This window comes from Temnothorax longispinosus, chromosome 10 (assembly GCF_030848805.1).
Source record: "Temnothorax longispinosus isolate EJ_2023e chromosome 10, Tlon_JGU_v1, whole genome shotgun sequence".
Classification (NCBI taxonomy): domain Eukaryota; kingdom Metazoa; phylum Arthropoda; class Insecta; order Hymenoptera; family Formicidae; genus Temnothorax; species Temnothorax longispinosus.
In genome coordinates this window covers 1,845,623-1,989,801 of record NC_092367.1, presented here as the reverse complement: position 1 = coordinate 1,989,801, position 144,179 = coordinate 1,845,623, and the positions used below count along the sequence as shown (strand labels likewise).

The following is a 144,179-nucleotide window of genomic DNA, read 5'->3' as shown; positions in this document are numbered from 1 at the left end:
CAAATATTGATATTTATTTGATTGTTGTTTGTAATGACGAAGTATTTGGGAGATTATTATAATACAGGATTATAATTTCACCTTCGTTTATTGCTCTCGCGTGCTTTATTTCCTATCGGTACAAGGAAAAATGCTCATATCTTCAGTCGGACATAATTTGACCTTACCGGATAAATATATTCTAGTTTTGTTCTTATGCCTAATAAAGAATAAGGTATGCCACTGAATATAAGTTCTCGTGTCCTAATGTAATTTCCCGTTCCCTCTAAATAAGAGCCCGTGCCATTACGCTTCTGGATTATTCCATGTACATATACGTTTGAGTGGCAATAAAACTGAAATTTATCGATTATTCAGTCGGACCGAAGTGTGCGTGCGAGGAATATCGTGGATAGGTATACTTAACTACGTTTTTTCGGATATTTTCGAATAAATTATATTAGTAAAAGGTAACTTTATTTTCGCTTAATATATATTATTTTGCAACTGATACTTTATAATTAAAGGAAGATGTTAAAAATGAACAATTTTTCACCCACGCGAGTAATCGATTTTATTATACTATCTTTAAAAGATAGTGTGTAATGAACAAGATAAAATATAAATTACTGTAAAGTATATGATGACAATAAAATGGTACGATAAAAAAGACTATAACTTTAAGAAGTTGTCATATTTCTGATATAAATGCAGAATACAGCAGAATATCGTTACGTAATTTACGATAAAGGCTACACTTTACAAAGATATTTTTAATATTTGACACAGCATGATACCGGACTTATCTGAAATGTTCGCAACAAAATTCGGAAAGTCTATAAGACATTGACGAAGAAATCATACAAAACCGATTAGGTGAAAGGAAAATTGTTTGGAGAAGTGTCATTATTTTAGCATATATTCATCTTACTGACATTTACGAGCTATACACGCTTTGCGTTCAGGGTAAGTATCGTTCGGTTATATGAAGTATGTGTCATATTTAATTGTTTCTTTCCGCAATGCTATAAGATCACTCTCCACTGAATCAAACCGTAATTTATAATTTATTAGTTACTGCTGTTGGCTTTGCCGCGGGTCTAAGCATCACTGCTGGCGATCATAGATTATGGGCCCATCAATGGTATATGGATGTAAAATGTTATTTTTATAAAATATTAATGAACTGTTTATGTAAAATATGTATATTTGATAAGTCAGGAACAATATAAGTACGTACTTATCGTTGCATACCTCAGATGTAAATCACAGAATTCACCGACCAAGTAATGTTCATGCAATATCTGTGAGATACACAGTAATTACCAGACACCCTGTATACGATGTACATATTACTTTATATAGTAATGTGAATTTACAAATTAGTGTGGAGAATTCGAGAGATATCAATAGAAGGAAATTTCTATGCAAAACAAATAACCATGCAAATGTTTGATGTGCATGCGTAAAATGTGTGTAAATAAAGGTCAAATTTAATTTAAAATATAAATAAATACATGTGCGAAGTAGAATTAAGATTTGCATATACCCTATAAATACTTATTTAGCAACGCCAAGTTTTTTTGGACAAAATGTTCTGTTATTTTAATAGGCATAATAATAAAAGAATTAAATATCATATATGGTAAACGCGAACACTTGGCGCCCGATTGCGCGAAACAATGTTGTTTTAATATATTTTCGTCATATAAAAGTAGTGATATCAAACATCGTGCCAAGTGAGCATGAATTTTATACATATTATAAAATTTAATCCTTTTTCACATAAATAATTTAATTCTTCTATCGTACTTAACAGAATAATAAAATATTTAATGTAAAAAAACTTATTAATGAGCATAACAAATTGTGTTTTTACCATGATATATATTTAATCCTTTTATTATTATGCCTATTAAAATAACAGAATATTTCGTCCAAAAAAACTTGGCGTTGCTAAATAAATATCTATATATATGCAAATCTTAATTCTACTTCGCACAAGTGTCTATTTACATTTTAAATCAAACTCGACCGTAATTTACGCAAACTTTACGTATGCACATGAAACATTTGCATGGTTATTTGTTTCGTAACGTCAAGCTTTTTCATGGTAAACACAGTTTTTCATGCTCATTAATAAATTCCTTTACATTAAATATTTTATTATTCTGTTAAGGTATTCCTTTCATGACACCAAAGTCTTAAGAATTAACTGATTTTTTGGTACGAGAAAGTTAAAATGCATATCTTTACGCCAGAAAAAAATTAAACCACATTACCGAACATATAAAGAAGAATTATGACTTTGAAAATTCGATATTTTATATGTGACGTTATCGAAAAAGTCTATTTTCTACATTTCAATGTAATAATTTGTTTATCAAATATCTTAAGATATTAAATATTAACTGCGCTACATATTTGCTAAACTCTATACTTTCGATAGTGCCGATAAAAATACAGAGTCACCGAATATTTAAACAAAATATTTATGTTAAAAGTTGATTTGAAATGTGGTTTATAGATGAATATTTTTAATGGCGACTTTCAAGGAATTATTTGACAACGCTGCAAGCTGTGCGCTCATGTCACACTTCAGTTCATCACGTACGGTTTATTATCAACTTTTATTTTTACAAATTGTCCCTTATTTTTGCCCACATTACTCCTCACTTTATGTTTCTTATCACTCATTATTATTATAAAATCTCATTTTGATAAAAAGAAAATGTTACTATATTCTTTGATTAATGAAACTGACACTTACATTGACACTTTTGTTATCAACTTCACATTTTATAATCGGCGCCCTGAAAAGCGCAGCGTTGCCATATTGTTCTGACAGTAAAATTTATCAAAAAATAAAAAATTTCTAAATACACATAATATTTTCACTTTTTTCTTATAATTAAACATAATAATCAATTATAACTTAATTTTATATAAGTTTAATGCAATATACAAGAGTTTGCTGAGGCCCTGTTTAAGCGCCTACAAAATACGCTCCTTCGTGAAAAGAATAGGTACCTTAAGTACGATAGAAGAATTAAATTATTTATGTGAGAAAGGATTAAATTTTATAATATGTATAAATTCATGCTCACACTTGGCACGATGTCTGATATCACCACTTTTATGACAAAAATATATTAAAACAATACTGTTTCGCGCAATATATAGTTACATACAATAAAGCGCGAACACTTGGCGCTCTTTAAAAAAAAAAAAAATGTTTTTATGGTATTACAATTGCATCACGATATCTATTATTAATTCTAAATATAACCTTTTTCGTGCAAATAATTTATACGTTAATTTAGTGACTTAAATATATATTATTAAACCTAAAGAAAGTGTGCAATCGATTTTGTTTACCTTCACTCCATTACACAGCACTCACGAATAAGAAACCTTTTCAGTGCAGGGGCATGGCCTGTTTTTCTTTTTTTATGTCTGTACTGTATTTTTTAATGTTTGTCTTAGCGTGAAATATGTTTGCCAAAATATATGTTTGCGTCGATTCAATTTATTATGAGAAATTACAGATGTCTTATCAGCATTTGTTTGTAATTGTATTTCTGTATGCCATATGCACAATGAATATGTTAATATTAAACTGTTCCTTATTCTCTGTTCTCTGTTCCTTATTCCTATCATTGTGCGCAGCCCCTTATGCTTTTTGTAACATAAACTGTTAATGCTTTCGTTATGTACGGCACAACACCGAAAAACTCTCACGATGCCCGTGACGTAATTAACCGCGAAAAAGAAATTATTACAAAAAAAAAAAGACTAATATCTTATGATTTTCGGTCTCCTACTTATTGTTAGCGACGATGCATGTCGTCGTACTTTATAGTTTAGTCACCTTCGTCTACTTTCAAAACCTGAAGACGACCTTATAATGTGAATTTACATTTTTTTTGTAAAAAAAATCTAGAAATATTTTCCCATATTCTCAACTCTTTTTTATCGATAAAAGCGCGCGCATTTATCGATAAAAATGCTTTCAGAAGACGAGCCATTGTGTATGAGACTTATAGAATTTTAACGACAGTTATTCGTCCGCAAGTTAAAACTTCCTAGTTGTTATCTATGGTCTAGTTGTTATCTATAACCGACATAATGATTATATTATACTGTTAAATAAGGATCAATATTCTTTTTATTTTCAGTACTTATCATGTACGAACTGGGGTGCATCGGTGTGACTGCCAGCGCTCATAGATTTTGATCTCATCGATCGTACAGAATCTACTATTATACATAATCTACTATACATATAGCTGTTTAGGGTTCATCCTTTTCATCTATTACTTTTTAACCGCAGGGATAATAATCAAAACAAGCTTGTTTATTATACAAATTGAAATGCAGTTTATTATAAGAGTCTATTATAATTTGACAATAATATTGTTCTTATCTTGCATCAACTTTCAAATCAAAGTCAATTTAACTTTACACGTCCAAACTACAGTTTTATATTTGAATATTAAATCGAAGAAGCTATATTTAATAACCGGAAGATTTCGTGTAGTAAATTCTTTCAAGTCATTTCCTTCAAAAAACCCACAGTCATGATGCACAAACGATGTGTCTAGCTATTTTACTTGATTCGGACCCAACTATTTTCATATGGAAAAGCATTAAGCGGGGAGCACAGACTTTTGCATAACGCAATAATGCGTAGCATAAGAAAATTGATTGGTTCCTATTTTCTTATGTACATGTATATGGACCAATCAATTTTCTTATATGTTTACGCATTATGCGTTATTATGCAAAAGTCTGTGCTCCCCGCTTTAATGTCGCCGTGTTGTTGACAATATTACGGACAATAGAACATCTATCTAATAAACATCTACCTAGAAGGGAAAAAGTTTAATTTCAGCAACTTCTCTGGGACACTCTGTACTTTTCTCATTCGTTCAATGTATTGCAATCTTATTTGTAGAAAACAAAAGCAGGCATTGATTAAATAATAAATAAAACTGAGAGATCTTATTTGATTTTTGAAAAAACAGGAGAAATGAATTAAATTCGAGCAAGGCAGGCATTGACAAACTAAAATTCTATTAAAATTAGAAAAAAAATGTGTTTTTCCTATGGACTAAGGTAGAGATCGGTAAGGTTAGTATAAATTTGCGCTTCCTTTATTCAAAGGAAGCAAATGCTAAATTTTTTGCTGATTCTAGTATTATCGTTGCGTAGCTTTTTTACCATATATAATATCTGCGCAACGCAAATATAACGTCAATGAAACTGTCGTTAAGTGTTACAGAATAGGCCCACTATAGAGGGACAAATGTCCTCTCTTGTCCCGGGCCCTTCTGTGGACGCCTATGATTCATATATTCATATAATAAAGCTGAAAAATTACGATGTTAATATATGAAAATTATGAGAACAAATGCCGACTATACATACATAAATGCATATACATGAAATGATATCAGCATTTTTGTAATGACGTAAAGTCTAGATGATATATATTAATGTAAAATAAAATGCATTGTGGCAGAAGCACTCACTGTAAGTGTCACAATCGTTCTAGGCAAGTTAGTGATTTCGAAAAATCTTTTTCACAAAAGACTATAGCATATAAATCTTGTGCAATAAAGAATCTTCAGTAACCAGTCAGTGCACATATAACGCCTCACTCCAATCTTGTTTCTCCGCCAAGGTATATTTATCTATTATCTTACTTGTTTTTTTCAATAAGTAATTGAGAGATCTTAGTTCTCGCGATCCAAGATTACTATTAATTTCATCTTAATTATTTTACAATTAGAAAATATATTTCTTTGTTTTAATAAACGCGTAGGAAAATTGTTAAATAATATCCTTTGCACATACACTAACTGATTTTTAATTTTTGATATGAGTCGAATCTGTTTCAATTTGTCAACATAATTTCTCTGTTGTTTGAGTTTTCGCAAATTTTTATTAGAATTATAATATTATCATACATTTAAGTGTCAAAGTTTTATATTCCATATTTTTAAAAACACTTAATCTATTGCAACAAGAAGAAAAACAAAGCTTATGTCAATTGGCTGCTTATAGCGACTAGCAGCAAAACACGCAGAAAAAATAGCACTTGTTCTATCACGTAAAACTGTCAGCGCTACTCGCAGCAAGCAACTTTTCTCGCTGCGTAGTTTGCACGGTGGCAGAGCTCCTTGCAGGTAAACTCGCACGAAAAATTGCATCGTGGGAAACAGGCTTTTATTATAACGTAGATTTTAGAGTTATCTAGATGTTCGATAAAATTAATAAGATATCGAGAAATATTATTCTCAACGCACAGATTTTATTATTAGATTGTCAAGAATTCGATATACTTCTTTATTTTAAATTTTGTTCAATTTGTTGTAGAAGATTTAAATATTACATTCTTTGATTAAAAATAAGAAGAAAAGAATATAAGGCATTAGTTTACTTGTAATATTTTCTTTATAGTTTATCAAAAGATCGCATTGTTGCATTGATATATTATATATCGTATTAACATATTAAATTAATTACAACATTCTAAATGTTGTAATTAATTTAATAAAATAGTAAAAAATTATTGCAGATGTAATACACATTTATACGGAAATGCAAATATGTTCTCTCTAAATCTGAATCAGTAAATCATTAAAGTGGCATTTAGACTGATATCAGTGAATAGTCACTGACGCGTTCAGTGATTTTTCACTGATTCAGATTTAAAGAGTTGTTTCGAAAATATACGCGCGGATGATCCTTCCAGTTTTTTATATAAACCAAAATTTATTTGTTTGACACTTTAACATAATATAGTTACAATTTGGTGACCAGTATGAGTCTGAGGTACGATTATACGTGCAAAAATAAAATTTTATAATACAAATAACTATATTGTGAAATGCGATTTCCAAAATCGGTTTCGATCTCTACCTGAGATCTTCGATTGGCGATCTTTGATGAACTACACCAGTGCTCGGAATCAAATGTCCTTTTCGCTCTTTCAGAAATCGATTTGAAAAGGGCATAAATCCGTACTGAACTACACTATTCTAATTATTTGTATTATAAAATTTGATTTGTCGTATAACTGTGTTCCAGACTTCACTGGCCATCAAATTATAATTTTTACTTTTACTTTTGTTTTCAAAATATTCTTAGAGATACGAACTTACTAAATGTTAATAATCTCGTAGAAGCAATGTTATAAATAACTTATTACTTAAAGCTGTGTATCGAATTATGTTCGGGATATGCGAGAAACACGTAAGAAACTACGCAGAAATAACTAGTTGAATTGACTTCAATTCGGCGTCTATAAATAGTCAATGTCGAATAGTTGATGGTTGATATCCTTTGTCTGTCATCTTCGGTTTTCTTTCATCACAATTATTTTTACAAAATATATATAATTAATCGAATTAATTGAGCAATTACGAATATTTCTGGAAGATTTTTATTGTCAATCAGCTAACACTACATCGAATCAATGCGAAGTCGGAAAGCACAATGTATGTACATATAGAGGGGTAAAAACCACAGTGGTGTAAGTCAAAATTTTTAAAAATTTTTCTCGTGTGCACAGATGCAATTTATATATTATACAGATTGTATCTGTGCACACGAGACAATATTTTAAAAATTTTGACTTACACCACTGTTGTTTTTCCCCCTCCATATTTGCCTCGTCATATTCTAGTTGTGTTTATATATTACGTTTGCTTTGTCGTACTTCCTAGTCATGTGATTGGGCCTTGTAATATTTGGCAACAGTTCGGGGGACAGTTCGGTTCTCAAAGGCGCGCACCGATAACGGTTTCAGTCAGAGTGTCGAGAACAGCGAAAGGAACAGATCAACTGCGTTAAGCTTCCGAAAACATTGTCTTCTCTCGCAGAGGCAGAGGTATTTCGCTTGTATTCTCTAATATATATTAAAGTTAAAGATACAAAGAAAAGTAACGTTTCTTGAAAATCCAATCTGTTTTCCTACAGTGTTTATTACGTATACGAAATAGAATTAGCCGAAAGACATAGAAGTTTCATACAAATATTTGTAATTACGCAGTTAACATACAAACGATTCTAATTATGTCAAAGATGACGTAAAAGGAACAGCCAATATCCGATTATTCATTTACGCACTGAGTATATGCTAATTTGACTAGTCATTTTTTTTACTCGGAATGTTAAATGAAATTAAAAATGCTAAGTAATCATTGTCTTAACTGTAATGGCGTCGTTTATTTATAAATTATATTATGTCTCGATATATTCCACCACGATTTCAGTGCTCATTCTCGCATTCTCTGAGCTGAAGGGTAAGTGACTTCATACCTCTTTTTGCTCAAGTTCTGAATATTTTGATTTCGATCACATAATAAACTATGATCATTAGTAAAGTTGTACTTGGATTTTCTCGCGAAAAATTACGTTATTTTTAAACCATCAAATTTTGAAGTTACTCACTTACTTCTCGGTGAATGTGAGATGTGCTTCTTGTTTAACTATCCAAGAAACACAAACTGTATGTTCCATATTTGATGTACAGTATAAGTTGCATTAATTCGATGGGTTACAGTAGCCTGACTTATTAGCGTAAAAAATGCAAGATAAAATAGAAGAGAGAACTAGTTGCTTTTTATTTTTCTCGTTATACATTTTAGTATTTCGATGAACCACGTACGTGTTGATTATTAGAGATCCAGCGGCTGCTAACTTAAGCTATGACCCAGTGAATTAATGTACCTTACGTTCTACATCAAATATTTACATGTACAGCTCTAAGTTAGAGATAATATTGTGGGGTAAGGAATTTACAGAGGTAATTCCTCGACTCGGAATGCCAGAATATAAAGCACAGTTCCTTTAAGTGTATACACTACCGCTCCAAAATATTTGTCACCTTATAGAAATGTGATTAGAATTGAGTTCATTAATAAATAAAATTTTAATGAAAAGGCCAATAATATGCTACATGTCTTTATTGCATAGAACAGGTGATTACATATTATTTAAATCATTAAACAGTGATTTGACAAGAAAATAACTTTCTAAATTTTTGCTTCATCGATGTGGCTGTCAATTTTTTGTATCACAGCTTTATATAATTTTGACATCTGTTGATTAATTTTGTAATTAATTTTTGGCTCCTAAATACACCAACGTGATGATCTCGGAAAATGTATTTATTATTTGAGATTTTCCGTAAGCAAAATAATTACATGAAATTAGGAAGTAAGGGATACCAACATAACAACAGCTTTGTTTAAGGTAACAATGAGTATATGACATGCAATGATCTCTACTTTAAATTAAGTTTACTGCAAAAAACTAGAATTTTTTCTATTTTTTCCGAGGTGACAAATACTTTTGAGCGGTAGTGTATATGTGTATTTAACAAAAGTAAAAATTAGAATATATAATCACAAAAGCGAAATGTTCAGATCGAATTCTTCTTGACTAGTCTTCGACTAGTAAAACGACTGTATATTTTCGGGTCCGCATTTGTCGCGCTACACCTGTCTTGGGGAGAGCTATAATCCTCATTATATTCGGCTAGATCGAGTCTAGCTCATCAAAACATATGTTCGTTCGTTATTGTCTTCCTCAAATCTTCCTTTCTCTTCTCGTTATTTCCACTACAATATTTTATAATTTAACATAAAATATGAAATAACCAACAATTTATAATGCATATATTTATTAATATAAATTAATAAAATTACAAATTAAGAAATATATTCCAGAAACTTATTCCACGTTAGAATACGCAATTAATTTATGCAGAATTATAAATTGTACTTAAAATTAAAAAAATCAAATATTGTGTAACAATAATAATAAATTTTATCACTTGCACGTTGCCTAAAAGTTCAAAAGACAATCGCACTGGCTCTTGAATAGAACACTAATTAATTAACTTTGTTTTGTGAAACAGCGATTTTGATTGTATTATTTCTAACAGTACGATAGAAATTGCTTTGTTTCTGTGGCTATTACAATATCACTTGCTTTCAGAAAAATTTATTTATAATCATCAACATTCAACATAATGGAATGTAATACAATTACTTCCATTATCAAAGAAAATAAGAAGGAAGCTCTCGACGATATGAACTTGGCGGGAGTGAACAAGAATGATGACAGCTATAAAAAATCCGAAATAAAAAGATCAGGTGTTTTCAATTTTGAAACTGATGTAATATGGCCTATAGCTCTGCTATTCTTTTTATACCACATTATTGGCATTTATGGTTTATTGACTTTCAACTACACGGAAAATTGGAAGACTACATTATGGAGTAAATATCCTCGTTCAAAGTATTTTACGCTTTTTTACAGAGACGAATCTAACAAAGAAATTTCCAAAGTATCTGAAATTTTTCTCGAGCAGCTATGAATATATAGAAGTTCTTTTAAAATAAAATCGTTGATTCTTAAATTAGTCAAATAAAAAATAGTTAACGTTAATACTTTCTTAACCTATTGTATTCTTTCGTATTGCGAAAGGTATTAATAAAGTCATTAAGTTTAAATTACTAAAGATAATTAATTTGACACTGAATAATTTTATTTCTAATGCAATTATTTTTTACATCTGTTAAGTGAGTTTAAACATAATTAAACGCTATTAATATTGTTGAATTTTTTGGAACATAAAAATGTAGTTGTGTAAGATTGTTCAATATAGTACACCATATAGATACATAATTTAAACGAAATATCCGAATAAATATTAATAATTATTATTGCAATATAGACAAAAAATTTATATTTATGACCAAATGATAGGTAATATTAGAAATTATCTCTAATTATTCTTTTGATGGTGTTACTCGATTATCATGAAAACTTTCATCTGTGGTCTAAATAAGTGCAAATAAATATATAAATAAATGCATTTAACAATAACGGAATCATTAAATAATATTAATTGTCTGTGATTAATTTACATATTTAGATTCTTATTCAAATTAGATCAGCGTTTTCCAATTAAAATCATTCACTGAGCGTAATTAACGTTATGAAAAATAGAAGTCTTAAAAATCTTCTTAAAAATTTTTGCGTATATTATAATTATATTTTTAGAAATATATATTTGTGAAGCATTTTAGAAATATAACATAACTTGCATGAATTCTTGTTTATATATAATACACACATATATATGTATATATATATTTTTTTCTCTTATATTTTTAAGTACCTGGGATGTACCTCATATCTAATATCGGAGTATCTGGTGGCGCTCATCGACTTTGGAGTCACAAGTGCTACAAAGCAAAATTACCATTAAGAATCCTATTTCTGATATGCTTTAATGCAGTTGGACAGGTAACTTTAATATAAATTTTATTAGCTACTATAACAAATTTTTATGTATATTATATATAATGTAGGAGAGACCAGAGCAAACTCGACACGATTTTTTCAAAGACAATTTTCAACAATCAATTAAAATTTTCAAGCAAATTTAATGGTACACATTTAAAGAGTGTTTCTTTAGGTACAAAATTGCTTAATAAAGTTTTCACGGAAAAAACGGCTGAAGTTCAGACAACTGAAATTAAATTGTTGAATTGTCGGGGGATCTAGATTGTATCTCAACTACGGCAGTACGGCAGCATAACCACAATGTGGGTGTAACAATCACAGATTTGGCTGTCCAAAATATTACTATTTATTGTGGTTGTGGCAACTACAATTCTGCATTTGATAACTATATCGATTTTTCCGTGTTCCTGTACGTCGCTTAGTTTCGCCCCCAAGAAAGGAAAAGTGACGCGAAGACAAATTTTCAAATTGAAAAATGCCGGGGACAATTTGCCGGGAACAATTTCAAAAAAATTAATATTTTTGTTTCAGATATACATTTATCGAATATTATAGCATTCATTATTTAAAAAACTAATATATAAGAATACAAAAATTGTACGTCAGTATTCGTGTAAGTAAAATAGTCCGTTAAGCTAATATGTTTTTCCTAAAGTAGCATTTCCAATGATGAGGGAGAAGATGCTACCTCTGACTCTTCCCAGATTTTGCGCATCTTATACGATAAAATTGAAGAAATTTGCACGTGTCACACATGTTATATAAACAATCCCCACATTAACAACTAGAAAACATTACAACCTATCAGATAATGAACGAAATATTAACAAAGTGGCATCTTCGACGGATTGGCATCTTTCTCAGAGTTACCCCTTTTTAGCACATACATCTAGTTTTATTCGCGAGCCCTTTCTCCTTCTTTCGTTTTTAAATACAAACCTTGCAATTATTTATGTGTTGTTTTATCTGTATTTTTTAACACAGTTGTATATGTAAATAAAATTTTCATTGTTTGCTTTTAGAATTCGGTATACAATTGGGTAAAAAATCATCGTATGCATCACAAGTATTGTGACACTAATGGCGATCCTCACAATACCCAGCGCGGCTTCTTTTATACGCATATGGGATGGGTAATGATGAAAGAGCATCCGGAATTTATTAGAAAAAGCAAGCAGCTCGATTTATCAGATGTTTTATCAGATCCTGTCGTGGCTTTTGGAGAAAGGTAAATTTAATCAGTTATAGACCATGTACATTTCTTATATAGTTTACATTTCTATTATTTTTGAATAAAAACTTTGAATAAAGCACATAGATATAGATATATGATAACATCTCTAGTGTGCACATGTTTTTGAGCATTTATGAGACGCAAATGAAGTTTAAAGAGTTCATAAAAAAAAACCTTCATGGAGAATTGCTGTATAAGACAGTGAAAACCGCATTCAAATGCGTCCAGTAGTTTCAGTAAAGAAAATCATGGACATATCTGCATACATACCCACATACACTCGCCGAATTGAGAATCTTCTCTTTGAAGTCGGTTAAAAATTAAAAAATTGCCTTAATTAAAGAAATTATAAATATATATTTATATAGAAAACCACATAAAATTATAACAAAAAACTATAATTTAGAAGTGATAAACAAATAACAAATGATAAAAAAGAGAGCAGAATAAAATCTTCATAAAAACGCTGTGATTTGTGGTAAAATATATAAGTATAAAAGCAATCTCTAAGATTCTTGACTATAAGAATAAAATAGTTTGTTAATAGTCAAGACCCAAAAGTGCTCGGTTAAGCTCCAAAGTATCCATGCGTATATGTAATGACGACTTGTATATGTAAATGAAAAATTACTAACGGAAAATTACTAACTTTGTGTCAAAATGCTCAAAGTGCGTGGACATTCCCCAAGATTTAGTACGTGAATTACGTCAAAAAAAACAAATTTTTAACAGTCGAGGCCCGAAAGTGCTTTGTTTAATCCGAAGTATTCGCGTGTACTTGTACATGTAAAATAAAAAATTTTTAACGACTGTTTTTCCGCTTTGTGCCAAAATGTACAAATGCGCAGACATTCTCCAAGAAGAAACAAAAATCCTTAACAGTCGAAATCCGAAGTGCTCCGTTTAACTCGATGTATCCGCACGTTTTTTGTTATATTTATTGTGTCTATATCTACATATGTTTCTTTGTATAATTAGACATCGTAGACGCTCCAAACTTCAACTATAACATTTATGAGAGCATAACATGTTTGAGCATTTGTTATATTTTTTATCATATATTTTCTTCTTTATTTATTCCTTTGAATTTATTCCTTTGTACAGTACAGTATTTTAATTTTTTTTTACACAAAACGTAAATTCTTGAAGATATTCTCTCTCTTTTTCTATTAAGTAATCTTTAGATTCAATTTTCAGATTTATAAAATAAATATGTAACGCGCTAAAATAAATTCCGAATAATCAGAGTTGCATTTTACAGGTACTTCTTGCCTCTTCAACTTTTTTTCTGCGTTATCCTACCTACGGCGATACCTGTATATTTTTGGAACGAGACTTGGGGTAGGGCCATCATGTCGCAAGTATTCATACGATACATGATTACATCGCACTCCGTGTGGACTATCAATAGCATTGCTCATGCATGGGGCACTAAACCATACAACAAGTACGTAATTTAAATATATACCTAATCGCGATACAATTTACAATTTGCATTTTTATAGAGTTACATCCACGCGTGGCAAAAGTAAATCATAAATATTTATGATTTTAACGTATTTATTTATTAGCAGATAATTTTCTTGTAACAAAATATTGAAATATAATTAACATCTTCGTGAGGATATGTGAATGCATACTTAGTGATCTCAATTCCAGGCAGCACGTATGTCTAAATGATATCGTAAAGATGTTTTTTCGACGTCTTTTAGACATACGCACAGTCTGAGATTTTTTATATAATTATAAGCAGTATTTATGTTTACTTTTATTATGAGAGATATTCATTTAATGACACAGTTTCTGCTTTTAGGAATATAAGACCGTCAGACAACAATTTTGTTAACTTCGTAACAGTAGGAGAAGGCTATCACAATTTCCATCACGTGTTCCCGTGGGATTACAGGTCGTCGGAGAAGGGAAATAACGCATTCAATTACACCACCTTCTTCATTGATACTTGCGCGAAATTAGGACTAGCTTATGATCTTAAGTACCCGTCCGCGGATCTCATAAAAAATGTCATACTGAAGACAGGTGACGGGACCCATCCCATAATGTCTGAAATACCGAGGCCGGAATCGGATTAAACAACGGATATATGTTAAAGACGCATAAACTATAATGAATTACAACTACCTATGTATGTACAATGTAAACTACATTGTTTGATATATTTATGTAAAACATGAGTAATCTATGGAGAGGATCATCGAAAATTTATATTTTGTCAGCAACATCGGTTTTTATAATCTTGTACTTTGTCGCAATTTTATTTTCATGACGCTATTATTTAGCTTGGATTGATAATTTTTAAGACGTCAGAGAAATAAACTTTATGCATATTGTGCGTTGCTACAGTGAGCTTAAATAATGCCTACTGCTTTTTATCGTTTAAAACCTCATAGAGAGATCAACGTAAATAATAATATTTATATATATTAATATTATGCGTCTGTTATATTTGTACAGTTAATAAATAAATTAACGTTGGATTGCATCTAATTTAATTTAGTTTAAAATTACCCTTTATTTCTGTAGAATTGTTTGGCAAAATACAGTTTAAAATAATCAATCAATCAATCATACAATTTATAATAATTTATAACAATTTACATTGGTTTTATTGCTTACATGAAAAAGATTCGTGTAAACATGACGTAAACAATACCTAAATAGTATCTATTTAGATACAATCTTAAAGTTTACGGCACAATCCTAAACGTTTCATCTTACTAAATCAGTATTTTATTACCAACAGTAAAAAATTTATATATTTACATTAAAAGCTATAAAAACTGGAAAATTAATAATAATGTATTATAAATAAAAAATTTAGATTTAGTTGAGAAAATAATTTATTAATTATATATTATGATAAGACGTTAGAAGACTGCCAATTTTGATGAAATTTTACAGGTATGTAATATTATATACTTACTAAATGTGATCGAAACCACTAGTACGAAGTTACGGAAATGTCTAGTTTCTGAGAAATTAAAATTGTAATTATTTAAACTAAATTAACGTTTTTCAAGCTTTCGATATAAAAAAATTATTAGAATTTAAAAATATTTTGCTGATATTTATTTTATTTTATTAATATATTAAAAAACTGTACGTACAGTGTTGTTAAAATACCGTATCGTAATAGGTAGCAAGAAATGGTAGATACTTATTAATTTTACGGGCCAGTTATATGGTTTAATTTTTTTCCTACTTGAAAGTACAAGGCAATATTAATATTAAGGGCTAAAAATTTAACAGATATCTTATTTTACCTTCCTGGAAGTATATATGCTATTCGTGAAATGAAAAAAAAGTTACCCCAAAATGACACTCTAATATATATGTATATATATATATATATATATATATATATATATATATATATATATATATATATGTATGTATGTATGTAATTAATTGTAAATTCGATATCACTTATTATTATTAGACCGTTCGTGTAGGTTTACCGGTTTTACCATCCATCGTTGGACGACTAAATGGATAGCCCTATCTGTTTTGTGCCACGTCATTTTTCTACGATTGGTTTGAAGATGTAGTACTAAAAAGAATTATAAAAGAAAGAAAAAGGGAATTTTCAACGGCGATGCAGATCATAAAAATTGTTTGGTGCCCAACTTATTTAGAGTATAACTCTGGTTGGCAAAATGTTGACTTTAAGAATCACATTGAATCCCATGCAACAAATTTTTCGACTCGTGGCCTTAAATCATATTTAGAATATAAAATGCTAACACGTTTTTTAAGTACACAACAATAAATTTAAATAAATTTCAGTTTAAATAAATATGTTTGCGAGATTATCTCTCAAAACATATTGTGCGTTGCGAACAGTATCGATACTCAAACTAGTAAAGATACATGCCTGGAAAATAGAAAGCTTCTTCAATCTATATACCTGAGATACTCTTTTTCGCGATATTAATTTCTCACTTATAAATGCTAGAATTGCGCAATTATTCTATGCGTTAATAAGCACATTTCGCTGTCTATTGGACCATCAATCCATTATTTCTTTTATGAATTTTGTTCAACAAATTAAGCAATCTCTTTTTTCGTCTTAATATAATGTTTTATATAATGGTAAACAGTAATTATAATCATATTTCGTTCATAATAAATCAGTCACGATAACGCACTTCGGACCTGCACGTAAACTTTTATAAGAATATCATGTGCTGCTCGTCGGTCTTGTTGATTTGCCATGCAAGCAGTGTGACGGTGTCATCAACATCGCTGGCAATCTCTTTCTCTTCAAGCATTGTCAATAATATTTAACTCCCACGCATGATGCGTCTCTCAGTTCTTTTGTCGACGTCGATCGTTGTCCACTTACCGACGGTAAAGCCTGCCAACGACGAAGTCTCTACTGAAAAGACTAACACTTGCAACGAGAGATTCGCGTCTTCTATTTTCTACATTTGTCATCTCGGCGAGAGAAATAATCCACCGCCGGTCTCCACAACGAAATCAGTCGCAAGAGCTTACGAAGAGGTAAATCGATCTAATTCTTTATTCACGATTAGCGTCTCAACCCTATAGCTGCCAGTTTTCGTCTTTCTCCCCATTGTGACAGCAATTGCGTCTTTGTTTTTGACAAATTACTAAAGCACAGACAGATTTAATTGACTATTTAATTAAAGAGTTTCATTGCTCTGAGTTATTCGAGATATTGAAAAATATTCACGATATTAATTCATTATTCATTGAAATCGGAATAAATACCTTTTAATATTTGTCCTCCGCAATAGAACAAGTATGAATAAAAATTATTCATGCTCCATGCTTGTTTTGTATTTCTATAAATTTTGTTTTTATGTTACTTACAAATATTTATTATCCTAACAAAAAGTATTTACAAAATAAAAAAAATACCCCAAGTACATAACAAATCAGAGTATATATATTTTGGAAAAGTAGATGTTATAAAAATTAACTTTGTTTAAAAACAGATATGAGATCGATGCAATTAACCAAACACAACCAAGCTGATAGCATTCTAAACATTTATAGTGAGGGTCAAGGGCCCATGTTCTCAACTCTCTTTTATTGATAAAAGATAAAAGAAAGTGTTGAGAATATGAGCCAATGTATTATTTATTACTTAGAACGCAGCTCTAGCGTAAGACTGCGTAAATCACTGTATTTTCATTGCGCGTAGAGTATTATAATACTCATTAAAGATACTTATATTCGCGTAGGTATATACATATATACTCTATCGTAGGGGGAATACGCGGCTCGCGACGTCCAAGTTTGACTCGCAGAACAAATGAAAAATAAACTAAATTATAAAGCGCTGAATTGTTTTTTACCTTTATCAGTAATGCGATATTGCAATCGGGGTCCCGAGGTCTCGACCACGTCCACAATTGCTCGTCAACTGCTCTTGTTGCGAAGTTAACAGAGGCTGCATTTCGGTATTTACTGCAGTTAGCAACTGTCAGTACTGAATGTCTATAGTAAGTATACGTGACGTAAAATATAGAAAAATATAGATTTTCAGTACTGATAGTGAATATCAAAATGCAGCCAGAATCTCGATCTCATTGATTTATTAATAAAAAACATATTAAAAAAACAAGAAAGTAAAAAAAGCAAAAAATAAAAGGATTTGTCTTGCTTCACCTCTACGTGGTGATCCCTAGGTAACGCTATATAAGAAGGCAAAAATATAAATATATTTAATATAAAATATAAAAAATATAATATATTCTAAATTTTTAGCTGCTGCGGTCCGCGGTATAACTTCAAATTTCACATTTATTCTGTCAAAAAATTTAGTTGCGTTTCTCTGCTCTATCGCCTTACTACATTCCTACAGTAAGAGAAGAAAAATGTATACGCGAGATGTAACACAGCAAACATTGAAAAAAGTAGGAAACGCAGCGTGAGCTTTGCAAAGCATAAAACTAAATAAAAATGCAAAATTTCGAAAATGAACGGTTGCAGACCCTTCTCTCTCTCTCTCTCTCTCTCTCTCAGTCAAAAATATCAATAAAAAAGACTTCTTTCGTTCACAATTGCCATTTGTTCATTAAAAATTATTCGTTGCAAAACGAGCTTTCCCTAAACATAAAATTGCATTTTCACAAATTTCCCTGCAGTTTGGACAATTTTAAGTTTTACGTATTTAGCAGGCCTAAAAATATAAAGCTTGATCAATTTCATACGTTTTCTTTACAGGCAAATTTTGGCCCTATTTCAGCATCGTTCTTTAATCTTCAGTCGTCTGATTTAAAGAGAGAAGATGATAACCTGCTGTTTGTTGGTAGCGTAAAACCGATTTTTTGGATTCGGTCCAGCAATCCGCAAAGATGGCACCAAATATTTCAAGCACGATATCAAAAAAATTCGAGAAAGATTTCCAGAAAAAGGAATCTTCAGCTACTATGACGATAAATACAGACAATGAAAATGGCACATGGAATGGAACTAAAATTTATACAAAGACGAAAGGCTGGTTCAAAACGGATCTGAAGTGGTTTAATATCATATCTATTAGTCTTTTTCATTTATACTTCGTCTATGCCTGTTTTACATTTCAATTTCTCGAAAATCTGAAGACAACCGCTTGGAGTGAGTATCAGTAAAAAAATTTGTTTGTTAATTTGATTCTTTTTAATACTCTGATGAAAAAACTTATAACAAAATATAACATAAAAGTAAATTATAATTATATTTTCGAAAGACTCTAGTTTTACAGTCAACAAAATCCATGGCATTGACAACAAAATATTATGAATAATGATTAATTGTACCATCGATAATAATCGGTGCTGCTTGTACAATCGCGAAATATACGTTAATTATTCTTATGCGTTTTCCTGAGCATGACAAATGTTATTAAAGTGTGCTAATTTTTCTTTATTTTAAGTATATATTATGAATATAATGGGAGGATTAGGCGTCACCGCTGGTGCTCATCGATTATGGACCCACCGATCTTACAAGGCAAAGTGGCCGCTTAAAATTATACTTGTCATTTGCTACACTTCAGCCGGCATGGTAATCGAACGTTTATAATTACCATTTCGTGTTTTGTAAGATGGAAGAATTTTTCTTTACAATTATCTTTTTTTTCTCAGAACAACCTTTATGAGTGGGTGCGAGATCATCGGGTGCATCACAAATATACGGATACGGACGCAGATCCGCACAATAGTAAACGAGGATTCTTTTTCTCTCACGTAGGCTGGTTGATGATAAAGAAACATCCGGAGGTGATCCAAAGGGGTCTTGAGATGGATATGAACGATATATTGGCCGATCCTATCGCCGCATTTGGTTACAAGTATAAATCTGCGCAGAGAATGAATAATTATTTACGCAAGATGCTTTCATATTAAAAAAAGAACCAAAGAAAACAAGAGGAAATTTATTCGCACTTATTTGATTTATCTTGAAAACGTGTATTTATTATTCCAATATCTTTCTGCTGCACTATTTTAGAAAACCTTTTTTTTTTATACATACCTAGACAACACAATGTCAGAAATCGGGACACATGACGTCATATCATACGATGTCATTAGGACGTCATGATGACGTATTCCGATTTCTTGACATTGTGTTATTTGTAGATTTTCTCGCAAGATATACGATATAATGTGTAGTTATGTAATATAAAAAAAACTGCATATCGTAATTAATTTATGATATTTCGCAGATATCACTCGATACTCAAATTTATCTTCGCCTTCCTGCTTCCGGCGATGGTGCCTGTGTATGGATGGAATGAGACTTGGTATAGAGCCTTTGTGTCGCAGATTATTCTTCGTTATATATTTTTTTTAAATTGTGCGTGGACTGTTAACAGTGCGGCTCATATCTGGGGCTCAAAGCCATACGATGCGTAAGCAGATTAGTCATTATAAAATACAAATTATGCACAGTTATTCGTATATAACAATATGATCGGAAGAAATCTCCGAGCTTTCGTTATTCTGTGTCACCTCAAATAACTTTATTTGTTTTAACGGCAGACACATGAATCCAACACAGAACCGATGGGTCAACATTATGACGGGCGGCGAAGGATGGCACAATTATCATCATGTCTTCCCGTGGGATTACAAGGCTTCCGAGTTTGGCAGCTATTTCAAATATAATATTACCACATTATTCATCGATTTATACGCGATGATCGGATGGGCGTACGATCTCAAACAACCATCGCAGGAGCTCGTGAAGACTATCGCAATGAAAAAGGGTGACGGGAGCTATCCCTTATGGAGTGCCGTGCCATATCCAGCCAGTAAAATTGAATGACAAAAATGATTTACAATTAGAGTTGTCTTAGCCTCACGATAGAGAATTCCTCAAACTTAATGACAAATGCGAACAATTATGATTCAGATAATTTATATGCGTTTATTAATATAACGTAAACTTATTATATGTTTTTATTTTTTTTAAGAATGCAATATTTTTTTATTAACTATTTGATAATTGATAATTAAATAATAATAAAATATTGCCTTTTTCATCATTCCCTTGATTTCAGGTGGTTTTGAAGAGAATTAATATGAATACATCATGTTACAATAGTATATTGCAACAGCATGTTTCGCCTATATCGTAATTATTAACTTATTTTTAATTAATTGAAATTAATATTAAAACTATCGGAGATTAATCTATATTTATTTCTACTGAATTCTTCTCAATTCTGAGAATTAAAAGAAAATTTGGCTATACATATATATTGGCGTTACAGCTGTTACTTCAGGAGAGTCAAAACTCTATCTCCTTCCCCCCAGCAAAGTAAAATAGTATATCACCAAGGGGAGAAAGCTGCGTTTATCAGACGGGCTCGGGCCGATGAAGACTCGGGCGGCAATCACACAAGTCTGAAAAAGCGTTCGACCCGTGGTGCATACGATATTTTTCACAACACCTTTACGAAAATGTTCAACTTTCCGTGGAGGTGTTGTGAAAAAAACCACTATTTACCTGAATACCAACTGATGAAAATATTTGTTCGGGTCTTTCAGATTCAAGGGTATAGTAACCTAGGGTTCAGACTTTACCAAAAGACGTCTTAAAAACGTCTTCAAGACTTTCTGAATAGACGTCTAAAAGTTGTTTTTTTTTTTTGGTAAGATTTTTTGAAACATGCAGATATTTACATTATCGACTGTGACATTATCAATTGAAATCAAGCTCAGACAGCACGTATGTCTATCTTATGTCCAAAATCGGGACAGTCTTAGGCCTTAAGGGGATCCTGCAGCCGTATGATTTACCGACATTATCGTTTTTCGATGGATCTTTTAATTGGCTTTACAGAATTGCAAGTTTTTGGTCTAGAATTAAAGTACGCACAAAAATCTAGGGTAGAAAACGCGATTTTATATCAAAAACACCAAAAAATTAAAAATATTACTTATTTGGGCACATACGCAGCTGTTACCTGACGACAATATTTGCTTAAAACAAAAATTCTGCAGTTTATACATACATAATTTTTATCATCTGCCCTTGGGAAAACATGTAGGAATAATATCGTGCAAGTAGAAGTAATGATTCAATGCGTACAAAAAAAGATCCATCGAAAAATTATTTTAGTAATGCAAATACGGATGCAAATGACAAGAAGAGTAGCAACAGTAGTTGCCGGATCTTGCGAGAGATGGCAAGCAATCGAAAAAAAGGACAGATGTCATTTCGTAAGACAAAGACAGATATAGGGAAAACAAAATTAGAAAGGTTGACAGTATTGTGCGTTACATAAGACAAAGACTTAAGGCATAAAACACTGCCAAGACAGCCATTCTGCTTAAGCCCTTCAAAACATCTTTAAGACGTCTTATGATATGCTGTTTAAAATATGTCTTAATGTCTTTAAGACATTTTATGTCCTGATTTTGGACATAGTACTATCCGGAAGAGATATGGTAGTGTATTTTGCAAGTGTAGGCGCAGCGAGCAGACATAGACTGTGTATCTATACGCGAGCTGACGAGCTCAGAAATCTTTAGATTATTGGATTTCAATAACGGCTAAACTATGATCAAGTTCTGAGTAAGCTCAATCGATAGTTTATTGGGTTCAAATTATATAATAAAAGTGTTTTTATTTTTCATCAATTATACGTGTCCTACGAGCGGAGATATTGCGATGCAAAGTCCGAAATGTAAATATTTTACACATTAAGATACGTTATCATTATCGCTCTCTCATAAAACGTTATTTACAATTTTTCGACACTATGCTAGCAAACAAGGTTTCTCGCTGGTGCTGCATCGAAAGAAATTGGGAATATTTTTAGCGTCTTTACCATATCTATAATATAATATGTGTGAAGCAATATTTCTGATAAACCATGCGCGCGTTATTATCGACCCAGCAAGTAAATCAGGCCGATAAGTCAGGCCAAAAAGAAAATTATTTTATATTTCTTTCTATCACTGTGCTCTTTGCTTCCTGGTTTTTGCTCTTAACCTGTTTGCGACTATCCCGTATTTCGCAATTGCGTCGCGTAACGCGATGTTTTTTGTTCTCTGTCGCCCAAGATAAAAATTGACGAACTTCAGAAGAGACAAGAAACATCACGTTACGCGACGGAATTGCGAAATACGAGATAGTCGCAAAAAGGAGCAAAAAACAGAAAACAAAGAGCACATTGTAGATCAGCCTTTAGATAACTCACTATAGCTGCGTTCGGCGGAAAAAGAAAAGATATTCGAGAAAATAGAGGATAAAAGAAGAAATATGATAAATGTTTTTTAAAAAATTATACATTTTTAAACCTACCAAAATAATAGAAAATATTTAAATGTATGTAATTTTTAATTGAAATAAAAAATATTTAACGCAAAAAACTTGGCGCTAGATTTTGGAACATAGCAAGACAATCAAGATAATGAAAACACATAATGTTTTTAATTTAGACCTAAACATAAAACACATCACACACACACACACGTAAGTATCGTACATGCTTATCATATTTATTCGTTAATTTCGGCCGTATTTGGTCTACCAATGCCAAGTTTTTTATTAATATTTTTTTATTTTAATTAAATATTAAATATATTTAAATATCTTCTATTATATTGGTGGGTTTAAAAATGTATAATTTTTTAAGATATTTATAATATTTTCTCTTTTTATTTAGCTTTTCATTTAGTTGTTTACAATTTTCCGATTTCAACATTTTTTTTGAAAAATATTTTTAAAATTATGAAATCTTAATTAACACTTAATTATTCACCTAAACATTCTTCTTACGGAAATCAATACATTCATGTTGCACAATTATTTTATATTATTAAAACAATTTTATACAACAGTTTTTCAATAAAGTATTACAGAGTAATAATCCAAAATATATTTAGAAGAACCTTTAATTAATGAGTCGTCATTCTTAACCTTTGTTGTGCACACCTCTTCGAAATTACGTATTATGCACAGGGGGTATTTCATACCCCAATCACTTAAAACGTTTATTACAGACGTACAATTCGTTATTTTGACTCAAACACAATTGCTGGCTATTGTTCAAAGCTTCCAAAATACGGTCTAATAGGTTTCATTAATATTTTGCAACATAAAATAACTATAAATGATGTTAACTAAAAAAACCGAAAAATGGACTTTTTCACTAAAAAATGCATAAAAAATTTAATTTTTAATATTTTTTAATAATTTTTGCGGGATTACTTTCTTGAAATACTACACTTTCAAGGAAAAATATTAATTTATAGCGGAGTTGAAAAAAGTATATTTACTATTTACTTTTGTTTTACTTCTCACCACTGCCAAGAGCAGACTAAAGCCGGGCGGGCAAAACTATGTATAGGATCTTGAAGTGTTATTCCTAGACTACAGGTAAATGGCAGCACAGGTCCCGATTCGCATTGTATACGTATTAGAAAAACGCGTTTGAAAATACGCTGGGGTATTTTCTACCCCCAGTGCACAACAAAGGTTAAAAATGAATTTAAAAGAGAAAACAGATTCTATTAAAATTGTAAATATATATATATATATATATATATATATATATATATATATATACACTGCTAAAAAAATTAAGGGATCACTTTTTGTCAGTAAATTTTTACCGATTTTTAAACTGTAATTACTCAGCGAATAATTAACGTAAAAAGAAGTTCAAAAAAAGGTTTTACAGGGCAAACTCTCTACTATAAAATGCTTTTGTTCAATTTTTACTTAGGTTAATACTCAAAGTCGTGGTCAGCTTTGAATAAGGACGTATTTGTGATATCCAAAATCTTGAAATATGCCGTCTTCCACCGCCTAACAAAAAAAATTGACGATCATTGATATATACCATCTCAAAGTACGGACTTTGCTCTTTCAAATAAAAAAAAACTTTGTTCTACACCGATTATTTAGCGAGATATCGCAATTTAAAGTAACTCCTGTTTTTTTACGATTTTAGCACGATACTGCCGGCATTTGCGTAACCTGATGTGCACCACGGAAAGGTTGCTCGGTCGGATTTTGCACATCATCGGATGTATGTGTATATGGAGTGTACATGTATATGTGTGTATATGTAACGTTTCTTTTTTTAGTAAGAAGTGTTGGCATTTTTTCGCCATATCATGCGTATCGCGCAATCTTAATCTCATATTGATGCATTTTTTTTTACATCAGATTGAAGAGGCGTTAAATTTGGAATGAAATTTCTCAATCTGATGTAAAAAAATGCATCAATATGACATAAACATTGCGCGAGATAATACGGTGAAGAGATGACAGCACTTCTTACTAAAAAAAAAAAGAACCTCTACATATACTCACATACATAGAGAGTTTGCCCTGTGAAACCTTTTTTTAAACTTTTTTTTACGTTAATTATTTGCTGAGTAATTACAGTTTAAAAATAAGCAAAAATTTACTGACAAAGTAATCCCCTAATTTTTATTAGCAGTGTATGTTTTACGTACCTAGAATACATAATTTTTAATAACATTTATGCATTTTAATATTTTCATTTTTATACTTTGATTAATTTTCACTTAATAAATAACATTTATACATTTTTTCAAATTTTTACACATTTTATATCATTACATAATATGTTTAATATGACAAGAATTTAGATTAGCAATTGGTGACTCATTATTCAATTAAAATGAAGACACTTTAACTTAGAATCAGGAAATTGACAAAGAATGAGTCAATTGACTTAAAATTTTAGGCCTAAGATCAACCGGAAAAAATACGTCATAATGTCATTCGTGGGAATCAAATAAGTACTATCCGATGATATTAATATGCCGGTATTAACTCATTTTTCCTGAACGGCATCGGAAATCTTTATTAATGTCGCAATAATATCAAATAGACTCTGACGGAAGAAATCACATACCAAATTCACTTGACAAGTGAGTTGAATGTTGATAGCATTACTCACAATGTTTGTGATATAAAAATACTAAGCAACATAAACAATCTTATCGCACATGCAGGATTGGATCTTAATTAATCCTTTAATTCTCACACTTCTTATGATCGAATACAATCTTGCAAATTCTTTCAATAAGAAAATTTAAAAATAATATTGACATTTAGAAACTTAATAATTCGACATTTTTACTACAGAAAATTCGGTAAATCGGACAAGCTGACGCTTTCACTGTTTAAACCTTTTCTTTTAGCTTTTCTTTTGTATAATAAAAAATACATCAAATGCTACTAATCGTCGATATATTTCTTTTCTTTATTTATTACTTAACATTGCAAGAATATTCAAAGTGACTCGTAATATTTATTATTATTATGTTAAAAAGTAAGATATGTGTATTTCGTGATTATAGATAAATGAAAATTATTTAATGTGGAAATTAATTACAGCCGTAAAAAAATAATTGCATTATATGCGTAAATTGCGTGTGTTTATATGTTTAAGCGTGTCAATGAATACGGCGTATTCGCATCAGGATATAACTGTCAGTATTTGCCATTCCAATCACGGACTTCGAACACGTCTGAACTTTAGCCGAATAATCTATTACACAGTCTGATTACTGTAGCCAATGACACACGATCGATTTTGCGTGTCGCGCGATTGCAGGCTGCGCTCACGTGAGACAAGTTCAAAAGTCACATAAATTTTCAAACATTATGACGTATCAATTAAAAAAGTGCTATTCATCCTTCTACGATATTAATATTCGAGATTCGAGATTCGAGATAAAAAAAATAAACAAAAAACATTGGAAAGTGCCGAAATGGAAATTGCACTTGAAACATCGTCGTATGCAGAAATAGAACTGGAAAGAATCATGTATTTATTTCAATACCTTTTCAAATTTTATAAGTTCTCGTATGTGTGTGTGTGTTTGACATTGCTAATTTTAAAATATAAAAAATTTTAAATTTAAAAACTTTTATAAAATAATTTAGTAGTAGACAGATAGGTTACGGGCGTGACAAATTAAAAAAATGTATATATATGTACATACACATTTATTTATTTAATTTTATTTTTTTGCAACAATGATTAAATATAAAACTGACACTGTAATTTTTAAAACTTATTAATTTCATTAAAACACTTATTAAATGCATTAAAACTATTTTTATTGTTTTATGTTTATATGATTTTCCAAATTATTTCTTCCTAATGTTGTTTATTCATATTTAAAAAAAAATTGTGTGTCATCAATGTGTCGTATTACTGAATATTTTATTTGAGAGAAACTGTACATATAGATAAGATAATTTTAATTTTTCTATTTAAAAACTATGATCTGATATAAATAATATAAGAATTATGCAATATCATCGTGCGAGCAAGTTTATGCGATAAAAAGTCCAGTGTCAAGATGCGAAGTCCTATTACAATTTTTTTTTATTAGACGCACTTTCCGCGAAACGGTACTTTAATCTTATCTGCGAAAATCACGCCACCATTAATCATGTTAAATTATTATTATTCGCATTTTATGCTAATACATTATTAAATTATCTAGAAAGTCTGCTTTCATGTACTTGCTTCCATATACTTGCTTCTATTTAAACATATGTTCTCCTATTATTAAACATTCTTTAGCAATAGCCACTTGACGTATTATAAATTTCATATTTTATTATGTATATAATAGTATTTAAGAAACGTGCAATTTTTTAAAGGTGTTTTTTAAGGCTTGTATTTATATAAAGCGAAATCATCCCAGGTAGCAGAGTGATGTCAAATGATATATTAATTCCGTCTTAACGACGTTTATAAATGTCATTAAGACGTCTTTAGATGTCATATTGTTACCTGGGATATTTATTTTTCTTTTATGATTATTGATGTATATTATGCTCCAGTAATAAATAATTTTTGTTGTTAGAAGTTAACATTATCAGAAAAAATAAAAACTTTATTAAATATTAATCCCTTATTAATCCCTTAAATAAGAAATTTGTAAACAACATCCTTTAGTCTTAGCAAATGTTTCTTTGACCCTTGTGTTAGAAAAAATTAATTAATTAATTAATTAATTAATTTAATTAATTTACTTATCGCCTTGTTATTATAAGCTAATAAATGATCAATTAATAAATAATTAATCTTAATAGTAAATCTATTAATATAATTAATATACATATAAGAAAGAATAATATACATATACATAAGGCTAAATTGAAGTCTAAACCAGTTATTAACACATTGTAATACATTATGAACTAGTCGTTGTAACGCTAGTTGAAGAATAAACGTTACAATATAACAAAAATTTATTTATGTGTATAAATGCACAAGAATGAGAATAATAATTTTTTATAACTTTTTGAACGCTGAATACAATCCCGTTTACCCAATTGCTCTATCACGTCACTCTATCATTTTGAGAAATTTGCAGTTAAAGTTACAAAAAGACCTATTTCAATGTATTTTGGGTTATTATAATTATGATATGTGACGTGTTGGACAAGTTTTATTGTGATCAAGATTAAGTATATTATTAGAACCTTATTTTGCCCTTAAAAAGGATTGTATAGATTATGGTTAAAAAGACATTGATGATTAATGTAGAGCGTGAAAGTTGCGATTATTAAGGATCTATTCTTTAATTATGTTCTTCAAACTTAAGAGTTTTTTGGATTGCTGAATACTAATCAGAGGGTCGATTACATATCTTGAAACAAGGTGAAAATTGAAACAAAAGTGAACAGATTTACTAGATTTCAAATTTAATGAAATCGTAGATACTCTAATTCATTAAATTTCGTTACTTTTGTAATTTTCAGCTCGTTTCAAAGTACATAATCGACCCCCAGTTATTAGTATTCAGCAATCTAAAAAACTCTTAAGTTTGAAGAACATAATTAAAGAATAGATCCTTAATAATCGCAACATTCACGCTCTACATTAATCATCAATATCATTTTAACCATAATTGACACAGTAAATTCCTTTTAAAGGCTGAAAGTCTTAATACTTAATTTTAATTGCAATAAAACTTCTTTAATAAGTTATATATCGTAGTTGTAATATATCAAAATACACTAAAATTTCCCTCTTTAGCAAATTTAACTACAACTTTCTTAAAACTGTGACGTAATAGAACAATTTGACAAACGGGATCATATTCAGCGCCCAAAAACTATAAGAAATAATTATTCTCATTCCTGTACTCGAAAAAAAAATAATTTTTTATTGCAATGTAATCAATTGTAAATGCAGTATCATTAACATTTTACTGACCTTCCGGGTAAATTTACTTATTTCATGATCCATCGTTGAATAACTAATTAAATAGTCCTGTTTGTTTTACGCTATGTCATTCTTCTACGATTTCTTTTAAGAGGCAGTACTAAAAAAAAATTGTAAGAGGAAGAAAAAAGGAAATTTTCAACGGCGATGCAGGGCGTACAAATTGTGCGGTGTCCAACGTCCAACTTACAGAGTAGTTCACAAAATATTAACCTTAAGAACTACAATAAATCTCAGAAAATTTGTCGACTTATGGTCCTAAATCATATTTAAAATAAAATGCTAACAAGTTATTTAAATACTCAACATTAAATTTAAATAAATTTCAGTTTAAATAAATATGATTACAAAATTATCTCTCAAAATATATGTTGTATGTTGCGAACAGAATCGATACTCTCAGACACAGTAAATATATGCCTGTCTGGAAAAATAGAAAGCTTTTTCAATCTTTATCTGAGATGTTCTTTTTCGCGATATTAATTTCTCACTTTTCTCAATAGTATAGAGAATTGCGAAATTATTCTACACGCGTTAACAAGCGCATTTAGTCTATTATCTCCATCAAAATCTATTACCTCTCTTATAAATTTTGATTCACAAATTAATCCCTTTTTTTGTCTTAATATAATAATAATAAACATTAATTGATCGTATATTTCATTCATAATAAATAAATCGTGATTCACCGGATTCACGCATAACGCACCTTCGGACCTGCGCACGCGGACCTGCATGACAATATCACGTGCTGCACGTTGGTCTCCGTGATTTGCCATGCGAGCACGTGATGGTGCCACCAACATCGCCGGCAGTCTCTGTCTCTCTTCAAGCATCGCGAATAATATTTAACTCTCACGCATGGTGCCGGTCTCTCAGTTCTTTTGCCGACGCCGATCGTTGCTCATCTGCCGACGGTACGGTAAAGCCTGTCAACGACAAAGTCCCTGATTGAGAACACAACAGAGTCGCACGAGAAGCTCACGTCTTTCTGTCTTCCACATTTGTCAGCCCAGCCAGAGAAATAATCCACCGCTGGTCTCCAGGACGCAACCGGTCGTAAAAGCTTACGAAGGTAGGTCGATGTGATTCCTTTATTTTATTCACGATGAACCCTTCGACTACCCTATAACGGCAATCGCTGCCGGTTTTCGTCCCTCTCCTCCAATGTGACAGAAATCGCGCCTTCGTTTTTGACAACATCAAGAGACACTCCAAGTACACGCGAAGCGTGACCGCACCGTGACTTTTACGCGTTTAATAAAATACAGATTTAATGGATTATTGACTATCAAAATTTAATTGAAGAATTTTATTATTCTGGGAGATATTGAAGAATATTCACAAAATTATAACGCTACTTATATTGAAATCGGAACAAATTCTCCTCTTTCAGTTTAATATTTGCACGCTGATAGGACAAGTACAGATAAAAAACATTCATGCTCTGTGTTTGTTTCGTATTTGTATTTTCATGAATTTTGTTTTTATGTCATTGAGATATTACTTATATAAGGTCAATCTACTTTTATTTAATTATGATTCGGATACTATGCGTTATAACTAAGAAATATATCTTCAAGAAAAAGAAAGTTTTCAACAAGACTATTTCAAAACAAAATGTATATTTTTCTTCAAAAAAATGCGGTTTCTTCGAAAGTTAGAATACAGGGAATATAATTACCGTGACTATACATCTTTTATTATAAAGGATATAGTCCTTTATATTTCAATAAGTAGCTGTCCTTTAGATTTATTATTATTTAGATATACAGAAAATATGGTCACTGTAGGAATAATACAAACTGTAATACACACTCATTATTCCCACATGATAGAAAAAAAGAAGTCAAATATAGCATTGCGTACAGGGTTAAAAGATACATCGATACAGCAACGTGACGCACTTACCAAGGGAATCTCGTAGTTTTTAATGCAAAAGGTTGCTCTTTTCCTGCCCACGCGTTATCAGCCCTGATTGTGGTTGAATAATCCCTTTGTTATTAAGGATATTTCTCTCTCGAGAGAGAGAGAGAGAGAAAAAAAGAGTATGAGTAGGTGGTTTTCCACATAGGCATAATTCCATGTATACATATGTCTTCGGCTTACGGAACAAAGTATCTACAATGTCTCGTTTAATTAGAAGCGAAATTCTAGAAGCCAGATGATCGTGAGAGGAGCGACGATTCACGCGCGTAAAAAAATTGTGTATTCATCACTCGGAGAATATTATCCAATGACTCGAGATATTTCGTTACATTTCCGAACCGTCTCTCTTCAGCGTCAGTATCGATTTTTTAAGTAATGATGATTACAACTATTTGTCAGTAGTTTTTAGTGTTTTTGCACGAGGAAGGTATTACTTTATGCAACTGGTATTACTCAATTTTTGCCTTAAAACACATTACTCTTTACAACGATCCCAATAATATATTGATCGCTAAGATATCCGTGATGTCGGCATTACCGCGAGCAACCATCAACGGCGGTATGTACGCAAAGCGCGTACAACGGACGTGACAAAAAATTTGAACGAGCTCTGCTTTTAATTACATATATCAAGATAGAGGGAAATATTTATGCGTAACTTGAACAGTTATACGTATTCGAGGAATTGATCTGAGCTTCCTGGTCAATATACACCGTTATTGTTCCCGATATATGAACACCATTAGTTGAACCGCCGCGTGTTTACATTTTCGTATATGAATCCAGAACGCCTTAAATTGAAACGTATAAGTCGCGAATATTATTAACATTGGCACATTCAAACAGTCCTCGAGCCTGTTAATGCATTAATATATATATATATATATATATATATATATATATATATATGTATATATAATATATATATATATCTTAATTATTTTTATTGAGTTATTAATTTACTTATTTATCAATTAAATTAAATTATTATAATATTACAAGTATTATATTAAATTAGGAAAGTTATTTTATCATTCCACTATTGCTGAAAGATATTGCCTATTTAATTGCTTACATGAATTATTTTGCTAAATGTTTCTTAGCTACGAGGTGGTAGTCCGATCTTTGCGTGCGTTCGATAACAGGTAAAGTTTTATTACGAAATGCTCCGTCGCGATGCGAGGAATAGCGTAGCTCTATATTTGCGAAATAATCCTATTGCGTTCTCTTCGATGCATATAAGTGTTTCCTGTTGCACGCTCCGTGGAGAATGATCGGGTTGGGGAGCTAATTGTCTGGATAATCGCTGGACACGATCGTTCCGTATCACCGACATTATATCAATATTATTAATTATACATAAAGGATAAAAGAAATTGAAACCAATGTAGGCTGCATTTTTTAGTCGGTACATAACAAAATTCGGTAACATAGTTTCGTAATAATTTGTACGCAATATATTTGTAATTTCTATCATTTACACTATTTAAAACATTAGTCATTTACTTAATTTTCCTCTTTTATCAACTTCTCTGATTTTATGCGGAATTTTTTTTTTATTCTTATTCTTTTTATTGCGCAGAATAATTTTTTACGACGCATAAGATGCATAAGATAAATAACTAGTAGTTACACTAAATGTAAGAGATAATTAAATTTTATGAAAAGAGTATAATTAAGTAATATTGACAATTATAAAATTGCTTGAATGCAATCAAATTAGCATCATTATTCCTCCTTTCAATCTATGTAATTCCTTTTGCAATCTAAAACATTTTTTTAAAGCTCTAAATTTTCAGTTATAAATTACTCATACAAATGATAAAAAATAGCAATTAAGTTTTTGAACTGATTTGTCAGAATTGCAAAAATTCTCATTCCGTTTTCAAGTATTTTAAATTTTTTCACAAAATGTAGTATCTCAATGAAAACAATATTCGATAAGAGCTACTGTTGTTTTATTAGCATAAATTTAATTATGCATAATGATCGTTCTATATTAGTCGCATCAATCGTAAGAGTCGTAAGAAACCACCAACCATAATCTGTTATTCTGCTTGCGATCGAAAAATAATAGACTGTGGTTGGTCAATTTCTTACGACTCTTACGATTACGACTAATGTAGAACGACCATAATATTCAAATGCAAATTATCAGTCCGTTTTATTTGTTAATAAGCATTTGGAGCTTCGTGTTTAAAAATAAAATGTTATGTAAAGATGATCTTGTACAAAAGTATACATTAAACGAGCAATGTATTTCGCAATGCCTTCTGCGAAAGCGTACATTCGCGTTTCCGGGGTGACTTGATGTGGCGTGACACCGTTTGAAAAATACAAGGAGCTCAGATTCACACACAGGAGATAGTGGGTGCTTCCGAAGAGGCGCTCGGGGTTAGGTTTTGGTATAGTGCACGTAACATATGCTATACCAAAATCTAACCCCGAGCGCTTCTTCGGAAGCACCCAGTGTGTCATAATGATTATTCTTCTTTCTCGTATGCAGACGAAGATTGACATTTAATCTAGACAAGAGACCTTGACTTTTAAATGATTAACGAATGTTTTCTCTTTAAATTTATATTTAACTAAATCCGCGATTACGCAAAAATCGGCAAATTGGTAAAACAGAAAAAGAATATTGCCTAATAGATATAGATGACAAATTATTGTATTTTTTATCAAAATAATATTTTTATTTTCTGTTTTTTTGGTAGGTATGTTAAGATACTTTATATTTCTGTTACTGATTCATCTTATTCGGAACCAGTTTAGCGTTGTCAGACAACTACAAAATTCTATAAATATCTACATTCCATAAATATTGTATATGTGAGTTGTAGACTAAAAAATAACATTTTGCAAATCGGATTAAAAAATCGTGTTTAGCTTACCCCTAGTTATACTTGGCTTCAATGATAAAATTAGCGGTTCTAATTTAGCAAAATATTCCATGATGAGAAAATGCATTTTTGCGGCAGTGAGCAAAGTCCAGAATGACGAAACTTCTTGTCATTGGCAGTCAAGGGTTAATCAGCTCAAACATATATACAATTAATATAAATTTGTTAATATATGCAATACGGATAATCTTAAATAATGTAAAATAATTTTATTACACAGTTTACAATTTTATTACAGATTTATGTTGTAAAATAATTTTTATTTCTCTTAAATAACACGATTTAAAAAGAACTTAAATTTAGATTATTTTTTATAATAGATTTATACAAAAAACTTATTTGTAAAAATTTGTTTATCTTTCAGAATTAGGATTCACGCGATTTAAAAGTTACCAGTATTGCGTACGATTATACTTGCCTATTATCATATTAATTAAGGAATAAGAAATCAATTTTGTTAAAATTTTTCCATTTTATATTCAAAGTTTATAATAGGAGAAACCAGGATAAAATATTTTAAGAAGTTAAAGTATTATCAGAGTTAAAATATGAAAAAAAGTATATACATAATATAAACGTATATAAACGAATGTGTGTTTAATATGTCAATAATTTGGTCTTCTACTTCAATACCATTTTTTTTTCGCGTGTCACAATGTAAGTGCGTGATCGGCTGGTGCGACCAGATCGAGCGCTTTACGTGATATAATACGCACGTACGAGGAAGTGGCAAAACAAGATGAGCAGCCGTTACTCGCGTGATCCGTTCATGCATGCGATCCGTGTATGTACTCACACATACGGATGCCAGTCTACCGGTCGACCGGCGCGGCGTGCATATCGAATGTTATTAGATATTACAAAAAAACCCTTTCCATTATTAATATAAGCTCCTCGATAGAATATTTTAGATATTTATGAAGCTAAAAGTTTACATCTAAAAATTTAATCCAGATTTAGAAACCAGATTTAATGCGGAGATTTAGAGATACGCGTATAAGTATGTGTGTCTTGGCGACGTACACCGGAATAACTGAGCGCGCGGTCGTACGAGCGGCGATCAACCAATGCGATCGCATCGCCGGCACGACGTGTACGCAACTCGTATCCACGTGGTCGCGTGAGATGCGTGCACGGATAAAGCTTGTTATGATACGCGATGATTCCTTCCAGCGTTCACATTGCAAAACTCGGTAGGTCTAGAAAAGGATCAACGAGAAGATATTTTCGAGTAATTGTCATAAATAAAAATAGGAACTTGCATATTTTGCTTCCTCATCATTTTTTTCGCTTACGTATAAAGCTTTTTTTATGAGGAATTAGCAAAATTGTTAGCATATAATAGATTGGCTTCCTCATAGAGGAAGCTTTATAAGCAAAAAAAATGATAAGGAAGCATTGTGCAAGTTTCTAATTTGCACACATTTTTATATAACCTTAATTACCATAAAGAATTTCAATCACTTGAGACACTTCAAAAATTGATGTTTTTAAATATTTAAGTATTTAAAATGGAAATGACATTTTGCATTTTTCATTTTAAATGCGTTTTTGGAAAATCATTTCCATTTTACATTTGAAATGGAAATATCTATACATTTGATTATTTGTAAAATGGGTAAATGGTTTTTTTTAAGCATATATAGCTCTATATCTAAGCTCATAAATTTTCCTAGCGTTATTGATTTCCATTTTAAATACTTAAATATTTAAAATGGAACCATTTCAAATGTTACTCAGCCGTGACACACACACACACACACACACACACACACACACACAAGCGCGCGCGTCCGCGGACATAAAAAAATTCGATTTTCCGACGTTTTATAACATTCTAAACATATTAGCATTAAAAATTAAAAACAAAATTACGAAAACAAAGCTTTCTCTATAAGAAAGCAAAAATAATGAAAAAGGGAGAAACAAAGAAATAAGAACGACTGATTTAATAAAGTAAAGTAATGATGTGATGTGCCTTAAGGTGCATAATATCATTTTTCTCACTTCAAGCAGTTCCATCAGCACTCTTTTTTTATTATTAGTCAATAATAAAAAGGCATCATATAAAGTGCAAGCGCCACGTATATATGTACGTGGCGCAGTATGTGTGAATCACGCGAGATAATGATCGTACGATATGCGTGCCTGATGCAAGGGTCAGCGAGCATTACCCGAGTATTACTCACGTGAACTATTACACTTGGGTTCATGTTATGAAGCAGATGGGGCAGAAACTCGACGCATCTAAAAAACAGCTGACGGAGATTACGGTTACGAGTCACATCTTATCAAGCTCCCGGCTAATTAACCCATGAAATCACGCGATTTGTCGGATGATTTATTTACGCGCGTTAATAGAGAATTAGCAATTAATTATCTATTAATTGGATAGTTTGTTCAATTATTCATTACTTTGAATGAAAGAATAATAACCAACAAATTTGTTTAAATTATTAAATGATCGGAAGAGGTTCGCCTTGAAGAAACGCGAAGCTGCAAGTGGTCAGTAGTTCAGTACTGCTAAAACGTGCGGTCGATATTTGTCGGAAGAGTAGAACGCGCGCGGTGTGTCTGGTCTGTTTCTCTCCGTTCACCATTCGCCGGTCTCAGGTGGCGAGAGTTGTACGACGCGATTCCATTGGTTCAGACGGTCTCAGCTGAGGTCTGGTACGAGCCGACGGTCGACTCATATACCCGTATCAGACGCAACGATTATTATTCTCCCCAATCCCTTCTATAACAGCCGGTATAACGTGATCTTCAACGAACTATATATGTCTGAGAGAGACTGAGAGAGAAAAGAAAGAAGAGACATAATGATTCGGAAGATGTTGAGGTGAACGGAAGATTTTTCAAGCTGGACCCTGAAGCTTAAAGCTACAAATTATTCGACTCGCGAGTCTTTTTTGGTAACAACTATTGCAAAATAACCGTTATTAAGTCGGAAGTGTTTTATTTTGAAAAGCAGGACTTAAAAAAAATTGTGTCGTAATTTAGATTATTATACATCATCGAGAGTGTGTTATTTAACACTACACGGAGATTAATCTATATTTATTTCTACCGAGAAATCTTAGAAAAGAAAAGAGAAAACAAATTAATAAAATTAATTATCTATGTAATTTCAATAAAAATCAGGAAAAATTTCAGAAATTAAGATGTTTCAAAAATGAGCAATAAATTATTTAAAAATGTCAAACGAGTCATTTTGATCCCCTTGGTATAGTTCTAGTGTTAAGAAATGACTTCAGAAAAAATTGGTTCTAAATTATCGCGGAATTTACGGTCGAGAAATGATCCAATCGTATGTATATGTATGTATCATATAAATGTATGATCAGTACGTATATGATACATACATGTATCATATACATGTAGCGATAATGAATGCACACGCATATGTATACCAGATCGTTTAAACGGTGATAAAGATAAAATGCGAAATCAGCACATGGTCAAGATCTACTAGAATTAGCTGTTTCGCAAAAATAGACTGTCTAACAATGCGATATATATTTTTGTCATGCACGGGAGACAACAAATCACGTGACTGCCGATACAATCGACGATAAGAACTGATAAGTGTCAATGTAAATGAATTTTTCGCCGTGCGTGATGTATAAATATGTAGATGCAATAACTACTTGACAGCATTAACATGAAACATTATGTGGCGAATATCGCATAGAAGCCAGTTAATTGTATTCATAGTACTTGTTTTCTTATAGTACTTTTGACTTTTTTCCTGTCGAACGTCACAGTGAGGACAAGTAAGAACGCGATACGGGAATAACACGTTATATATACCTAACGTCTCAATGCATATTAAAGATTACGCTCATTATGCATGTCGTTCTATAGTTTCGTATTTGGTTTTTTATATTTCAACTTTTTCGTTTTTCTCTAGTGTATTTTTCTTAAATTATATTTTCCTTCTTGTGTCAATTATTATGCATATAATAACATGCATCGAATTTGATAGTATTAATGTGCAAGATTTTAACAAGATATTAATAAGAACCCGCACGTCATTTTCAACACATTTTATCGGAATTGCTTTTGCAATTTAAATTAGACAATATCAGCTATTATTAGCTAAATCGCAATTTTTTCTGTTAATAGTAACGCATTATGCTAAGTCGAGTAATTTATTATGCATATATTATTTAGCAAGACGGGCGGATTATTCTCATTAAATTTCGCAAACGCATGAATAAAGTTCAACATTTAATAAACCGCAACAAATCACATTTATATTGTACATGGTATATCGTATGCACGTTTAATATTGAAAAATAATTCTAAAACTAATTCTAATTTTATAGGTCGCGTTTAACACAAAATTGGAAAAATTATACGCAGTTATATGATTAAATTATTTCATAAATTCTTTTATAATCAAAGTTTACTAATAAGACAAATAAGTTAAATATAAATTATACTAAACGGAATTCATTGTGTGCTAAACTTTCATTTATCTAATAATTCCAAGAATAACATCATTAACAATTTCTGAAAATAATTCAAATAAACGATATATTGTTTTTCTTTGTTGTTGACTGACATCACATTCGATCGATAAAAATGCATGTGTAGAAATCATATAATGATAGCGCGCGCGCGCGCGCGATCAATTCTTTTTTTATTGCCGTGATATAATATCACATTGTGTGTTAGATGGATGTGCTACGTGAGAAACGCGGCTGACCTCGAAAGCCTTTGTGCAGCCTTGGCAATGATCGTGCTCGCTCGAACGAACTGAGCTCTGGAGGCCGCGTCCTCAACCTTGTTTATAATCTAAAATATCGTAATACTGCGATCGCTATATAATCATGAGGGTTATTTTCGATCAATGGATTATAAATGTGCAATGCAATAAATGAGTTATATCATTCTTCACGTACACTTTGAGACACGACGTAACTCATTTATCGCATTCCCATTCATTTTCATTGTAATGAATAAAAAGTAAACCATTCAGTTGTAAGCTATTAGCGTGTTTTCCACGAGAATATATTGTATATAAACGTGATTTCTAAAATCAATAAATAAGTGAAAGAGCATGGAGCCGCAACAAGATGTTAGTGTCGTAATATTTAATTAAGTTAAATTGACAACTTTCGGGCTGACATTAGGTTATCCTCAGTGCAATAAATTAAACAAATTACATTAATAAATAATGTGATTCATATTTATTATTTGTACATTCAATAAAAATATTAAAAGAATTATTCCGATAACGCGATAATACTTCTAATACTTTTAGCTTATAAATTACGTAACTGCTTCAATAATGTAGCCGATCTCATACATCTAATAAATTAACATCTCATCGAGTGTAACAAATACGTTTGTTAACAATAATATACATTAGCGTAATTGGCATAATTAGCATTATATCTGAAAATTTATGCAAAGTATAGGTTTTTATTTTTCTCACGTCTTTCTCATTTCTTTTTTTTCAAAATTAATTGAAGACGTGCATACGCAATCGCATTCAAATTTATACGAATTGTTATGTTGCTTGTACATTGTTTTCGTCTCGTGCAAAATCGTTATTTCGATTCGGGTTTTCGATAGCAATTCTACTCCAATGACCGGACTATTCGGAGGATCAGCTGATCGTTCACCCGGCGTCCCCGCGCAGGCGACTGTCGACGAAAATACCGTCTGGTCGGCGTCCCGGCGCCGCGCAAGCCTGCGCCTGGAGGACGTCGGTCGAGGATCCAGCTGGCACTCTGGCCAGTCGATAGACGGTCCTCGGCCGGGCACCGCCGGCACCATCGCGATCTTGCTCCACTCTGATATTCGCGATCGCGGGATATAAGCGGTTCGTCGGGTTCGGGCGCGTACATTCTCGCGCGTTTGACGGAATTCAGGGCGATCTGCAGGATTACGACGACGAGCGTATACGAACTCCGTACGTATGCACAATTTTGACTTTCGACAAGCCAGCCGATGTGACTCGGAAGCTGCTATAGTGTCTTAATTTAAATCGAGTCCAAAGTGGTTAATATAATCAAAAGGTTTAAAATGAAGAAAAGATGTTAAATCTATATGTGCGAGACGATTCGAGTCTATTTATAAATATAAATATAAAATATAAAAATGTAAAGATAAAAGTCTATTTTCCATACAGAGAAGTCGTACTCCGTTATCATGTTAGAAATAGCGAATGGAATATTTGCTCTTCGCAGTTTCACTAGCTCGTCGATAAATCGAGCCTAAACAGGTATACCACGGCGGGGTCTCGCGACGTGAGTTTCTAACTGGGATAAACCGGGATGACAGCTGGTAGCTTCGTCGCGACGACGCGGCGAAAGTCTTACAGGTGTCATTTCTCCAGAGAATCACTCTCTTTCCGGGCACCGGTTACCAATTAGTCGGACGAGCCGGCGCGCTCGTGCGTGTACAAACGACGTAATCGCGACGTTGCTTTACGTTTCCAGGTCATGCACTACCTGGAAAGTGTCTCCGCTGATATAACCGTCGTTCGTCGGTCTTCGGCGCGTGTAATCGCGTGTCGCGATAATTGTAAATAAACTCAAGTAGGTAGGAGAGAGAGAGAGAGAGAGAGAGAGAGAGAGGGACACACTTTGTATTTGACCTAATATAAATTCGTGTTTGCTGCTACACTTTTTGTCTTTTATCGATCGCTGTTGCGTCACACGTCATTGCCATTCGTTCTAAATGCTTTCGTAACTTTTGACTCTACGGGAGCATCGATAATTACGGCGCTATTGCACGAGCCATGTTAGCTTCATCAAATAAGCCGTGCGTGCAAATATAATTATCGTCGCGGCGGCCTCGTCAAAGGAGTTCTATTCTCGCGACATCGGCGCTTTCATTTGGGAATAATTTAGATTTGACTTCATCAAAGTTTAGCTAATTTTAATTCTGCAAATATAATATATGTATACCGTATTTATTAGTGTCTTGTTTTTATAATCTTTTAAGACTTTGAATTTGAAATTATTTGTATATTAATCGCGTAGGTGTTTTTATTTGTTCTTTTTATTTTAATGTAGCAATATATCTAAATAATTAAACACCCAAAATAGCGATATTAATAATTCAATAATTTAAATAAGATTATAAATCTAGATGGTTAATGAATAACGCTAATGAGATAAAAAATATGTACGACATAATTATTCGTCGTAATTGCGATGACAGTAATGAAGATTTATTGCTTACTACAATTTTTTATAAAACATATAATTAATGGAAATTTTTTTACTTGGCTGTAAACAGGCTTTACGCAAGGATGGCGCCGAATATAACGAGCACACCGACGGGGGTGCTTTTCGAGGGTGAGACTCTTCCCGAACCGCAGCTGATCGAGGAGTCGAAGGAGAAACCGAAATATGTTAGGAGCATCGTTTGGAGGAACGTGGTGATTTTCTCGTTCCTACATCTCGGCGCTCTTTACGGAGCTTATCTCACCTTCACGTCCGCCAAATGGGCAACCGTCTTTTTCGGTAAGTGTTTCGATTTTATTGCGCGGTGTAATGTACCTCTTACTTCCTCATAAAATAAAATTATACGATGAAATAATATTTTTGTTTAATAGAGAAATTATATCTACACCTTAGAGGTAAAGAATCGTATCTCCAGCTTTTGTCAAAATGGAGTTGATACATTTTTCAATACAAGAGCTTTAATAACAGGAGATTAAATTGTATAATGGTATAAAAGCATCTCTTATGTCTATTATTACTATAGTTCCTTAAGATATAATGTTCGTAAATTCAGAAAAAGTCGTATTGAACATTTTTATAGTGCCTAATTTTTAAACCAGGTACAGCGTGTTATTGGCTATTTAATATTTAATTGTACTATTAGACATGTCAGTTAAATGATTTTATTAAAAATTTAATAAATCAAGTTACTACTTTATTTTAAATTAAACGAAGTATAGGCTCTCTAGACAAAATCAAAGGAAATAAATGAGGCAATCGGAGCCAAGCGCGGTGATCAATGCGCAGACAAATTATAATAATAAATAAATATTCGACACTCTTTTAGTGTCATCTTCAGCGTGAATGAGGTTACATAAAATTCATAACGATATAAAAAGATTTACATGAATATACGAGACGAAGTAGTGTATAAAAAGGCGCTGTCACAAAAAAAGTGTCGAAACGTTTGTTTTTAATATATTTATTTATTATTATAATTTGTCTGCGCATTGATTACCGCGCTTGGCTCCGATTGCCTCATTTATTTCCTTTACTTTATTTTATATTTAAAAAAGAAATATATTGTTTCTCTATTTAAAATTCTTATTTTCTCTGAATTCATAATAATAATTAATGGAGATACGATTCTTTACCTCTATAGGATACAGATATATAAAAGTATTAGTTGATCGATCGCACATTATCCCTTACGACACGATTGAGTTCAGCTGATACATTCGCGTTGACGTACCCGCCGTGGTAGATTTTGTTTAATTTTGCACTTACGCGAAACTCTTTAGCGTGAACAATTAGCGGGATGTTAATTAGATGAGCTAAAATACTCGATATATTTGCGACTTTTTCAAACGAGATTATAACACACCTGTTGATAGTCTTTTTATTTTATTTAGACTAATTGGTTTACGTTATTATAAGAATTACTACGTTACAATGTGATTTCTGCCCAGTGCTCTGAATGTCAACGTGAAGAAATTCAAGCAAGCGCGGGTAAACGGCGGGAGTAACTATGACTCTCTTAAGGTAGCCAAATGCCTCGTCATCTAATTAGTGACGCGCATGAATGGATTAACGAGATTCCCACTGTCCCTATCTACTATCTAGCGAAACCACTTGTTATCATAATAGATTTTTCAACGCGATTGTTACTATATAAGCGTGTTACGAGGCATTTGTGTTACGAGTAAATTTTCCGTTCCGTGACAGATATCAGTCATATCTCTCGTAATTTTTTACAAGATAGTTATTCCATGAGAATTGATGATCATCGGAGCAAACGGCAAGACCTTTGCGTGTAACATTATCATTTTCTTGATTACAGCAATTTTATTGTATCAACTCACCGGCTTTGGAATCACAGCCGGGGCTCACCGACTCTGGGCACACCGATCCTACAAAGCCAAGTGGCCTCTCCAGGTGCTACTTGTGATTTTGAACACTATAGCATTCCAGGTATGTAGATTTTTTAGAGGAAGGCTTAACGAATAAAAATATTCGCCAAAAATAAAATGTCAATTCGTAATCAATTTTTTTTGCTATTGTGACATCGAAGATTTATTAGACGTATTATATTAACGATGTAGCAATCGGTTAAACAAGATACAATAGAATCGATTTTTTTTTCCTACAGCCAGTGAGACATAAAGAATTCATGTCGTTACGGTGATACCGAGCACAAAACACGCGTCGCGTGTAAGAAATGAAAAAAATAACATGTCCATACAATGTCGTTAGATGTTGGCTAAACAAGTGATCTGGTTGTTAGAAAAAAAAAGACATCCTTCTCCATAAGCTCGAGAACGTAGGTGGCGTACGTATTGTTCGTGACGGAAATATAGACACATGAGTATGCACATTCCCGGCACATTTTTATTTATCGCGATATAAATATTCAGAGAAATACGCAATAAAAGAGGAAACAATACGAAATGCGATTACACGTGACGAAGATATAGCAAAATCATTTTACGCGAACGCAGCAAATTAAGGCGTTCTACAGCATCGATTAAAGAATAATTTTGTCGGATCTAGGATGCCGCGATCGATTGGGCCAGAGACCACAGGGTTCATCACAAATACAGCGAGACCGACGCCGATCCGCACAACGCTACGAGAGGTTTCTTCTTTTCCCACGTGGGCTGGCTGCTCTGCAGGAAACACCCAGAAGTTAAGGAAAAGGGCAAGGGTATCGACTTAAGTGATCTTGAGAGCGATCCTATATTGGCATTCCAAAAGAAGTACGTGTGTCGATATTGATCGAAGTGATGCTTCATTGACGAACAAGTGTCTACAATAAATTATTGCTCGTTTCAGATATTATTTCATACTGATGCCATTCCTGTGCTTCGTTTTGCCAACCGTTATTCCGGTCCTGTGTTGGAACGAAACATGGACGAACGCTTACTTCATTCCCACTGTTTTCCGTTATATCTTTACATTGAATATGACGTGGCTGGTAAATTCCGCGGCTCATCTCTTCGGCAATAAACCCTATGACAGGTAAGCATCAATCGGGTTAAGCCAGTCTTGTAAATGTACTTTTTAAATTTTATACTTTAAAAATTTTTTTTCCAGAGAAGAAAATTATCAAATTTTTCAGTCTTTACTTTTCAAATCTTTACTAGACTTTTTTGAAAGATTTATTTTCAGAGCGGCGTAATCAACATTCAATTACAATTGCTTTCTTGTAGGTTTATCAATCCATCGGAGAACAAAGGCGTTGCCATGTTCGCCCTCGGCGAAGGCTGGCACAATTATCACCACGTCTTTCCCTGGGATTACAAAACGGCCGAGCTCGGCAATTATAAACTCAACTTCACGACGGCCTTCATCGACTTCTTCGCGAAGATCGGCTGGGCCTACGATTTAAAGAGCGTATCCGAGGACATGGTAAGGAAACGAGTGGAGAGAACGGGTGACGGCAGCCACGAGTTGTGGGGTTGGGGCGATAAGGACCAAACGCAGGAGGAAAGAGACGAAGCGATAGTGACGCATCATCACACGAAAGATCAGTAGGACACTGCGTGTACCTACGTGCGAGACTCTCGATTAAGTAAGGCTTTATTCCACATTCGTCCACAAATCGGTCAACAAATCGATTTGTTTAGACATTTTATGAAAGATACTATTTAACTCGACCTTCCAGGACAGTCTCGACCGTCGCGTATCTCGGTTCCGACATGTCGTTGCACGATTATTTGGCGGGTTCCATGTAATACAGTCTTGGAAGGTCCAGCACCGAGCAGGATTTTTGTAATGTCGATGGTGTTCTGGATTGCGAGCGCTGTACTCGCCCGATAAGCTTTTTTACCGCCTTTACAGAGATATACAGAGTTAGCTTTCGAATTATACTGTGTAATTATTGGGCAGATTGTTGTACCATTTGTACAATTTTTTAACGCGCAATCGTAACGAGAACATATACGTATTTGTATAATTGGACCATTGATCAAATATAATAATTTTGTACTTTTGCCTTTTAAAGTATCTACAGTGGGTAATCTACTGCGGTAAAAAAAAATAGTAGAATGATAAATATGGTACAAAAATTACGAATCTGATTTAACATAAATACAAATCGTTTTTAAGAATTTATAAACGTTGCTAAATCGTTGCTCAAGTTTAAATAACATCTACTATGTGATCAAATTTTGTATGTTGCACTTTTTTGAGCAAAATAAACAATTCGGTTCTCAAACCTGATAATAATCTTAAGACAATACCGTCTTGTTGTTAAATCAAAATTGACTTTAAAAAGTACTGTATCGTCCAGAACATCAGCGAAATATTATTCTTTAACAAATCTAAAAGTTAAATTTTCTCTCTTTCTTTGAAGTAAATTTTAACATTATAAACGCATAAAAATTCTTTAAGTTTTTATTTACGTTACGATGAAAAGTTATTTGAAAAATACATCACATTTTTGTAATTTTTCTCTTAGTTCCTATTAATATGTTTCATGCTTATCATATTATATAAATTAGTTTGTAAAAATGGATTTGGTATAATTTATTTTTTTAATTATACGTATAAAAAATTATTTCTAATAGGGTAAAAGAAACATGTAAATAAAACAAGTTTGTGTTAATAGGGAGTTTTTGCAATACCGTCTTTCAGACACGGTAACCGTTATCTGAATTGTTCAGATACAGAGTGAATGTATCTGAACAATTCAGATAACGTTTACTGTATCTGAAAGACGATATTGCAAAAATTTTCCTCATATAATAATAAAGATTAATAAAGATGCGTAAACCAAAGTAAGAGAATGTAATTATCCAATGTGATGCAGTTGTGCGAGATACGATGTATGTGTATATTAATTTATCATTGTGTTTGCATCGATTAATATAATATAAGATTCGAGAATAACTGTTATAACAGTTTGTGATGTAAAATTGTAAAGCGATGAAAGACGGGAGGGAAGTCATGATTTCTGACGGAACTCGTTGCTCCTCGCTCTAGTTAAGTAAGCGATTATACTTTTTTATGATATAAATAAACATAAAGCACTTCTACTTACGTTTTGTTACGCATCTACCTTCCGAAGACATCGAAAATATCTGAGATCGTACATATGAAAACGCAACGCGATTTTGTAAGTGTGTCAAATTAATCGAACGTTACATTAATTATAATTTATATCCTTACAGAATTTAAATTGATACTTTAACACGTAACAATCGCGCGTATTTGTTTTCAAGTCAACATTATTGGAAATTTCTACATCCGGTCTTTTGATTACAATTTGTATTTTATATCATATTCTTAAATAAGATTATAATTGTTCGTCCAGTATGGCAAGAAAAATGCACGAAAAATGATATGTTTATTGAGGACACAAAAAATAAAATTATTGTATTTTTACTATTAAATATAAGAAATCACATGACTGTATCGTATTGTATTATACAGTAATAAGCTGTCGCATTAATAACTAAAATAAAGTGTTTAAGAAAATATATATTTTTATGTAAAGACATTACGTACCTTGCGTCTCTTTATTCAGCGTCTACACCTTTAATTCAAACGTAAAATTGTCTCAAACATCATTTTAATCAGTAATATCACAAACCAGTACCTACATAATGTAGTGATAAATGAGTGTTCCAGTTTAGCGAGTATCGTTCTTTATTAGACAATAAATTTTATCAGGCGTCATATACTTAATTTATAAAAGAAATAATATGTTATATACAGGAAATTTCATGATTAATATAAATTGAGATTTAAATTGTCCTACAATTACCCAGTAAACAAAATGTTAGCAGCATGCGCACAAATTTGCAACAAATTTGATTAGATTTTACACCAAAACCATCTGTGTTCGCAATGAGTTCGTGTTCTGTCGAACACGAAGCCTGCCGACAGGCAATGTGAACAGATTGGCAATAGAAACCACGCAAGACAAAGCCACGTTAGGAGGTTTTATCGCATTTCTGGCAACAGTTTGACAACATCGTCTGATACAGCAGCTGCTGTGTGAAATTTGTTGCCTTTCTGACATGAAAAATTTACTGCAAAATCTGCTCAGAATCTATCTGTGCAGGTTTGGCTATCTGGGTAAATAACTTTAATTAGATGTTTATTTTGCATATATTATTACACAAAATTTCAAACAATTTACTTTTTCAACTGAAATTTACAAAATATCAGTTACATATAGTAATTTCATTAAATTAATTTACTCTCTATGCGAATTCGCTTTCCTAATGGCGATATATCAGCTTCTCCTTGTAAGCGGCTTCTTCCGCATTCTCTTTTATCTCCGCCAGAGCTTCATTCAACGTCATCTTCGATGTTGCGATCTTGTAGAGAGCTTCTCGCACATCGTCGCTAGTGGCGGTCTTTAGCTGGTTAATAAGTCCGAGTTCGCGCCACATCTTGACGACGAACGTGATGAATCCCGTTTCATAAGTGCCGAATTCATCATTTTTCCAGTCCCACGGTATCACGTAATGATAATTCAGCCAGTAACTCTTCGACAAGAAAAAGACGGAATTGTCATCGACCGGGAACCTGAAACATCAATGTTAGATTAGAAACAAACTCAACAGACATAATGACAAAGATTACGCTATTATAATTATAAAAAATACAGGGACACGAATGTTATTAGGAAGGAAGGAAGGAAGGAAGAAAGGTAATTATTAAAGTCTCACTAATACGAGAATTTTTAGATAATATAAAATTCTAAGCTTGTGTTAATAACAATATAATTTTATTAATATCTTAAACTAATTGTCAGAATAATTGTATAATTGATATAAAAAACTAAATCTTTTATGAAAGAGAAAGAATGTAGTTTTATTTTTACTCGTGATGCTTTTGGAATTTACGACAAAATATTCTTAAAATCCTCAGATTCCTCAGTCAAGTGCTACTTGCAATGTATACCATCCTTGTCAATACGAACGGTACCGTGACTTTTCGGCATCTCGAAGAATAGCTTGTATAAAAGCGAGAGAGTATTAAAAACAGATATTAACTTGTCTCCTTTCTTCAGGCCCCAAACCAATAAAGCGCTGTTTACTAGCCAAGAAATATTGGTGGTTATCAATAATCGCGCTGCGCCAATGATTAAAAACGAGTTTATATATGATTCATCCAAGTATTCTATAGTCACGTAGACAGGTACCAGAAGTCCGAGCAAGAAGAATATCCAGTAGAACCTGCGCAATATACTTGTTTTAATAAATTATTTTTCTATATCGCAATTAGATAGATAAGTTATAGATTAGAATTAGGTAATATAACGCTTTGGAATAGAATCCCCTCAGATACAAAAAAAATTAAATAAAAAAAATATGATAAGTAAAGATATAGCTAATAAAGAAAAATGTGTAAAACTAGAAAACTAAATAAATAAAGAGATAGGAAAGTAAATATTCCCTGAAAAGAAAGGATAATAACGAAGCACAGAACTATAGATAATAATAAAAAATTATAAATAATCCCGTTTTTATATATAATCTTTACATATGAAGAAAGCAGTGCATAAAAAATAAGCTGTTTTATAATACATTTGAACTATATAATTGAAGAGTCATACTTTCGTTGCGTCCAAACATATCCATCCATATCCACATCGCGCATATCAATGTCTTTCGCATATGTCTCCAAGTCAGAGGGTGCTGATAAGAGATTACTAATCACGTGGGAATAAAAAAATCCTTTCTTATGATTGTACGGGTCCCTTTCGGTGCCGTAATATCTATGATGCATTCTGTGCCAAAATACCCAGTCATATATTGAACCCTGATAAAAATATAAATATGGTTATTTTTGTAATTTACATTTTTTTTATATATATGCAACATTAAAAATTTATTAATAATGCTAGATAAGTTTTTTGTTCATTGTACAGCCTTCGTTCTTTATTGTAAAATGCATGTCTCTAGAGTTGCATTGACTTTGCGATTACACTGTTCGACAAAAAATTACTTTTTTTTCTAGTACAAAAAGAGAATATTTGTTTTCCGTAGTTTTTTAAACGCCAAATATGAACTCTTACTAAATTGCTCTATCACGTGAATACTAATCATTGAATACTAATCTAATGTCATTGAATACTAATCTGATGTTTTGATAAATTCAAAACGGAGCTGAATTCTAATCTAATGTAAAAATTCGACTATTTATAATTTTTATATCCGCTATATTGCAAAAAAAGGGTTATTTTAGTGGATTTTGGCATATTCTAACTGCACTATGTGACGTATTGGAGAAGTTTTCAACGACCTGAAAAAATCTGGAGTTTTAGTAACATAATTTAAAAAAATATTTCTTTAACCCTCCGTCACCTCCCTGGGTTTTTTTGGGCACAAGTAAAATTTTGAGCTCATCATATATGTCCGAAATAAAGAGAGGGCGAGGTCTGGCTCCCCTCTCGAAAAAAAGTTGTTAGTAGTGAGAACTCACTCGCCAAGGGACGCCAGGATCCGGCAGGCTGGACAAAATGAACCCAGGGGGACAACGAAAGTAGTAAAAATAACGGTGACGGAGGGTTAATGATCTATGTTTTATGTAAGTTACAATTTTGATGCAATAGACTCTATGTTAATCATTAATATCTTTTAACTATAATCAACACAACAAATTCCTTTTAAGGGCTGAAAGCCCTAACAACATACTTAATTTTGATTGCAATAAAACTTCTCCAAAGCATATCACATAGCCTAGTTATAATATGCCAAAATACACAAAAATAACCTTTTTTTCAGCTACAAATTTCTCAAAATTGTGACGTAATAATAAACGGGATAGTATTCAACGTTCAAAAACCTACGGAAAATGATTACTCTCATTCGTGTGCATCTTTTTTTGTTGGAAAGTGTTATTAGTTAGTTAACATAATTGCTATTATGTATTGCATATGCATATTCTGAATAGGATGACTTCGAGCTTTATGATATAGAATGTATCAGAATGTATAAGTAATGACGATAATTGCGCAATACAGTTTTATTAAAAATATATCGAATAAAACCACTGAAAGAGTGAAATAGCGAAAATGTTAAGGGTGCAATTGAACAACCTTTAAGGGGTGTGACAAGCAAAAAATTTATCTTCTTTTATCAAACTAAATATTTAAGAAATAAAAAACTTTGAGTATTTAAAACTTTGGCACATGATTCTATATTCTTTTATACTTAAATAACCATACTTTATATGGTAATTTTAAAAAAAGAATTATTAAAAAATATTAATAACGGGAGTTATTGGTAATGAAAAAAAGCAGTTCAGTAGCTGGTGATGGACATGAAATCTCGAAAACGGCTCCAACGATTTCTTTCAAAAAATTTTTATAAGTTGTTGAAAACAGTAACTATATAAAATGTATTGGAAACAAAATTAAAAAAAAAAATATTTTAGTTGTAAAAAAAGTATAAAATTGCATTTTTTAAATAAAATAAAAAAAATGTTTTTTTTTTTTAATTTTGCTTTCAACACATTTTAGAGGCACTTTTCTAGATTATGAATCCGTTTTTTAATTTTGTTTTAGACTTCTTGTTACTCTGGAATCATGTCCACAATCATTTTAAATGACCATAAAAGAGTATAGAATTATGTGCAAAAGTTTCAGATATTCAGCGTATTTTATTTCTTAAATATTTAACTTAAAAAAAAAGATCTATCTTTTTCGCCTGTCAAGGTTGTCTACCTCGTTAATAGTCATGTAAAAATGCATGTAAGAGATAAATATTAAAAATGTAAGTAAAAAATAAATATTAAAAATAACATTGCCATATACAAAAATTTTTTGTACTCTAAAATTGATTTTACTATATTTTTAATTAATTGGCACAATATTAAGACATTTGAATATTTAAACAGTATTTAATATTTAATCGGTGCGGTTAAATCTTTTATTTACCACGCCTGCCTTAGTTTGTGCTAGCATTATGAAGAGTCGGAGTTGCCATGTAGCGACAAAAGTGTTGTGTGCATATAATCGGTGAGCACCCGCTGTCAGTCCTATGGCACTGATTGTGACGAGGAATAGAACTGAAATTAGCACAATATTAGATTAATATTAAATATTACCATAACATGTGCGCGTGTTAAATGACCATCAACAAGAAAATAATAGACATATTACAAAAATTAATCCATTGGCAAAAAGCTTTATTCATGAATACATATTTAAAGCTTGTATTTTACAGGATACTTAAAGGTACTAGCAGTTTGATGTTAACATTATTTTGGAATAGTGGCAGAAATAAGCTGATCTCATAGAGAGTTAATTGATTTTATTTTTATACCATTTTTCGTTTATAGTTTTATGTAATGATTTGTGATACTTACAGTAGAATACTGTCAGCCATTTCGCTTTAACGAACAGAAAGTATAATCCGGCCAAACCAAAGGCGTGAAGATAGATATAAAACAGGACGGCCGTCCACTTTATAGATCGTTTCTCCATTTCGTTGCTGCTTTTGTTGGTGCTGTTGCAGTTATTCTCTTCCTTGGTTTCCGTCATGTCGATATTACAACTATCGAAAAAAAATTTAAAGTTAATATGAACATAAGAGAAATAGGATCGTAACGATATACAATCAATTAGAATCAAAAGCCATGCGATCCAAGCTTAGGTCTTTGACAGCCTTATATTAGTTACTGTATACATATATGTCTATATATATGCATATAATTTTTCCAACAAACTGCGCGCCGATTATTTGTCGGACTTGAAACACAGATTTAATTCCGGGGAGGGAAGGGTTTTTAATTCTATAACAATTACTGTGTTTCAAGTCCGACAAATAATCGGCGCGCAGTTTGTTGGAAAAATTATATGTATATATATAGACATATATGTATACAGTAACTAATATAAGGCTGTCAAAGACCTAAGCTTGGATCGCATGGCTTTTGATTCTAATTGATTTAATATGAACACTTTGCAAATATTTTTCAAATCTATTAATTGCTATTTAATAGCACAACAAATATAATTAAAAATTATAATGTTTTGCTGAAAGATGTTACAGTAGCAAAAAATAGAATAGATTAATTAATTATGAAATTATGACTTCATAAAGATGTAAAATATCTTAAATAATTTTATTCCTAATGTATCGGTAAATTATAATATAGATATATAATTATAGATGTAAAATAAAAATTGATACAATAACGATTTAGAAACTATCTAAAGAACGAAGTTAAACTCGGACGAATAGAATTATTGAATGTTTTATTAGGTAAAAGTGAGAAGAGACTAAAAGATAAATACAATTGGAATAAAAAATACAAGAAGCGTCGACCCACATTCCTTTTTCTGAAAGATAAATGTATTTATTTTACTTACTTCTCGAAACAGAGCCGCACTGAAACGCGCTTCTAGAAGAACGGTAGAGAACTACATGGCGAAGGTAATGTTGAGGATATTCTGATTGGCCTTACGACCCATTCAGAATTTCATTATCAACAGAAATAAGTTACTTTTTCCTCGTCATTTCCTGCCTGTTAGAATTCGATGCATTTGTCAATTGCGCACATGCGTGACACATGACGAATTGCTTAAATAAATGTTATTGTTATTAAATTGTAATTTTTAATTTTTATGGCATCACAAAATCTTTTATTTTCTTTTATTTTCTTTTATTATCTTCATGTTGCATTCAACAATTGTATCCGTAAAATATAGATTATATGCGTATTTAAAGGATTACTGAGTGAAGCGGTTTATTTCAAAGACACATTTATATGAAGCAAATGATAATTAAAAGCTGCGTATATTACATGTTAAAAGAATTTTTTTTTTAAATCTTTTTTTATTTCAGTATTGTATTTGGAACTACAACAAGCTTAAGATCTTCAGGTGAAAGTTACTTGTTACAGAGACAAAAAATACACCTATCATTTGCATGAATATTTTAACATTAACAAACATTGAGCAACCTATACGAAGAGCCTACTGACTGAGCCTACATGCAAAGCAAATAATTAAGTATGCCGCGAATGTACTTTACACTTTGTCCGCGATTAATGGAGTAAAACAGGTTCACATCAACAGTTAAATGATGACGATGCTTTTCATATTTGCGTCTTTTTGCGAGATTAATTCATGCATGTGTTTACAGACACCAATATAATTATACATAGATTATCGTAGCTACGCAATGATAATAAATAATATAATGAAATTGTAATTCAAATTTTTGTTTTGTTATCAAAAATCGTACATCTTATATAAATATTATATTTTGTGGAAATATAGGAAGTTGTGCAATAAAGAAATATATTGAGACATTTACTTGCGAGTATAATAAATTTAATTATACATTTTGTATTTGACTGGTTAAGCGGCTGTATTTAAATAAGTTACCTTAATAGTTAAATGTATCGAAAAATATAAGTTTAGCTGTTGCTCGCAACGATACACAAATGATTAGTGTAACATATATATTTAAAGACAATTATACTTACATACGTATTTAACAAGATGTTTATAAGCTCATTATTTTTCCATAATTATTTATATTATACATTATAATTTTCAATATTATAATCTTATACATATTTTAAATTAGATTTCATTGGCTAAGTTTTAAACTGCAAGTTGCATGGAAAATTTCCATGTATCATTTCCATAATTCAATATACTGCAGTATTAAATATCAAATATTTTTAACACATATTATATAGAATACATATATAACAATAGGATTCGCTTGTGAACAATATAGGAACTGTGTTGGAAAGAATATCTTATAAAAGGCACCATAATTATCATGTATAATCATGTATAATCTGTTTAAGCTAATTGGTCGAAGTGACGTTTCGAGATACCAAAGTATAAAGCATAACATTAAGCGTAACCATAAGAATATAAAAAAAATATACATTATTAAAAAACATAAAATAATTTTATCTTAACCCTTAAATGCCACCCGGGGTCCAGCGGACCCCAGACCCTTTAAAATGAAATGTTTTCAATTGTTCTTGCCAAAAATGGAGCTCATGCTCCCATTGATGATAGTTGAGTGATTGACCTACCCGTTTGTACACTTAGCAGTACTCAGTTTACTTAATTTTTTATACTATGTTGAAATTGAAATTTTAACAATATAAGCATTTTATTATCTTTTCTAAGCCTTGAACAACATTGAAAATAATTTTCATAACTAAATATAAAAAAATCAATGAGTAAGGAGACATTTTTCATGCTGGGGTCTTTTAGACCCCATGTGTCATTTACGAGATTCTTGAGAAATGTGGTATTTAAGGGTTAAATACAATGTTATATTAAAAACAAATCATATCAAGATTTTCATATTTTGATATATGTTTCAAACTTTAATGGAGTATTAATTGAAATTTTTTGTTATTACATAGAAGAAACGAAATATACGAAAAATTTTTTGTGAAAATTATCTCGATAATATGTGAGGATTTTATTTTCATCCTCGATTTCTTTTCATATCGTCAAAAACAAAATAAATTTCAAATACCATTTCCTAACTAAAGATTTAAAGAAATAAAGTATTTCAAGAATATACAAAACTTATCATAGAACATACCAATATACAATGGTCTCTCTCATTCAGATTATTGTACTTTGCGTCATTCACATTCAATAAAAGAAAAATTTTCATAATGCACAGTTATACGACAATAACAAATAACGATTACATACGTATTATATAAAACGTAATAATACGTATTATATTAAACACTGGCTTTATATGTATCAAACAATGGACCCTCGATTATGCGAAGTTGTATAATATTTACCATTGTACGTTGTAAAATTTATTATTATGTTATATGTAACAAACAATTCTAACAAATCTCATAAATATACAATAAATAAACAACTTATGCATCTTAATTCTATGATGAATTTTATAAATAATTTATGGTTGTCGTAATTAAAAGAGTTTATTTATTAATCGCTGATTATAATCGAGAGCCAACTGTACATTTATCGACTATCTTGCGATTAAAATATCTCTTTAATCGTTATAAACATTTCTCAATGGTATACAGCAATCTATGTGGAAGTTGAAGTTCCAGAGAGTCTTAAATCTGTATCACTTTAGCTCAAATCTTTGTGAAAGATTTCATGTGGTCCACGTGTGACGTATTAGAGGAGGTGCTTCTCCTCAACGTATTTTTTTTTATCCATCCGAGAGAATTTGATCGGGACACGCCTCGAGTTTTTTTTCAGTCTCACATTTCGTCATTACCCATCATATCCAACTCTGTCAAATCTTCTTTTGAAATGTCGACATCGCCGTAACCCCAGACGTGACTGCCATCGCCACATCGACGCGCCCTGCGACGGATCATATTTGGCGAGACGTATTTCAGATCGTAGGCCCAACCGATCCGTGCAAATAGATCGATGAAACCAGTGGTAAGGTTGAACGGATAATCGCCCAGTTCACCGGTCTTGTAGTCCCATGGAAACACGTGATGGTAATTGTGATATCCCTCGCCGAGCGACGCGATCGACACCGCAATATTCTCCACCGGCGAGATGTACCTACGAGCAAATTGTTGAATTAAAGGTCTAATATTTAGATGAAATCTTCATATATTATATTAAAAAAAAAAAAAAAACGAATTAAATAGTTGCTTTTTTTCAATCGTCCCACCAGCGGTGGTTTTCGATAGATTCGCGATTCAATACATACTTATCATAGGGTTTCTGTCCCCACATGTGTGCCACGCTGTTAACGGAGAAGGCTATGTTTAAATTGATGCAGAAGCGAAGATTGAAGTTCACCCAGAATGAAACCCACAGCGACTCCGACCACAAGTAGCAAGGAATCGCCACCGGTAATGCGATGGTCAGCAGCGCAAATAGAGGTATATAATACCTACAGATAGATTCATATTAAAATTAATTATATATATCACAAATAATTTCATTAATTTCATTAATTATATCACGCATAAATTTTCTGAATAAAATAAGAATAATGATAAAGGTGTCTTTGATATATCGCACTCCTAGAAGATTACTGTCACAACTCAAAAATTTACAATTTCCAGGAGAGAGGAAAAACAAATTTAATTCAATTGTTTTTAATTGTGAGATCATTAACGCAATTACAATTATGATATTTTGTTATAATAAAACTTATACAGTTACTTGTGTGTGTGAAGCACTTGTGACATTATTCATCCAGCAACCGCAACATAACCGGTTTAAAAGAATAACACTTTTGTCTCGTGTAGCGGATTTAGCATATAGACTTGTGACACTATTATAGCACGTAGGTAACATTTTAGGCATACTTTTTATAAGCTTAATTTAAAATCGAAATTTTTTGAGTTGTGACGGTGTTCTTCTAGAGGTGCGATATATTTTATTTTTCCTTATATATTTCTTTTTGCAAATATTTTGCAATAATGAGAGAAAGCGAACGATGTGAACGAATGAGTACCATAAGCCTCTTGCCTTTTTTGCCACATAACTATGGAATCCGCTTCTAGATCGCTCACATCGACCGCCTTACGTTTGGCGACGACGTCAGGATGAGGTGTCGTAAAAAGCCACCCTACATGAGCGAAGAAGAAACCTCTCCTTACGTCATGGGGATCAGCATCGGTTTCACTGTACTTGTGATGTACCCTGTGATCCAATGCCCACGTGTACACATCTTTCTGCACAAGAAGAACATTTATTAAGAAAATCCTTAGCAAAAATTATTAACTTGTTTTTTAACATGTATATATGTATATACATTAGACATATCTTAATATATAAAACAAAGTCAGTTTAGTTAGACCACTTATAACTCAAGAACGGCTGGGCCGAATTTTTACCACAAGTATATGAAATAGGGGTAGAATTTTCCGGAATAGCAGAATAACTAATAAAATATCGGAAAAATTCACGTAAAAAAAAATTAATCTAGAAAGATATCCAAATACATAGAAAAAATACATAGAGGGAGGGAGAGAGAGAGAGAGGAAGAGAGGGAGAGAGGGAGAGAGGGGGAGAGGGGAAGAGGGGAAGAGAGGGAAGAGAGGGAGAGAGGAGAGAGAGGAGGGAGGGGAAGAGGGGAGGGGAGAGAGAGGAGAGGAGAGAGAGGGAGAGAGGGGAGAGAGAGGAGGAGAGAGAGAGAGGAGAGAGAGAGAGAGAGAGAGAGAGAGAGAGAGAGAGAGAGAGAGAAGAGAGAGAGAGAGAGAGAGAGAGAGAGAGAGAGAGAGAGAGGAACTATTTGCGTGTCTTATCACTACATTTATTGACTGTTAGGCGGTACAAAGTTCGCCGGGGCGAACTTAATTATAAACTTATAATCTTTAATATAAATTATATTTATCGTGTGTGTGACAGCGATAATAATACAGTCACAATCTGGTCACAATAGTAATAGAGAACTTGCTATTAAGAAGATTATTGTTATTACATAAAGGTTTACATACTTGTCCTGTTATTGTGAAAAGGAGGACTAAAAGTAGACGCAGAGGCCATTTCGCTTTGTACGCCTTGTGCGACCATAATCTATGAACGCCAGCCGTAATACCAAAGCCAGATGTATAAATCGTCGCAAACGCTGTAATCATAAAAGATATATCCATCGACACATTCTCAGAACTTTAGAAGTATATACATTCGGATGGTTAAAATAGAGCAGTATAACATTGACGTATCCTACCCAATCTCTATCCACTTACTAAATTAGATTTTACGATATCATTTATTTTGATTGAAAAAAACGAAAATTCTTTTTACGTGATAATTTAAACGTAATGCTTTGCATGTGATAATTTTATCCAATTTATTAACTTTATCTTCTATTTTTTTTAGTTTTTCATTTTTACTATCTTTCAGTTTATCTAATTGTAAGTTCATTTTTATTTTAAATTCTCATATAATCTTTTCGTATTTTTAATTTTGGTTCCTTACGAAGATAAGGTAATTTTCAAAGTTCATGAAAGAAAAAAACAAGTTACTTAACAAATTGTTAAAAATAAATTAATTAAGCTATAATATTTGTTTCTTCTTCCATCACACGTTCTTTAGATTGTCGCTTGAGGATTGAAACGTTACATATTCACCGTGTCGCAAAAGCGAAGGTAACCGCACGAATGCAGAAATCTGAGACGCGGTTATCGCGGTTTATTCTTCCGTTTTACGGGATTCAACGCCAGTAGGTTCGATACGCCGGCTTTAAACGTCAATCGAATGCAAACACGTGCGTTTGCGTAACCCGTCTCATTATCAGGCGTTTCTTGTAAGTATGCTTTTACGGCCATAGCCGTGCGTGTTTTTAGCCATTTACTTTCCACGGCCAATGCCGCGTGTGTGATTCAACTCGCGGAATATAAGTAAGATAGATAAGTTATACCCGGTAGTGTATGACGCAAATTTTTATTTTAAGCGTCTTAACACTTGCATGGCGGCGCTTAATTTTTTTTTGCGGCTGTACTGGCAAGCGATCTCGATTTATACTTATAAAAAAGTACGGTAATTTAAAAATTAAGAAAAAATTGCAAAAATATATCAAGAGCACAGAGAAAATGTGACAGCGTAAAAAAACAATACAAATATTTGTATTGTTTATAAAATAAAAACAATTATGATTATTTCCTCTCTTGACTATCAACATTCCAATCTCAATGAGAAAAACTCTGTACACAACAGCATACGACATTTAAAAATGATCGCAGCGACGTAATTTCGTTCGAATGGATTGCGTGCTCTCATCTATCTACCCACACATTACACGCGTTCCAAAACATGTTTAAAAAACGACAGATTCGCAGATAGAAGGTAACCCAACGCTCACAATCAGAGTATAGTACTCGGTCAAGCGTTACGGAATTATCGCGCTGTTATTATTATGATTAACTGGCAAATGACGCGAAATTATCGGCCCGACCTACATTTTTACGCTAGCGTAAATCAAAGTTTCCGACATTCTCATATTTCAAGGATTATAGTTTTACGATAACGAATAAAGCAATCTAACATCGATTCATGTGTTCCATGTAAATGCTAAGGTCTTAAAATTATAATTAAAAAAAAAAAAATTATAAAAAGTAACAGTTTTTTGCGTACGTAAAACTTAAATTATATTACTGTGATTTAAAGTAAAAGAAAAAAGATCAATTACATTGTATAACAAAAGATGGCATGTAATAAATAAAATAATATTAAGTATTATTTATTCTGTATTATGATATGAGACAGTTAACTTGCAAACGCAAATGTTTTAATTAGATTCCAAAACCAAATAAGTATTAGAGCTGTTCTGTACGTAGATTATAAATTTATCTCCCCCTGCCTGATAAACGATACCGAGATATCTAATATCTACCATATATCTAGTATCCCAAAGCGGGATGTTATAATCACTTGTTCAAATGTATATTGTACAGTCTTAAAAACTAACGAAAGATATCCATATCAAAATTATACAAAGCTGTACAAGAAGATGTGTAAAAAGTATTCTCTTCATAAAGTCGAAATGTTTATTATAATGTTGAAACCGCGAAAATTGGTGTTAATTGACGGTAAATTAAACATTTGAACAGTAAATTAAAATATTCGACTTTACAAGTTAACTAGTATCTCTTTGTATCATAATACAGGATAAATAATAATATTATCTTATTTATTACGTGCCATCTTTTGTTATATGTATAATGTAATTAATCTTGTCTCCTTTTACTTAATTTTTTTACACACGTATGGATTAGGAAATTCGTCTTACCCCATAGCGGTGTAAGCAATTTCGCTTGCGTGAACACCAAATACAATCCGTAGAGACAACCGCCGTGTATGAAGATTTGCGCGATAAGGTCCAGCCACTTTATCCTCGGCACGTACTCGCTCTCGATCGACTCATCGTTCTTCTGAGTCGTCGCTTCGTGATTCTTCACTGTTTCACCGTTCGTCAGCCGATTCCTCTTCAGCGTCACGTTGCAATCCGTCTCTGGCTTGGGACACATTGTTAGCGCTATCCTTTCCTCGTTTGGCGACATCTTCATCGAGTTTTGTTTAAACGCTTTGCGGTTGTCTAGAAACCCTTGCGGACCATACACCAACAATCCTCTGTTGATCTTCCGGCATATGAATCGATTCAATCGTTGTTCTGCATTTCAAGTAGCTCTCGCGAGATTGGGCAATACCTGTGATCCGATTTATCGATTGCGATATTGTGCAAAATCAATAAGAGCGAATCTAGATATAGCGAAGCGAAATTTCAGATCGACTCATCACGCAGGACGGTTCTTTTCAGAGATCTAAAATAATGACAAATGTGCATGTTGGTTAATATTTTTCTTTCAACAATATTCCTACAGCGTTAAACAACTTCAAAGAGTGACGCCAAAAATAGCCTGTTTCGCCACCCTTGAAATCCGACTTGAATTTGGTGCTAAACGATAGTTATATGGCTGCAACATCCGACAGTACGTGAACCGCTCTTGCAAGTACAATAATATTCGACAATCGCGTTTCTACCAGATTTATCCTTGTCTGCTAACACAAAGACGTGATGATTTTTCTCGCTTTGATACCGAGATTTCATAGCTTTCACAAGCAGCGGATCTGTGATGGCATGCACAATGCGAACTTTAACCTCTCATATCTTGAAGATAAAGAGTGGGCTCAATCTGAAACTATCAGAGGATTAATGTCTTATATATAACTATCGTTTAGCACCAAATTCAAGTCGGATTTCAAGGGTGGCGAAACAGGCTATTTTTGGCCTGTTTTTGGCGTCACTCTTTGTCAAAAGATTAACGTCAGGATTTTTAGAACATCTTGTTCACTTCTATCCTTTGATAATTCTACATTATTCGTTAAATAAGTATTTTATGATAAAAGCGATCGAGGGAAATACATGCTCTAGGACATTACATATTGATCGCTGATAAAGCCACTCAGCTCGCATCGCGATAAGATTTGTTTCCAGGTATTCTTTAAAACTTGTGTTATCGAAAAAGATCATTTATTCGGGAATTATTTTATCTTTCATCGTTTGCTTTTTTTAATCAAATGTAGCATAGTTAATTTGATCAGTTTTGTTATGTTAGTACAAATTGACATTCGATAAACATCGATTTTTAATTACTAAATTATCTTAAATTTAGAACATCTGGCATACTTCAACGTCATTTCTGATAATCAACTGGGATGAGTTCAATGTATATATCTTTAGAAGCATACGAATTTATGTGAAATATGGCAAGGCTAAGTCTCGCTAACGCGTTACGTATATCTCGGTATGTAAATCAGCTGAGCACGACCGCGGAAACATTTTCCACGGTGACTTAACAACGACAGGTGCAATCTGCAGAAATATCCTCGACCCAATATGCCGTGCATTATAACATGTTAGTCACTTGCAAACAGTTTTAGAATTAACACGTTAATTACATAAGTCACGTTTTATCTCCGAATACCCGATAAAAGATTAATATCCCTAAAATAGATAAAAGATAAATATTTCTCGTAATTTTTACAAACTAATCAAATATTAGAAAAGTATATCAATAATATAAAAATGGTAAATATATACGTATAACTTTTTATTTAAGCACATGTATTATTCGGAAAGCAGTTATTTATCATTTTTTCGTATCTTTATAATCAAAATATAAATTAATGAGAGCATTAGCAAAATGTAATTAATATTATTGGGGCACAAATAATATTGTTCAGAGTATAATTGATTAGAAGTAATATCAGAAAAATTTGTATATTCGTAAATTTCTACTGCAAAAATAACCGCACAAAAAGGTAAAACTGCTGTTAATGCACTGAATGAGAGTCCGATGAATATTCTTGGCTAATTTTGTAAAAGATGATAACAGTGCAGTAAGACACTTGTCGCTAATCCTTAAAATGTAGTAATACTTTAAACGTGTAAACAGTAGTAATGCTTCAAATGTACATAAATTATACAAATACAGCATGTTTATAGTAATTTAGTAATTAATAGCATCGTTTACACTCATAACTGACTATAATATATAGTCCAGAAAATTTATTACTACATTATTAATTATAAATAAAAACGCTACTCTGTCTTATATTGCTATTTTAAATAATACGATTATAATTTGCTATAATTATAACAATGACAACAATAATAATATATTGTTATTCTTATAATTATACGTATCAAAAGTAGATTATGATACTTAATAATTTATCAAGACTTACAAAAATATCAGCTTTCTTCTGGTATATTAAAAATTAAAAAAATATACCCGGAACAAGTAACGCGCGGAACGTTTCCCGGTATTTCGATACAATATCTTTTTTTATGAATCTCCTGGTAGTGGAGAAAAAGCACTTTCAACCCTTCTCTTGGATTATTTAACGTTGATACAATATTTACTGATAATTGGTTACTTTCAACGCCAATGCCAAACTTCGAGGATGACAAGAGAACCGACTGATCGATCGATTGACAAACTCCAACTCGAAAACAATTCGCAACTGGTATCGGAATAACGCAGTTCTGTCGCGTGAAATTAGGCGAAGTCATGCCTTCCACCATGAGCGAAGTATCAGATTAAAAATAAATAATAATAATAAATCTAAATAATTTAGGTGAAAATAATTCATAATAAATGCATTATTGTTATGAGTACAAACATGCAAAAAGATGAATTAATTTACATATTATTATAACATTAAATATTAATGTTAATATCATATATGAAAATTGTATCAAAAGTTATCTTGTATATGATTTTCTTCTGGTAATATTAACAATAATAATTTTCGCGTAATTGTCTTCGAAATAAAGAACCATTAAACCATTCTTCAGCTAATAAATTTGATCTGAAACTGCCTGTACTTTGCAAACATTTAAAGCAGAATGTGTCCTCCTTTTCGCACGTTCCTCGTCCTCTCCTTCAGCCCCTTTCTTCGCTGACTCGAAATTCGATCGATGTGCTCGCAACGACTGAAAAACGCGCTCATTGTATCTCGTAACAGCGCGTCGCCGATTCTCGAATATATATAGATATGCAAAGATATTCGGATGGTTGTCATGACCACACGTTATATGACACGACTTTGAAAATCAAGATTGACCGATCTTGTCCTTCACTGAAAACACGGCAAGACTAAACAAAACGTGGTAAAGTTTTACGACGCAACATTTCGTAACGGTGAATATGCGGTAATCGTTTTATTTCGCGTTATTTTTTGAACGCTACAATGGACTGTTTTATATTATAATAATATTTATTAAACATCAATATCAATCAATATGTAATTATATCATTAGGTGCATGTATTTCTCTGCACACACACACACGCACACATACACACACACACAAGTCAAATTATATTAATTTATTTAATTTATTGCACGACCCCGAATATCCATATCAATTTATTTTCAAAAATCTATCAAAAATTAAGTCAACAGTTGATAAATAATTTATTCATTGTAATTAAATAAATTTATTACAGATCGATACCTATACAAGGATACTCGAATTTATAGTAGAAAATATTTAAGTAGGCTCTCGATATATAACACCTTAAATAGAAACAAGTGAAGTTAAAGCCATTGAAAGACGTCATCAAAGATTCCTTTAATATCCGTCTTGCCGGCTTCATTAACTCGAGCTATTTCTCATTAAACTAATGGTGTTTGCTCGCTTTTAGGATATTAGGTCAACATGTAGCACAAGCGAAAAGCTTCAGGATACTTCTTATGATTAAAAGCAAATTAAATCTATAGAGAGTGCAGTATGTTTACAATAATACGCGTATTTGATAAAGATAATATCATATGGTAAAAATTGAAATTATTTTTTCTATTTATATTATATCTTATATTTGATGTTTCAAAATTGAATAACAATAAAACAATAATGTAAATAAATTTCAATTCCAGTTCAGATTTTAAAAACAAATCTAAAATTAGTTAAAAAATAAAATATTTTACATATTCTACATTTCTCATTTTCTACATTTAATCTGATTTGTTTCAAAAAGAAATATTGCGTATACTAAATGCACCTGTTGATAAATTACTTATATAAAACTATAAATAGATAGTATAAATCATCATTAGTTAACAACATTAAATTTTTCTTAATTTAGACAGACAATTGAACGAACAGTATTTACATTAATACATTTATATAAAAGCCAAAAGTGCTTGTTCAAGGAAGAGGGCATTCCCGGCATTCTCTCGAGTTCAGGCATTTCACAGATCGGTTTAATTACGTTGGTGGATGTGGGCGCGAATCCGACCCCATTACGAGATACTTTCGGTCCATTCTAATCTAAAGGTCAATTCACACTTGTAGGCACGTAAACTACGGAATCTAAACTACGGTGTCAAAAATATTCCCACGTTAATCGGTTTCTGTGTGTTGCGTAATATATGTAAGTATATTCGTACGCACGTACATCATAGATGATAACATCCCCGCTTTACATACATTATTATTTTTTATATCTTCAGTTTTTATATGTTTTATATGTTTTTTAACCTTCTGTTTATATCTTTAAGAGATTATTAAATGTACGTACATTTACTGTATTAAATAATCCATACTATGCATCTCTTGACAGATTAGGTACAATCTAATATAAAGAATAAAGATAATTTTGTCTTACATAAATTTTGAAAAGAGGTTCACAAAAGGATTAGTCATCCGATAGGTTTACGAGAGAGTACACCTTGTATATCTGACATCATGACTGTTTACGGGATTTTTCCGCGGTACCTACGCTTGATTACTAACAACAAAGAACTATAATAGCATTTTCAATGAATAATTTGCGTAGTTTTGCATTCAGCAATTATGAGAAGCTCATATGTCATTAATTATTATCGATGCAATTTTGTATAAAAAATTTGAGAATAAAAAGATGCGCGGAATAAAAAGGCACAGTGTTTACATTCACACAGCGCTCGAGCAAATGTACGGCATCTATTCTCATGGTCCTTTGATGATGTAATACGTCATAAAATATAATTATTTTAACGGAAATGGTAGGTTTCGAGCCAAACGCAGTTGTCTGAACGATTGAAACTGGACAAAAATTTGCCTTTATTCTACTTCGGTTGTGATTTTTTAATTTACAAGCCATTATTTCTGTTAATTGTTTGCTTTATCTTATTCTATTAATAAACATTTCTGTTTTTTCATCTGCCGATTGTTTTACGATGACGATATTAACGATGACGATATTAACGATCAAAGATGCACATGTATGCATACATCGTAAAGATATACTTGCTAAATAAAAAGCTATTACGTGTTTGCGATTACGAAACTTTCCTAAGTCACTATGAGATGCCAGATTTCTGAACATTAGAAGATATTTTTTAAAGATTTAATGACATAAGTATACTTCGGATACTTTTTCATTACAAATTGAATAAAAAATAGGATTTATGAGTATACATATATTTTTGTATACTATTACGCAATTAATTTTACAATTAATTATCGTATCTATACAAAACAAAAAACGCGATTAATTTAATTCAATGTTAAAAAAGATTTGTTACTTATAATTGTAAAAAATTGACCCGCTAGTTCAGCAGCGAATTATACGATATTTGCTCCATGACACAATTGCGAATGAAATGTGCGCCGCGTACGATCAATATTTTCTCGTTCGCATACACGCTGGTTTCAAATATCGCAATTTCAATCTTTGACAATGATGAACGTATGTATCCTACATGTATCTGACGTATCTGTCACAACGCGGTACTTCATTTTCTACCACTGACCTCCCTTTGTTACAATTACGTTATTTGCTCAGCTCATTTAATTGTTTGTGAACTACTTCTCCGCAACGTCGCGTCTCGTCACGCGTCGCATATTTACTCGAGTGCACGTTTCACGAAATATCGATTTCAATTATTCGAGAAAATTATTGATTTTAAATAAGTTAAAAACATTGAAAATAGGTATCTATTATTTGATTTTGTTTCAATCATTATTAGAAATTAAATTACGCGTATTTCGCTTTTTACTATTATTTTTTTAAATAAATTAATTACGTCATAAATTAATTACATCTACATTAGAGAAAATAACGTAACGTCCTGACATCGGGAAAATACGCATTCGTGCTGCACACCCGTTATATCGTCGGTGATGAGAGGGATGCGCCGTCAGTGGCGCCATGGATCCTAAGTATAGGAGATGGATTTGATGTTCTCTCATCAATGGAGATAGAAAAGTTGTTCATGTTCTTTCATCACGATACCATTTTGTAGAATTGTATCCATCCGTTTTTAACAGATGGCGGCGAACCATCTTGATGAAGTGCTTACAAATCGTAAAGTGCAATTTTTGAAATTCTTTATTACGTACACGCCGTAGAGTTCTAATTCAATACAAAAAGATTATTCTAATTTACTATATCTTGCCTGCACAGTCAGTTGAAGATGATTTATTTATACTTTTGATCAAGTTGACGGATTTCGTAATTCTATGCTTCCGCAAATTGCGAAATGTATCGATTAAATGAAAGCGATGATTAAGCGCGTGCATTGCTCGTATTATCGCACGCAACTTTGTTAGAAACTTTCGATAACCGATTCTTGTGTATTCCTTATTGTAAAATTGTGATTATTTTTAAAGATAGTTGCCTGCGATTTCACACACCTGTGCCTACAAACATATTATCGGACGATAATGAGAAGATATTAGTCACGCCAGTGATACGGATTGATCGCATAAGCATCGATCTTCCTGTCAATGAATTACATAATGAATTATTACGCGAATTGAACGACATTATAAACGACATGACTCACTGTATCATCGCCAAAGGCGAGACGTAACGTACTATGTATGTAATTGTGACTCATTCTAAACTTTTCCTCGGAAAATAATCCCCGTGTATAATTGCACTGTTATTTCTCTAAATTATAGAAATTACCCTTAATTACTCTCAGATAGTGAGAGTTGCAGTCTTATTTCTCGGCAGTCTTACTTCTCGATTTCTTATTCCCCGACATGCGTGCGAAGCGAAGCATGTATTTTTGTACTCTAATGAGCTATAAATATCATCGCGCCTACTGCGATAGTAAACGCTAGTTCTTTCCTGCCGTGGTATTCTAATAATGTAGTTTCATTCTGAGCGCAATAATTTTCATTGGAAAACCGACGCAAGGAGTGACCATACAGGGTAGACACAGGGTGTGTCATCGACTTTTTTCCGCAATCGGGTTATCTTAGTAGTCGCGGCTTTGATCGGTTACCTTTGACCAAAGTAATATATTAGTGGTATAATATAACATTAGAATTTGGTTTATGTAACAATTTATATATAAAACGTTGCACACCATTTTCGCTAATTTAATGCGTCGCGCGAAGGGAGAAATTACTAACGCCTGGGGCAACGAGAATTAATTAAGCGTAATTGCGTAAAGCACTATGACCCCGTTCTCCTGATAAACTCTGATCAGTCTCTCAAGTTTGATAATGATTAATGCAAGAATTACGAGTAAACAAGCAATAAGGGTAGCGCAACTGCGCATTAACTATTATCTTTCATGAAAATTGTTGTTATTAAAAAATATATATTTTGAAATTTCTTGAGTAATACACGATAACCTAAATGTAATAGGTACATGAGAAGAGATAATTTTTGCTGTAGATAATAAAATAAAAAAAGTTTCTTCGCCTTTTTCATCACATCTTAAACTCCAATAATTTTCAGTACAATTCAGATAATATAAGTATTCAAAATCATTCCCAGTTATTAAATCCGAAGCTTTATATCAATCAAATAACAAATTAATTCACGTAAACGCGCAGTCAATTAAAGTCAAAGACTACAAACAGCGATGATTAATGCTAATGTAGCGTCTAGTGTAGGTAATAGAAATAATTCAATTGATTGTGATCAGGCAAAAAGGAGCAGCACAGCCGAGAGACTAGCGACAGAACGAAGAAAGAATAATTATGTAAACGTATTATTATTTTGCAATTTCAAATTATTTATCTTACTAGATATATTAAATGATTATTTAAAGCAAGACACCTAACTGGAATGCGTATCGACTATTAATATCGCTGGCAATGAACGCCAATTGATCAGATCAATTTTGCAATGTACTTTAAATTTGCCTCTATCGTATCGAAAATACTTAGCATAAAAAGTCATTGAACGAAAAAATATACAAACAATATACATCTATCGGTATTCTTGTGATAAGACTACTTTTTCGTGAGAGTATTCTTATCACGAGAATTTATTGCAAAAAATCACGAATATGTGAAATAATTCTTTTTTTCTCGTATGTTCTCTAAGCATAAGCATAAAAACAAAACATTAAATATATTTAGATACGTGACAATTATTATATTTTTTAACGTATGAACAACTTCAATACGGTAATTGGATTCTGATGCAAGAAAAGGTAATTAAACGCACGTGCATTAAAGTTTTCGTAATAGAGTACATTAAAAATGATCATGGAATCGTGGAAAATGTCTCTCGCGCAATCTCTCATAATCTAGTTACGATCAATACGCGCGGAAAGTTTTGTTGCAAAAGACAAATACCGTTGCGACGATCGGCAATTCATTCTACAATTCACGAAGCGGCCAATTCATTCGTTCGGAGCATCGTCTTCATTTCATCTGTGCCCGACTGTGTTTAATCGGAATTTATAGTTCACGGTCGAATCGTTCTTCATCCTGCCACTCCTCGTTACCGAGAATTTTCTACCGCTTGTCTCAGTCTAGTTGTCGACGTAAGCATAAAACAACAGAGACACATCGTGTCATTGAAAAATGAAGCCACGTAAATGCAATTCGAAATCGTCATATTGTCAGACGATTGTTGATACGAATGAGACGTATCGAAAAGGATACGCGATTGCATTTATAAAACCCACTGTATAAATTAAATCCTAGAACAATAGTCAGAATAATACATTCTTTAGTTCTTAAATTTGTCTTTATTAAGTCAATTTTTTTCAAGAAATATATATTTTGCGCTAAAAAGATGCTAATTAAATTGTTAGAGGGATTTTCTAAACTTCAACGGAAGTTGCATGGGTATCAAACAACGAACAAACTATTAGGGTTCGAGGGTTAACGATTATGCATAACATGCAAGATTGTTTAGGAGGAAGTGCGCATTCATGTAGTGAATCTCGTGTTTCAATCCACGCCCAGATTACCTGTGTGTTACACACATTACGTGACAAGCTACCTCATGGTTAAAAAAAAACGCCTTAAAATGGCTTAAAACCTTCGCTAGTGATGAATCATGTGAAACGCATATGATGGCATGTGTATGTAAAAGAAATTAAGAAAAAATTCCATCTTCTGTGAATAGAATTGCTAAAAAGTAGTAAATAAGAAAAAAGATGTCCTTATCTATACTCTCTTAATAAATCTCAATACTACGTACAATTATATACGCATTATCATTATTACATGTACATGACCAATCAATTTTGCAAACATTACGCTTGCATAATTAAATGATTTATTAACATCAAGCTGATAACTACCAATTAAAACTCTTTATCATATAAAGTTAAATTTTACATATATTTTTGATAAACTTAAAATGATCTGTGAGTGACAGATTTACTTTGTTTATTAACTTAAAGAAAAACTCTTCTAAGCGAAATTGGCAATACATTGAGCTATAATCTTGCAATTGTTAAATAATGATCAATGTACTTTTAAATAAAAACTCAACTATAAATCAAGATATTATTTGTGCATCAAGAATGAAGCAAATCGTTCCAAATGTAAATATAGATGATAACGAAAGTCCAGATACGTCGTGAGCTTCTTGGTCATCAATTTTTGTAAAAACCACTTTCATATTAAATTATAAAAGTAGATAAAGAGGATTATCTCGCTAAGAGAATATAGAAAATTTATAAGATTACATATCTGTATTTAAATATTAACAAGCATACGTTTAATTGATTGCATACATAATTATTAGTGATTAATGGTTATCAATAATTTAACAGTCCATTTTTTACACTTTATTTCGACCTTCAAAAAGATAAGGATGACGATTAATAATGTAACGTTGATTGCTAAATGACCAACATAAAAAATTAATACTTCTTATATAATACTTTATTTTGCGTACACGGAAAAAATGATGTTATATTAACAATTAGATCTAATTAGAAATAATTTTGTTAATTCAATAACAGTATTAATAAAACAAATATTTGTTTTATCAAAACAAGAGTATAATGTATATTGTAGTAACAGATTCCCGTTAGACTGTTGCTATACAATACATTTTCTTCTGTCTTTTATTTCAACTCAATGTGAGTTCTTCTCGAAAATATAAAAAATATCACGGTCATAAAATAACAACGATTAAGATCACATTAGAAGTAACGTTAAAATGAACAACGTGCGATAATCTTAAAGATTGTTCAAGAGTGGACTAGGCTCGAAGTCGCACGACACATTAGATAGGAGGAAATACATATTTCCACGTACCTGAGCTTTACATTTACACAAGGTGAAGATAACGGTGAAGAAATATACAGGCAGCTGAGTGCGCGCGAAACACATGGGAACGTAGCGTTTTTGAAGCATAACGAAAACACGCTGTTAGAAATCGCGCTGCGAGATATCGAAAGAATTTATATCGTTCATAAAATCAATTTTGAAAATATGTATCATTGGGAATGTCTCAAAAAATAATGGAGATAATCGATTAATATTGGATTATCTTTATATCATTGATTTTTTATATCAATTGATTAAAGTTTTTGATAGTATCAACATCGATTAATGTTAAGTTGCTTAATTAATTTCTTCCTTCTTATCTTTAAAATAAAGTGACGAGTTATATATGCTATTGTATTTTCTGCAAGAAGTAATGTATACACCGCGAGTGTATATTATTTTTCTTTTGTAGAAAATACGATACACACAAAAAGTTTGTAAATAAATAGTAGCGACATTTATCTGAAGTTAGAAATCGTCAATATTGAATAAACCATAAATTTTTCAAGCTTTTCAAAATGAACATTGAATAAAGTGGGGACATGCAATAAAAAGTAGTTATACATATCAATTAATCAAGTTGTAGGAAATCTACGAAATAATCGACTCTCCAAAGAAAACAATATCAATCATTCAGACTGACATTTGTTAAATATGGGTTGTGCCCATGGACACTCGTTAAAGTTAACTGAGATTTGATCGATTCTCTCTCTCTCTCTCTCTCTCTCTCTCTCTCTCTGCCGTTTTTCTTTGAAAAGCCTAAGAAATGGAATATTATTTATAAGTTGCATTTAACTGTACCTGTTGTAACTTACAGATGATTTAACTGTACCTAATTACAATTAAATTATCTGTAAGTTACAACAATCATGCATTGAAGAGTTTTATATAACATATACTTCAAACTGTTGAACGCGGCTCGATAATATTTACTTGTTATGTTTCATTTACAATTCTGAACATACGGAAAATGCTTATTTAGTATCTTCTCTTGTTTGCTGAGGCTACTTTGTAAATACATTATTACCGCCAGTCTCCAATTTCACACGTGTACATCCATACACGTCCTACCAGTAATTAATTGCACGATAATTTTGCAAGTTATACACTACGTCAGAAGTGGATTATAACGATAAAATGCAATAAATTCACAAAATGAATATAATTGATGCCCGATCACGCGACCGTGCACAATGTCGCAAATCATGCCTGTAATTTATCCTCGGACGTCTCACATGACATTGACTTAAAATACAATTGTATAACATATAATTCTGTCAATAATACAATATTTTTTATTAATAAGACTACGTCGTGTCTCAACATGTAACGCGTGGATGTTATTTAGATATCTTAATAACCGAGCATTTATCAAATGTGTAAATATCTCATACGTTTTGTCTAACTGTATTCAATTCTCCTAGGGTCCTGGGAACAACACATTTACCGGAAAGGCACTCACCGGAATGTAACGCGACACTTGCTCCTCTCCTCAAGACTGTCCACAATTTAACAGGCTATCGCGGCTGTAGACGGTTTTTATAAACCCTCTGCGATAACGTTGGCGATAAGTGCACTTCGTGGGTCTCTCCGTAGTTTAAATTCGATTCAGATTCGTGATTCGAGCGCAAGTAGTCGCTTATCGTTTTATTACATATATGCAGGAAATTCTGGGAAACTCGATGACGTTATTTCTTCTAGCGTGCAGTAGTCAATCTTCATAGAGCACGACATATCTTTTCGCGAAGCGATCGAAAATTCAGTCCACGAGTGTCGACTGCCGTGGCAACGCGGGCCGATCAGCTACTCAGCATTCACGACCCGGTGTCACTGGGATCAAAGGATTCCGCGTGCGAGGTGTCTCCCATCAGGCTAATCGAGAAACGCTCACGGTTGCAAGAAAAGAAAACTTTTCTTTTTATCCTATTATCGCGTGTTTCATCGTGTTTACGTGCGAGTTCGAATTTTTCGAACTTTAATTTCGAACGCGCTTTCCACCGCGACGCGCGCATTTTTATAATTCTATCAGTTGATCAGTTATTTCTTTATCGGTTGAATTACTCACTGTGTCTACGACGGAAAGTTGTAAGGAAAATCCACGGCCACCTGCCAACGAAGCGCGCGTACGAATGCAAACTGAGCGTCGTCGCGACGTGACGGCTTTCACACGGCGCCGGGTTCCCCCGTTTTGTAACATCGCAGGCGGCGATTATCATCGGTGCCGGCACAGTAGGCTTTGCTGCAGATGGCGCCAGTCCATGAAGATCCATGAAGATCCAGGAAGAGCCATGATTTAATTAAAGGGATCCCAGTTTTGAAACGTAACTCGCGATAACAAGTAATTAAATTTTGGAGCAAAGTTTCCAATTTAAAGCAATGCAAATGCAAGATTAAGAGTAGATATAGAATATAGAATCCAGTCATGTAAGTAGATTTGAAATCAATTTTTCTCTGATAAAAATCCTGTGACTTCAATTCTTGGAGTTATCAGCCATCGCAAACACTGCCATGCAAATCCAAGTGTGTTATTTTAGCTGAAGCTCTTCTTACACATTTCTTGACGTTTTAAATAACGTCATTTAACACGATTGAACGTATTAACTTTTCATTTAATACGATTAAACAAGTTAAATGACGTAATTTAACACATAAAGAAACATATATGTAAAAAGAGTTTCAGTCTAATGTGTCATTTTTAGACGTTTATGCGAAAAATAACAAACTTGGATTTGTAGTGAAAAGATGGTTTGTAAATTAAGTTTCGTGAGATACACCGAATATACTTATAGCGCAATCTTTATTAAATCAAGTTTAAGTGGACCTTGATAACATTTTAATTTATTATTTAGCTGCAAAAATATTTAGAAGTCAATAAGATGATTCATAAAAATGGACTCGTGAAAATGTCAAACAGTTAAAAACGGCGAATGCGAGTCGAGCGCGGGACGAGGTGCGCAAAGAAGAATTATTTAGACTTGTTAATTTGAACGAACGTTTCGGCTCTTCCTTTGAGCCATCTTCAGCATTTATTGAAAGTAATCGCTAGTCCTGCAGAGCTCGAGGAAGAAGACTCCCTTCTTGAGGAGATGTCGGAAACAAACGAGCTGGTACGCACGATTATGGTGGACATTACCGCTATGAGAGAAAAAACTCTATTACGCACGTCGTTTGAAAAAGGAAAGGAGAACGCTCACCTCAAGATCTGCAGAAGTCACAAAAGTACATTATTCGAAGTCAAAAGTCGCAATAGTCAAAGATCGTACATCTCGGAGGGAGAATAAATTTGCAGTCTGTTCGAATTTAGCGCGTTCTCAAAAATATCGACTCGTTCGTGAAATCGATAGCGTAGCGGCGACCACGGTGCCGGAAGCTAGGAGCGCGCTACCGATTCTCTTTTGTCGTTACCGGTCCGAGCTTGCGACGCGACGAGCCGCGTTCCGCGCCATTCGCTCAAGGTCTAAGATACAGTACGCACGTTTCGAGATCGTGGTCCTTTTGCTCGATTAGTAAGATTCGTTCGAATCAGCGTAATCCCGATAAAGTGCGATCGAGTTAGATCGTTCGGTCGTATACATTAATTGTACGAGGCGTGATTCGGAAAATACGGAAGAATATTCTGTTCGGAAAGTATCGCATAAAGCTGCGCCATTGAATAAGTACTTTCGGCCTCGTGCCCGCGTTAACACGCGTGGTGTGATTCTCGAGATCACGACGAGATTGATTCCTGCGTGCGTGCGTTTTCCGTGGTTATTACTGCCTAAGACAAAGAGAAAGAGAGAGCGAGAACATTCCAGCCGACGCCCGAAGGACGAAGGACGCGTGCTTAATAAGAAGGACGAATTCCGCTGGCGCTCGAGAATTACATCCCTGGTTAATGCAGCCTATGACGATCGAGCTGAGTTCTTCAACGTTAAGTACTTCGTTTCTTTCTTGTCCGGGTCTCGGATAAGCGTGGACCACGCCATTGCGGGCTCTTTCAAGCCCTTCCGATTACATCGGATAACGCTGTCTAATGACGGTTTCTATCGCGAGATAGATCGCAATATCGATAAGCCGCGCATCGGTTTACGCCACGTGTACACGCATTAATTGTATTTCTACCGAATTCCGCGTTGTTTTTGACTCGAGACGCTTCGTTGTGTTTATGTCGGTACGGTAAAACAACCTTGATATTTGATACCTCATTGTTTAGCCCGTCACGCGGGTCTCTTACGTTCCAGTAACAAAAGTAAAGATTCTCGGAAAAGGCATTACATGTTATACCAAATTATATAGCGTTCTATTAATATTCATTATATTTCTTAGTTTCGATATTACGTTGCGCATTATTCAAAGAATTAGTTCAAGTTTTCGTTGCGAGATAGAAAAGTAATGTGATTTGCGATCACGACACGTACAGTGTCTTTAAGAGGCAATAATAACATAATTATTGCCAACCTTTATATTATATTTAATTTGCTCTTTATTTTTAGGATATAAGGATGATTATCCTTCGACTTTAAGTTAAAATGTGCTATTATTCTATGTGTTTGCCATTTATATTGATTACTATTGTATGCTTTATTAATATTGTGTCTCTGCTCATCAGGAAGAGCTTTTGTAAATATACTGAGATAACTAAATCCCTGTTGCTCGTTCACCTTAGTAACATTTCACTGCTTGTATACATTATATTTTAAACATTTTGGTCCTTCGAGCCGGATACGGTGTACGGCTGCAAGATGAGACTCAGTCATATTGAAAATCATATAGATCAACAGCTCACCCTGATGGGCATAATTGCAAAAACGGTTGATAATTTATTGACTATTGGGCGGGAAAATGTTATGCCGCATATGGTGCACACGCGTATTGCAGATCTACAAGATAACTGGGATCAGTTCTCGATACGACACCATGCCATCGGAATGGCTGTGCGCGGATTAAATGCAGAGGAAAGATTAAGTGTAATCAATCACGCGTATTTTTCGGAAGGCTTGTTTTCAAAGACGCATCAAAGCTACCTTCGGGAAATAGATAAGTTAAATTCTCTACTCGCGCCTGAGCATCCCGCGCCGGAACAAGTTTCAGCAACGCCTACGACTTTTACTCAACCTCTTTCGCGAGAACAAGAGTCAGTACCGCCTTCGACTTCTACGCAATTTCGTTCGAATAATCCAGATTACCATTATCACTCACGTTTGCCGGAAATCGAGTTGCCCAAGTTTGACGGAGTGCAGTCTAATTGGTTATCCTTTAAGGATCTATTTAGTTCAATTGTTATAAAACGCCCTTCATTGACCTCTGTCGAGAAATTACAGTATTTAAAAACGAGATTGTCCGGATCAGCTGCCTTATTACTTAAGAATACTACGCTCACCTCTGACAATTTCCAAAAGGCTTGGGATGCCTTAATTGCGTTTTACGAAAACACTAGATTACTTGTTAACGAGGCTCTTCAAGCCTTATTTTCTTTAAAACGCATGACGAAGGAGTCACATAAGGAAATGGAAATGCTTTATACTAATCTCACTCAAATATATCGTACGCTGGAAACTTTACAACGCCCTGTAGAAACTTGGGATGATGTATTTGTTTTCACTGCCGTTCAACGTCTGGATTCGGAATCTGTAAAGGCTTGGGAGAATCATTTAGGATCGAATAAACAGCCCCCCACTTGGGAACAATTCAAGGATTTCTTGTTTAATCGTTTGCATTCTTTACAAGCATTTGAAAAATGCACACTGGGAAAATCTGTTCCATCTGCCAAATCACATTTTTCGGGAAAACCAAAGGACGATAAAGCGGGTAAGAAGAATTCGTGCGTGATTTGTTCGGCGAAACACTACGTAGCCCACTGCCCTCAGTACACCGCTAAAACTATTGAACAACGTCTAGCAATTATCGCGAAGCATAAGTTATGTTTCAATTGCCTCGGTTTACACAGAGCATCGGCATGTCGCGTAACCACGCGATGTTTGAAGTGTGGAAGCAAACACCACACCACCATTCACAAAGTCAAAGGAAAACAGACCAATTCGGATCAAGCTACGGCCAAGGCCGAACCACAGGCGGATTCATCTTCTACTTCAACGAAGGAACAGGCGTCACAGTCTACTTCTACCAATACGAATGCAAAGGCTGTGAATTCCACTTCGGTCTCACAATTAACATCTGTATTATTAGCCACGGCGCAGATCATAATCGAGGGCCCCAACGGGGAATTTACTAAGGCTCGTGCGTTAATAGATCAAGGATCCGAGATATCCTTAATAACGGAAAGAATTGTACAACGGTTAAACCTACCGAGAAGACATTCGTTTATTCCTTTGATTGGAATAGGAGCTGAGAAAACCCGTAAAACAAGAGGAATTGTGAATTTCAAGTTTAAGCCACATTTCAACAGCGAGTACGAAGGGTCTATTTGTGCTCACATCTTACCAAAACTAACAGCTTCGTTACCTTCTTTGCGTTGTGAAGAATCAGCATGGGAGCATCTGAAAAATTTACAATTTGCAGACCCTAAATTTACAGTTCCAGGTTCTATAGACGTAATTCTGGGAGCAGACATTTATAGTAATCTCATTGAAGAAGGAATTGTTAAGGGAGCTGTGGATACTCCACTCGCACAATGCACAAAATTAGGATGGATTATTTCTGGTCCCGCAGGAAATGCTCCTACCTCTTCCCTTACTCAAAGTCTTCACGTCTTCATTGATCGGGAGCTATATGATTTAATTCAACGATTTTGGGAGATGGAAACGGTCCCTTTCTCGAATAATTCGTCATTAACTGCTGAGGATCAGCAATGCGAATTGCACTTTCAATCTACGCATACTAGAGATGCCAGTGGACGTTATCAAGTTCGACTGCCTTTTAAACAACCAGCCCATAAATTAGGCGATTCTCGGATGAAAGCCGTTCAGGTGCTGAATAGTCTGTCAAAACGATTAATTTCAGATTCTAGGTATGCAGAAGCTTATCAGGGGTTTATGGACTAATTCGAAAAGTTGCAACACATGACGCTAGTTCCAGAATCCGATCCGGAACCTCAATTAGTATACTACTTACCACATCACGGAGTCTTACGGGAAAAACGATCTTAATAGAATCCGAGTAGTCTTTAATGGCTCAAGCCCTACGACCACGGGATGTTCTCTGAATGATCTGCTACATACAGGAGCTAAACTTCAAATTAACGTATTCGATGTTCTGGTTTGGTGGCGACGATTTCCTTATGTCTTTTCGTTCGATATGGTAAAAATGTTTCGTCAAATTCTGATACATCCCGAAGATCGGGACTTTCAACGAATTTTGTGGATTCTTCGATCAAAGGAATCATTACCATTAGAACTTTTAGACTGAACACTGTGACTTACGGATTATCTGTTCCCCATTCTTAGCCCTTCGGACAGTGATACAATTGATAAAAGATGAAGGTATGAAGTATCCTCTTGCGGTCCCAGTCTTGAAAAAGGGCCGTTATATGGATGACGGATTCGGAGGCGCTGACTCTATTAAATTGGCACAAGAAACTGTCAAACAGGTAACTCAAATCTGCGAAGCAGGCGGGTTTCAACTGCACAAATGGGCTGCTAATCACACAGAAATCCTAAGTGCAATTCCCCCAGAACAACAAGCTATTACATCTCCTGTTAAAATAGAAGAGAAAACGACTGTACACGCATTGGGATTGTGTTGGGATCCTCCTACGGACACCTTCCACTTCACAATTGAATTACCGGTTACTCAAATAATTTCGAAACGAAGTATCATGTCAGTCGTCGCTAAAATTTTTGATCCTCTTGGACTGCTCGCTCCAGTAATTATAACTGCAAAAGTTCTCATACAAGAATTATGGACTCTGAAACTTGAATGGGATGACCCTCTACCCGACGCTGTATCTGCCAAGTGGAATAAATTTGTAAATCAGTTACAAGAAAATTACGAAATTGCTATCCCTCGATGGATCGGGGTAAAGATTAATCATCGCATTGAATTACACGGATTTTGCGACGCCTCTCAGCAGGCAATTGCTGCTGTGGTATATATACGTGCCACAGATATTAACGGCGTTACAAAGGTCACCCTGTTATGTGCAAAAACAAAGGTAGCACCACTTAAGCGTATTACCATACCTCGTTTGGAACTCGAAGGTGCAGTTCTGCTCGCGAAACTAAGTTCTCAAGTTTTAAAGGTTCTTGAATTGGCCAATCTACCTCTTTTCTGTTGGATAGATTCTGAAGTCGCAGGTACCTGGATTAATGGACATCCGTCTCGTTGGAAAGACTTCGTGCACAACCGTGTAGTCTTTATTCAGGAAACTATCCCACATGCTCAATGGAGATTTGTTTCAGGTAAAGAAAATCCAGCGGATTGTGCTACACGTGGGTTATCACCCGGTCAACTCCAAAAATTTGAAATCTGGTGGAAAGGACCGCTCTGGCTTTCAGAACCATCTGAATCCTGGCCGAACAAGTTACAAGCTCACAATGCCGAAGTAAACTTGAAGGAACGTCCAGTTAAAGTTGTTACTATCGCCAAGGATTTGAACTCTGATTTGTGGGATCTCGCAGTTCGATACTCGAACTTAACTCGTTTATTGCGCATCACTGCTACATGTATGAGAGCAGCCGCTCGATTTCGACGGACAACCGAGATACTCTCCGAGACACCATTGACTCCACAAGAGTTAAACAAAGCAAGACTCTTCTGGATAAAGATAGTACAACAATTGCATTTCAAACATGACTTGCAAACCTTAGCTTCCGGTAAACCGCTTGATAAATCTAGCCCTCTCCTTCGACTAACACCAATATTAGATTCCGACGGATTTCTCAGAGTGGGAGGCAGACTCCATTCCGCTTTTCTTTCTATGAATACAAGGCATCCGTTTATCTTGCCTAAAGACTCACCTATTACTAGACTGATAATTTCTGACGCTCACTTACGTACTATGCACGGAGGTACACAAATAACGACGAATTTTATACGGTCGGAATACTGGATAATCGGAGGACGGGCTCCAATACGGTCATTAATTCTGAAATGCATACGATGCGCACGTTTTAGACAGATAAGAGCACAACAATTGATGGCGCCGCTTCCGGTGGAGAATCTAACTCCATCTCGTGCTTTCTTAAATTCTGGCGTTGACTACGCAGGACCTCTGGTCCTTAAAACTTGGAGAGGAAAGAACGCCAAGACATACAAGGCTTACATAGCGCTCTTTGTTTGCCACTCCACATCCGCAATCCATCTCGAAATGGTGACAGACTACACCACCGATTTTTTATATACCTGCTTTTAATCTTTAACTGCCCGGGCAGGGTCTGGGTGGACCCCAAGTGCTATTTTTGTTACGCATTTTCTCAGTTGTGCGAGATATGTATTTTATTTATTATATACTCTAAAACTTACATATCTAACATTACTTTTAGAGAAAACAAAAAAAAACTTGTGGAAATTCTTGCAGATCCCACCCCTGACTATATGTTACTAAAAAAACGCGTATACTTAAAGATTATAAAATATGAAATCTTATACCTGTTATAAAATGTTTTTTGTACTTTTAATGTACATCGCAATTCGGATAAATAGTTACATAGACGATCGAATTGCGGTTAATAACCTATATATATTTAAGTAGAAAAGAAATCGATTCACCGATTTATTGATACGTGGCCGGTGTTATATTAGCCTGCATTGCATGAAGAGCAAACCCCGACAGTTTCGATCGATAAGTATCACATGCACCGTACCTACGCTGTTAAGATTCGGGAATTGAAAGAATGGATCATTATGCATTATTGTTGCTCAAGTTTCATAATGCGACAATTTAAAGTGCCTACAGGTATTTTATACTCGTAAAATAATCGTAATTTTCAATCTTTTATTAAGAGCGTGATTAATTACAGCCTTGTGTTTCTTGTTCAACTACTTCAAGGATTAATGTTTTATGAATTTATAAAAATTGTCAGTTTATTGTCAAAAAATGTTTTACATTATTTTAATTATTCGAATATTTATTATAAAAATGTAAAATACTAACAAAGAGCCATTTAAAGCAAATGATATATCAAAATGATATATCACACGGGCGTTTAAAATCTCATCAAACACCGATTAATAATCATTATAGAATTAAAAAAATTGCAAAAAGAGCTACATTAAATTGCATATAAAGACAAATATGTCGATAGATAAATAATGATTGATGATAAATAATGATATGACATTAATAAGTGACAAGTAAAAAAAGGGGAGAAGAACATTAGACGATGCATAAATAAGTCAACGTTATATTGATCTTCAATAACTAATAAAATACAAAATTATAAATCGGACGTTTTGACTCCGCTTTGAGCCATCTTCAGCGACAGGGTAACAATTAAATTTAAAAAATCTCACATTTATCGAGATATAAGTGAATAACTTGTCAATTTGGTGTAATCTAAGAATAGCGTGATTCTCCGCAAGGAAATCTAACAAGTAAAACTTAGGTAATGATCACAGTTTATTACATGATCGAAATCAAAATGGCATTTATAACTGAGCAAAAAGAGAAGTGTCGAGATCATTTATCCACCAGCTCAGAGAATAAGCATTGAAACCGAACTAATTTGAGATGTATTAAGCTATCTAAGCCAAATTATCCGAATATAATTAATTATATATAGAATTAATTTATTAATTATTTGTAAATTTTTTCTTTCAAAAGTAATTTCTTTGCTCCAACTATTAAAAAGGGCTAGATAGTTCAACATTAGGCTACCACGCCTTTGTAAAAAAAGCATATAGACTAGAAAGCAAAAAATAGCAAATGATTAGCAAATTAATTGTACCTATATATAATTTATTGTTCCGATAATTTGGCTTAGATAGCTTAATATACCTACTAATTGGGACAATTCCATTAAGCATGAACATAACGAGGACATTGTCATTGTATGTCTTATCAACAAAACAATTTGCAACAACCTCGTGTACTTATCTCACAGCTTCTAAGTTATAAATAAGAAGTCTTGTCTTTTAAATATATTATTGTTTCAACTGTAACGATATTAGTTACTTATACGATTAATATATAAATATATGCATAGAAATATTAAAAATTTGATATCTATGTATATACATAGATTTCAAATCGTTTTTATATAAAAACACATACAATTATATAAATAAATATATATATATATATATATATATATATATATATATGTATACGTATATAAAAATTACACAAATATATGTCCATATGTACATACACATATTATAATATTTCATAAACATAGGCATCGAAAAAATTTATAAATATAACAATAAAACAAAACAATATTAAGATAAAATAAAAAATGTCAATTTCGCATATTTGAACAATACTTGCGTATGCAAATACGCGAAAAATCTCAATATAATAATAGAAATTTAAAAAACGCGACGCGAAAAAGTCAAAATTTTTAATTCAATATTCAGTTTAATATAGTATAATTACAGTCGGAAATCAATGCGATTGTTGGAAGCATTCTAATTACTACGCATGCAATATAATCTGTTCTTTTCAGTTGCATTATTCCGTATTATTTTATATACGCGTATATTCTATACACTACACGGTATATAATATCCTAAACTTTGATATGAGAACTGATGGATATAAGAATTTATTGAATTGCAACAAAGAATAAAAAAGAGTATAATCGAAAAGAACAGATTAAAGTTACAGTAGAAACTCGAAGCTCACCATTTCGCGACGTCCACCGATGAATCTTTCGCTGCAATTTCATCCGCGACAACACTCGGAAATAGTTCAATTAGCATTCCTGTCCAATAGCATCCCACGTCGATTGCAATTTACTTCAGTACACACAATACACTCGCGACACGAATTCGCGGAATTATATTTATGGCAAATTTAATAATATGATCACAATAAACAATTAAAAACAAATATAATAAAAAAACGAAATTTGCGAGTTCGGCTAAAGAGTTTCTATGTCCATTGCACTTTATTTTGTATCAGTTCACATCAGAATGCACTCGCGACGCGAAATACTAAAATTTAATTTACGAATTTATTGAAAAAAATCTTTATGGCAAAAAATTACTTTTTATAGATAATCTATCGCGTAATAGTTAGAGATAAAATATGAAATATGGTTAAATCTGGAAAATAAAACGTGCGAATTCTTCTCATACAACTTATTGTTAGTGTATGAAAATTGCAATATTCCTCCGCAATATTTTTGCGAAGATCACTTGACTTTGCAATATCTCTGTGCGAAGTTTGTTCTTGCAACATTTCTGCGAGAATCGCTTCGCCCTCAATATCCTTGCAAAGCTTAACAATTTCTTTGGAAGTATCGTTTATAGAAATCGCAATATCGAGAGAGATGAGTAAAAAATCAAATTTTAAAAATCGTAACGGTATTTAAAAATTGTAAAGTACTTAGTTGTAGTAAAACACACGCAAAATGCTACCACAAAATATTTAAAATTCGCGCATTTACTTTCATAAAATTTATATTCATACCGTCTATAGATATGGTAATAAATCTAATCGCGAATACATAAATAAAAAGTAAAAAACTAAAAGTTGCAGTGATGGTAAAACCTAATATTTTATATAATTTATATTATATGATGAAACCTTTGAGCTAATATTAATAATTACACGAACTATGTAAATAATTTGGCAAAGTTTGCGGTATTCTTTGCAAATAAAATCTCTATTCCTATCTAATAAAGTAATCGTAACAAATATATAACTGAAAAGTCACGATTTCTACGAGAGATTCTAATTATCCTCATTTTTACGAATTTCTATAATTCGTAATCTTTTTCATTCAAATTGTTGTTGTACGAGAAATTAAAAATCAGAAAGTAAAACAGAAAAGTTAGAAAATTAAAAATCGCAAGATATCCGTTAACGCGCGCACAAAATATTCCCGGCGATTTCTGATCTATATTATTTCTTCGCATCTTACGAGGCTCAAGCGTCAACGCTAGCGTTTAACGCTAAACGACGTTCATACAGAAAAGGGGAAATCATCAAGAACGAATAAGAGATATAAGTCGACACAATGACAAATCGCATTTATATTTATGAAAGATCGTATACATTTTATTGTTGGAAATCAATTCTGAATTATATTAGTAAAGATATTAAGATATTTATTTAATCGTGACTGTATAATAACAATTAATTAAGATTATCAAAGTCAAATTTTAAAAATATTATAACAAAGTTGTTAAAACTTTGAGCAAGTATTTTTGATATGTATCTATCTTTTTTTTCAATATAAAACTGACTTATATCTCTTTTTTATTCGACGCTTTCCATGCGAATGTTCGCATCTAGAAGTCTACAAGCAAAATAAATCGCATTGATTTCAAAAATGACGATTTCGGCGGAAAGAAAAACCATCACCTGTACCCTAAATTCCACTCACCGATTTCGCCGACTCAGGACCGGCTACGTTCCGCATCTGAATCTGCAACACAAACATTATATCATTGATTAGATTAAGTTAAATAGTTTAATAGATAAATTGGAATTATTTGTTAATTCGTTAAGTTACTTTATCTTCAAATTAAATTTATTATAAAAAAATAATCAAAAACAATTTTTTTATTATTATTTGGCAAAAACTTAATAGGCATACTACTATCTTTGAAATATGTTCTAAAATACATTTAAATTAATACAGTTAAATAAAGTTAAATTATTAAAGTGGAATAATCGTGTTATATACCTTCGTGCCGATCCTGCTTGGCTTATGAACCGGATCCTCCGGTGCTGCCTCCGTCGAAGTTCACAGGCTTAGTTTATACCGATCACTTAATACGCGTATTAAATAGTAAATAACTAGTAAATTAGTTTGATTATTGGCTGATCAGCTCAAATATACTATTCGATACGCGTATCAAGAGATCGGTGTAAACTAGGCCACAGATTACATTCTTTTAACATTAATCACACACGTGCGCGCGAAATATCTGTTAACATAATACGATACGATTAATGCGATATTAATTCTAAGCAATTTTATTTTAAAAAAAATTTATATATATTAACATATTTTAGTTTATAATTAATATATATTATATTATAGTTTATATTATTATATATTGCGATATTGCAAGAATAATTTATATTTCTTTGCATAAAAATATCAATTATTACGTATTATTTGATACGATACACGAGGAACTTAATGTTTAATCGATCTATCAATATTATTTGTAACATTCCCGAAAAGTAAATGCAATTGCAAAAATACAGTTTGTTTTATATACACACATATAAGTTTCTATACACATTAGCGTAACATTTAAATCGTAGCACCATCTTAATATGTTTGATGTATAATGTAATAATCATAATGAAATGTAATAAAAAATATAACTGTTAATTAAATCATAATATAATAATATTATAATACTTTAATTAAAAAATAGTTATATTTCAAAGCGCGTTATACATTAAATTAACATTGCGCGAAAGATTTATAATGACGGTTAACAGTAAACGATCACGAATTCAACTTGTGCAGCAAAAAAACAGAACGACTCGCGAGTTTCTGTCTATCTACTATCTATATCTATCTATCTATCTCTCGATGAGAGCCGATAATCAAAGCGGAGTCTTTATTGCCGTTAAGTATTTCCTTATCATTATTTGTTAAGCTCGACGAAAACATGTAAATAATACGGCGTAAAAGTACGTTTAAATTAAACGACTTTGACCGAACGCGCGCCGCGCCGGCGACACCGCGCGACCGCGCGCCGTTCTTTCTCCTTACTGCGTATGACGCGACTTGGTGATTCTCCACCTCCCCCCTCTCTCTCTCACTATCTCTCTTTCAGTGTACGTATTATATTAAACTGACATCGTGCGGAATAAAAGTATCGTTGATATATCCAATGTAATATATCGTTTACAACGAAGTATAATAGAAAAATAAATTTGTTGTAATTAAATCGTAATATAGTTCATTTATTGAATATCTATACACGGTTCAGTGCGTGTTATCTGTTCAAATCACACAATGCGAGAAAAATTCGTAACAGCAGCTAACAGTTAAGCAATCAAATCGTAATACAGTTCAGTTAGTTACGGAATTGTTTTACCCATTTCAACGTGTTAGATTTTATCCATCAGATTACCGTAGTGAGAGATTTTTATCGACTGACAGTGAGCTATTACGCGCGCGTCTCATCCTCGATTCCTCGCACAAAGAAAAAAAAGAATCCTCCGAATTCTCTCGTTCTGCGGGAATATACGATACGTGCGGTGTAGTCGGTGCTGCGTATAATATCTATGTCTGCGATATTATCGTTACTCCGGTTACTCGTTCTTCTCGACGACGAGAAAACGCAGCACGTTCGCGGCAGTTCGAGTTCGAGGCCGGTCGCGGCGCATCGCGGCGCGCGCACGTACTACGTAGTGGGGACTGGGGTGAGGTACATACGTCGCGCGCACGCCGCCGGGGAGCGGGGAGTCGAAGCACGGCGCGCGTATGTTTACGTAAAGTAGGGTGGGGAGAGGCACGGCGCGCGGAAGGCACCTACAATACCCGCATACCACGTATACCGACTGGTACCGACTACCGGCTACGCGTTCTGCGTAGCGCGCGGTTGTTCACTTCGACCTGCTTCGACTTGAATTAGTCGAGGGGCGTTCGGGTAGCGTCGTGCACTGATGCTTGATGCTGGAATAAAAGGAGCAAGGGAGACGGCTCGCGCTCGTCGCAGCTCACTCGAAAATCGGATTGTAGGGATACGCACACAAAGAGAAGGCGCGTGCGTACGTGTAGTGTGTACGCTCGGAACTTCGGTTAGATTCAAGCAATGGACGAGGATAGCCACGTAATGTTCTCATTCTCTTTCTTTCGCGCGCTGTAATTCTCGCTGTAATCTCGCTGTTCGCCAAGTTAACCGGCTCGACGATTTAGAATCGGGGTGACACTTTTATTACGGAATTTTTCGGAATGGATTCCGATTCGGATTTATTTCGTTTTCGCTAGAAATAGAGATCTAGGAGGAAACTAAACAACTTCGATCGGAATGCATTCTAATATTACGCTAATGTGTGAACGCATATGTGTATACAAACAAACTGTATCTTTGCAGTTGCATTTACTTTTCGGGAATGTTACAAATAATATTAATAGATCGATTAAACATTAAGTTCCTCGAGTATCCTGTCAAATTACACGTGATAATTGATATTTTTATGCAAAGAAATATAAATTATTCTTGCAATATCGCAGTATATAATAATAATATTAATTACAAACTGATATGTTAATATATCAATTTTTTTTTAAATAAAATTGCTTAGAGTTAATACGACCTCATTAATCGTATCGTATATTGTGTTAAATTATAAAGATATTTGGCGCGCACGTGTGATTAATGTTAAAATTAATGAAACAATAGGTAAAGAGTAAAGTGCAATCTGTGAACTTCGGCGGAGGCAGCATCGGAGGATCCGGTTCGGGCCAAGCAGGATCGGCACGAAGGTATATAACATGCTTATTCCACTTTAATAATTTAATTTTGTTTAACTGTATTAATTTAAATGTATTTTAGAAAATATTTCGAAGATAGTAGTATGCCTATTATGTTTTTGCCAAATAATAATAAAAAAATTGTTTTTGATTATTTTTTTATAATAAATTTAATTCGAAGATAAAGTAACTTAACGAATTAACAAATAATTTCAATTTATCTATTAAACTATTTAACTTAATCTAATCAATGATATAATGTTTGTGTTGCAGATTCAGATGCAGAACGTAGCCGGTCCTGAGTCGGCGGAATAGGTGAGTGGAATTTAGGGTACAGGTGATGGTTTTTCTTTCCGCCGAAATTGTCATTTTTGAAATCAATGCGATTTATTTTGCTTGTAGACTTCTAGATGCGAACATTCGCATGGGAAGCGTCGAATGAAAAAGAGTATATAATAATTTCTTTGGGATCAGTATCGTTTATAGAAATCGCAATATCGAGAGAGATAAGTGTGTACGTAAAAAATCAAATTTTAAAAATCGTAACGGTATTTAGAAACTGTAAAGTAGTGTAGTAAAACACACGCAAAATGCTACCACAAAATATTTAAAATTCGCGCATTTACTTTCATGAAATTCATATACATACCGTCTATATATGGGAAATCTAATCGCGAATATATAAATAAAAAGTCAAAAACTAAAAGTCGCAGCGATGGTAAAGCCTAACATTTTATACGGTGAAATCTTTAAGCTAATACTAATAATTACATAAACTAAATAATTTGGCACAAAATTTGCGGTATTCATTGCAAACTTTTTTTCTTTCTTTGCAAACGGAATCTCTATTCCTATCTAATAAAGTAATCGTAACAAATATATGACTGAAAAGTCACGATTTCTACGAGAAATTCTAATTACCCTCATTTTTACGAATATCTGTAATTTGTAATCTTTTTCATTTTCAAATTGTTGTACGAAAAATTAAAAAACGATAAAGTTAGGACATTAAAAATTGCATTGAGATATCCGTTAACGCGCACAAAATATTCCCGATTTCTGATTATTTCTTTGCATCTCACGAAGCTCAAGCGTCAATTTTAACGCTAGACGAGGTTCATGCAGAAAGGGGAAATCATCAAGAACGAATAAGAGATGATAAGTCGACAAAATGGCAAATCGCATTTATATCTATAAAAGATCGTATACATTTTATTGTTGAAAATCAATTCTGAATTATATTAGTAAAATATTAAGATATTTATTCAATCGTGACTGTATAATAAAATATTAATTAAGATTATCAAAGTCAAAATTTTAAAAATATTATAAAAAAGTTTTCAAAACTTTGAGCAAGTATTTTTGATATGTATCTAATTTTTTCTTTCAATATAAAACTGACTTAAGCTTCGCAAGGATATTAAGGGCGAAGCGATTCGCGTAGAAATATTGCAAGAACAAACTTCGCACAGAGATATTGCAAAGTCAGGTGATCTTCGCAAAAATATTGCGAAGGAATATTGCAATGTTCATATACACTAACAATAAGTTGTATGAGAAGAATTCGCACGTTTTATTTTCCAGATTTTAAAGCATATTTCATATTTTATCTTTAACTATTACGCGATAAATTATCTACAAAAAGTAATTTTTTGCCATAAAGATTTTTTCAATAAATTCGTAAATTAAATTTAGTATTTCGCGTCGCGAGTGCATTCTGATGTGAACTGATACAAAATAAAGTGCAATGGACATAGAAACTCTTTAACCGAATTCGCAAATTTCGTTTTTTATTATATTTGTTTTCAATTAAAAATTTGTTTATTGTGATATTATTAAATATCCCATAAATATAATTCCGCGAATTCGTGTCGCGAGTGTATTGTGTGTACTGAAGTAAAGTGCAATCGACGTGGGACTCAGGGATGCTACTGGACTATTTCCGAGTGCTATCCCAGATGAAATTGCAGCGGAAGATGCATCGATGGACGTCGAGGACGTCGCGAAATGGTGAGTGCTAAGTTTCTCTTGGTTATAACTGTAATCTGTTCTTTTCGATTATACTCTTTCTTATTCTTTGTTGCAATTCAATAAATTCTTATATCCATCAGTTCTCATATCAAGTTTATAGGATTATATACCGTGTGGTGTATAGAATATATATATATATATATATATATATATATATATATACGCGTATATAAAATAATACGGAATAATGCAACTGAAAGGAACAGATTATATTGCATGCGTAGTAAAATTAGAATGCTTCCAACAATCGCATTGATTTCCGACTGTAAATATACTATATTAAACTGAATATTGAATTAAAAATTTTGACCTTTTCGCGTCGTGTTTTGTGAATTTCTATTATTATATGGAGATTTTTCGCGTATTTGCATACGCAAGTATTGTTCAAGTATGCGAAATTGACATTTTTATTTTAACTTAATATTTTTTTGTTTTATTGTTATATTTTATAAAATTTTTCTATGCCTATATGTTTATGAAATGTTATAATATGTGTATGTACATACATATGGCCATATATTTGTGTAATTTTTATATACGTATATATGTATCTATATATTTATATAATTGTATGCGTTTTTATATAAAAACGATTTGAAATCTATGTATATACATAGATTTCAAATTTTTAATATTTCTATGCTTATATTTATATATTAATCGTATAAGTAACGAATATCGTTACAGTTGAAACAATAATATATTTATAAAAGACAAGAAAACAATTCTTATTTATAATTTGTTAGTAGCTGTGAGATAAGTACACAAGGTTGTTGCAAATTGTTTTGTTGGTAAGACATACAATGACAATGTCCTCGTTATGTTCATGGAATTGTTCCAATTAGTATAGGTATATTAAGCTATCTAAGCCAAATTACCATAATTTGACTATGGCGCGTCGGGTTTTGTAAATGTTTATTATTATATTGATTTTTTTGCATATTTACATACGCAATCATTGTGTAAATATGCGAAATTGACATTTTTATATTTGCTATTTAATCGTATTTAATTCAATATTTTTTATTTTGTTGTTACATTTTATTAAATTTTGTATGTGTCTTTATAAATTTAAAATTTTTACTATTTCTACATATTTATATGTAAAAGGTATTTTTATATATTTGCACGCCTAGAAGTTCATCTTTTTATTTTGTTTTATGCCCCCGCAATTTTGCCATTTTGTAATGATTATTCTATAGTGAACTAAATCTCTCTCTCTCTTTATACTAATCTTTATATTTTTTTATCCGATAAGTAGGAAGATTTGATGATTTAGTTAGATTCTAAAATCAAGCACATTCTTAACACACATTAAATTCAAGATATTTAAAACAAAATAATAAAAAAGCCGCTTTTTAAGAGCTATCCCTGATGCAATAAATATAAGTAATATAGTACTCGATATTGCAGTCATTCGTGACAACATTTATATGAAACTTATAGCTGTATACTGATTACTGATTATATTTGCGACTTTTTATTGTTGATTTAATGTTGTATGAAATATTTACTTACACGTATTCGACTTTTCGCAGTTTATTTTATTAAGTATTGATAAATGTTTAACAAATTTTATTGGAATACAGTTTATTGTCACAATTTAAGATACCAGTATTTGTAGGGGACGGAGGGAAGCCAGTTTTCACATCTAATATGCCCTTCTGCGTATCTCGACATATGCAGAATGTTTAAACAATGGTCATAGATACGCGGGATACTTGAATTTTCCTCCTCATTCCTCTACGTTTGATTCAAGTTAGTAAAACTGAACTAAAAAAGAAGAAGGAACAGTTGCGCATTATTTTTATTACTTAATTTGCATTTGCGTTTGCGGTCGTACCACGCGTGGCAGCACCGACTGGAAAAATCGTTGCATTTCTTGCTTCGAGATATTTTTAATTTTTAAATAAATTAATATTAATATAGATATCCATGAAAAATCATTAATAAAGTTCTTGTTGCAGCGCAGAGATACTGTAAATAATATAAATAATATAAAAATTAGTTATTGTCATGATTAAAATTAAACATAAACATTATTCTTTAACATGATTGATAAATTAATTTAGAGTAAAATTTAGATTTTAATTAAAATAAAAATAAAATTAAGTTCGTGGATTCTGTAACATCTCACAGACTTGAATAAATCTAAAGGATCTGAATTTGAATTTGAATTTAGATTATTTTTATTCAGATATATTGACATAAAAATTCCTATTTAATTTAATTTGAATTTAAATAAATTTTTATTTTGGAAAGGCTGATCTAAAACTCTATATTTCCCCTCTTTTTCGTCATTGTTTATCGACCGAGATAACTGCGAGTATTCCCCTTCGCCGTGGACCGCGGGCATGATGGCAGTAGTGGCGCTACGGATCAATCGGACCAGCCGGGACCATCCGGGTACGGTACCGTCTTTACTGTTTCCACCTGTTATTTTCCGCGAACGGAAGACTTTAACTCGCTCGCGCGATCAGCCGCGCGCATGCACTCACTTTCCTCGCGACACGAGCCAAAAATCGGTATGATAAGAGGATCGAGATCGCGGTAAACAGCCAGGGAGAGACCGAGTATATCTCCGGGGATGGGGTGGTGGTGGCGGTGCTGCTGCTAAAATGCACTGCGCAACCCTTGTCCGAGGCAAGGTGTGCATCGGTCGTCTGTCGTCAGCTACCGCCACGCTGACTGTCATCGGTCATCGACTTTTTATCTCATTATCTCACTTTAATCGCCGTCACCTATGATTTTTAATCCGTCGATCGTATAATTACAGCACTCAAGTCAAAGGTTCTTGACTTAACTTGCATGATTGCATATGATCATAATTGCAATTTATCGCCTGACACTTTTTCTTCTTATAATTTGGCCGTCAAGCAATACTGCTCTAAATAAGGCCAGGACGATCCACTCGTCTTTACGCAAGCGGGGTAAATACAAAGGTTGGAGGCCTCGAAAGGCGCCGATACAAGGTACTGATATTAGTTAAACAACGCAGACAGTAACAGTCGTAATAGTTTCAAAAAAAATTTTCCTTTGGACAAAACACGTCTAAACACAAAATCGAGTTCGCCAACCGACTTATCGCCTGACACGTGTGAGTGTCAAGATACTTATTCGCGATTTTTTTTACCATGAAATCTAGCTAATTATATGTAAATGTGGCATATTTTAATCGATCAGTTCAGTTTATGTTTGTAAAAGTTGCATTTTCCTTCTGTATATCACTCTGTATATACGCTAATTTATTATAATGGCACGAATTAACTTCGACAAACGAGCCCATATTAAGTAATGCGTTTTAAATACACAGAACCACAAAAATAGAAAGTTTTTTTTACCGGAAAGAAGAACCACTATTTTTTATGTATTTTGATATATTTACTAAAACCGAATATGACCTTTAAAATAACGTAGGACGTAAAGTTTTTGTAGTAACGGGCAAGAAAGGCTCACTATTAAGCATTTTTCATATTTTACATAGAACGTGCACGCTGTGATTAAATTTTCTTAGCTTAAAAATAATTATGTACATTTGTGTGTGATGAAACATACAAAACTTTTAATAAGCGAGATATTAAGCTATGTTATATACGGGGTGCTTGATTTCCCTGAGTCCACACAATAGACACAAATGTACATAATAATTGTTTTTGAGCTAAGAAAATTTAATCAGTATGCACGTCCTATGAAGAATATGAAAAATGCTTAATTTGGGCCTTTTATGCCTGTTATAACAAAAACTTGACGTGCTACATTATTTTAAAGGTCATATTCGGTTTCAGCATGTCGAAATACATATGTATAAAATAGTGGTTCTTCTTTCCGATAAAAAAACTCTTCTTGTAGTCTTGTGATATTACTGGACTGGCATAATGCAATAATCGATTCTTGTGACTTGGAGAATTCGATTTAAGATTCCAAGAATACTATTAGTATTCTGTTGAAATCGTGTCAACCAGTTTCTTTTATTTGGAAGATATTTACGAAGAATCCAATGTACCTATACAGTTAGCTGTGTGTAACTTCGAAATGTTTGGAGTTACTCATAGGATTCTTATTATGTGTTCGAGAATATATCGCGCTTGCGACTACTTTAAAATAGCGCCGCGCGTCTACTTCAAAGAATTGACTAACGGATTAACGAACGAAACGAGTAAATTAAGTCTGCTTACAGTAGATGACGCACGCAAATTGTACTTTGGAAAATAGGATATTTTTATCCTTTTCTTTTGCGTCTCGACAGGTTATTATTATTAACAATTCAAACTTTCATTTCATCCGGCTATAATTGGCAAATAATCATCGTGACGATTCGACCATTGGTTTTGGTCCCTTAATCGTCAAGACGTCTTTCGTTTCAGTCCAATGCCTCGTGTTTCTTCTTTCATGCCGTTATTTTGGCATGCACTTGCTAAATATATCCTGACACGGAAAAAAAATTAGCTACCGCAAGTCTATATACATTTCTTTTTGCTGCGAGAGCCTTTTGCTACTATTGCTTAAAAAAATGTTAGTTGTTAAATGTTAGTTGTCCATATTTTACAACTTCTTTTTTTTCGTGAAGATATTCTTGTTTCTTGGTGAGATTCAAAAGAAATGTTTAATACATTTTATTTCATACAACATAATATAGTACTCAATTTTCTTTTCAATAGAGAGAAAAAAAATTTGTAATTAAAATTAATATTATTCTACTGTCAGAACATCGAAATCTTTTACACGCACGATTACCATAAGCCATAAATCATGCGTGTATGAGAATATGGATAATATTTTTATTATATACCTAAATACCTAAATTGCTCGTTCATGAAATGCTTGTTTACGCGCGAGTTCGACTCATTAACCCTAGAACCCATGTATCATTTTTTTGACCTTCTAACGCATGACTGGGGGCAATATCGACCCCACGCTTTATTTGATCGTAAAACCGGTCCTACAGAAATAAAGGGCCTTTAAACCTACATGAATTTCTTCGTTTTTTAATAACGAAGAGAATGGTATGCGGTAAATTTAATTTTACTCAAGTTTAGTTAGTGAAAAAAGCCATTTAAAGACCGAAAAATGCAGAAAATCAGCAAAAACCTCTTTTTTTAAAGTTTGCCTGGGGTCGAAATCGACCCCTCTCATGAGTTCTAGGGTTAAATATATCTCGCTACATACCTTGTAATGTCATAATTGCCATAAAATTCTTTGAGAGATTATTTACGATAGCACTTGATTAATCGTAGTACGCACTCGTAATAAAAAATATTAATATTGATGAGTAACAAGGAAATGTAAGCTTTGAGAGTCAAACGCGATTAGTTGTGTATGAGTTAACGTTATGTAACATTTAATCAATAATTTAATATAAATTATAAATTGTTTTTGTTCTTTGAGTTTTTAATGACACAGTGATAGATAAATTAAATAATCTCAAACATTCTGTCAAGCAGAAGGTGAGAATTAAAAAATTAAATGTACAAAGATAGTGTAATTTTTAAGAGAAAATACACAGCATATTACTGCTAATATTCATAGTCTGCAAAATATTCGGACTAGAAATGAAAATTGGGACTAATCAGCAAAGAAAAGTGAGATCCACTCATCAAACCAAGTCCAGAGAACGTGAGATTAACAAACTGAAGCCTTGGGAAAAAACCTCGGAAACTGAGTTGATTTTTAAGCGCCGCGCCGGTTGATATAATCGAGACAATGACACAATTAAATTGTAGTCGACAATGACATGGTTTTAAATAATAGTAGTTGAATCAACGATTTATTGCCAAACGAATCAGTTGTCATTTAAAACGTCCGTTTTTAATTGTATCGTTGTTTTGCATCATTGTTTTGATTATACAACCACTATACCGTTTAAAAATTATTTTAGTTTCCGATATCTTTCTCAAATCTTCAGTTTGTCAATCTTACATTCTTTGGACTTGGTGAGTGAATTCCACTTCTCTTTGCCGGTTAATTCCAATTTTTTATTTTTAGTCCAAATATTTTGCAGACTATGAATATTAGCAGAATTAATCTGGTATTTCTTCATCTTACAAATTATGCTATCTTTATATGGAGGAGTAAAAGCTATAGTGGTGTAAGTCAAATTTTTAAAAATATTGACTCGTGTGCAATTGTATAGATTGCATCTATGCACACGAATCAATATTTTAAAAATTTTGACTTACACCACTATGGCTTTTACCCCTCCATATTATATTTAATTTTTAAATATTCATCTTATGTTTGTCGGAGAGCTGAGATTATTTAATTTATTTATCACCGCTAAAGATGGCTCAAGATAAAGACGAAACGTACGATTTATAATTTAAATTATTATCTAATTTAATGTTACATAACGTTAACTCACACACAACTAACCGCTTTGACTCTCAAAGTTCACTTTTCCTTGTTACTCGTTAACTTTAACATCGATAATCTTTAATTAATTTATCATTTATTTTAACATAAATATGTCTTTGCACAATAGTATTTATAGATCAAAATAGAATTAATGCTTCAATTTTTTCTCATGCCTTAAGCGCAATATAGAAATAAGTGATTTATTCACAATATTGTTATAAACACTTTTATATTTCATTCTATTTTAAGGATGACATTTTTCAAGATGAAATAAATCTATTAAGCTCTTTTGAATTTTTGGGAGGAGAAAGTATAGCTCGTTTAAGTATTATATTCAATTAAAATAATCTAATACTATTTAAAAAATGATATTTTATCTTTACATTAAATTTATTTTAATTATCATGGATGACATGAATTATCATGGAATTTTAAGAAATTGCTATTCTTGTTTACGAATGCAAAAAAGATTTGCAGGAAGACAAGTGACTTCAGAATGAATCTAAAATAATGATCGATAGATTAAAGATTAGAGAAACACCTGCATTTTTGTTTTATATTTTTACATAAATTCGAATCTTAGGCCGATATTTATAGTCGAGAAATGTTGTATCTTCCACTTTTTTGACACAAAAGATCACGAGCGCGGTTTTTTCCTATATTAAAAAAAATTGATGACATCATCAGCGTCTCTATGGCCGGTATTCATAGTCGGTTCTTATTTCAAGACTTATCAAGTAATGTCTTAAGATGCTAATACGGCTCTGTGATTGGTTCATAACATCTTAAGATCGTAATATAAGACGTATTAAGACGGTCTTAAATATAAGATCTGACTATGAATACTGGCCATAGACATGAACTTGAATAACACATGTAGAAGAATATATATCTGTATATATTTTAAATGTATAGCTGTGCTATAAGAATAATATTTAATTAAGAAGCTATATTAATCGATAAAAATAGTTTCTATGTGCATTTGTTCAATAATATGATTTTGTATTATATAATGTCATACTACTATAACTTCCAATTACACGTTTAATTTAATGTAATTTAAATTATTTATAAATAAAATTTATTTAATTTACTTAAAGTAATAAGATAAAAAAGATAAGAAAATAAAAAATCTGTTTTTCTGCAAATCTTTTTATCTTTAGGTTAACTGGATTCTTTTTTCAGCTTGCATCTATTATTATTGTTATGACTCCTTATTATACGTAAGTCTGTCCGATATCCACATTTGCTTAACTAAAAAATCAGAATAATTTATTTAGTTAAGCAAATTAAGTAATTAGGTCTTGTGGCGCAATGCGACATTATTTTTCCCATCGGTATCTTAACCGGAAAGGACAGCCTTGACAAAGTTCTGCAGCACCCACCTCGTCATTCCGAGATCAATATTGCACAATGCTATTGCACTGGCAATTTATGCATAACAAATGTTTGACGAAGGGACGTGAAACTCCATTCTCACTTAGTTTTAACATAGTGCGTACTGCGTTGAAACGACGACTCTTTCTCAGTGCGATATAGATGAGCATAACTTAAAACAAATTTAATAATATTTCAATTATTTTTGTGAAAATGTCCAACGTTCATGCTTCTTTAGATTAAAACCGGATCAATAGATATTTTTATATGCAGTGAAAGAACAAGAGGACGGTTTTTAATCTTCGGACAATTTTCACTCTTGACCGCAATTCGTGTACTGAATTACATACTCGATTGAGTTCAAACTTCGTATAATTATTTATTATTTTAATTTAATTATTTATTTAAATTGTTTATTTTTTATTTACTTAATTGAAAACAATTTATTAATAGTTTCTTTATCGTGTGCATACGTAAATATTTTACAGAAAAGTTAATTAAATGAATGTTTTTTTCCGTACATTGCATTGCATTAAGCAATGAGGTTTCACACTGATGTGGAATTATATGCACTACGAACATCTCACATTTTCTATCAGAGCTTCGCGATATCGATTTTGAAAATATCAAGTAGATGGATTCATATGGCTCCTAACTTTTCAACTTTGCTGCATTAATTTTGTACAACAACTTATTTAAAAATAGCAAAATAATTTTTTTACTATCAATTTCTTTTGTTTTATAAAACATACGTTGATAGCAAAAAAGAGAAGAGAAATCTAAATTTTTATTAAAGAAAACCTTATTTAAATTTTTATGTGCTTTTCTATCTTATTTATTTATTTCCACATACATGATATTTACGCGTAAAAGTTAACGTTAAATTTTCATTTAATATACATTAAAGGTACATTGATAAAATTAATTAATTTTATCTCTCTGACTACATTAATACGAATTTTATCGACTATAAACTCTCTTATTTCTTTGACGCTTATTATAAAACAGGCTGCAAACTATCCATTTTATTACTGAATATAAATATATTATTGGACATAAAAACATGTCTAATATATTTATATATTTAAAAAATTCATTAAATCTTCTTCGATTACTTAATTATTTTATAATATATTTATATTTATTTATATATTATAGATAAAACCGGATATGTGTATTTCTCATATGTAGTTCTCATGTTGAAACAGCGATAAATGTAGTGCGGCGCATAATCGCATTATCGTGGGAACATATGACGAAAGGATGATTAGCAAAATAATCTTTTGTAATCTCGTATTGTTTGCAACCTGCCATATGTAAGAAAGAGGAAGGGGAAAGGTGATAGATCTATGAAATTCAGTTCAATCTTATTAATTACATTCATATTTGCAGATTCACGTAGAAATTTGAATAGTTAGAATTGTTTTATCATATGTCTTTCTTATCAGCAATATACCGGTACATTGTTCGAAATACCGTTTCATAAAACTTTGAGTTATATTATCAAATTGACTTTACTTATGGAAATGTTTAGGTGTACGGCATTAATTACGATAAGCTAGATAAGTAGATAATTATTTATTATTATATTTGCTAAAATTCTTTGTAAGATGTATCAAATTAGGTTAATGTATAATTTCTTCTTACTTCTTGTTTAGTTTCTACACGTGTTTTCAAAGAATTAGACTACTCTACTTAGAAAGGAATTTCTATGAATATTTTCGTAAAAAATTATAGTCTATAATTAAACAGAGATGACACGCGAAGTTGACGAAAACATCGAAGAAAGTCCTACGTGCATATTGAAACATTCGACAAAAAGTTTATGTTTGTTCCCAATATTTCTTTACTAAAGTTTCTTCGCTGTCTTTGGTGAAGAAGATCGCAAAATGTAGCTCTCGTTGTTCTCAATTTGAATCATAATAATTTTAGGAGGCTCAAATGATTAAAAATCAATATTAGTAAAAAAAAGGGCACATAGCCATAACCAGGTGTTATTGTTTAACACATTTTTAATTAGATCGAAGACTTTACAAACATTTCGGCCTAGAATCAGGCCGTCTTCAGTGTACAGTATTAATTGTAACTAATTTTTGACGCGGTAAACGCTTATCACATAGTAGATATCGCAATAATTAGAACATAGCGAAGGGAAACAACATGTGTCGTGAAGTTTATGTGGCGCGAGAACCTGTGATGTTCCATGTCGAATCTTATGACGTTATTAGTTTGAAATTTTAAGACTTGTTTTTATGTTGTTTTATTTTTGACGTCGAATTTTATGATGTTATTGGTTTGAAATGTCAAATGACTCGTTCTTGACATTTCAAACTATAAATAACATTATATGAGATAACACTATGTGATAAGCGTTTACCGCGTCAAAAATTAGTTAGAATTAATACTGTACACTGAAGATGGCTTGATTCTAGGCCGAAATGTTCGTAAAGTCTTCGATTTAATTAAAAATTTGTTAAACAATAACCCCTTGTGACTCTGTGCCTTTTTTTTACTAACATTGATTTTTAATCATAATGTTAATATTTAATTCTTAACTTATAGAGCGGTAATTATTTCGTGGATTCGCGAAACTACAACGACTTCTTTGTTAGTAAATTTATAGAAAAATAATAGGATTGAAATATAAAAATCAATTTTTTGTAAAAAATAAATTTTACAAATTTATTTAAGATAAAAAGGGGAGCATAAAGAAGTAATGTATCTGTTATAAAATTGTTTTAATTATGAAACTTATTTAAAATGAATATATTTTTTAAATAAATCAACCAAAGAATTAGAGCGAATTAGAAAATTAGAGAGAATTTTCATTTCTCAAGCACAATCTAATTTTGTGTTATGCATTATTCAAATATATTAGTAACTTTCTTTAACCATTTAAATATAATATTAAATAGGCGAAGTCGATGTCAACAGTTTCGATCTTATTTTAGCCCAATCTTCTTTGATACGTGCAGTATATATCGATACAAACTGGCGGAAAAAATACCTAATCATTAGAAGAGAAAATTTTACGGTCTGAGCTTGGTAGCCTAATTATATTTCTGTGTGTATTTTATACATCATATATTTCCAACTTAGTAAATTGCGCGCCATACCTAATCATACTTCGCAAACGTTAGATGCTAAGCTATTGCGATATGTAGAATCACATATGTATGATTTGCGTATAACAATTGAGGTAACAAAGCGATTGGTAAAGCGCGACGTGACGCCGGAATCGCGAATTGGGAGCATGAGAATAGGTGTGCATTTTATCCAATAGGAATAATCGATTTCGAGAAAGCGAATCGTATAACTCTTGGTTTTTGCAATCCACCACTTCCGTCACTGCTCCAACAAGAGCCGTGCTTTTTAGGACACCCGGCACAACAAGCGGGGGGTTTCGTTGACGGTCGTCATTTTACGTGGGGCGGCGCAAAGCTAATAAGTGGGACATACGCTCCAGCATCTCAGTATTTCGTAGTGAACTCGCCATCAAGTCGGACCATCCGTCTTGAAGAGCTATCCTCGTGTTTCTTGTCGAGCTTACCTTGCGAAGGTAGTCGCGAGCTCACCCACGTACACTCGTCGCTCAAGTCGTAAGTCATTGATTCTTCATCTTTTCTAATTTCTTCGACTGTCGCTTAACAATTAACATAACTATCGCTGAAATTAAAAAGGAGATATTAGCGGTACACAGTTGGAAAATTTGTGTATACTTTGGTGAAAAAAAATCTGCTGGTTAAAGTTTTTGTGTTAAATAATCAACATAAAGTGTAAATTTAACACATGTCTGCTATGTTAACTAAACTTAACTTATGAAATGTAAAATTATATTAACACAGTATCAGTGTTGCCATTTAATACACCGCCCATATTATGTTAAATTAACACAAAAATTTGAGTGGACCGTTTGGTACATGTGATTTATGTCAAATTTAACGCAAGTTTTCCAACTGTGCACACTATTCTGGATATTTATCGGCAAATTAATTGTGATCGACAAAATTTTCATATTAAAACCCTTCCTTTTGAAATCTGTACAAAGTGAAATATTAGTTTGAATTATTGAATTGTTTTATATCCTACACCCTAATACTGTCTTTATCCAAGGTAATATTTATATGCACCACAGATATTTATGTTAGTTTAAAAAAAGTTGGAAAAGTTGGTTATGTTATTTTATTATGAATATTAATATTATTATAAATATACATGTACAAATACGATTGACTGTAAATTTTATGATAATTTGTTTGATGCTTTTATTACTTCTTAGACGCAAATCACAATAAATTTAAGTGTAAAGTCCTTATTATTGCTTACCGGTACGCGGTATTTGTTTTACTCGTTGAATAATTTCGCTATATACAAATTTGGATTTACTTCAAATACTTGATTATTTTTCATGCGATTATATTTTATCGCGCGACTATATTTTTGTAAAGATACGAAATGTAAATTTTTTTTTTGCGAAAAGAATTCCTGAACATTTTTAGAGAATGGAATAATTTTCGTTTTAATTTTAATATTTTTTGCATAAAGGTAAATCACTTTAAATTAAAATTCTATTAAGGTAAAGTCTGTCAAATTAAACGAAGAATGTAATTTTGCTACCTCTTTCTCCAAAACTTAATCTTTATCAAAAATTTCTTTTATTTTAACTTTATTTTAAAACTTTATATTTTTAACATTGCCTTTATAACTTTATTTAATAAATCGATATTTTTAAACAGATATATATTGATATTATAATCGGTTTACCGATCCCTCCACCAAAGAATTTGTAATATCAGATTTTAAAACTAGTTTTATGTAGGCATATATATATATATATATATATATATATATATATATATATATTGTGTAGTCTTCTTTCAATTGCTTTAGTGATTTAAATATTGCTACTCGCGCTTAAATACGCACATCGTGGTGAATCTTTTTTCGCTGAGGCTTCTTTCCATCTGTTAATATGCCGATAAACTTCACGTATGGCACACTTTCTTGAACGGTTGTCTTACTTTATAGAATTGAATAGAATCTTATGATAATTCCTAATAAGCGTAATATATGTTATGTAGTTATTATCACATGAATATTTTGCTTTGCATTTTGCAACAAAAAGAAATTGTTGTTAACATGACAATTTTTAATGTATGTGACACGTGTAGTAAAAAAAATTCCATGCTAATCAGTATCTGCATGGTGACGCTCAATAGTGATTTATTATCCGTTTCTTAGAAAAAACTCGTACTTTGTATCGATTTGTCATAAGGTAATTGATATTTCGGGTAGATGAGAAAGTGTAATCGGTTTTCCAAACCACCGGCCGAACTATCTTGTTAATGTACGGCACGTGTTTTGCGTATGATGCACGCAACTCAATTTCAAGACGAAAATGCTAGACAAGGCAGTTTGGGATCAAAGTGCGGAGCGGTTCACGTGCTAATGGATGAGAGTAATTTCGCTGTAACACAATTATGTTGCAACACTTGTTCGAGTTTCATCTGCGTGGCAATTCGTGCAACTGAAAGTAAAATTACGGAGAAATGGAAATATAGAAACGGAAAGGTAGCATTACCTTTCCGCAAGCAATTGCACAATGCTGGCACGGAAAGAAAGCATTGCGCATTGTAAAAAGTAATTGTAGTAATTATTATATCTTTATTACATTATTTTCGTATATTTACATTACTTTACATATCTTTATCATGTCCGCTTTGAAGAATATGTAAAGACTTATCACTCCATCTAATCGTAATCAATTTTCGTAAATAATTTCGTTTCTGCAATGTAATCCATGATGTCGAGAAAAATGTGATTTATTAATGACAATTTATTTAAGACGAACAACGATATTTTCGAGATACAACTCATTGTACTGACTTCATTCTACAGTTTCCACGCGCGTTACTTTTCGCAATTAGTCATCTCGAAATCGTAATGCTGTGTACGACGAAAGACACGAAGGAGTTACATTTTTCTAAGGGAAGTAAAATTTGTGTTATTCCTGAAAGACTCCCGTCTTGACGAACGTATCATTGTGAATTGTCCCGAATTGCAAGAATCTTGTTGAATCAATATATGGATGCGCACAATATCACAGATTGAAGCGTACGTATACGTTTCGCCTCAAAAGAAAGTTGTACATTATTTGTCAGATACGTGTAGCAGCGTGCGTTGAATCTCGAGAGAAAACGTCACGTGCTGTGGGATTAGTAGGTCAGTGTTCCTCTTCAACATCCTCCGCTTCTTTTCGGTCATCGAGAAGCGTCCATTCATTTTCGGTCATCAATAATCCGATGAATGATCTACTTTATTTTCACACCTCAACGCACAATTAAAAAAATTATTCCTGTTATTTTGAATTTTCAGTTATCAATTCATATTCAATGAATTATCGTTTTTGTTTCATCAAGCATTTCCTCCTCTGTAAGAATTATAAATCATTTGCAGTATTATATCTTGTTTTTATTCGAACAGATAACAAATGTACTTGTATGCAAATTTTCAGTTTCTTCCACTTCACACGATGGTCATAAAAATCACACATTTTCAGTACAGCTTTTTGTACAATTTCCTTATTGAATAGTAAGCGAAACCTGTCATTCCGGTCGAAAACGTAAGACGCTGCACGATCCTGTCTGAATCGCCTCGAGCCCGTTATAAAAGTCTAGGAATTTCGATCCGCGATTGGCAATGACCTTAAAGACGCCATTGGCCTGCTTTCCGAAGAACCTGTTCCTGCTCAAGCGTAGCGTTATTTATGTTCTTTCTCGTTTCTCAATCTCTTCCCTCTACGGTCGTCCCCTTTCTCCGCTTTGAACGTATTCTGGTCCGACTACATCAAGTACCGTTTTCAAGTGCCGCAAGCACTTTTACTAGGATGACACTTCTCCGCGCCAAGCCTACGTTCCGGAAGAGAAACGCACGCGTAAATGCATTCTCCGGCGTACTGTGAAGCCTGTCCAATCTCGAAGTAGTTTTGATTGCATTAACGTTTGCTTTGAGATACTACGTATTAATTTTATTGTGCTATTATTAAATTATTTAACTATGTTAATGTGTGCTATTATTAAATTATTTAACATGACGTTATATTTTCAAATTTAATAATCTATATATGACTATATATCGTGTGAAGTGGGAGGATCTGTTTGAATTAAAACCGGAAATAATGCTGCAAATAATTTACGTTTCTTACAGAGGAGGAAATGCTTGATGAAACAAAAACGATAATTTATTAAATATGAATTGATAACTGAAAATTTGCATACGAGTATACATTTATTGTTATCTGTTTGAATAAAAACAGGAATATAATACTGCAGATAATTTACGTTTCTTCCAGAGGAAGAAATGCTTGATGAAACAAAAACGATAATTTATTAAATATGAATTGATAACTGAAAATTTGCATACGAGTACATTTGTTATCTGTTTAAATAAAAACGGGAAACAATACTGCAAATAAGTTACGTTTCTTACAGAAGAGGAAATGTTTGATGAAACAGAAACGATAATTTATTAAATATGAATTGATAACTAAAAATTCAAAATGCAGGAATAATTTTTTTAATTGTGCGTTGAGGTGTGAAAATAAAGTAGATCATATCTACATATATATCAAAGTTCAGCTTGAACTCTGAAATTTATTTATAAATTAAAATATATAAAAATTCGAACTATAAAAATTATAAATAGTTTAAAGCCAATACTATAGATCCAAGGAGCGCATGTCTGATAAAATTAAGTTTTCTCTTTTATCCTTTTTGCATTTTAAATAGTTTTCTTTGATAAGATTTACTATGCACACAATAGACTTCTTGACACCAATATCAAATGTTAAACGATTTTCATTATGGACTCACTGTGAAAGGCCTTTTAATACCGGTTTCGATATTGTTATAATATCCTCGATAGCTTTAAATGAATGAAAGAATTTAAGTGTTCGAAAATACGTGCGATGTACATATTAATCGCACGTATATTTTTAGCAATTAAGAATTCTAATCGATTTGTCTGGCTATCATCATCATGACAATGCAACCATATTGATTTTGGTCGGATTATCGTCAAGACATTTCAGACCAAAGATTTTGGTCTTTCTAAATTAATATTCTAAATGTTTCAATAATTTAATTTTATTGCGAAAAATATTACCTCAGCCAGGGTATAAAAAAGCAATTAAATCAAGATTTATTGTATATATACAAGAATCTGTAATCTTGAAATGAGATATAAATTACGTTAAACGAAGAAAACTTGTTTGAATGAAGATACTTATATAGTTTAATCAAGAAAAAAAGTTGAGATAAAAAGTTGTAATTTTTATAAGAATAATATAGATTCTTGCTTATATATACAACACTAAACATCACAGACGCGCGCTTTGCGCGCGCTATATTTAGCTTTAACGTACTATTACTATTACATTATTAAGGGGGCTTTATACGTCTATTGCACATATTTTCAAGAATTTATTTTCTCACATATATTGAAGTACATTAAAAAAATTTTTTTTTTTTTTTTATTTATGGCGACAAATGTAAGGGTATCCCATAGAAATCTGGCTGACATGATATCTCGAGTTAGAAACGTCTGAAACAAAAAATTCAAACGGGATATTAAAATATAAGTAAGTGGCTATAGTCGGTACTAGAATTAAACATTTTGGGTAAAAAGAAACAAAATGGCGGACTTTTTTAGTTGCAAAAAACTGCAAGATATTCGTCGAGATATTCAAAAGTCCGTTATTTTGTTTCTTTTTACCCAAAATGTTTAATTCTAGTACCGGCTATAGCCACTTACTTATATTTTAATATCCCGTTTGAATTTTTTGTTTCAGACGTTTCTAACTCGAGATATTATGTCAACCAGATTTATATGGGATACCCTTACATTTGTCGCCATAAATAAAAAAAAAAATTTTTTTATGTACTTTAATATATGTGAGAAAATATATAAAAGTTTCGAGATATTTCAATACATTTTATGACAAAAAAATTCTTGAAAATATGTGCAATAGACGTATAAAGCCCTCTTAACCACTTGATACATATAAAACTGTTAAAATATACGATGACAAAAATGCTCATAAAGTCAGCGCAATAAGAGAATTAGCATCGCATAATTAATTAGCATCGCAGAAAAGCGTCAACAATAAAATTTCTTATACAGTTTTTTTTTATGAGCGAAATATAAGTCTTGATTTAATACTTCTTTTATTTATGTGCAGACGAGTCAATTAGAATTCTTAATTTATATTAATTTTCAAGCGAAGTAAATATCTCTTATTCGGCTTGTACATTTTTAGATTTACGTATTGGTCTTAAATTAAATTTATAGTTATCTGTTAACTATACTAAAGTTAATTATACTAAATTGTACGATTTTATTTATATACCTTGTTTATTTACTTACAATCAGTATCGACCTAGGTATATTTTTATGAATGCAAAAAATAAATGAAAAGCACGAGGCTTTCTATTCCAAAATACGTTTTTCACTAGTATACTGGTAATAACATTTTTATTAAAAATTAAAGAAACATGAATCGTTACAATTTTAATCCTTCAAAACTGACCTTCAGTCTTGTTATGAACTATCTTGTTATCGTGAAATTTCAAATCGTGCCGTTTGTGAGATACACGTTTTCGACAGCGCTTTCACGAGGATTATTCACACCCGTACTTTACCACTTGCATGACAGCAATACAGTTGCAGAAAACGAGGAGATAGCTGTACCACTGACTTATAGTGAATCCGTAATTAACCTTTAGTCACGTGGATCTTTTCTCTTTTGATCAGAGAAGAATGAGAAAAACGACATCTGTCGATGGTATATGTGTAGCAAAATTTAGTACATTAGTTAAGGGTGCAAAAAGTAAACGCTTTTTTATTTATTCAAGGCTAATTCGGGACACAGGCGAATTATACAATTGAGCGGATAATTTAGAAATAATTATAGTTGTTTGCTAAAGTGCATATACGCTTCAAATAGCTTACGTAATTTCAGTCCTTAAAAATTGAGTTTTAATCAATTATAATCTCTAAAGCTCGTTTGTTCCAATTGATCTCTAAATTAATGATAGAGTTTTGAATTTATGACTTTTGACATGTTTTTTGTACGAGTGTACGTGCCGATTCTTCAATAGAAGAATCGGCACGTACACTCGTACAAAAAACATGTCAGAAGTCATAAATTCAAAACTCTATTATTAATTGAAGATTCTTCAAACATTTTCTATGCTATACAGCATATAAAATTATAAGTAGAATTCCGTTTCAAATTCTATCGCTATTTATAACGCGATTTTATTAAGAATTATTACTGATTCTGAAACGGATAATGCTCTTCATGCGCAACTGATAAATTTCATTCAAATTAATCTTAGATACTTTATCATATTAAGATCCGGAGTAACATTAATGTTTATACTAATTATACTACTTTCTCTTTGATAGCTTTTTCTCTAAAGTTTGAAAGCCCCTCTCCCCCCGCCCTAACCGTGCTATCTCCTAACGCCGTAAATTGAACAGTTAAGTAAGAATTTATGACGTACTCTTAAAGACGAAGAGCGTAAGCTATACCTTGGAAATAGCACGTCAACCTGGTTACTCTAGGTAAAGAGTTAATATTAGCGTAAGTCAAGAATTTTTCGCTCAAACTCGGTTGCATTTTTGTTCTGCGAACATCTACGCCGATTGACAGTCAACATTGTGCAAACATGTTCGTAACAGATAATCGTTTAACATGAACACTTTCGACGCAATGATATTTGAACTTTTACTTCTAATCTCCGATCCCGAAGACTAATATGTTTCCCTAAGACTGACAGCATAATATTATCCGATTATAATTACTATAAACAGAAAGAAAGAGAAAGAGGTGTATTTATTAGAGTTCCTGTCCTCATTCTTTGATGATCTAATATTCGTGATGTTATAAACATTCTTTTCCACGTTATTAATATTAAATAATATTTTTCTAACACGAAGTTTACAGAAAAATGTAAACTATTTCCGATATTTTAATATGACAATATAATATTATTTTTATTTAATCAAAAATTACATATATGATAGTATTATTTAAACGCTATCCAGTAAACATCAAAAGAGAATTCGATGTACTTTTATTATTTAGTACATTAAAAAACGAAATAAAAAATCCATGAGAATTCAAGTTTTATTTTTATTTTTTTCTTCGATAATGAGAAAAACTAAAGCTATATAATAGTTTTGTAAATCAGAGAAAATAGAAGAAGTTAATTTCTTGTCTAAATCGTCTTTCGATAAATGATCCGTAATACACTTTCGATCTGATTAAAAATATTATATTTTAGTCAAGAAAGTATTAATAATTTAAAATAATGATATTGATCCTATTATACTATGAATGAATTTTATATATATTAGATACATGTCGGGCACATAAACGTCGGTGCATGTTCATCGATGCGGTATCGATAATAATAATTTAATCGTAAGATTCACAACGACTAGCAGTATTGCGAATATCAGGTTCCGTTAAATTACACGTAAACTCTCGACATTGAGAGAAGCAGGCGCCTGAAAGAAAGGAATATTTAGAAGTGGGGCACCTACATAACTCGCGTCGTCTTCACGTCATCGTCAATCTACTCAAAGAATTCGTATAGAGGAGGGATGGCTGTACTTTGTATCTAATTAGCCGTAAAGGAGGAAGAACACGAATGTGCGCGTTTAGTTCCGAGCGTTTATTTTAGGTCGACTCTTTGAAGCATCTATAGGAATTTGATTTATCGTGCTGGAGAAGTAACGGTCAGCCATTTAAAGTTACCTTTTTTCCGCTTTTGCTGCTAGGAATGTTATTTGTACTATTTTCTAAATCTTTCAATTCACGACGTAATTCAAATTTTATGAAAATTACTTGCTTTAAATCGGCGACGTAATAATTTTGATTTCGAAAAAAAATCGCAACGCACGAGGTATAACGTTAGAAATAAAAGATCGCGATTTCGACGATCGGTCGACGACGCTTTTACAAAGATAAACGTAATAAAAAAAAAATCCACTTTTCGCTGAACCGCAACGAGATTGCGCGCTAATGTAATATCACCGGCGCGGCGGTTACGAAGCTGCTCTGACGCAACAATCGCGTACCACTTCGTCGTGAAGGGCCGTTAATGTGGTCGACATCAGCGTGCTCGTGCGAAGGCACTCTTCTTCGTACACAATTCAGGAATATCATTCTCCGCGGGACAGACCGCGAGACACTCGTTCGTTGTGTTGAAAGTGCGACGTTTAGAGAATTCTCTTTTTTTTTTGCACGCATACTTTCCGCACGTGTGCCGCACATATTAACCGCATGTAATGTTCTGGAAAGCTATAACGAGATCGTTGCGTGGACACATATAACGCACGTCGAGCAAAGAATCATGAATCTTCGGTTAATGGCGACGCGACAATGTGGAGACCGTCTCGCCGATTTTTATCACGTAAAAGAGACGAGCAAAAGATAAAAGTGTTGAATATTGATCATAAATAAAAGATTTCTAAAGTCTATAGATATTGGTTTTTTTCCTTTTTTTTTTGCTGATACTAATTATTATTCTTGTTTTTCAATAGACGAATAGACGATACATAAGCAATTAGCATGTTAAAACATTAATTAATGATAATTAATGCACAAACTTCATAATGTGTAAAACACAAAAACAGCAAACGTTCAACGATTACATGTTAATTGTCGGATATATTCAACTTTACATAAGAATAGGTACATAAAAGGGATAAATAGAACGCAAATAACTTTTGTATTTTTTATACTTTCCATTTTTGCTATAAATATAATGATAAATATATCGCAAAAAATAACGCTACTATTTGGATGCATAAATGACAGCCAATATATTGAAGAGAAAATATATTAAGACTAAATTTTTGATAAATGTTTTTTTTTTTTATTTAAATACTTTTATTATATTCAAATATAAACAAGAGGGCTACCCTCCTCCGATTTTGATAAAATCTTACAATACTTACTTACGTATATGTATTTGGAGCTGCTAACGGGGAGTTGCGGAAATGCCTACTTTCCGAGAAATTCAAATTTTACAAATACGGTAGAGACATCATCATAGGCTATTATTCATAGTCGGTTCTTATATTTAAGACCGACTTAATTACAATTTTAAGATCATGAACTAATCACAGAGCCGTATTAGCATCTTAAGACTATTACTTAAGACGGTCTTGAAATAAGAACCGACTATGAATACCGGCCATAGAGACGCTGATGATGTTGTCATCAATTTTTTTTAATACAGGAAAAAACCGCGTTCGCGATCTTTTGTGTCAAAAAAGTGGAAGAGACAGCATTTCTCGATGACGATGATGATATAATAACGGTTATCTTAATGTAAAATATTTACATTTTGGACTTTGCATCGCAATATCTCCGCTCGTAGGATACATAAATGAAAAATAAAAAAAAATACTTTTATTATATACCATTCAAACCCAAGCTATCGATTGAGCTTACTCATCAGAACTTCATCGGTTCAGTCGTTATTAAGATTCAATAATCTAAGAATCTCTCAATTCGTCGGTTCGCGAATAAATATACGGTCTGTGTCTTGCTACGCCAACACTACCGTATCTCTTTATGAATTCGATGTAGAATTAGTCGAAAGACGATAGAAATTTCATAAAAATATTCGTGATCACTCAATTAACATAAAAGCAATGATGATGAGGTCAGATATAATAAAATTATCAATCAGTATTCGATTATTCATCGACGCATCAATTTGACTGATTATTTCTGTCTGGGAATGCTAAGTAATTATTGTCTTAATTGTAACGACATCCTTTACTTACAAATTGTATTACTCTTCTCAATGTATTTTAACATGCCTTCAATACTTTATGTTCTCGCATTCTCTGAACTGGTGAGTGACTCCACTTCTCTGAGCTGGTGGGTAAATGACCTTATTTCTCTTCTTGCTTAAGTTCTGTCTGTCATTTTGTGATTTCGATTATATATAATAAACTATGATTATTAGGCAAGTTTTACTTGGCTTTCCTCGCGAAAAATTACGTTACTTTTAGACCAAATTTTGAAATTACTCACTTATTTCTCGGTGAAAGTGAGATTATTTCGATTTAATTGTTACCGCAATGATGAAGATGGCCCAAAGCGGAGCTGAAACGTCCGATTTATAATTTTGTATTTTATTAATTATTAAAGATCGATATAACGTTAATTTACGCACCTTCAAGCCTTCAACCGCGTTGAACCGTCAAAGTCCCTTTTTACTTGTCACTAGAACACTACAAGCGCGCGCTATTTTACTGTATCTCTCATTACACAAAACAACATTTACAACGCTATTTAATAATACCACATTAAGAAAAATTTAACGGTATATAACAATATGACTCAAATGATTTTATACAGAAAAATCTTTATTTAAATTAATTAAATAAAAAGAAATTATACGTGTAACTCTTTATATACGAAATTATATACGAAATACAGGACTCGTCTTCAAAATCACATAAAGCTTAACCACAAACTGTGTAAATTTAAGAGACTTATTAATTTCATTATAAGACTTTAGTATACTATTCAAGCTCAATTTTGATGAAATTATACAGGTACAATAGTACTTACTATGGCGCGGAGTTGCAAAAATGCCTAATTTTCGAGAAATTCAAATTTTAATTATTTAACACTTGAACGGTTTTCAAGATTTTAATATGAAAAAATAATTAAAATTTAAAAATATTTTTCTATATTTTAATTAATTGATTTTTCCTTTATGAATGAAAGTCTCTCAGCGAGTCTTTTATTCTTATAATATTAATATTACAGCATTATTAATTGTCATCCGTGAACGGATTAAAAGAACAATGTGTGCATGCTTATTACGTATACACATTAATGCTTTCCCACCTGAAAATAGTAGCGGCCGAATCAAATAATAGCTTGATACATTGTGTCTAACTATTTGTGCATCAATAATTAAAAGGATCTCGCTCGTGTGTCTCAACAAAGAAAAAACAAAGGCCAATAATCGAAAAAACAGTGGATATGTCTTTAAAAGTTTATTTCTATCTCAATAATACCATACTACGTCAGGACGTTTCGAACTACACAGAGTCTTCTTCAGCCGACAAACAATTTTAATTAAATAAATGAATATAAGTTAATTAATTAAATAATGAATATAATATTACATAATAAATTAAAGATATAATGAAATATTAGAACCGAGGATTCGTATCGATGGCAAATAACAAAGTCAATCGAGTGTAGAATTTAAATTCTAAAGCTTCTTCACCCAGTAATTTGACAATTTGATGCTTGGTTAATACGACTGACTTGAGTCTTTCTCGCCATCAAAATAACGAGAAATAAATCATGGATTTAACTTCGGCTTCTGATTCACCAATTAATTTTATATTCGACTTCGCCCATATTTACATATATACATCGTTTACATTTAATAGTTTATTGCTCTTATGTTTGATGTGACTCCTCCCTTTGATGTGACTGATTGACTTTGTTATTTGCCATCGATACAAATCCTCGGTTCTAATATTTCATTATACTATCTTTAATTTATTATGTAACTTATATTCATTTATTTAATTAACATTGTTTGTCGGCTGAAGCAAACTCTGTGTAGTTTGAAATGTCCCGACGTAATATGTATTATTGAGATGGAAATTAACTTTTAAATTTGACATCCACTGTTTGCTCGATTATTGGCCTTTGTTTTTCCTTTGTTATTTGCATCATTACTGTTGTCTTCAAGAAACCGGCAATGTTTAGGAGCCATTAATTATTATTAAGCGATAAATTACAAATGTATAATTTTAGTTGGCACAGAGAGATTACGCACGACATCAAACAGTTCAGGAGATCTTAATAATTAGTTTTAAATAAAAATGAAGTAGTCGAATAGTAATGGAATAATAATTGCGTATATATCTATGAATTTTATCGCATAATAATTATTTACTGTTACCAAATAATTAATATGTCCTTGTATTTCTTTTCTTTCCTTTTATATTTCGGGATGATTCCTCGCGGTTTAATCTTCCTTTCGTAAACAATTAACCCTAGACAGACTAACTTATTTTTCTCATACGTGAATGACTCACTGGGGTGTCACGATACCCCAAACTTGTACCGCGTGTATAATATTTCCAGAATGTTCTTATAAAACTTTATAATAGATAATTTTGTTTGTTGTTTAATAGGGAAGACGATAGTAATAGTCATTAATTTGCGGTAGTAAAAAAAAAACAGTAAAAAAATTTCGAAAAACAAGAAAAAGAACCAAAAATTGGGCTGAAATGACTATTTTTATAAAAAATGCTGTAGTTTTTCATAAAATTCACCGATTTTAAAATTTCCAACGGATTTTGAAAGACGAATAGACAACCTTCAAGGGCATGTAAGCGATTTTTTCGTTTCTTAAAAAAAACATTTCTTTGAACATCTGAAGTAGAGGAAATGACGAAAAACTGTCGGATGGGAAAAATCGCAAGAAATGGAAAGTAAAACAGATTCTGTCGATTATTATTTATTTTTTATTTGAAAGATAGTCAAAAGTTATAAAAGTATATGGAAACAGTAAAATTAACTCCACAAAAACTTTACAAAGTTTTAATCAGTTGCTGTGCAAGAACAGCAAAAATGAAATAATTGACCGAATCTTAAACAATTATATATGAAACAGGGGTAGAATTTTCCGGGGAGTGCTATAAAGTGTATAATTTTTCGTTACCGATTTTTACAAAAAATCTGAAATATACTTTACTGTGGTAAATGTCGAGCGTAAATGACTCACTGGGGTGTACGGACATCCCAAACGATTTTCTTTTTCGGTTTTCAGCTGCTGCACGGATCTAACGCACTCGCTGAATGACGGAGGTCGACTGCCGGATGACTAAACTGAATTATGGTTAGGGTCTCGGTATGAAAACTAACCTTCCTAAGGCAGGGGCTCAATTTGAATTTCGCGTGGGGTCCCGTAACACCCCAGTTAGTCTGTCTAGGGTTAAAACTGTCAAACTGATGGCTCCGAAATGTTGCTGGTTCCTTCAAGAACCAACAGTCTGATGCACATATAGCTAGACGCGATGTGTCTAACTATATATTATCTGATTTGGACACGACAATTTTTAGGTAGGAAGGCATTAATTACGCTGTCTGTACATCGCATATTCATTCAAATATGCGCTTTAATGCAGTTGTGAGACCGCTGAAAGATGTACATACAGGAAAATATATGCGTGCTTAAGTTCACATAGGTATATCACGTACAAATATGCACGTACGTGAGAATTGCGAATTTGGCTTGAGGGACAAATGCTTTACGTGTGTGCGTGTGTACATGTAACTGAAATCCGAACTATAAGCTTCACGAAAAAAAAGTGACTTTTTCGGTTTTGAGATTTCGAGATCTCAAGATTGACCACGCCGATCTTAATCAGACTGGTCGCAAATTACGCGCGCGATCAACATTACATAAGAAAAATATTAAATTTTTTATTATGTCTAATTTCTTAGATATTTTAATCGAAAGTTTGACTGACGTAAAAACTCCAGACAATAATAAGCTTGTTAGTAGCATTGCGTTGGGATAGCAAACAAAATTTATGGGACTTATAAGTAAGTTGCTCACTTATTTCTTGGTGAATATATGGGACCATTTTGATTTGTGAGTAAAATTTAAAATTTGGCGATTTAAAAATAACGTAATTTTCTGGTGAAAAAAATTCAAATAAAACTTGCCTAATGATCATAGTTTATTATATGATCAAAATCAAAATGACAGTCAGAACTTGGGCAAAAAAAGATGTGACGTTACCAGTTCAGAGTAACAAAAATCACTTATGGCCCAGTTTCACCAACGTCGGTTAACTGTAACCTTCGATTAAACTCACTCTTCATCTCTTTATAACTGTCCCTCTAGAAAGAGACGAAGAGTGAGTTTAATCGAAGGGTACCGTACAGTTAACCGACGTTGGAAACTGGACCTATGTCCATTTCTATACCAATGTCGATTAACTTTAATCTCGGTTTAACCTATTTTTTATCCTTTTTTAATTTTAGGAATTAGAAGAGGATAAAAAGTAAATTAAACCGAGATTAAAGTTAATCTGCATTGATAGAAATGGACATTACTTCCAGTTACTGCCAGTTCAGAGAATGTAAAAACATATATAGCATGAAGTCATGTTAAAATACAGCAAGAAATAATATAATTTGTACAGGTGAAATTTTACAAATACGTAATACTTACTAAAATGTATTCGAAACCACTAGCGCATAGTTGCAGAAATATCTAGTTTCCGAGAAAATTAAATTTCAATTATTAGGCCTAATTACCTTTTTCTAAGGTATCAAAATAAAAAAATAAAAAAAATTTTAAAATATTTTGCTGAAATGTTTTATTTTATTAGTCAATTAGTATTAGGAAACGTACAGTGTTACCAAAATGTCATTGTAAAAAAAAAAAACAAATCGAAGAAGCTCATTTTCTTACATTTTTTGCACTGTAAGATATTCGTGGTTACCGAGCGATATGGGGTGGACTTCGTTTCGCGTGAAATGTTGGAAACTCATGTGGAACGGTACAATGATACACCTTGTTTCGCATTGTAAGCAGGGGGCGATATGGGTTGGACCTCGCGTGGAAAGTTGGAAACCCATGTGGAACAGTACAATGATAAACCTCGTTTCGCACTGTAAGCAGGGGGCGGTGTGGGGTGGACCTCGCGTGGAAAGTTGGAAACCCATGTGGTTACGTTTATTTATGACGTAACTGTTTCATAAACAACGAGCAATGATATCAAAAAATATAATGAGAAAACAAGCTTCTTTAGTTTTTTTTTAATAATGATATTTTGACAACATTGTAACAGTTTTTTAATAAAATAACATTTTAGCAAAATATTTTAAATTCTAATTATTTTTTTTATATTGAAATCTTGAAAAATGTTAAGTCGAATAATTGAAATATAATTTTCTCGGAAACTAGGCATTTTTACAACTCCGCACTAGTGGCTCCGACTGAATTTAGTAAATGCTACGTATCTGTAAAATTTTAACAAAATTAGAAAGGCGAGCCTTCTAAAGTTAAGTCTATAATTGTTTTTATGTTGATTGATCAATTGCGAATATTATCATCTATTAGATGTCTATTCTCTTTCGCTAATTCTCTCTCCTCCTCCCTCCTCTCTTTCTTTCAATATATGATGTAAATGTTTTAAAACATTATCAAATATATACCACAGTTTTCTTCAATTTTAGAGCTGTAAATACTTGTTATAGATATTTCAGCGATATGGCGCCGAATTTGTTCGGCAGTTCAGCGACTTTATTTCTGGAAGCTTCTCAGCAGGATGTGTCGCAAAAGAAATCAGCGGCAGATAAAACTGTAACGCAAAAATTGGCAATCCAAAAGGCACAAAGTTCGAAACCTAAGTACCAATGGAAGATTGTCTGGAGAAACCTGATAGCCTTTGTCTACCTTCATCTCGGTGCAGTTTACGGATTGTATATTTTATTAACGGCCGCCAGATTTTACACGTTTCTTTGGAGTACGTTTTGTTTATCTATCTTTTAAAACCTAAGACTTAAAACTCGAGTATTTTTATTAATTGCAACCGATTGATATTTGGGAAGGAATAATATAAACTATTATAAAGAGTAGAGATCGATATAGAGCTTGAATTAGTAGATCTTGATAAAATAATAATAATTGCAAGTGTTTCATTTACGAAAGATCTTATGATGTTATATCGACACATTTTATTTATTCTTTCAGATTTAGTAGTCGTAGTGTTTGCGGCTATCGGTGTTACAGCAGGTGCTCACAGACTATGGGCTCATCGGTCTTACAAAGCGAAATGGCCGATGAGAGTTATTCTTATGCTTTTACAGACCACGGCTTTCCAAGTAAGTCTCTCTCGGCAACGCTGTTGCACGAACTTATTCACGCGCGTTAAAGAAAGCAACAATCATTATTAGAATTTTGTAATTATTATCCCATAGGTATAGTTTAAAAAATATCGCAGATTTAAAAAAATATTACCCCAAAAATATATTTAAAAAAAGGATTTATTGTTCATAAAAAATGTGTATTCTACAGAGAAACTTCTGAAAGACAGTGTTGTTATAATATTGTTTAATGTGCGTTTTGCAGAATCACCTTTACGAGTGGGTAAGGGATCACAGAGTGCATCATAAATTCACAGACACAGATGCGGACCCGCATAACGCAAAGAGAGGCTTCTTCTTTTCGCATATAGGCTGGCTCATGCTCCGCAAGCATCCGGACGTTATTAACAAAGGAGCAACGATCGACATGAGCGATCTCGAGAAGGATCCCGTCGTCGTCTGGCAACGCAGGTACGATAATTTATCATCGACGAAGACATCGTTTTCTAATTGTGAGAACAGTTGGTGAAGTTTCACAGTTGGTGAAGTGCTATCATGCGTTCTCTGTTAAAGAAAGATTACCGTCCGGTTTGATCAAAATAAATCTCTACGTTTATGCTACAGGCTCTACATTGTCCTGATGCCTGTTTTCTGCTTCCTACTTCCCACCTGGGTACCGTGCTACTTTTGGAATGAGAAACTCATGTACGCGTGGTACGCCACCCTATTCAGATACACGATACAGCTGAACGTGACCTGGCTGGTGAATTCCGCGGCCCACATTTGGGGCATGAAACCCTACGATAAGTGAGTATCATCAAAAGATACGCCTACGTCATTTACCCTATTTACCTGAATCGTAAACCTGCGTAAACGGAAGTCGATAAGAGAACCGCGTTCGTATCTTTGTGTCGCAGCACCATTAGCCCCACCGACAGCTACAGCGTCGGCATCAGCGCTTTCGGGGAAGGATGGCACAACTACCATCATGTTTTCCCGTGGGATTACAAGGCCGCCGAATTGGGCAACTATCGCACAAACTTCACTACCGCCTTTATCGACTTTTTCGCCTGGATCGGCTGGGCGTACGATCTGAAGACCGTAGCATTAAGCATGATAAAGAAACGCGCGGCCCGAACAGGCGACGGCTCGAAATATGAGCGAGACGATCATCATGACGAGCATGATCATACGCACGAGGGGGCTATATGGGGATGGGATGACGCCGATATGGCACCCGAAGATAAGAAGGGGGCTCAGATCATTAATAAGTCCGACTGAGTTCCGAGATTCAATTCCAAAAATCTCTATACGTGACATTACACCCGGTCGGAGTTACGCAGAACTTAGACGTCCGACAGACGTTTGTGGTTTATGATGGTGTTGTAAATTTATAATAAATTTGGTGAGATCTCTCGTGTCTCTGAAGGTTTAGTTTTAGTATATATTTTAGTATATATCACTATACATCATGTGAGGTATTGTAATTTTTTTTTATAGATGTCTAGTACTTATTTCATCATCAATCAATGCATAATAATAACGATGATGGTGAAATTGCCTCATTTTTTTTTTCAATAGCTCTTGTGTAAAATTGTTTTATTTTTTTCCAACAGCTCTTAATTGATGGAAACGACGCGTGTAAGACACGCGACTCTGATTATATATACAATTTCTTTCAAATTTGTAATTTTAATATTATATTATATTAATATTATATTATATTATCTCATTACTAGGTATTCAACTTATTTTTGAATTTATCACGTTTTTTGTTTCTTATATAATCCATTATGAATTTTTCTATGTAAAAACTTCTTTTAAAAGATATATGCAAATTTTATGCAAAAACGTAAAAATTGAAAAGAAAATGCCACCGTGTGTATGTCACGTATAAATTATTAATAAGAACACTTATACTTGTTGAATGTGCACGTTATATGTTACAAAGTTGTGCATTATCAAGTAGGGATATAATCGCCCAAAGAACAGTGATTAAATGTTTAACGGCGTCAATTAATATTTATTGTAATTATAATATTATTTGTACATTGTTACATCGTTCCTCTCTTCAAATCGGCCGTTGAAACACGTCGCGAGTTCGATCGCCTTGCAACGAAGGGACGGAAAACTTAAGGCGCGGCAGCGAATTTTTTCGGATCGATCAGATTCTAGGATCGATCGATCAGAAATGTTTTTATTCAGGGATCTATGATCGCGAGAAGCGCACATTATATCGTCTCTCATTCGAGATAAACCTGTCAGGAAAAACTCGGCCTCGTTAGGAAATAAATCGAGATCTCGCGAATCCGGAATGATTAAGCGACGATCTGGATGTGCTGGCGTGTCTTACAATCAATTACGTACCTACGAATCAAATTTATTCGTGGCCTTCTGAATGACTATTTATGTATTTAGACTTATCGTATTTATATCGAAATTGTTCCGGTACCTCGAGGTCAATTCCGTAATAATTGCGACGCGACAGAGCGCGAGTCATTATCGACTTCTAATGTTGTTGTTATAATGTCAAGTAGCCAGTTTATATAATAAATTTTAGACACTATTACTGTTAGCCGGAAGTCAATATTTGTCACGTTTCATAGAAAACAATAATCATTAAGACGATAGAAGATTCATATATGAAAAGTTTTAATGATTATTGATTTAGTTTTAATGATTATTGACCACATAGATGACAGAAGCTCATATATGACTGTAGCTCATATCAGCATTATCGTTGCAAGTGACCGTAAATAATAAGCGTTCATATTATAATCGACTTCTCGACTTGTCTCAACACGACGACGATAAAGGTTTCATGCGGCATCGTGTCACTTTCACTGTCGAGTATCATGCCAGTCGCGTTTCTCATTTTGATTGCGAGTACATGATGAGATACTAAATTAAGGTATTGGGATAATTTAACGGGAGAATAAAAAATATAAAGTTTATAACTTGAAAGATTTATTTTAAATATGAGATAATAAATTTTACAATTACGAATTTATTTCACTTTTTCACAATTATAGCATAAAATGAACATTCTTGGCATGTATTATGTATTATAAATTGTATATGTTACACTTGTACAGTATGTGTGATTATAAATATTTTAACATTACTATCCTAGTCATAAAATTGCTCACAAAATTGTATATAACCAAATTATATATAAAATCTACGTTAGAGACACGTAGATTTTTTTATATAATTTGGTGCGTAATTTTATTACTAAGATATTAATTTTGAAATATTTATAATTACATTGTGCAAGTAGATTGGATAGGAGATGCGATTAGAAATCGGTGATTGGCGGTCAGCTCTGACATAACTCCCCGTAGGTGACGCGATGGCAATCGAGCCGCTGTTCGTTACTTACATAATTAAGCGTTTTTCGATGTCGCGCGACACGGACCCGAATTCCGTCTGTCTTCCGTAAATAATCGTCGTGTATTGGATTCGAGTCCGATCACGCAGCCTCGAATAGCGATTTCACAAAGCGAATGTTACGAAAGCACACTGTTTGAACACGTAAGACTAATTATACGACTCGCAATTAATTAAAATCCGTTATTTTATTATAGCGACTCGTTGCAACAAACGCCGAACGATTGAACGGCATTTTTGTGTCGTAGAGGCCACTATCGCATATAAATAATCGCGAGCGAACGAATTTTCTTAACAGTCGAACAGTCAAATGAATTTGTATGAATTTCTATACTTGCGATAACGTATATATTCCGCAAAAATGTAAGTATAATGTATGCAAGATATCCAGTGATAGATTCAACGAATACAGCCTTTAAAACAAAGTTTTCTTTACCAAATATGTCTATTACTTAACATTTTGCATACGAATAAATAAATAAATAAGATTAATTTTACAAAAATAGGCCAAACTGGTAAAACACACTAGTTCGGTCTATTTTATAATTATTAATTTATATTTAATTAATATATAATTACTTTATAATACTTTATAATTATTGATTTAAACTCCAGGTGACGGACCATTTAAGCGTTAAACTTGAATTATCGTCAATTATTGGACATAAAATAAACTCGCTCCGAACTTTCGATTATTCTAAAGGTGTATCTCACCTTATATTTTATCTTTTCGATGTATTGAAACCAATATTGAAGAAATCGCATAATTTTGTGAATTGCAATAAAGACGTGAATTTTGGCAGAAACTTTTTAACATTTGCTCTGCCTTACGCTGATCTTTCTACACGATTATTTTTGCTCTTTGTTTTATTATATTTTTAACAAGACTTTTTTATGAGACTCTATGTCATAAATACTTGCCCGACTATACTTACTGATTTGTACTCTCGTGCATACAACTTATTCGCGTAATTCTATTTATATCTACTGTGATGATTTAGAATCCTTTGCTACGACCGAGACGACCGTTTGACAAATTCGTAGATTATAACTGATTCAAACGCGAGATCCCTGCGAGAGGCCACGATTTTTCTACTTTAAGTATAAATTTTAAGAGAGCATAGTATAACCAGAATTTCCATTGCGAATCGCTTTGTTTTTAGACACCCTATCTGTAATCGTAAGTTTTTAAGAGCGTAGCTTTTAGGGGAAACAAAATATGGTTAATAATCTGTAAGAGTTAAAACGTCGAAACGAATGACGCTTCGTCATAGTTACGTTGTCGTTCCACACGAACGTAGACTTTGCTAAGCAATATTGATATATAAATAAATATATATGTATATATATATAAACATATGTATGTATATATTTACACTGTATTTATATATAAATAAATTATTGTTATCGATACAGACCTCAAATCGACGCTGTTTTCACGTCACAACTGTCATTATCTTACAGAGTATCATGGATTGATGCAAGGATTGTAATTGTTTCGTACGTGTATATACATATACATACTCCCATCTAATTGTTGCATAACACAATCCTAGATTCATTAATTGCGTTTGCTTACTACGATTTAACTACCAATTACTCGAGAATCGGTGTGCCATCCCGCGTTTCACTTCTCTCAGGGAGCGCGACACAAGCGCAAGGTAACAAAGTGACGAAATTGCAATTTATCCCTCGTCGTAGATCGCACAGATTGTGTATCCTCCGTAAAGTGCTAATAATTGCTTTGCTTAATCACGGGTTCTTGGAACGAGTCGCACCTTTACGACATCCGCACAAGTTTACGTAACTCTGCATTATGAAATTTCTGTTGTTTCTAGATTTTCGCCCTGTCCGCGTGCTGCGCACCCATGGGATCGCTTCGATCGTACACTACATATTTGCAATTCGCGATAAAGGTACATTCTCGCGTGTGCATAAGCTTCGGCTACGACATTCGACAGTTTGCCGAAAGTCGGACGTGACTGTTTTACGATCCTTGCAACGAGTTTCGCCGGCGGATGCACATATAACGAGTCATTCATATTTTTCGCAATCCTATAAAGATTTATCGCGAAGATCTGTAGAATAACAGCGTTGTGGAATCGTAAATTCCGAATCCTGTAAGTGATGAGAAAGTAAAATATATTAACTTCATCAGCAATTATGGCAATTTTATTCCATAATGGTACTCTTGCTATTATGACATTTGCAACCATAATTGCAAGAAATGCATCGGTAATGCGATAACTTTCTGCAACTGTCACGATTCATGTATTAATAATTCCTTGTTAAATTAAACAACAAATAAGTGAATTTTTTTTCTTTTTGATAATATTACTTGCACAATTTTGAAACATGTATTTATTTAAGTTTTAATGCCATAATTACACGTGAACATTTATTAAGATTTCTTCAGTTTATATAAATCCCAAAATTATGATATATTTAAGAAGCTTTTTATCTTTGAAATATTACAAGATATTGCTTTGACGAGATGTGTGTAATGATAATGTTCTTGTTGCAATCCATGCTTTGTGGAGTTTTTTTTTTTAACTGGTTTTTATATATAAAACACATATTTAAAATATTTAATTTAAATTATTAAATATATTAAAGTTTTTTTGTTAAACAAGACTTCACAATTTTTCATAGAATCGGAGATTATAAAATAAAAAATACACAAAAGATAAAAAAGAATAAATTTTTTGAAAATATAAAATTTAAAGAGAACATTATATTACACATATGTTTATTATCAAAGAAATACTTTGTAATAATACATTTTATCTTTTTCTAATATTTCTAAATTAGATTTTTGCCAGTAATAGATAGAAGCCGGAAAAGTACACTATATATAATAAAAGAGGAAACAACTGTAAAATATAACATAATTAAATTCAGAAAGGAGATAAAACAATCTCAGAATAATTCTCTTTATACGTACTATCTTGAACACTATGTAAAGTTCTGTGGTTTGTACCTTATGAAATAAGGCATTATCTGAAACGTGAAAATCACACATCAAATTTTATTCTTTTTTCAAAATCTTTTGAAAAATGTAATTTTTTTAGTGTTAATAAGTTTCCTTGGTAATTTTTTTATCTATTCTTATTTTTACAAATAAAATTAAATAGCATTATCGTTTTTTTCAATACTTGATGTATTGTTAATGTATTCTTAAAGAAATGGAAATAATCTTAATATTTGAATAAGCTTTGTGACAAAATTAATTTTCTATCGCTTAAATTTTAACAATTAGAACATTTTCAAGACTTTGAAATATGAACTTCAAATTTTTGGTAATAATGGTTTATAATATTGAAAATTTATATAAACGTAAATGTTTTAATATTAAGCAATATCATGTAGAACTGTGAGAAAATTAAAGATTCGAGAAAAGTATTCCAATTTTACGTGAAATCGTCCATGTATATGATTTAATCTTGTAATGCGATAATATGAATGAATCAAGTGATCCTAATTATGTACTTTCAAAAATACAGTGTGGGTGCGCTCCACTTATTAGTCTCGCCTCGCGGCCAAGGATCGTTAATTACATCAATTTCGGCGGATGTTAATGAACGTATGCGTACGCGACGGTTAATTCAAGCCAATTTTGCTCGTGAATTTGAATGCAAGTCGGCCGTGTCGCCGACATTGTGTCATATCCAATTAAGAACGATTTTCGTATGCCGTAGCGAATCGGCTCTCGCGTACCGTCACCAACGGCAGTTAGACGCGCAGTTTCTCTCGGATGATAGAACGAGAAGGAGATCGAGAAGTGAAACTGAATGATGGGTCTTTAGCTAAGAGACGTTTCCACGCGCGAGTTTCTGAATTTAAGAATCTCTCTCACGTTGTGTTTAACTGCTTCTTATAGTGTTTCTAATTTCGCGTAGTGCACTTCATTCAATTTATTGTGCAAGGAAAGAGCTTATGGGAAGCAAATTATATATACACGCAGAGAACATATGTGCAAAAGAATTAATTATACATTTATGATGTTCAAAGAAAAATGAGAGGATAAGATAGGTATTCTATATATTTTTCTGTGTTTTTATTTTCAAACAAGAATATGTGACAATAAAATCGTTAAAGTTTGGAAGGAAATCTGTAATAAATCGGGCACATTATTGTTCAGCGATAAATGAATATTTTCTGGGAAACGTTATTGATCGATAAGACTGTAGTTTTTTCTTTGTGATTTATTTTTATAAGAAAAAAAATTGTTTTAATTAGTGACATTTCTGATGGCAATTTTCGGAAAGAGTGCATAAGAAGTTTTACAATTCATTTCGAATATTTTTTGCGAATCTTTTTAATTATAAATATTTGTAGAACGTAAAATAATCAATGACAATTGGGAAAAAGATAAAATCTTTGCAACGTACGCGCAGACGTAATATATACCATTAATTATATTATATATTTCTTATCGTCCTAAAAAAGAATACTTCTAATCTTCCGTAATGTTATTATAAGTCTAATAAAAAATTCTATGATATCAGCACAATTAAATTATGATCACTTTGACCTCTCGGAGAGTGATACGAAACCGAGGAGACAAAAAAAAAAGAGAAAGTGATGCATCTGCTAAAATCAATCGGATTATTTTGTTAATCGGGTAGATAGTGGAAAATTTAATATAGCGCGGAAATTTTCCAGACACACAGAGATAAGAACATCTGCCATAAAAACACTACGAGAGATTGCATATTTGCAGAATTCCGTTTTATACTATGATCGACTTGTTACTCGATATGCGAGTAGCGCGCGCGATGAAGTAATCCGAGGACGAAAGATCACGAGTTTTAGAAAGCGCAAACAAGCAAGGTGAGCGTCATTAAACTTCGTAGTTTTATTTATACTGTTTAGAGGATCTCAAGTAAAAGTCTAGTCAATTTGACAAATAATAGCGGCTGCATTTAAAAACAATGCACTCTATATTTATATAAAGTAATATAAGGACCCTTGAGATTAAAATAAGAGAAGTCAGGGCTAAGGTTTCTTTTCAATATCTTAACTTTAATTTAACAAATTTACAGATATGGATCTTTTGATCTATGTTTCTGATTGTTGAATCAGGAAACTCACCATATGGAACTGAGAACGTTTTAACTAACTTTTGTAACGGCTGAAGATGGCTCAAAACTCAAAACTGAGCCGAAACGTAACGGATTAATGTATTAAGAGGATTAATAAATCAGTTTACTGATGTTACGCACGATGATCTGCGTTTGACCCGGATAGCCCCGACTTCTCTTATATTTATATATTAGTTAGTATTAGTTTTTATATTAGTTAGAGACACATGAGACGACATGTTTTGTATGTCAAATCATAACAAATATGGGCTAGGTTTTTGTTTTGCTTTGTTTTATTTTAGATTGGTTCTGCCGTGGTTTGTCAATATCAATCAGCACACAGTCGATCAGTGGCCAGACTCTTACTTGAGGGTCTCTGATACTGTTACAATTACTAACTTCAGAATACGATTTATTTTGCTGTCAGCGCAATGTCATACCATCCGATTTCTTGAAAACGTCAGGTAAACATTTTACTTGCAATTTTATTTATAAATATGTAAATTGGAGCCAAAGTAATAATCTATTTTGAGTGCAATGAGGAATTAATTTTTATGAAATTGTGCTCATATCAGTCATATAGGAAAATATCCTTTTTTTCATAATTTTTAACGGTAAAATGAAAAGTATGTCTTATGTCTAATAATCGGAGTTTGCACGCGCGAAGCAACACGTGTGCATGCTGTTAGGTAGACCCACGCATTAATCTATCTTGCATATCGAGTGCACTATAGTGTATTATAGTGTGACGCAGTGCATAATCTTTTAACTGCAATAATTTATTTCTAACAAGTCACCAAGAGAGTTTGTATCGTCATCCATTACCTACATTAAGCGCGCATAGATGCTGTCTGCGTCACGGAAAATTGGAGCACATACATAGACCCATTTTGACCAATTATGCATGTTTACCAATCATGCGTGTCGGAAGAGTATCTAATCGGCTAATTGTATTGTTATTCTTACTAAGTATTACGAATTAAATCATTTTGAATGCGATTTTGTTTTTAATCAAACGGATAGCGAAATGTACCGAGTAACTCTCAACTTGTGATAAATAGTCGATGAACTTTAATTGCTTCGTCTCCAAAGTTGTGATTCAAAATAAAAAAATTATACGTATATGGTCGTCGATTTTCAAAAAGCCCATTTAAAAATATTTGAAAACTCCACGTTTACATTTTTCATATTCCGAATACTAATTATCGAGTACAATTGTCTCGCTGATTTTATAATCAACTATATATCGATTTTTCAGGTGTCCGAAAACCGATTATCTGCTTTACGCTTCGCGTAAAAGTATTTGAGAAACTGAGGGTAGTGAATTAAATCACGCGGTATCCCTCGCACCCAAATACATAATGGGCAGCAACAAAGTCGAGAGCCGACCGAAAGGCGGCGCGCCTCGCTTCAACTCAGCATCAGCATCAACGATATCGGAGTCGCTTCGTCGTAACAACGTCGTTTCCGCGCTCCTCTGCTTTACCTGCGGCGCTTGCTTTGTCCTGAGTTTAATTTGCACCTGCCTGGCGACGTTGGTCGTTTTGCTGGATCATACCGTCGAGGCGGCGAGCCACGATCGACACGGTGAGAGAGCACCGGAAAATTCACCTGTTATCAGTGGCAAAGTGGAGTAATTTTTACGTTCAGAAATTGCTTTTGTGTTAAAATTGTGTCGTGCTTACTAATCATGTCTCAGATTCGGAAGTTTTCGATAAAAGGAGATTGCTCCGCAAGCAGATTGATAAAACCGCTCGCGAAATACAAGTTGGAAAGCGTTCAAAGCGCGTTCAATGAAAGTTTACTCGATGTGTTTGTGCTTTGTCAACTCGGCCAGTAACGTGACAAACTTCTTCTTATGTCACGAGTATTGTGATTGCTGGCGGTAGATTTAAAAGTGCTTTGATCGTAGGCTCTTCTTCTCAATATTTCAGAATTTGCTGGAGTATTTCTCCGCTAGACAAACGTGTCAGCGATCTATCACGGAGTAGATAGATTTTTGGTTCTTAAAAATAAATAATAATAATAAATATTTTATTTGAACGATTTGTCGATTCAATACAGTTAAAAGAATATAACAGATTTTGTCTGTCGTTAAGAATACTGTTTTTAAGCTGATAATTAGTTGACGCTGCGCGAAAGTAATTTTTTAGAAGACTTTATTATATAAGTTTATTTATTCAACGAAGCGTAGATTACAACTAAATATCACTAGAAACCATATATACGAAATGTTATTGGGTAGAATTCTTTTTTAAGAAAACAGGTTAACTTGACTGTTATCAAACTTACTATCTTGAGAGATTATTTTCTGGATATCGGAGGTGGCCTTGACTTTTAAAATTCAAAGTCCAGTTATCGATTAGACACGCAGACATGTTCGTTGTGTACAAATTATTTGAATCGAAAGAAAGTGGACATTCAATCGGGACTATGCTCCGATTTCATGTTCAGTTGTTCGGGAAGAAACTCGAACAATGTTTCGCATTTTACAGCAATAATTTGCAATGTGATAATTCAAATTTCAAATCGAACAAATATTTTTTCGGATTTTGCAAATATTATTTCACTGACAATCCATAATGATGCATCGCTTTCCAAACATATTTCATTCAGCTCGTCGCTCCGATTTAGTTATAGCTCTCCTCAAACTTTTAGTTCAATCGACTGATGGCCAAATTTTGCATTCAATCTACATTTCAGAAAAATAGAGAAGGCTTTTTTGTTACCTTGTTGGTTACATCAGCATATGAGATTAATCAGACAGATAAAGACTGTGGTTCCTATAGAGATTATGCGTTAATATTTATCTGCGCGCGACACACGACAGTTATTTGTGGATAATTATTACAGACATTAATTTTGTTTATAGATTCGAATAGACCAGAGGCATACACAACAATGTCTAATCCCGATGAAAGCTTCAGATTGCCAAAGGAAGTCATACCTATCGAGTACGATCTCCTCTTGCATCCAAACCTTCAAGAGGGCACGTTTTCCGGAAATGTGACCATCCTTATTCAAGTCAACGACAACAGAAGAACCATAGCTCTTCATCAAAAAGATCTCAACATCACATCGACGAAATTAAAAACGTACGGCCTAAATGACGACTATACAATTGAAATCTCCTCCGTCAGCAAGCCCACAAAATATGACATCTTCGTGGTATCAACTGAAAACGAGATTCAACCCGGATTTTATAAGTTAAACCTAGAATTTAAGGGAAGTCTAAAAGACAAAATAGTGGGATTCTATATCAGCAAATATCGGTATAAAGCTAACGAAACCAGGTAATACAAACTTGTCATTTTACTAATAAGTGATGCACGAATTTTGTGATGAATTTAATTAGTTTCTCTATTTGATGACATGACAGAATAGACTTATGATTGTAATGTATCCCCTATATTTTTTAATCAACAGGTATATTGCGACTAGTAAATTCGAGCCAACTTATGCAAGACAAGCTTTCCCGTGTTTCGATGAACCCAATTTTAAGGCACACTTTTCGATAAAGCTGGTTCATCCTATGGATGATTGCTACAGTGCCTTATCCAATATGAATGTGGAGGTATACGAATTTTTGATATTAATTGTCATTTCTTTCGGAAAATTATTAAACAGTTTATTGAGAAGTTATTTTTTTGCCTTAGAGCACTGCGGTAAATACACCGGAACGTGGTCTAGCAACAGTGACCTTTGCAAAAACTACAAAACGCATGTCGACGTACCTAGCTTGTTTTATTGTCAGTGATTTCGTTAGTATGAGTAAGATGGCAAAGAATTTAAATGGTGAAGAATTTCCGGTCAGTGTCTATACCACAAGAATTCAGTCGAGGGAGAAAAGAGCTTTTGCATTGGATATTGCCGTGAAGGCTATCGAATATTACATAAACTTATTCAAAATAGATTATCCATTGCCAAAACTCGGTAAATATGCAACTAAAATTTACGGAAAAATACAAACTTGTCATGCACATTTAAAGTTCTCGGTGGATTTATTTTTAAGTACGTACATTTATAAAATCATTTCTTTTGCAGATATGGCTAGTATTCCCGATTTTGTATCCGGCGCTATGGAAAATTGGGGTTTAGTGACTTATAGGGAAACAAGAATTCTTTATGATGATCGTCATAACTCTATTTATGATAAGCGCGATGTCGTTAACGTGATCTGTCACGAATTGGCGCACATGTGGTTTGGAAATCTCGGTAAATATTTTATATCGATCAATTGTGGCTAATAAAAATATGAGAGACATACTTTTTTTTAGTTACCATGAAATGGTGGAATGATTTATGGCTCAATGAGGGTTTTGCTACATTCATGGCATCTAAATGTTCAAATGAGATTCTACCAAACCAGGGATATGTTGGTGTTTTAATATAATCTAATCGAACATTGATATAAATATTTAAAATATGAGAGGAAATATATGTATAATATAAATACTGTTTTCAGATGGAGGAATTTCCTGTTGAAGTAATGCAGAAAGTGTTCGTTACCGACGCAAAGTTGAGCTCTCATCCTATAGTTTATAACGTCCAAAATGCAGACGATATTTCATCATTCTTTGATGGAATATCTTATAAAAAGGTATATGGATTATATAACATATTATTTTATAATTTTGCACTTCTTACCAATTTCTTATTGTCATTTTTTTCTATCTCATTTATTTACTCGAACTGGTGCCTATTTTAGGGGGCATCTGTAATCCGCATGATGGAGAACTTCTTTGGATCTGATGTCTTTTTCGGTGCAATTAGTACCTATTTGAATAAATATGCCCTTGGGAATGCGGAGACGGCGGATCTCTTCAATGTTTTGCAAGATTCGGTTGGAGACGAATTAAACGTAACAGCTATAATGAACACTTGGACGCGACAAGAAGGCTACCCTGTTATTAACGTGAAAAAATCCGGAAATAATAAATTTGTATTAACCCAGAAACGATTCTTGGATGATCAAGACGCCAAATCCGATTCCGCAAAATCAAATTACGGGTGAGTTATTTTATCTCGAGGCAATAATCGGCAAACTTATTTCAAAATCATGTTACATCTTACAGATATCGATGGACTGTGCCCATCGTATATATCACTAACAGAAACGAGGTACCCACTCTTGTATGGTTTGACAAGGATCAGAACGAAGGTTTGAATTTAAATTTAATAATTCATAATTTCTCTGTACGAATTATTTCTATATCATTTTCTCTTTTCTTATTATAAAATTCTGTTTTACAGTGACGATCGAGGTCGACGAACGTACTAGGTGGATCAAATTAAATGCGGGTCAAGTTGGCTATTATCGAGTTAATTATAACGAGGAATGGATAACATTTAAAGAGCTGCTTCGGGCTCACCTTATGGTAAAATTACGCTACTTTTTCGTTTAATGCAAGAGTTATTATAAATAAAAACTTACAATTTTACAGATTAATGCATTACTTTGTTATTTTTACTTTTTAATTAGTCTCTTCGAGGGTTTATTTTTTATGCCTTCTTATTATATTTTTCTTCTTTTTTTTATTACAGAGAATATCGTCGTTGGATCGAGCGAATCTTTTGGACGACTTGTTCAGCTTAGCTGATGCCGGTGAGCTCGAATACAATATCGTGATGGATATAAGTGTGTACCTCACCGAGGAGTATCAAACTCTTCCATGGGCGGTTGCGAGATCGAAATTGATGACAATGCACACTCTGTTAACTTCCTCGAGTGAACCAAATATTGCAGACACGTTCCAGGCAATATATCAATCAAAGCATTGCAAATTACCTTCCGATGTCGTCGCAAAAGTCATTTTTAAGTGTATATAATACAATTCTAGTCTTTCGTCGCAAAATTGGTAGAAACCATCTATGATTGTGTAACATGGACCGTCGATGATTCCATTGAAGACGACGTGCCATTCACGCAGATTGACAATAGAGTGCGAGCGCCGGTACTCGAATTGGCCTGTGCAATGGGTTCATCCGAATGCCTGCAAACAGCCGGTGAACTCTTCAAGAAATGGCTGTTACTAAAGAAAGCGACGCATCCTGATATTCGCGAATTGGTTTATTACTACGGTTGGTCTATCTAATGTAATCATAAATTTCCTGTATTATCCGATTATAAAAAAAAATTCTAATGAATCGCAAATCTTTTGTTAGGTATGCGCTATCATTCGGATAAAAACGACTGGAATGCCATGTTCAAACTATTTGAAGAGGAGACCGATCCTAGCGAGAAAAATAAAATAATGATAGGATTAGCAGGCATACATTCCACCGAAATTCTAAAGGAGTTAGTATTAAGTCTACTATCGACAACTTTTTAAATATATTTTTTTTAATTTAAAATCAAATAACACATATTTCTCTTTCATTTAAGCTACATCACTAAAGCGCGCGATGAGAAAATTGTCCGCACTCAAGATTTCTTGAAGTGCTTGACTACAATTTCGAAAAATCCCGACGGTACATCGCTGGTGTGGGACTGGGTGCGCGAGAACTGGGAATTCCTGGTGAACAGATACACATTGAACGATCGTTATCTCGGTGAACTTATACCATCTATTACAAGTACCTTTGCAACGCAAACTAAGCTGGACGAGATAAAAGCTTTCTTCGCGAAATATCCTGAAGCTGGTGCCGGTGCGGAGGGTCGAGTCAAGACTCTTGAGACAGTCTCGAAAAATATTAAATGGCTCGCTAGAAATACTGAAAAACTTAAAAATTGGCTTACTGAAAACTGGTCGTCAGAAACTGGCATTCGTAAGACCTGATGAACGCACCAACAAAAGTATCTCAATATGCAAGCTGAAAAGAAAGACAGACTCTTTTAATGTATACTGATTTCTAACAGTTACTCATAAAAAACAAATAATTTTTTATTAAATCTTGGTATTATATGCCTCAATTGTCAAAAATTATTGGCAGCGTGAATTAATTGTGATTTTATATGTTGACTTTAAAGAAAAAAAGAAAATTACTCTGGCAAATACGATGGATAAGAAGACTGTATTTAATATGCTGAAATTACATTGTGATCAAATGTTCTGTCACGTAATTAGTAATTACTGTGGCAGCGTGATTATTATACACAAATACAAAAGCATCAATATGCATTTTGCGCGAAGCACAGGTCTTTTATGGAACGCATTTATAAATCTTGATACTGATATATATACAATTTTATAGAAATATAATTTTGTGATTAAATATAGCATGTTTATACTGTTAACTGGTAATTCTTTTCCTTGACTGTGAGTATTGGATTGTCAGACATGAAAATTATAAACGTATATGGAGGGGTAAAAGCCATAGTTATAGTGTAAGTCAAATTTTTTAAAATATTGATTCGTGTGCATAAATGTAATTTATATATTGTATAGATTGCATCTATGCACACGAGTCAATATCTTGAAAAAATTGACTTACACCACTATGGCTTTTACCCCTCCATATATGTGAAAATTTGTGAAGGTCAGATCTATTGTGAGATCGATCGTATTACATTCTATTTCTCTTATAATTGGTTTAATACCCATTCAATTGGCCTGTTATGGTCAATAAAATAGTCTAGAGGGATGATAAAGTCTTTTAATTTATCATAATACAGTGCACAAACTTGTTTCTCACGACACCACGCTCTATGTTACATAATATACCTTTTTCCAGAAAATCTTTTTTATAAAAATAAAAGAAAGATTTTTAATTGCAGATTTATTTGAAAATTTACTTACGTAATTAAATGTGATCAGGATTGCGCGCAAGATCAATTTTTTTATCCACGAAAAACAAAATAATCCATCTTGTCATTTCAGTATCGCGCCGTGGAAACTGTCAACAGCATTTTGCGATATGACGGATATTGCATGGTCAGCTGGAAAAACATTTTTGCGAGATACAAGGGGGCTTATCGAAAAATGCAATATAAAGCTGCATGAAATGTCTGTCATTCTATTTGCGCTATTGAGAATTATTTGCATTATCAGAATAGAATCTAGTGGAGAGACAGAAAAACAACGATGCGCAAATCCGAGACATAAAACAGATTTCAAACTGCCGCACATACATCGGTTTAATGTTACGTAAATAGAGGGACTCTTTTGCAGCAATATGACATTTCCATGCCGGTTAAGCAACTAATCAAATACGCAGCAGCTCTGTAGCACCAATGCAAATAATACGAGCGCTTTCAATCAAAGTAATATCGCGAAAAATATTTTTTATAACAGGCACGCGCACGACATTTTCTTTTACGATATATTATAGTTATTTTGTTATAAAGTTACAAATTTTTTCCCGTATTGTACGTACTTCTATAATGTTGATTTTGATTTTGTGTATTTAATGAAAACGTTCGTTTTGAAAAGATATCTTTTATATTTTTCCGGCATACATAATATACATATCAATCACTTTCGAATTATTCCAGATGATGCATTATTTTCTAATAATATTTAATCTAATCAATATTAACTATAAAACTCGAATTATTTAATGACTTGTTCGACTACAAACTGTTTCGTATCTTCTATAATTCTTCATGTCATGGAAAGATGCTAGAAACATGACTCGTCTATAAACATCAATTAGTTCACAGAACGATAGCCCATAAAATAACATAAAAGCTGAAATTGCGAATGGGATAGAACTGCCAGAAATCACCAATTAAGAAATATAACTAATTAGTTTATTCCATTCTCTTGCCCAATGAAAATATTAGCCCGTAATATCACTTTCGAAAAGTATCGAATTCATTCCTTTTGGAAAAGTGTACTTATATTACTTTGAGTAAACTCACAGAAATAAGAAAAGTTTCTACGATCATTTGCGAACATTTCATTTATTGACGCTCTTCTATTCACTCGGATGGAAAGTATATATAAATTCGACCAAAAGTTCCAATTACATATCCATGGTAGACTCTGAAGCTAAGTGGAACATGCCGAATTATACTCACGGTATATTGAGAAAAAAACATTTAGATCCAAAAAAATATTTATTAAGTGGCTCCTAACAGCTTATTTACTTAATATAATACACATATTTATTTAGAATTAGATATTTTTACTTAATTTAAATTTAAAAAATCTAATTCTAAATAAATATGTGTATTATATTAAGTAAATAAGCTATTAGGAGCCATTTAATAAATATTTTTTTTTCAGTGTATGTACACTCTTTCCAATTTGCGGAACATCAAGTATAATTGGCTAAGTTTTTTTTCCATTTCAACACCATGCCTGAGTAATTGCGGGCTTTTCTCGTCTGATCTCTAATCTTGGATCAAGTCCTCTCTTCAATTTCTCTCGCCAGCTCGTATTCCTCGCATACTCCTTCATCTACAGCTCACGTATTATGATTGGCCGTATCAAATGTGAAAGAAGCTTTCCATTATCGCGTTCTGCCATTTTACCATTTATATATCTCTCCCACTCTTGCGACGCGATTTTTCGATTAAGACGCGAACTTACATTTTGAGAATGCCAAGAGGCTTCGCACGAATGCGTCTCCTCTTCCATGACGAAATTCCTTCTCCATAATATCATCAGCAATAAAATGTTTAGTTGGCATTACATCACCTTTTGTACCATTGTTATGAAAAATAGCTTTTTTAATGCGGTTAAGGGTGAATAATGATAGCTTACATTCCTATTCAACTGAAAAGTGGTGCACGAACTACGAGATTCCATTTTATACGGAAGTTGAAAAGGTAACGTTTCTTTGTATAAAATAATCACTTGTTTTGAAGCTTAAAGCTTCGTCGAAACAAGTACTTATATTATTCGATATCATTCAATTTGTAAATTTAAATACTAATTTAAATTAAATTTTACAATTAAGAAAATTATAATCTGATTTTAATTGATGAAACGTTTTTAACACGAGATGTTAAAGCACAGCTATAATTTAAATGTACAATTTCTTTGTTTGTCATATTTTGTCGAACGTTAATATAAAGGTTGCCGTCGTTTCTGCTCAATAAAAATATCAGTTTGTCATCGTGCTCGATTGGCGCCCGTCTTGTACAAGAAAAGGATCTGTCTTTTATTGGGACGAATGCCACATATTCTCTAAATGATCACGTAAAGTTCCCCTTGTCTGCCTTTTGTCCCAAATCGACCATTAGTAGCAGAATCTCTGGCGAATTTGGAACTGATTTTTTTCCTCGCGGAGAGAAATGTTGAGACTAGTCTTTAAGCCATAAGCTAGTGAAAACGAAGAGCAGGTAAAACGAGAAATTGGCTGCGTACAGCAGAGAAAACTACTTTGCAACTGTTGTAAAATTTAGGAATCTGATTGATATATGCTTTTTAATTTTTACCAGAGCCAAAAGTATACACCAAACAAATTCACGAATTTTACAACAATTGCAAAGCAGCTTTCTCTGCTGAACGCAGCCAATAAAACTGCAGAGATGCAAAAAAACAATAGGATTTTTGTATAGTTTTTAACGGATTCTTCTTTTTTAACAGAGTATTACTTCGAGTAAAAATATTTAATAATAAAGATTGAAGAGTCTAAAGAGATTATAATGTTTAGCTAGTATTAATTATTGGTTCGATAGCTGAAGAATGTTCTGTATACTTTTATCCAACGATTTGTTTACTGAAACAGATGCAAGCCAACTTGATAGTTTTCCTACGGGTGCACATGTGTTGCTGGATTAGCATTGGGCGTGCTGTGCAATAAATCATTCAGACGATTAAACGTTTACTAACTTATGCGTTGCAGCGTTCGATCAAATCTTCTTATGTTGCAATTGACAGAAGTCGGTATAATCATACATTTACAATATCTGGCTAAGCCGTTGCAAAAGCAATGCTAATAAAATAAGTGCATCTGAAAGATATATATTTATTAATTAAATCGGTTATTTTTCTTACTAACAGCGTTTCAAAAACTGAAGACTTAAAGATTTAATTTGAGTTGTAAAGTTATAAAACGTTATAAAATACATGTGTATCTTTATTTAAAAAATAAAACGAGAGAAGGGAGGAAGAGAATAAAAAATATAGTAAAAACTCACGTTTTCGATAATTATAGGATTTTTCTAAAATAATTAAGTTTATTTATAATTTATGTGTGGATCTATTTTTTCGCAAGATCTTTTTCTCCATGTTTACGCTAACTAGGGGAAAATTGCTCAATTCTATGCAAGCCTACACATGAAGATGTTCTAAATTTCACAAACATTATAAGTACCTACATCTTATTATCTTAAAATAACTTTACCTCGATTAATCCGTATATATCTACAGCTAAAATAGAACTATAACGAGTTGAATGTAATGTGATAATTTATGATTTAACAGTGTTGCTGTGCACTTATCTTTCATTTTCTTTCATTGACGTCGCAGCAGACGCTCGTAATGCCCTTCGAGCGCGTTCGTGCGTCACTTGTGGTCATGATCGAGACTCCACGGGGGCTGCAAAAATTGTGGTAATTCACAAGAAAAATGACGACAAGAAGAAGCTGTCGCTCAAGCAATTAATATCAACTGTGTTCTCTTCTTTGCGTTCCGCGAACGAATTCCAAATCATCATCAGGGAAAAACTTCGCTAAGACTCTTTTCTTCTCTCGTATCTCATTCCGCTCACAAGTTGAATGAAACTATTGTTTCGATTAATCTCACTTTATTCAGTTTGCAGTCTCGCGATTTTGTGATTCCTTTATTACTGATGCACTCTTGCTGACGCACCGACTCTTTTATTTCAGATTCGCGAATGTGTCTGCCGTTCTCCGAACGTCGCTATTCTCTGCAAACGTCGACGAAAGCAAGCATCAGTACGCTAATTTGATCACGTTTGATTCCGTCCCATGGATTCTGCTCGACTTACTTCTGGTTTTTTTCGTACCGAGAGTCAACAACATCGTTAACAACGTTCTTCCAGGTCATCGTGTCAGCGATCGCTGCAATTCTGACCTGTGCTTTTATGATAGGATCGACAAACAATTGACAAAGAAAGGGCACGTCAACGAACATGCTGATGGAGTCCAACAACCGGATGATTCCACGGTCCTTGAAGCTCGACCAATGGTCCTTGAAGCTCGATTCGGTGCCCGCAAAAGGGGACAGGTTGCCGCTTATCTTCAGAGGATCCCACGGGATTCTCTTCGCAATGTTGATGGTTATTATCCCGAAACGGTTTGACGTTTTTATCCGTATACGGTCGGGATTATACGATCGATACAACGAAATAATAGTCTCTTTATTGCTGTGAAATATAGTCGAAGCTCCTTCTGCTTTAAATTGCGGGAAAAAAGATATTAAGTGTTCACGTTAAAAGAAAAATTGAAAATTTATTAGAATTCAGTCTATAATGCAAAATGCAATATTTCGTGCGCAATGGAAACGGACAATTAAGTAGGACAGGCTTCGTGAGAAATTGTTTTCTTCCTCGCCTCTGCCGAGTAACTTAGAGTTTCTTAATTGTAGCGCCCATAAGAAATGCATAACTTCTCTACGTATAAAAAAAAAGTAATAATGTTTCGATATAAAGCTTTGCACCGCTCTCGACGGGTGCAATTTGCTCGGAACTACGCAAAAAATATCTGACGGTCTACTGCTCTACTCAACGGAACTTCGATCAAACTTCGCTAATAAGAAGATGAAAGAAACATTACACGCCCGCGTGCGTTGTTATATCGATGCGCTACAATCGCGGAAAAAGGAATAGAGAAAATAAACACGTCGAATTGATGGGGGGGGGGGGGGGGGAAAGCATTAGAACGACATAATGAAATCGCGAGACAGACGATTCATTTCTATTTAAGAGCACTCACAATAAGAAAGGCGCCGCGAATGCACTTTACATCCGAGGGAAAAGAAACATTACGTAGCTTTGCGATGTAAATAAAACAAAATTCAACGGTCGATTTTTATTTTGCACAATTAGGAAGAACATGTGATCGATGTACGCTACCCATAAGATGTATGACGTACAGCCTCATAATCTAGTATTCTCGATTTCACCATTTTGCCTTTCTCTTATTTGCACTTTTATCACGCCGTTAATGATTATGATAATTGGGTAGTTTGGAATTACAAACGTTGTAAGTATAAAGCGATAAAGCAAAAAGTTATCCTTATTAACTAAAGCAACTAAAGCTAATGAACAATTTGTCGTAATTTTCGTTTCTCGTTTATTGCAGTTTATTTTGTTCAAATAAAAATACCTTAATAGCTCCAGCAAACCGATAATACTCTGCTTATAACGAAACAACAGTTTTTAATTAAATTAATTAAAACTATCAAGCGAATTTGTCTTGTTATATTCGCAAATTTCATATAGCCCAGTCAAATTAGATTATTTTTGGGCGTTTGAATGAAAAAATTGCCGGCAAGCTGGAAATTGGTATACAGGTTTATTTTAGTGTTCTTTTAAACATACTAAAAGTCCCCATACATAGAGCGTGAGCCGGCTGCGCCATCTTGAAAAAAAGAGTACAAAAATGGGTTTTTTTGCAAATAACTCGGAAATCATAAGTTTTACGGGAAAGAACATTCAGAGCAAAAATGTAGCTGATAAAATTCCTCGCAATTGGTTTTTGTAGAACTTCGTACGACCATTAGTTCCCAAGATAGATTTTTTTAAGCATCGGGCAAATGAGGAAAGAGCTGTTTCTTCGAGTGTTTTTTCAAAATATCTCAGTTCTGGCTGTCCGAAAATAAAAAATGCATACAATGAAAGTGAAAGATAATTAAATTACCTACAAAATGCATTATTTATGTTATACCGCGCAACTAATATTTCTAGAAATATTACGGTTTAAATGAAATTTTGACTTTGGAAATTGTGAGAATAAATATTTCCTCGCAATATAAGTCGGAAATGGGTAGTCCTACGTAAAAAATTGTTAAAATCAAGTAGAAAGGTTATTAAATTTTCATTATTTTGGTTTTTGACCGATTTGCATACGACTAATAGTATTTTTGATATCCGTAAAAGAAACGGTTTTTAGGTACTCTTCTCAAAATGGCGGACTTTTGAGTTATCTTTTTTAAAAAAATACACATGTTCTCTGAAGTTTATTAAATTATCTTTAAATGATTTTTTATTTGACTTTCTGTGATGAATACTTCCAGAGATATAGCCTTTTAAATATTTGTTTATGTTAAAAATTTCTTAATAATTTACAGTTTTTTTACAAAACATGACATAAAATTACTTTAGAAAAAATAATATCGACATTTTTCAAAAGTTTATATGCATATGTATGTGATCCTGCAGTGAAACCGGTTTTGAAATGAAAGGTTTTAAAAAATTGTTATTTCAATTATGCCTTTCTTAAGAGTTTTCGTAAAAAAATGGAGTTTGCCACACTTTTTTGTAATTTTCTCAGTTTCTATGAGAGATACGTACAAAATGTTTTAGACCAAATTTGAAGCTTATAAAATTTCCTGAAAAACAGTATATTCGGCATTAATATGTGACCAACAATTATACCAACAACAGATGCTAGAATAATGTTACTCTTTTTTCCTCAGTTACCGTAATTTTTAATGATTTAAATATTGTCGAAAAAATTTATTTGGAAATTTTTGCGGTTGGCGTAAGTTTCAAATCTCATTATACATTATGTAAGCTTCCCGTTGGTCTTTGGGTTAAATTTTAAGACGGGTAGTATTCGAGATATAGAGCGTCAAAAGTAGCCGCAACAAATTTCTGTTTTATATACAGAGGCGAGCACACAGTGCAAGTAAGGGATGCATATTTATTGTTGAAATACTAATAATTAAACCAATAAAAACATAAAAAACTGCATATAAAACAAAAATTTGTTGCGGCCACTTTGACGCCCTATATCTCGAATACTACCTGTCTTAAAAATTTAACCCAAAGACCAACGGGAAGCTTACATCATGTATAATGAGATTTGAAACTTACGCTGACCGCAAAAATTTCCAAATAAATTTTTTCGACAATATTTAAATCATTAAAAATTACGGTAAACTGAGGAAAAAAGAGTAACATTATTCTAGCATCTGTTGTTGGTATAATTGTTGGTCACATATTAATGCTGAATATACTGTTTTTCAGGAAATTTTATAAGCTTCAAATTTGGTCTGAAACATTTTGTACGTATCTCTCATAGAAACTGAGAAAATTACAAAAAAGTGTGGCAAACTCCATTTTTTTACGAAAACTCTTAAGAAAGGCATAATTGAAATAACAATTTTTTAAAAACTTTCATTTCAAAACCGGTTCCACTGCAGGATCACATACATATGCATATAAACTTTTGAACAAAATGTCGATATATTTTTTCTAAAGTAATTTTATGTCATGTTTTGTAAAAAAAACTGTAAATTATTAAGAAATTTTTTAACATAAACAAATATTTAAAAGGCTATATCTCTGGAAGTATTCATCACAGAAAGTCAAATAAAAAATCATTTTAAAGATAATTTAATAAACTTCAAGAAACATGTGTATTTTTTTAAAAAGATAACTCGAAAGTCCGCCATTTTGAGAAGTGTACCTAAAAACCGTTTCTTTTACGGATATCAAAAATACTATTAGTCGTATGCAAATCGGTCAAAAACCAAAATAATGAAAATTTAATAACCTTTCTACTTGATTTTAACAATGTTTTACGTAGGACTACCCATTTCCGACTTATATTGCGAGGAAATATTTATTCTCACAATTTCCAAAAGTCAAAATTTCATTTAAACCGTAATATTTCTAGAAATATTAGTCGCGCGGTATAACATAAATAATGCATTTTGTAGGTAATTTAATTATCTTTCACTTTCATTGTATGCATTTTTGACTTTCGGACAGCCAGAACTGAGATATTTTGAAAAAACACTCGAAGAAACAGCTCTTTCCTCATATTTGCTCAATGCTTCAAAAAATTCTATCTTGGGAACTAATGGTCGTACGAAGTTCTACAAAAAACCAAATTGCAAGGAATTTTATCAGCTACATTTTTGCTCTGAATGTTTTTTTTCGTGAAACTAATAATTTCCGAGTTATTCGCAAAAAACCCATTTTTGTACTCTTTTTTTCAAGATGGCGCAGCCGGCTCATGCTCTATGTATGGGGACTTTTAGTATGTTTAAAAGAACACTAAAATGAACCTGTATACCAATTTCCAGCTTGCCGGCAATTTTTTCATCCAAAAATCTTAATTTGACTGGGCTAATACTCTAATGTAATTACATGAAATCCCCCGTGAAATTGCCGTCTTGCGAACTCTCTAAATCTGAATCAGTGAATAGTACTGCTGAATCAGTGAATGGTCACTGATATCAGTGACAGATTTAGAGAGAAGATTATAGGCATAATATCGTACAATCCGCAAAAATAATCAAATTATATTTATAAGCTCCCTCAATATTCCTCGACTTCGAATCAGTGGCATACTTTACACTGATATCAGTGACCATTCACTGATTCAGATTTAGAGAGAAGATGATAGGCATAATATCGCACAATCCGCAAAGATAATCAAATTTTATTTATAAGCTCCCTCAATATTCCTCGACTTGTCACGAGTGAACTTCAATATTCAAAATAGACATAAATGGTAAATTCATATAATAGGCGTAGCTTGCGGTGCATCCAAATAGAAAACTTTTTGCGAAATATCAAAAAATGGATAAATTCTCGGTGAGAAATTATTATTGTCCTATTAAAACCGTAACGTGGTCTGGAAATATACCATTTAAAATATTGTAATATTTAACGTAATTAAGAAAACTTCTCTCGCAAAATCGAAACGTAAGAAAAAAATTTGCAAATTCTTCTAGACTTTGAAGAACTTATGAACTATTTTCTCGCACCGCTCAGAATTGCGGTTAAATGACTTCGTAAACTTCAAGCAAAAAATCGTCCGTACGCATTCTCCGTCTTCCAATTTTTCTTCCTTTCGCTTCCAGACGCGCTATTCCCGCGGAGATAATAATTCCATTTGGCTTCTGTCGAGACTGGCTAATACGTGGAACAGGGATTCTGCTATCCTTCGTTCAGCTTATTGAGTATTGAGTGAGAAATAGATTAGATAGATAGATAGATAGATAAATTTATGGATAAACTTCCGAAAACGGCCCCCCTCCGATTTCGATGAAACTTTGTGAAAAGCTTCGTTTTGGGTCAAAATGAAAGCCCTTAAAAGAAATTTTGGCGACTCCTATGATAAAGCCATTTTTTTAGATAAAATGATAAAAAATATAGGAAAATCTTCGTAATTCTACAGGATGTTATAAATTGAATATATACTGTTTGTATGCGTGAACTATTTCGGGACTACCGCACCTCCCCCGAAAGCACGGGGGGGGTGTGCGTGAACCTCGGTTCGCGTGGAAAGTGTATGCGTGAACTATTTCGGGACTACCGCACCTCCCCCGAAAGCACGGGGGGGGGGGGTGCGTGAACCTCGGTTCGCGTGGAAAGTGATGCGTGAACTATTTCGGGACTACCGCACCTCCCCCGAAAGCACGGGGGGTGTGTGCGTGAACCTCGGTTCGCGTGGAAAGTGTATGCGTGAACTATTTCGGGACTACCGCACCTCCCCCGAAAGCACGGGGGGGGTGTGCGTGAACCTCGGTTCGTGTGGAAAGTGTATGCGTGAACTATTTCGAGACTACCGCACCTCCCCCGAAAGCACGGGGGGGGGGGTGTGCGTGAACCTCGGTTCGCGTGGAAAGTGTATGCGTGAACTATTTCGGTACTACCGCACCTCCCCCGAAAGCACGGGGGGGGTGTGCGTGAACCTCGGTTCGCGTGGAAAGTGTATGCGTGAACTATTTCGGGACTACCGCACCTCCCCCGAAAGCACGGGGGGTGTGCGTGAACCTCGGTTCGCGTGGAAAGTGTAATATTTACAAAGCATATTATTTATATATCTGCTGTAAGTATATAATAAAAACATTAAATCATTAAATACAAACAGTATATATTCAATTTATAACATCCTGTAGAATTACGAAGATTTTCCTATATTTTTTATCATTTTATCTAAAAAAATGGCTTTATCATAGGAGTCGCCAAAATTCCTTTTAAGGGCTTTCATTTTAACCCAAAACGAAGCTTTTCACAAAGTTTCATCGAAATCGGAGGGGGGCCGTTTTCGGAAGTCTACCCATATATATATATATATATATATATATATATATATATATATATATATATACACGTTCTGAGTGAGAGATAAAAAAATGGCTATAAAATCAAAGCGTTTGTTTCAACGGTATTCTTTTATTCCTTATTATTTCATTATAACTCGTAAGCGATGTTATAATTAACGATTTTTTAATATTACACGTTCGAGTGCATCTTCAAATTGGCCCGAGCACAATGCAAATAAATTGACAATTAACTTCTTGTTTAATTACAAATGTTTAATTCGGCTATTTATATGAAAAGCGATTGTTATTTTATATAGATCTCCCATTTTATATTTTCGTATAAAATTTTGTCGTATATTTTTGATCCCATCATATTTTACCTCCCATTTCGTATTTTACTGTTCATTTTGATGCATCCGAATCGAAATGCATTTCAACTGAAATATGTACGTCCTTGTCGAGGTCGATTAGTGTTAACTGCTACCTATAAACTAAATCCGACTGATCGCTTGACCACTTAAACTTTAACATTGCATCGCAGCGTATACATTTTTACGTTTGTATATGACGATTATAAAAGCTATATATAGACAATTTAGCAATAAAAGCTCAGTTGTGCTGGAGTATAGAAAATAAATAAATCTATACATATTTTTCTCTTTTTCATCACAAAATGCCATTTTAAATACGGAAATGGTGATCCTGA

The 144,179-nt window shown here is 32.8% G+C and overlaps 9 protein-coding genes and 1 pseudogene across 23 annotated transcripts; 8 read left to right on the top strand and 2 right to left on the bottom strand.

Annotated features, from left to right (window-relative positions):
• Positions 1 to 232, top strand: part of LOC139820315 (uncharacterized) — a 17,628-nt pseudogene extending 17,396 nt beyond the window's left edge.
• Positions 233 to 5,482: 5,250 nt separating this feature from the next.
• On the top strand, positions 5,483 to 15,046 carry LOC139820326 (acyl-CoA Delta(11) desaturase-like). 2 transcript variants are annotated; one of them, XM_071790493.1, is made up of 7 exons: positions 5,483 to 5,665; positions 7,713 to 7,876; positions 9,991 to 10,274; positions 11,177 to 11,307; positions 12,330 to 12,535; positions 13,803 to 13,988; positions 14,355 to 15,046. In XM_071790493.1, exons 3-7 carry the CDS (start codon positions 10,025 to 10,027, stop codon positions 14,629 to 14,631), a joined length of 1,050 nt encoding a protein of 349 aa, XP_071646594.1. In that variant the 5' UTR covers positions 5,483 to 5,665; positions 7,713 to 7,876; positions 9,991 to 10,024; the 3' UTR covers positions 14,632 to 15,046. The 2 variants fall into 2 exon arrangements, with proteins under 2 accessions (XP_071646594.1, XP_071646593.1); XM_071790492.1 differs by lacking the exon at positions 7,713 to 7,876.
• Positions 15,047 to 16,712: 1,666 nt separating this feature from the next.
• On the top strand, positions 16,713 to 21,041 carry LOC139820325 (acyl-CoA Delta-9 desaturase-like). Its single transcript, XM_071790491.1, has 6 exons — positions 16,713 to 17,062; positions 18,755 to 19,147; positions 19,446 to 19,576; positions 19,657 to 19,862; positions 20,238 to 20,423; positions 20,554 to 21,041. Exons 2-6 carry the CDS (start codon positions 18,886 to 18,888, stop codon positions 20,837 to 20,839), a joined length of 1,071 nt encoding a protein of 356 aa, XP_071646592.1. The 5' UTR covers positions 16,713 to 17,062; positions 18,755 to 18,885; the 3' UTR covers positions 20,840 to 21,041.
• Positions 21,042 to 30,120: 9,079 nt separating this feature from the next.
• LOC139821015 (acyl-CoA Delta-9 desaturase-like) lies at positions 30,121 to 46,307 on the top strand. 3 transcript variants are annotated; one of them, XM_071791714.1, is made up of 7 exons: positions 30,121 to 30,330; positions 41,345 to 41,571; positions 43,112 to 43,242; positions 43,822 to 44,027; positions 44,104 to 44,289; positions 44,481 to 44,842; positions 44,936 to 46,307. In XM_071791714.1, the coding sequence occupies exons 2-6, from the start codon at positions 41,358 to 41,360 to the stop codon at positions 44,803 to 44,805; spliced, it is 1,062 nt and encodes a 353-aa protein (XP_071647815.1). In that variant the 5' UTR covers positions 30,121 to 30,330; positions 41,345 to 41,357; the 3' UTR covers positions 44,806 to 44,842; positions 44,936 to 46,307. The 3 variants fall into 3 exon arrangements, with proteins under 3 accessions (XP_071647815.1, XP_071647813.1, XP_071647814.1); XM_071791712.1 differs by having other exon boundaries at positions 44,481 to 46,307; XM_071791713.1 differs by lacking the exon at positions 30,121 to 30,330 and adding an exon at positions 39,833 to 40,010 and having other exon boundaries at positions 44,481 to 46,307.
• Positions 46,308 to 46,902: 595 nt separating this feature from the next.
• On the bottom strand, positions 46,903 to 52,763 carry LOC139821016 (acyl-CoA Delta-9 desaturase-like). The gene is made up of 6 exons (XM_071791715.1): positions 52,604 to 52,763; positions 51,598 to 51,785; positions 51,167 to 51,297; positions 48,842 to 49,047; positions 48,279 to 48,461; positions 46,903 to 47,808 (listed from the first exon to the last, which is right to left on the bottom strand). The coding sequence occupies exons 2-6, from the start codon at positions 51,770 to 51,772 to the stop codon at positions 47,499 to 47,501; spliced, it is 1,005 nt and encodes a 334-aa protein (XP_071647816.1). The 5' UTR covers positions 51,773 to 51,785; positions 52,604 to 52,763; the 3' UTR covers positions 46,903 to 47,498.
• Positions 52,764 to 53,539: 776 nt separating this feature from the next.
• LOC139821014 (acyl-CoA Delta-9 desaturase) lies at positions 53,540 to 72,921 on the bottom strand. Of its 2 annotated transcripts, none has more exons than XM_071791709.1 (6): positions 72,782 to 72,921; positions 59,973 to 60,504; positions 57,679 to 57,809; positions 56,708 to 56,913; positions 55,938 to 56,123; positions 53,540 to 55,786 (listed from the first exon to the last, which is right to left on the bottom strand). In XM_071791709.1, exons 2-6 carry the CDS (start codon positions 60,247 to 60,249, stop codon positions 55,471 to 55,473), a joined length of 1,116 nt encoding a protein of 371 aa, XP_071647810.1. In that variant the 5' UTR covers positions 60,250 to 60,504; positions 72,782 to 72,921; the 3' UTR covers positions 53,540 to 55,470. The 2 variants fall into 2 exon arrangements, with proteins under 2 accessions (XP_071647810.1, XP_071647812.1); XM_071791711.1 differs by lacking the exon at positions 72,782 to 72,921 and adding an exon at positions 72,179 to 72,726.
• A 2,516-nt stretch (positions 72,922 to 75,437) lies between these two features.
• Positions 75,438 to 77,696, top strand: LOC139820256 (uncharacterized). The gene has a single exon (XM_071790395.1). The coding sequence runs from the start codon at positions 75,438 to 75,440 to the stop codon at positions 77,694 to 77,696; it is 2,259 nt and encodes a 752-aa protein (XP_071646496.1).
• A 440-nt stretch (positions 77,697 to 78,136) lies between these two features.
• On the top strand, positions 78,137 to 80,005 carry LOC139820255 (uncharacterized). The gene has a single exon (XM_071790394.1). It carries the CDS (start codon positions 78,137 to 78,139, stop codon positions 80,003 to 80,005), a length of 1,869 nt encoding a protein of 622 aa, XP_071646495.1.
• Positions 80,006 to 85,605: 5,600 nt separating this feature from the next.
• Positions 85,606 to 121,721, top strand: LOC139821013 (acyl-CoA Delta-9 desaturase). 5 transcript variants are annotated; one of them, XM_071791706.1, is made up of 8 exons: positions 85,606 to 85,622; positions 87,139 to 87,221; positions 87,483 to 87,524; positions 116,308 to 116,576; positions 116,804 to 116,934; positions 117,182 to 117,387; positions 117,541 to 117,723; positions 117,834 to 121,721. In XM_071791706.1, exons 4-8 carry the CDS (start codon positions 116,321 to 116,323, stop codon positions 118,195 to 118,197), a joined length of 1,140 nt encoding a protein of 379 aa, XP_071647807.1. In that variant the 5' UTR covers positions 85,606 to 85,622; positions 87,139 to 87,221; positions 87,483 to 87,524; positions 116,308 to 116,320; the 3' UTR covers positions 118,198 to 121,721. The 5 variants fall into 5 exon arrangements, with proteins under 5 accessions (XP_071647807.1, XP_071647806.1, XP_071647808.1 ...); XM_071791705.1 differs by lacking the exon at positions 85,606 to 85,622 and adding an exon at positions 86,551 to 86,565; XM_071791707.1 differs by lacking the exons at positions 85,606 to 85,622; positions 87,139 to 87,221; positions 87,483 to 87,524 and adding an exon at positions 91,551 to 91,646.
• A 2,321-nt stretch (positions 121,722 to 124,042) lies between these two features.
• On the top strand, positions 124,043 to 132,627 carry LOC139820087 (glutamyl aminopeptidase). 7 transcript variants are annotated; one of them, XM_071790057.1, is made up of 18 exons: positions 124,043 to 124,338; positions 125,030 to 125,139; positions 125,352 to 125,584; positions 125,693 to 125,854; positions 126,649 to 126,977; positions 128,263 to 128,683; positions 128,817 to 128,964; positions 129,047 to 129,323; positions 129,435 to 129,605; positions 129,668 to 129,765; positions 129,856 to 129,990; positions 130,099 to 130,400; positions 130,466 to 130,551; positions 130,644 to 130,768; positions 130,935 to 131,147; positions 131,231 to 131,471; positions 131,556 to 131,688; positions 131,776 to 132,627. In XM_071790057.1, the coding sequence occupies exons 5-18, from the start codon at positions 126,752 to 126,754 to the stop codon at positions 132,167 to 132,169; spliced, it is 2,970 nt and encodes a 989-aa protein (XP_071646158.1). In that variant the 5' UTR covers positions 124,043 to 124,338; positions 125,030 to 125,139; positions 125,352 to 125,584; positions 125,693 to 125,854; positions 126,649 to 126,751; the 3' UTR covers positions 132,170 to 132,627. The 7 variants fall into 7 exon arrangements, with proteins under 7 accessions (XP_071646158.1, XP_071646155.1, XP_071646156.1 ...); XM_071790054.1 differs by having other exon boundaries at positions 124,972 to 125,139; XM_071790055.1 differs by lacking the exon at positions 125,352 to 125,584.
• The last annotated feature ends 11,552 nt before the right edge of the window (positions 132,628 to 144,179 follow it).

Excerpts from the sequence above, each read along its gene's own strand:
- LOC139820326 (XM_071790492.1), top strand. The coding sequence starts at position 10,025 with ATGGAATGTAATACAATTACTTCCATTATCAAAGAAAATAAGAAGGAA. Across the intron at positions 11,308-12,329 it reads GCTTTAATGCAGTTGGACAG|AATTCGGTATACAATTGGGT; the intron begins GTAACTTTAATA and ends GTTTGCTTTTAG. Across the intron at positions 13,989-14,354 it reads GGCACTAAACCATACAACAA|GAATATAAGACCGTCAGACA; the intron begins GTACGTAATTTA and ends TTCTGCTTTTAG.
- LOC139820325 (XM_071790491.1), top strand. The coding sequence starts at position 18,886 with ATGGCACCAAATATTTCAAGCACGATATCAAAAAAATTCGAGAAAGAT. Across the intron at positions 19,577-19,656 it reads GCTACACTTCAGCCGGCATG|AACAACCTTTATGAGTGGGT; the intron begins GTAATCGAACGT and ends TTTTTTTCTCAG. Across the intron at positions 20,424-20,553 it reads GGCTCAAAGCCATACGATGC|ACACATGAATCCAACACAGA; the intron begins GTAAGCAGATTA and ends TTTTAACGGCAG.
- LOC139821015 (XM_071791714.1), top strand. The coding sequence starts at position 41,358 with ATGGCGCCGAATATAACGAGCACACCGACGGGGGTGCTTTTCGAGGGT. Across the intron at positions 41,572-43,111 it reads ATGGGCAACCGTCTTTTTCG|CAATTTTATTGTATCAACTC; the intron begins GTAAGTGTTTCG and ends TCTTGATTACAG. Across the intron at positions 44,028-44,103 it reads ATATTGGCATTCCAAAAGAA|ATATTATTTCATACTGATGC; the intron begins GTACGTGTGTCG and ends TGCTCGTTTCAG.
- LOC139821016 (XM_071791715.1), bottom strand. The coding sequence starts at position 51,772 with ATGACGGAAACCAAGGAAGAGAATAACTGCAACAGCACCAACAAAAGC. Across the intron at positions 51,298-51,597 it reads ATGGCTGACAGTATTCTACT|TTCTATTCCTCGTCACAATC; the intron begins GTAAGTATCACA and ends TGCTAATTTCAG. Across the intron at positions 49,048-51,166 it reads CACAAACTAAGGCAGGCGTG|GGTTCAATATATGACTGGGT; the intron begins GTAAATAAAAGA and ends TATTTTTATCAG.
- LOC139821014 (XM_071791709.1), bottom strand. The coding sequence starts at position 60,249 with ATGAAGATGTCGCCAAACGAGGAAAGGATAGCGCTAACAATGTGTCCC. Across the intron at positions 56,124-56,707 it reads ATAGTTATGTGGCAAAAAAG|GTATTATATACCTCTATTTG; the intron begins GCAAGAGGCTTA and ends ATCTATCTGTAG. Across the intron at positions 55,787-55,937 it reads GGACAGAAACCCTATGATAA|GTACATCTCGCCGGTGGAGA; the intron begins GTATGTATTGAA and ends ATTTGCTCGTAG.
- LOC139820256 (XM_071790395.1), top strand. The coding sequence starts at position 75,438 with ATGAGACTCAGTCATATTGAAAATCATATAGATCAACAGCTCACCCTG.
- LOC139820255 (XM_071790394.1), top strand. The coding sequence starts at position 78,137 with ATGAAGTATCCTCTTGCGGTCCCAGTCTTGAAAAAGGGCCGTTATATG.
- LOC139821013 (XM_071791706.1), top strand. The coding sequence starts at position 116,321 with ATGGCGCCGAATTTGTTCGGCAGTTCAGCGACTTTATTTCTGGAAGCT. Across the intron at positions 116,935-117,181 it reads TACAGACCACGGCTTTCCAA|AATCACCTTTACGAGTGGGT; the intron begins GTAAGTCTCTCT and ends TGCGTTTTGCAG. Across the intron at positions 117,388-117,540 it reads GTCGTCGTCTGGCAACGCAG|GCTCTACATTGTCCTGATGC; the intron begins GTACGATAATTT and ends TTTATGCTACAG.
- LOC139820087 (XM_071790058.1), top strand. The coding sequence starts at position 126,752 with ATGGGCAGCAACAAAGTCGAGAGCCGACCGAAAGGCGGCGCGCCTCGC. Across the intron at positions 128,684-128,816 it reads TATAAAGCTAACGAAACCAG|GTATATTGCGACTAGTAAAT; the intron begins GTAATACAAACT and ends TTTAATCAACAG. Across the intron at positions 129,991-130,098 it reads ATGGAATATCTTATAAAAAG|GGGGCATCTGTAATCCGCAT; the intron begins GTATATGGATTA and ends TGCCTATTTTAG.